The following is a 144,179-nucleotide window of genomic DNA, read 5'->3' on the forward strand; positions in this document are numbered from 1 at the left end:
TAACAGGCCCACTATTGCACCTATTCCTGCACCAAGAGACATTGAAAATAGTGACTCATGCCTTTGTCAACTCTCCGTTGGATTGTTGTCCTTCGTTCTATGTGGGACTGCCCTTGGCATAGTGTAGCTGCTTGCTTGCTGATTGGTGCTAGCCAGTTCAGCAACATACCTATTGTATGAGCTACACCGGTTGTCACTAGGGTTTCCTGACTGAATTCAAGATGCTGGTTGTCACCTAAAAACACTAAATGGCTTGGGCTCTTGTTATTTTTTAGATTGTTTTTCCCAAATAAAATCTGCCTGGAACAGCTTGTATCTATGTCAGCCCCACTAGATACAGACCAGGAAATCAGCTCCATAGGAAAGCTAATACTATTTTTATCCAGAATGGCTATAATAAAATCTTGCAAGTGTCATCATGCTGTACCTCCTCATTCTTAAACTGTAGTGAATGTGGAAGGTGTTTGAGTTGCTTCCAAATGTTACCAGGAAGCCTTTTTTGCTTAGGCAATAGAGACTATATATCTCCATCAAAGTCATCTTTCTTACTCTCTACAGCACGGGTGTCAAACTCGCCATGTCACGTGACATGTTGCGTGTATCACAACTTTTTTTGCATTGCTTGACCTGGGGTGTGTGCAGCCTCCATATAATGCAACTGTGCTGCGGGCCGGCAATTTGACACCTCTGCTCTACAGGCTAGCCACTACCCTTTTATCTTTTAGGAAGTAGTCACAACTATGTCTTCCCCAAGGCATTTGGGGTATGTAAGAATTTAATGGAAGGCAGCAACAGACTTTGAAAAGTTTAATATTTTATAACTTTATGGATGTAATAAGTAAATATAAGCACTGCAATCCTGTACACATTTTCCTGGGAGTAATACTAAATTCAATGCAAAATCCTATTAATGATTACCTTTGGATTACCCCTTATGGCTTGTAAATATAAGTATCTTGTGTGTTTCTTTTAAATTGTGTGTTATTTTAAATTAACTCCCATCAATGGACAACATTTTGAACTTAGGAAATCAGTTGTAAAGGGGAGTTTTTCTTTGTATTAGGACTGTATTTTTTACTTCCACATTCTTGCTTTGCAAAGATTTTGCCAAGACAAGCATAAATGTATTTTATGGGAAATGCTGTTTGAATGCCTTCCTTGTTCCCAAGATTACAGTGCCTTGTATATAAACTAGTACCTCAAGCCAAGGAGACTCCCACACAATTGCTTCACAAGCTGTAATTCTGTAATCGTATATGCAGGAATCACTCTTGCTACATGTGTGCAAAACTGTATAGTGTGCCTCAGGGCAAAATTAAGCCAGAAACAACTGCCATGCATTTTTACAAAATTACTTGCCTAGACTTTCTTTTTCTATACACACACACACACACACACACACATACATATACATACATACACACATATACATATATAAACACACACATATACATATACATACACATACATACATATATACACATACATACATATATATATATATATATATATATATATATATATATATATATATATATATATTGCATATAGTATGTTATATTCTTAAATAAATGAACCAAGTTACATTTTCTTAAAAAGGCTCCTTTAATAAATTAGGGGTCTGTGAACCACAACTATCCAATTTAAACTCAGTTATTGTTCAATTCATTGACAGCATTATATGAAGATTCCTGGTGACACAAGATTCCAACCATGATTTTCTAAGCCAATGAAACAGAGAACCTGTGCTGAGTGGTGTTCAGCAAAACTACCTCAACTCAACATGTTTTCTAAAGATAAAGCAGTAAACTAGTGAGCTGGCAATTTACAGTACCTGAAAGGATGGAATTTGGGTGAGGTCGATCCTGCTGTCAAAATTCAACATATTGGAGCAAAGTATGAGACCATTTGTGCTTGATGTGGCTTTTTTTTTACTTTTCCACTGCCCTAAAGGACTTAATTTGCCTTGAGATTCTCTCTCTCTCTCTCTCTCTCTACACACACACACACACACACACACACACACACACACACACACACACACACAAAGAGGGGTTGGAACATATATTAAAAAACGTCAATACCCTCCCTCAAGAGTGGTTACTGCATATATGATTACAGAGTTATAGCTTCCCAGAATGAGAATGTCCTTGACTTGTATTACTACTTTATATACCAAGCACTGCAATCTTAAGAACTAAAAAGACATTCAAACATACCACAGCATATCTCACAACATATATTTGGGCATGTGCTGACAAAATCTTCGAAAAGAAATAATAGGGGGGTGAAAAATAAAAATAAATATTCAGCCATACTGCCCTAGTTCCTGATATTCACCCTTCTGTCACAAAATCCATGACTAACTCTAAGCTATTCCCTATCAACCTGCTTAATACACATTATGGTGAAGAGTAGATACATAGTTGAGCATGTATTTTTTTCTTGGTTTATTTCTATCACAAAACCCTGTGAAATATAATTGCATATGAGTGCAAGAAAATCTTCATTAACCAATTCATATTACCTTCAAGCTGTGGCCTTTCCCTGCTTACATGGCAAGTTTATGGGGTGAAAGAAATGAACTGCTTGCTGTAAAGGAAGGAACATAGATACTATATAATAAGGATGAAAATCTATCTTCAAATGCAATTATTTTAGAGATACAATTTTAGTAACTTGCTTTATTTGTTAGTACTCAAGAGTCTAAAGTATAACAAAATGATACATAATCAGATGTTTTTTTCTAAATAACTTATTTCTAGCATAAATATAATGCTGAATCTACGTTCAATAAGGTAGCCTAAACACCACCTGGTACCTTCAGGGTGCATTGGGACTATACCTTTCATAATCCAACAACCACACTCAGAAAGATGACAAAAGTTACATAACCATTCGACCAAAAAAATATTGATTCTGTGGGAGAAACTAGGAATTATTCCAGTTTCAGTCCAGTTCATAGAATGGAAAGAATAACTGTGCAGCTAAGTTGTAAGCATCCTATCCGTGTGTATATTGGGAATAATTTCTAATTTTGCCACTAAATGTATAAGCATAAAAGCAAAATTATGTTAAAAAGTAAACAAATGTGAGTTTTGGGGAGATGAAAGACTCTTTCTCCAACAACTGATTCAATGAAGAAAAAAATTGGAGAAAACAAATTACTTAAAAAGGGAAGAAAAATCACAAGTGATCTGGTGTAAACATAGCTAAATTACTTTAAAAAGTGACATCATCTTTAAAGTAAAACAAGGGCAAATAATCAAGCATGAGTAGCAATTGTAGCACAATCAAATCAGGTTCATGGTATTAAATATATTGCATTTTTAAAACAGAAGTAACATTAAGAAGTTGTATTGTTATTTCTGCAGCCAATACAAGCATCTCCTGGGAGAAAGAGCTCCTCCATGTGCTTTGTGGAAAAATTACAAGAACACATGTTCCATTAATTTGGCATCCTCTGTATCATCTGCTGGAATTTCAAACACTCCTTCCAGGCTAGCAAGGACAGAGATGATAAGTTTGTATAAATTTTCTTTTTTGACACTGAGGCATGTTTCAGCTATCTCCTTCCATCCTTCTACATTGCAGGTATCTTTTACAATCATTTGCTCCAATGTATCTACAAATATATTTCAGAAAGAAAATAGATAAAGACTATTTTATTGCTTTTTGTCTCTGAATCACTAACTGTTAAAAATGCATACAATTTTGGTATGATTCTAAAGTACAGGAAGCATTCAGCAGTTGTCACTGTCAAGAATATGTTTAAAGTAGATACAATTTAATTTGAAAGGGAACTCGGTCCAACTTTGGAAGTCTGATTGAAGCATGAGAAAAATGTAATTCTTTCCACTCTCCATTTTCTAATTAAAATCTCTCCCCTACCTTTTATCTAGTCAGATAATTGCAAGCAAATGTAGAGGTCATATGGCACAGTCTTAAAGGGCAGGGGGAAAAGAGCTACCTTGACAACAGTCAGATAAGACTATGGTTTTGTTTGAATTGCAGGATTTATCTTTTTTGTAAAGCCCCCCTCCCCATGTCAATGCTGTAACATTGGATGTTCCTGCTCTGACAACTGTTGGAAATTGCAGCCATTTTTACTTTGCTTTTAACATGCTTTTTCTTCTGTTTAGAAATGAGATGTTTTACAATCATTAAATGCTTCATTGAATGCTTAAGCTCAGCTAGCCATAATCATAATGCAGCTCAGTGGGAAACCCAAGGACACAAACTGATAACGTTTTGGCGGGCTGAGGAGCTGGGAAGAGAGCCTGCACTCTGGGCTAATTGGAGAATGTGATTTATGACTGTTTTGTGGGGTGGGACTTGCATTCTGTTACTTTGTAGCTGGGGGAAGGGAATCTAGTTTTGGGTTCAATTATGTAGTGCCGATACTTTATTTCCTATATAAAATGTTATTTGAGGAAGAATTCTTGAAGTTCTTTTGATGGGTTTCATCTGTTGGAACCATGACAAGGGGACTGAGTCCAGGCCAACAAAATATTGAGAATATTGAGAAAACATCTCAGACAAGCCCCTTCCTAGTTCAGACAAAGATAAAGGGAAGGACAGGGGAGCACATTCAGACTTGCAAGATTCTATAACTATACCTGTTACAATAAAAGTAGTTTCTTAGGCTGGTCTTCTTTCTAGGGTTGCCACATTCCCACTGGAAAAGGTCAAGCTGTACTCACCCTTGCCCTTTTTGGTAATATCCTCCAACAAGTGTATGCCATGTATTTGATGTTCTGTTCCAATGAGAGAAAGGATGGTTTCCCCAAGGGACATGATTGGTTGTTTCCCATTCCATTCTTGAGTAAGGCAACGGATGAAATCTATACGAGGACAGTGCTTCAGTAGAAAGACATAATCCTCTGAAATCAAACAGCACAGGCGTTAGAAAGCCTGACAAGAAAAAAAAATACCCAGATATATTTATATTTGCAGCTCGAAAAGCTGTCATTTTTATTTTCCAGCATAAAATGAGCAGAAGTGTACACCTTTGAAAACTCAATACTGTATGGAATTATTGCATCTTTATGTACATAACCTCAGAGCTCTTTTTCATTTACCGTATATACTTGAGTATAAGCCGAATTTTTCAGCCCACTTTTTGGGCTGAAAAATTCCACTTCGGCTTATACTCCAGTCAACAAAAAAACTTACCGAGGACTTGTGCGCGGCCGAGGCTTTGGTGCTTCCGGGATCGCGCGCACCTCTCCCAAGCCACCGCCGTCCGAGACCTGCAGGTCTCCGTTCCTCCGCGCCCTGCCTGCCTGCTTCTTTCAGCTCTCTGCCCATCAGCTGTCCATAGGGATGCTGCAAAGCTCTCCTTCTCTAGGCCTTGGACTCCCTCCTGGCTGAAGAGTAGATGAACCAAGCCAGCAAGGAGACAAAATGTTTCTGCAGCTGTTTTTCCTCTGAAGGTTTTTTTTGTTTTTTTTTTTTAAAGTAATCTCCGAAGGTTATGCCAGAAAATGGAGGACGCTGGGTCTTTGCAAGCTTTAGCTGTCCGCCTGGCTGCCTGAAGGCCGCCCTTTTCAGGCAGTCTGACAGACAGCTAAAACTTGCAAAGACCCAGCGTCCTCCATTTTCTGGCACAACTTTTAGGGATTTATTATTATTATTCCTACTACTACTATTACTACTACTACTACTTCAGGAGTAAAAAGTTGCAGAAAAAAATTCTCTCCTTACTAGCTTAGTTCCTCTACTCTTCCATCTGGAGCCAAGGTAAGATTTTAAAAAGGGATATTGGTTGGAAGGCAGAGGGAGAGTTTAGTTTTAGCATCTAAAAAAAGGGGGGGGGGAAATCAGCGAGTACATCCCAACCAGCTTTTTATGTTTTTGTTATTGAAGAAATATGGGGGAGGGGGAGGGGTTCTGGGGTGGGTTGGGGAGGGGATAATATTGTAACTTCAATAAAAATTTTCAATAAAAAAAAAGAAATATGGCTTTCTGGGGGAAGGTGGGGAGGGCGTTAAGGAAGGAAAGGGTTTTTGGAAGCTCGTCCTGAAGCTGCCTTTTGTGCAAGGGGCCTTTTCTCAAAGCCTAGAGAGGCAGCTTTGTTGCCTCCCCGTAGACAGCTGATGGGCGAACACCAAAAGCTCCAAAAGGCTAGGGAACTAGTCCCAGAACACCTTGGTAGGAGGAAGGGCAGAGGCAGAATTGGGAAAGAGGTAAGACAGGGTTTTCCTTCCCAGATGTTTCTCTTTGGCAAGACAGCCAGCTGTGCTGAAGCCCAGTATCTGGGGGTGGGGGAGACCTGAGGCAGGCGGGCTGGTGCTTGCATTAGGCCTCCCAGGATCCCAGAGGCTTGCAGAGCGCGGATCCAGCCTCCGAGGCATGCAGAACGGCGGATCGGCTTATACTCGAGTCAACAACTTTTCCCAGTTTTTGGGGGTGAAATTGGGGGTCTCGGCTTATACTCGAGTCGGCTTATACTCAAGTATATACGGTAATCCTTACTTTAAATGATTAACAAAAGAACAATGAAATAAACAGCATTTTCTACCTCTCAACTGGGCTTCTGTGATACGTATTTGCAGTGCTTTTTTTTGTAAAAGAAAAAGGTGCTGGAACTCACACATGTCATACAACCCGCCTTGCCTATCCTACAAGGTTCCATCCAAAAAAGGTGCCGGAACTCCGTTCTGAGCATTCTATGAGAAAAAAAGCCCTGCGTATTTGTATGTGAACAATATCAAACTGGAAGGCATGATTAAATGATAAATGTCCCACTACTTTTTGTTCTATACCACATGGATGTAAAAACAGGTAGAACTTTGATAGTTCTGGTTGGTGTTGACCATGACACAGGCATCCCTGATCCCAAGATTCATTTGGGAATGACCGAGAAATACAGTGCTTTGTTCAGCACACAACGTCTTGATTGAATTAGCTAATTCCTGGAGGACAGGTTCATTAACAATATCAGCCATGACAAGATGGATCTGCAATAAAATGTTTCATTCTTCAAAAACGAATTCTGGTGAAATACACTGAGGACAGTCTTTTTATCATTTTAGGGAAGACTGGCAATGTTATAAGTATGCTAAAATTTGCTGTTGAGGAAATGGTCATATATTAAAAACTATAGTAGTCACTTCATACCTGCTCAACTTATTCAATGTTCAGTGGATTCTTTGAGGGGAAAACAAATCTCAACTGAATGGGACCAAATATGTGCATGGTGGAAGAGTGGGGGGAGAAACCAGAGAAAGAAAGATCAAATCAGCAGAGAAAACAATTCCCCATAGTATCCCTATAAGAAAGGCAATTGGGCAACACTTCAAAATACTGCATAATCCATGAGTATGCAGCATATGTAGCCTCCCCTATGTTTCCCAATGCACATACACATGCACAGATACATATGCGTCACAGGGTGAGAACAGAAACATAGACATACTCACATACAGAGGCAAAACATTTGGATCAAATTAGATTTATTCATTCCCTCCTTTTCTCACACACACATACTACAAGCAAACTCATAAATACATCGTGATAGTACTGAGAGCCACTTAATCTTACCTTGGAGGTCATTTAGTCCAACTCCCTGCTCAGGCAGGAAACCCTATACCATTTCAGACAAATGGCTGTCCAGTCTCTTCTTAAAAACTTCCAGTGTTGAAGCATTCACAGCTTCTGGAGGCAGGTTGTTCCACTGGTTAATTGTTCTAACTGTCAGGAAGTTTCTCCTTAGTTCTAGGTTGCTTCTCTCCTTGACTAGTTTCCATCCGTTGCTTCTTGTCCTGCCTTCAGGCACTTTGGGGAATAGCTTGACTCCCTCTTCTTTGTGGCAGCCCCTGAGATATTGGAACACTGCTATCACGTCACCCCCAGTCCTTCTCTTTATTAAACTAGACATACCCAATTCCAGCAGCCGTTCCTTATATGTTTTAGCCTCCAGCCGCCTTTGTTGCTCTTCTCTGTACTCTTCTCTGTACTCTTTCCAGAGTCTCAACATCTTTTTTACATCGTGGTGACCAAAACTGGATGCAGTACTGTATTCCAAATGTGGCCTTACCAAGGCATTGTAAAGTGGTATTAATACTTCACGTGATCTTGATTCTATCCCTCTGTTAATGCAGCTTAGCACTGTGTTGGCTTTTTTGGCAGCTGCAGCACATTGCTGGCTCGTATTTAAGTGATTGTCCACTAGGATTCTGAGATCCCTCTCACAGTTACTACTATTGAGCAAGGTACCCCCTATACTATACCTGTGCATTTGGTTTTTCTTGCCTAAATGTAGAACCTTACTTTTTTCACCATTGAATTTCATTTTGTTAGATAGCACCCAGTGTTCAAGTCTGTCCAGATCCTCCTGTATCTTAAGCCTATCTTCTGGAGTGTTGGCTATTCCTGCCAGCTTGGTGTCGTCTGCAAATTTGATGAGTTCCCATCTATCCCCTCGTCCAAATCGTTGATGAAGATGTTGAAGAGCACTGGGCCCAGAACAGAGCCCTGGGGCACTCCACACTTCCCTCCATGCAGGCGCAGTTCCATTGAGGACGACACGCTGAGTACGGCCGGTCAGCCAGCTACGAATCCATCTGGTGGTGATGCTGTCTAACCCACATTTTTCTATCTTATCAAGTAGTAGTTTGTGATCTACTTTATCAAATGCCTTACTGAAGTCCAAGTAAATTATGTCCACAGCATTCCTCTGATCCACTATTTTTTTCACTTGTTCAAAGAATGCAATAAGATTTGTCTGGCATGATCTGTTGAACATCTTGAACATCATTCTAACACTATCAAATATAATTTAAAATAAATACAACATAGCTCTGAAATTTACCTGTGGAAAAAAGTTGGAAATGATGTAGATAATCCATGGCTCCATAAATCTGGCCCTGTCTGCACAAGCACAGAACAGCTTTTTTGTGTGCCCCACACTCACTGTATGCAATTTGAGCCAAAGCTAGACACTGGGACATGTTGTGCTTATCCACATCTGCATACTTAAAGATTGCATCACCAGCAGCCTCAGAGAATTCCAATCTGGGAGAAACAAAGCAAACAAAACATCATTAGGTAATTTACAGATTCTGGGCATTGTAAAGAAAAGTGGAATAATGATGATGAGAACAAAACCTTATTCTTTTAGTAGAATAACATAAAATTAAAGAGTTATGATAAATAAGAGAAAAAGATACAGGGAAAAGAAAACAAGCATATTTGAAGAATTTACTACACAATATTGTCCTCATACATTTCTCCTTTTGGAAAATAGGGTATACTTTAGCAAAGCCCAGGTTTTTACGGCTTAAAAGTTTCTCCTTCTCTAAAGACCTTCTCTTACTCCATATAAATTGAGTAAGATCTGAATATGCATCAGAAAATATCCATCAGGACTAGAAATGAGAGAAGTGGCATGCTTTATATCTGTCCCTAATTTAATAAACCTCATTGGAGTGCACTTATAGGCTTGTTAGTTGTCGCAGAGGAAATCATGAGCCCCAACACATTTGCCTGAAAGGTGATACATCTTTCCCAGTCAGCTGGTGATTTTTTGCCTCTTTAAACAGACCCTGTATTCCCTGTGCTTTTCAGGGATTTCAACTGCATCTGGAATTTGCAGACTGAGCTACAGGTTGGATATCTCCATAACCTGGCCTGGAAGAGGAGCTCACCCCATTTTTCAGAGCCCACAGTCCCCAACAACAATCCCAAAGCCAAAGGCAACTAGGATATAGGGATGAAAGACAGCCCATGAATGATAGGGTGATCTGACTGATTTCTCTTTGGTGCTCACTGCCATCTTTGTTATTGCCCTTGTTTCCATAAACCATTGCTGCTTCTACCAGAAATGGAAAAAACTTGGCTACTCTGCCATGTTCACCAAGGTGTCACAGCTGCATGTGGAATTGTAGGTATCTTTTAAAGACCTCTTTCATGCACTCTTTTCAATACCATGGTCCTTTTATTCCTAGAGCTTCACAAGACCTTGCTGAGAAATCTGGTTCATCCTTTGTGTACTGCATGTTGAGCTATTTGTGCATTTCCATTGTGTAAACCTTGGAATATCCAAGGATAGAATAGTCTCCTTGCGTCCAGAAACTTCTGGAAATGGAATATGTTGAAGTTCCACTTCAGATGCTATTTTAAAAATGGAAGATGAGCTGTAAACAATAAACCTCATTCTCTTATTAAAGTGGATGCTTTCCCCTATAAGCCTTTCTGAAAGTAACTGTCACTTGCCCCAATGAAATTTGCATATAACAGATGTTCTATTCTTGCTGTTTTCTCCTAACTATAAATATCCTGCTCTCCTTCTGAAAGACTCCTTATTCCACCCTGCCTTCAACTCACATGAATTGAGTTTGATGGAGAAGGGCTAATTCAGTTTGAAAAATGATGCCTGTTTTCCTTTAAGAATTGTCTAGAATGCACCACAAATAATTGATTTAGCAGAAATAATAGTATTCTTCAGCACCTGCCATACTGGAAATATGCCAGTTTATAAGTGAATATTCTGACAGCCAATGTCCAAGATTACTGAACATTTGTCATACTTATCTGGACTTCCCACAAAATGACCTATGAATTTCTTGTACATAATGTGTGTCTTCTGCTAATGAGCCAGAACTCTGAATGACCACTTACTTGTGCAAAGTGACCCAATGCATCACCAAGTCCAACCGTTTCTCAGATAAGGCACATTTGATGGCTTCAGTTGTCAAATTTGCAGGAAGATGCTTCTTAACAGCAATGGTTGTAGTTATGAGTGCCTCAAAATACAAAAGCAGAGGGAGGATCTTCCCTTTAACATGACCAACAGCTGAAGGGAAAAAGCAATATTTAAAAAAAAACATTTGCTTGCTGCAGTTTGTCTTCTACACCATCAATTTTATTCAAGCTCAGACCTATCAAAAGAGGATTTGAACTCAGAATGCTATAAATTAAGAAAATGAGCATATATTTTTTATTTTACATAATTTGAAAAGTTTTATAAAGAATTATCATATGTATGGAATGATAAAAAGTACGTTTTGGCTATCAATTGCAATTAATTCACATTCAGTATGGCAGTAATCACATTAGTAGGAACTAATTAAATATAAAACTCTGGTTCCTTTAAATCACAAAGGCAGAGAATTCTACAAAAATATTAATATTTTTGACTATGGTTTACTAATATTCAGACTATATACAAAAGGGGAAGATTGCATCTGAGGCTCCATACCCCTGAATTTCTCCATGGTTTCTTCATTGCGTAGGATTCCTCTAGGACAGTTTGCTGCATATGTTGCTGCAGCCTCATACTGACCACGGGAAAACAGTTCATTGAACCTAGCACAGTTCAAAGAACATAACGTTACAAGTGATAAGACATGGATGTAAAAACCTTTATTATTGGCAAAACACTAACTAAGTAAGCTACAGAGGAAAGACAATCTAAATGAAGTTAAAGTACTCCTGCCCTTGTGCCAAAGTACTCTTGCCCTTGTGCCAAAAAATTGGGACGTGAAAGGAATTAAAAATACATGTTGCAATGTTCCCCATTGCAACAGATAAACAAACCATCATTCAGGTTTCATTACTTTTTCAAGTTCTTTTTTTCCAGAATAAATTCTTGTCCAAACTAAGCTTATCATCTTGATCTCTATTTGCCTAAGTAAGTTTTCACTAGTGACATAAATCCTTGGTTTTGTCCTCTACTAATGTCTTATAAGTCCAACTATAAATAGAAGATCTTTAGGGTAGCAGCATATATCTTCATGTTGTTCTAGCTGGTAGTGTACAAATATCTAACTGCTATATTTGTTTCCCAAATAATTTTTCTTCATTATTAAGCAGGAAAAGTAGCAGCAGTTGTATTTTGCATTGGCCCAATAAAGGAGCACGGTTTGATGCTACTTAGCCCTCTCTGCTGCAGGGCTCATAAAAAGTCTATGTCTCTGTTTTAACTTCCTGTTAGTCACTATATTGCTATATTGCACTGTGCTTTTTTAGAGTGCACCCCATGTGCTAAGAGATAGGGAATGTGAAAATATTAGGACTAAGGGTGCTTAAAAATGATTTGAAGAAATGCTTCACACTTCTTTACATTAAAATAGACTGCCTTTTTCAGACCTCTGTACGAGTCTTACAAAAATGTGGCTGCTGTAAGAATGACTAATGAAGCAATTTTTTTTAAAGTAGCTACTGTTTTTATGCTTGTACAGTTATTTTAGTGAAGGACCAAGAAGTGTTGCATTTGCACAAAGCAGTTTTCACATCATTTTATGTACAAACAGTTGGTATTCTTGGTGTACTAAGCAATTTCATTTGTCTGAATGAAGAGACAAGATGAGAAGACTCCCTTACTATCTTACCGTTCAATATATTCAATCAGATCTTCTGCCTCTTTACTTTTAGAAGGATCACGTTCAAATACACTTGAGATACTAGAAGCAATTGAACCTGAAAAGTCAGATCCATCCACAGGAAGTTAATATTTTACACATTTAGAAAGCAAACAATACATTTTAACCAAATCAAGGGACACATCTGCAGTAAAAACACACTTTCTTTCATTACTTCAAACTGTGGCCTACACTTCAAAGGCTTTGCTGCAGCCTCTGGAGCTGTCCTTACTTACCCTGCGGTTAAATCAAAGGTAAGGAAGAAACAGGATACAGATACCTCAGCTTATGATCATAATCGAGCCCAACCATTGTGGTTGTAAGTCATGACAGTCATTAAGTGGCTCAGTTACACGACCAACTTGATTGTACAATCTTTACTATGGCCATCATTATGCAAATGCCATGGTTGTTAAGAAAAAGCAATGGTTCTCTGTGGGTCCATTTTTGCCAAAAACCAGAACTAATTGCCAGGTTTTGGCAAAAGCATTGTGAAATGCAATCATTTGACTGCAGGACAATGCAAATGACCATACAGTCCAGCTGCCGAATGTCCAAAGTGTGGCCACGTGACCACATGGGGGGGGGATGATCGTTGGAACTTTGAGTCTAGTTTGTAAGTAACAAGTAGGTATATCCATCAGAAACTCAAATGGTTGCTAAGTGACTGGCCGTAAATTGAGGACCATCTATAACAGGGGTCGGCAACCTTAAAAAGGAAAAGAGCCACTGGGAACCGGTTCCATCACACACACCAAAAAGTGGGAGCCACGTGTGTGCGTCCATGCACGCGCATGCGCAAAACGTTTGGAGAGGTGCACGCGCACCTCTGCTCGTTCGGAGAGGTGCGCGCGCACCTCTCGGAACGGGCAGCGGCGCCGCTTGTTGGGAAAGCTGCCGCAGCCTGTTTGCAGAGCTGCCGCCTTCGGCAGCCTGCAAACGTGCCGCGGCAGCTTTCCCAAAGAGCGGCGCTGCTGCCCGTTTGCGCGGAGGTGCGCGTGCACCTCTCCAAAGGTTTGGAGAGGTGCGCGCGCACCTCCGCTCGTTCGGAGAGGTGCGCGCGCACCTCTCGGAACGGGCAGTGGCGCCCCTTGTTGGGAAAGCTGCCGTGGCCCGTTTGTAGGCTGCCGCCTTCCTCTGAAGGCGGCAGCTGTGCAAACGGGCCGTGGCAGCTTTCCCAACGAGCGGCGCCACTGCCTGTTCGGGTGGAGGTGCGCGCGCACCTCTCCAAAGGTTTGGAGAGGTGCGCGTGCACCTCCGCCCATTCGGAGAGGTGCGCGTGCACCACTGCCCGTTCGAAGAGGTGCGCGCGCACCGGGCGGCTTTTCCAGTCAGACCAGTTTGATGCACCTTGGAATTTAAACTTGCTATACTGCAGTTCTATTATTATTTCTTTTGCCTTGCAGCTCCAGCCTAGGAGCGTTAAGCAGGGCTCAAGTCACTACTGCGAAACATTGTGCATTCAAATTTCTTTTTGCTGACAAAGAGTTAAATGGGAGACTAGGATAGCTATTTCGAGCTTCTTTGCTCTCATCAGCTAGCCTAGGCAGTTCAAAAACCCAAGGTGCATCAAACTGGTCTGACCGGAAAAAACTGACACATATATCCCCTCGGTCTGGATGAGCCTTGTTCTGGATGAGCCAGTGGCCTAGAGGTTAATACAACTGCCTAGTATGCAGACTGCCTAGGTTTGAATCCCACAAAGGGTATGGCTAGCTAGCTAGCTGATGAGAGCAAAGAAGCTCGAAATAGCTATCCTAGTCTCCCATTTAACTCTTTGTCAGCAAAAAGAAATTTGAATACACACACACACACACACACACACACACACACACACACACAAATTGTGAAACATAAAATCAGAAAATGTAGACACATCATAAAATGTAGACAATGAATGGTATAATAACCAGCCACCTTCATTTCAAAAAACTAGGGCTGACATGATAGCAGTGTTCCAATATCTCAGGAGTTGCCACAAAGAAGAGGGAGTCAAGCTATTCTCCAAAGCACCTGAAAGCAGGACAAGAAGCAATAGATGGAAACTAACCAAAGAGAGAAGCAACCTAGAACTAAGGAGAAATTTCCTGACGGTTAGAACAATTAATCAGTGGAACAACTTGCCTCCAGAGGTTGTGAATGCTCTAACCCTGGAAGTTTAAAAGAAGAGATTGAACAACCATGTCTGAAATGGTATAGGGTTTCCTGCCTGAGCAGGGGGTTGGACTAGAAGACCTCCAAGGTCTGTTCTGTTCTCTTCTATTCCAATTCCAATTCCAATTCCTATTTCATTCTTTAATCTTCACCCATTCTGCAAATTAAATAGGCAAGAACCAATCTAAGTCGAGAGCATTCCATACATAGGACTGGAGAAGCCCCAGAAAAAGGCCTGCATCTATTCTCACTTCCCTTTGACTTCTTGAAGAGAGGGAATCAGAAGCAAATCTTCTTAGAATGCACAGGGTGAGCAGTTTCTACTTGGGAAGACAGTTGCAGGATTTCAATTTTCCATGGCTGATTAAATACATCTCTGCAGACAAGCCGAGATGATGGCCACTGTGTAAAAACAAAAGACCGGTGAGTACACCAGTCCTTCAAGTTTTTCTGGACAAGGAGAGATTGCCTACGCATGCTCTGGATGACAGCCCCTTACAAGGAAACCATAAAACAGTTGAGTGCCAGGAGTCAAGGAAGAAGACATCTTTATTTTCAGGGGGGGTAAGGCCTTTCATATAGACATAAAGGCAATAGAAATAATGTTATAATCATTTTGCAAATTTTCAAATTAAGTACTTTATGAATATTAGAGATCTTCAAAATGACAAGCTTAATTTGTGAGTCTTTGAATTAAATAAATAAATAAATAAATTAAAAGTTTTAAAAATTTAAAATAATACACAATTTCCAAAAAGCAGGAAAAAAGGAATTTTGATTTAAGAAAATTTTAAACAGATTTGAAGATCAGAGAGACGTGTGATAGTGGGTTTTTTTTTTAATGTAACCACTGAAAACCAAATTATAATTAAATAATACAGTAATGGGAAATGAATGAAATGGAACTAAATCCATATTAACAATCGAGGTTTGATGAAAGTTGCAAGTGGACACTAGAGGGAACCAAAGGACCAGACGGAAAGGAGTTAAAATGGCTAAGCCAGCTATAATTTTTCCTACAGTTTTTTTAAAAAATATGGCCTGAAATATCTTAGAAAGGACACAGATTTTAATGGATAAAAGATGCAAGAAAAAAATAAAAAGCCTTGACCTGACTTACACCTTATAGTTTGAAAACATAGAAGACAACAAAATTGAGATTACTAAAATGGGAGTACAAAAGATAAATTAAGAAAAGAATCTGGATATGGAACAGCTACAACAAAATAAATTCTTTAAAAATATGCTTCTTTATGGGAAGAAAAGGATTTGGATCTGAAGAAGCTTCGACAAGAAATCCTGGATGATGCCTTTTTATGTGATTTACAAAGTAGGCTGGTGAAAACTTTCAAGATTTCTTTTAAATACTATGGTAAAGGTAAAGGTTCACCCGCACATGCGTGCTAGTCGTTTCCGACTCTAGGGGCCAGTGCTCATCTCCATTTCAAAGCCGAAGAGCCAGCGCTTGTCCGAGGACGTCTCCGTGGTCACGTGGCCGGCATGACTAGACACCAAAGGCGCACGGAACGCTGTTACCTTCCCACCGTAGTGGTCCCTATTTTTCTACTTAGGGAACACCTGCTGCCGGCATCAACTTCCCTCTGCCCTGTGCGTTCCCACAGAGAGGGCCTCCTCAGGGTGCCACCGGTCAGAGAATGTCGATTGGTGGCCCCCAGGGGGAGATCCTTCTCTGTGGGCGCCCCGGAGCTATGGAATCAGCTACCGGTTGAGCTCCGGACGGCGCCCGATCTTCGCTCCTTTCGCCGCGAGCTAAAAACATACTTTTTTGAACAAGCTGGCCTGGCCTGATGGGGGACTGGGGGGGTCGTTATTGTTATTTAATTGGGGTTTTAAGATGTATTTTTAGCATATGGGCATGTATTTAATTATTTTTTAACTTTTGTAAACTTGTATTTTTATTCTTGCCCTGTTCACCGCCCTGAGTCCTTCGGGAGAAGGGCGGTATAGAAATATTATTAAATTAAATTAAATTAAATTAAATTAAATTACTTGCATTTTTACGTGCTTTCGAACTGCTAGGTTGGCAGAAGCTGGGACGAGTAACAGGCGCTCACTCTAAAGAGTGATAAAATATCAAATCTTGCAACACCACAGGAAATATTTAAAGGTCAGATTGCACAGAGCAAAAGAAAAGAAAAAAAACAATTTAAAATTGGACTATTTAACAAGGGAAAAACTATTTCATATTTCTAGTAACAGCTAATGGCTTTTTTGCCTAACCTAGATTGAAAAGATGATTTCTGGACTGCATATAGATAAAAGTTAGGCTATGAGAAGAGGTGTTTTTTTTTAATTTGTAATTCTAAAAGATAGTGAAAAGTTAGTTCAGGTTGGAAGCAACTTCTTTCTTATTACCTTTGTTGTCTTTTTTCCTTCTACTTTTTTTTCTTTTTTCTGCACTTTTATTTTTCTTTTAATTTAATTTGTATTAATTGTTACTATGTTTATTAACATTTTAATAAAATTATATTTTTTTAAAAAAAAGAAAAGACAGTCCCACAGGTAACAAGGACATGTGCCATAAATGGTTTTATAGGTTGCAATCAGCACACTACAAAATGCATCCACAAACTTATTGGTAACCAGTGCAGTCCCGACAATAGAGGTATAGATCAGAAAGCCCAATAAAGAACGGTAAAGACAATTTAAACCCTATTTCTGCAAATAAATGGCACAGAGGTTTTTTCCAGCATAATAGAGACACAACTGAGTTTTTAGCACACCACCAGAAATATGTTTCTTTCTGATTTATTGTAAAAAGCTGAAGTCTGATGTGTTTTTACCTTTTGTAAGTTTCTCATTTTCTATCATCTGATATATGAGCTGCTGCAGTGTGTCAATATTCTTGTCTGTAGTCTCCCAGATAGCGATCACACTTGCAAACAGATTTAGCCGATAAAAACTATAAAAATCAGAATATTGGTTGAAATGTGATGTATCAGTATCATCTGTTGATTGAATTCTCCAGGGTTGTCCTTATCACATTATTTTATTCTCTTGTATATAAAAACAGAGGACAAGTTTCCTGAGAAAAAGAATTTCCCTAATGTCTAAATTTGTCAAGTGGCATGCAATATACACATACATAACTAGACTGCAATTATGACTGGAAATTGTATTAACTGAATTGAAGCATTTCCTATAGTTGCAAATCTCCATGCAGAGGTTTTATATGCATATTATGAAAAAGTCCCTTCCTAGTCTGTATTTATTTATATCTGATTAAGTTGGTTCATTCTCAAACTTAACTTTAGTTTGGGCGCACTATGCCTTCACGCTTACTTAAAGAAGAACAATAGTAGAAAAAAATATACCCCATTTTCTGTTTGCAAACATCGAAAAAATGTCAAACGTGAAAAACAAAATACTAGACTAAAATGGACCTTCGCCTGATTCAGCAGGCGTTTCTGACATTTTAGTACAACATACATTCAGGATACAATACATGAATAAGCTCTTACACTACACATACTAATTAAATTTATTTTTTAATTATCACAATTATTAATATTACACCATATACTTTGTCTATTAATCAAGTACGAGTTATTCTGACTGACAGTGGCTTTCTCAGATTTCATGTGGGGGTATTTCGTACTGTAATGTGGGTTGCCAATAAACTTCAACTGATTGTTTCATAATAATTTATTACTGTAAATTATACCATTTAATATGTTAGGAATTCCAGGAACTGAGCTTTATATATGCAAAATATTTATTTATTTTTGCCATCCATCTCACAATGGTCATTGTGGCATTGGATGGCATACAAGTCCTGGCACCATGGAAAAAATAATAACCCCATTTTAGAGAAATACATAGAGAAATACAGCAATAGCAGCAGAGCTCACCTAACATCCTGACCCAAATGCCTGGAGTTAATATGTCTTCTATGCATTGATTTCCCTCATTAAACCTGTTAATGGCTGCTATGTTCCAGTTGAGGGTTGTTTTTTGTTGGTGCTAATCTAACCACAGATGCTGAGATAGAACATACAATTTTAGAAATTACAATTCTACAATCTATTCTAAGTCACTGTTCTAATCTGATTACAATAAAGCGGACAAAGTTATTACAGCTATGCCCACTATTCAAAAATGAAGAAAAGAGAAAATACTCCAAATAAGTAAGAGCATATTGTAAAAGGAACTTTTATACCAAAACTTCAGGTTTTCATTCTTTTTTTCAGCCATATTTCGCTTTTGAATAGCAAAATTCATGTCTTCTTCAATATGGACTGTGTTTTCTATGGGAATGTATTTTGTCAACATGTCCTCTTTCAACTCTTTCAACCTTTTTTGTAGATGAACTAAGTGGCTAGAAAGGACATCTATATCAAGTGAGTCTTTCACGTTAAGCCCTGTTGAAAAAAAGGAGGAAAGTTTCTATCAGTGATCATATTGCCAGTCTATAAATTCAAACTGTACAAATTCTGTAATACCAAAAAAGCATTCTGTTATTATAAACCAAACTTCTAAGTCAACAGAGAGATCTGTTTTTTTGGAATGAATAACTAAAAAAACCCCACCATTTACAAGTGGAATGCATACTTTATATGGCAGACTCAATTCTACTCCTTCATACATTGCATGTAATAATTAATTTCAATTTCATCCTGAGTAATCATCCATTAAAAAAAAATAGAAAGGGCACCATCCAATTGTCCATTTCCGTTTGCTCCTCAATCTTGCCTCAGCTAAGTTTTAGAATGTAATAGAGAACATATAATTATTCAAAACAATCTTAGATATTAACATTGCAGTATCAGAAGGTTGACAGTTTGGCGGGTCAAATCCCGAGTGCCACGTAACAGAGTGAGCGCCTGTTACTCGTCCCAGCTTCTGCCAACCTAGCAGTTCGAAAGCACGTAAAAAATGCAAGTAGAAAAATAGGGACCACTACGGTGGGAAGGTAACAGCGTTCCGTGCACCTTTGGTGTCTAGTCATGCCGGTCACATGACCACGGAGACATCCTCGGACAAGCGCTGGCTCTTCAGCTTTGAAACGGAGATGAGCACCAGCCCCTAGAGTCGGAAAACAACTAGCACGCATGTGCAGGGGAACCTTTACCTTTATAATACAGAAGCTGGTTCATGTTCCTAGTGTGAGGGGAAAAATGATATTTTTAATTACAAACAACTGCATCTTACCTGGAATTTTTTTAGCAGGATTAACTTTCTTGACTGGGGTTGAATCTTCTTTTGCTAAGAGAGTTAACCTTAAACTTTTTAGTTTCTGTATTAAGCTCTCAGTTCTTGCAGAATTCTTCTCAATTCTTTTCACTCTAAAAACAAAAGCAATTCAAATAATACATTACATCTGTTTCATCTCCTGTAGACAATTGCATATAACTTCAATAACTGAAGACTTTTAAATGCCTTTGAGATTTTAGATATTTGAATTTTAAGTATTTCCTTTAAAAATTATGCTATTAATGGAAGTTACCTAGCTTTGTGTAACTTCACTGGGAATTTGGGGGCAAAGTAAATGAATGAAGACGGTGGGGATATAGGCTGATAGGGTAAAACCTTCAATTAAAAGAAAGAAAAGCTTGTTCATCGTTCATAATTCCCCAGCTAGCACAGTCAATGGGAATGATTACTACAGGTAATCCTCAATTTACAACCACAATTGAGCCCAAAATGTCTGTTGCTAAGTGTAACATTTGTTAAGTAAATCTGGCCCCATTTTATAACCTTTCTTGCCACAGTTGTTGTGAATCACTGCAATTCTAAAATTAGCAGCACAGCTGTTAAGTAAATCTGGCTTCTCCATTGACTTTGCTTATCAGAAAGTCACAAAAGGTAATCACATGACCCGGTACACTGCAACAGTCATAAATATGAGTCAGTTGCCAAGTGCTTGAATTTTGGTCCCATGTCCATGGGGATGTTACAATGGTCATAAGTGTGAAAAATAGTCATAACTCACTTTTTCATTGCTGTTGTAACTATGAATGGTCACTAAGTTTTTAGAGTAAAATAGAACTACAGTATTTACTTCATTTGTACTAAGCATTATTTTGATAAGTCATATTCCAGTGAACATAAAAATAATATAAAACATTGCCTTTATTCTTGGTCAACAAAATAATCTAACTGTAGTTTAAAATAAGTAATGAATAAGCAAACACAAAATTTAAAGAAAATGTACTATATGCTTGGTTGAAAAAATAACTGACAGAGACAAATATTATTAACAGAGCATTTATAAGGATCCTCTTTTTCTTCCACTTCATTCTATAGTATTGCCTACTACAATCCAGTTGCTAATTCCAAAACATCTGGTAGAACCAAGTTTGGGAAACACACCATAACCGTTTCCTTCTACACTTTTCTTTCCGAACAGATCTCTGTTCTCTAGTGGTATGCAGTTTGTAACCTTCTGGAAGAGTTTGTTCATATGGGACTTGGCCTATAGTGTCCCACAGAGTTCCATCTTTTCTCTTATGAATGTTCGTCACCTACATGAGATTAATGGGAAAGAATTCAAAATGCTAAAGTGGGTATCATCACTATACTGATGACACCCAGCTTTATGTATTGCGAATATCCCTTGATTTCTTCACTAATTCTCTCAAATTTTCTTCAATAAACTATGAAATCAATTATGATTTTTAATATATATTAATTGCTTTACCATGTATACATATGAACAGGCTGCTTAAACAAACCAGTTTTTTTCCTAGGCAGATATTAATCATTTTCATTCATTCTTTGGTCTTTAAACAGCCCGCTTTTTTGTACTCTTTTATCCACCTATCTAAATAACAGAACATTGTTTTCTCTGGTTTGCAATCTTTTCTTGTTCTGTTGAAAGTTGTAATTTGCTTGAAGCTCTTCCTCATAGAATAAAATCTTCTTCTCTGAAAAGTCTATTGAATCTTTTTTCTAAAAGAATTCTCAATCTTGTTAGTACCCATGAAGAAAAAGTCCCAAACATGTTCTCTTGAGTGTTGCAAATTTGCTTGAAACTCGTTTCAGTTGCACTGAGCATTCAAACCATCTTCATAATTTAAATTGGTGTCAGGTTAGTCTTCTAAAGTTGCAATTAAGTCTTTTGCATTGTCAGATATTTGTAAAATTGCCTCAGTGGTTTATAATTTTCTACATAATTGCATCTCTTGCTCTTTTTATATATCATCTATACCTTTAGAACCTAATCAGTCTATAAAATGAATAATTTTCTATAGAGAAAAACCTCCCTAAAATATGGTCAAATTTGGCCATCTTCTTGGCTTCTTGTAGTGGTCAAAGGACATTTATTCATTGATTGCCAATCAGAATTCATAAAAATCAGGGAATTTCAGCCACCCACAACAAAGCAATCCAAGGCTACGGGTTATTTAAAAATAATAAAATAAAACAACACCTTTCTATGCTTATGTTTTTCCATCAGAATTAAAAAGAAAAGACACTCCAGCTTCCTTATGTTAGCTTGCCTCCAGCAACCCTCTTCTAACAATAAATAAGTCTCAAAAATGCTGCAGAGCAAAAATGGGTAACAGGGTGTGACTGAAGAGAGCCTCTTGTAGCTAATACAAATAATAATTTCATAAATTGGTTAAGAAATGAAAGGGATGACTTATTGACCGTTTGAAATATAAATTGCAAAATGGCTGCTTTTCCAATAATGAAGTGATTACAGTCCCACCCATCCCCCAGCTGAAGGGTTCACCAGCTGCTCCAAAGCACAGCTCCTGAAGCTTCTTGCAGAGCGCTGCTTTATGGAGGGTCTTGTGGGGTGATTCTAGGACTTTTCCCCTCTATATGTTGTCATATAAACAAAAGGAATGCCTGTTCCTTCTGTTAGTAACTTGAAAAAACAGCAATCCAGAGAGAGAAGCCTTTCTGGGCATGTCAACTGATTTGCAACCTTTCAGAGTGTTGCAGGTTTTTTCCCCAAAACAACCTCTGATTCTTCCATTATCACCATTCAATGGAGTATAACATTTAACTATACCCAACCAACGGTGCCATGGAATTATTCTGCATTTTGTGGTACACTAATATGCTGCAGATATGTCCTTTTCATGTCAAATTTGCTAGCTATCACTATCTGGTAGCATGCAAACTCCAATGTAATTCTATTTGGTTATCTGTAGTAATGTCAGACATTATGAGCATATCTGACATATAAAAATAGCATTTCTTGCTTATTTGCCTTTGTTTTCCTAAACCTAACTTACGTTAGATATAATATTCATTCTGTAAGCATCCACAAAGATGCAAATATGTTTTTTAAAATAAAAAACCCCACACAATATTAGCAATTTCAAATCAGATCATGTCACTATACGAGAGATTAGTTCAAAATTGTGCCTTGAATACCCCACACCTGCAAAAAAGCAAAAGAGATTCTTACTTTTCTTCCAGCTGGGTTATTCTTTTCTTATAATACATTAAAGTTGAAGATTCACATGCCAACATTTTTAATTTTCCATGAAGATAAAAGGCATCATGCTGGCCCTTCTTTATTGCTTCTATAAAAGCATCATATTCTTGCTTGATTGTGGTCAGAATGCTTTTGTATGCATTAACATGCTCAATTATCTGTTTTAATAATACAGAAAATGATTACATATCATCACTGTTTAATAGTGATACAATAAATAAATAATGATACAATAAAAGGAACTGACCTTACTGCAGGTTAAAAGAAAGGGTCTTTCTGAATCAAAACAAAAGAAAATTTTAACACACCATCCCATTCCCCATCATTGGTAAGTAGTTGCTTCTGGAAAGTCCATTAGCAGGAAATTAATGCAATTATTGTTTCCTCTTATTCCTCAACAACTGTCTACATGCTTCTAAACCCAAAATTTCAAAAAAAATTCATAATAAAGTTATATTAGCACTTTCCCTCATCAGACAAAACATCTTAAAACTCATAGAAGAGGATGGAACAACCAGAGTGTCAAGAGCAAATCAGCACTTCCAGAAGGCAGGGCAAGATTTGTTTTAAGTGAGAGATTGAAGAAAGAGGAGAGTGTGTCACAGCCTACATTTCTTTTTTATCTTTATGAGGGATGCCACACTTTTCTAGGCAGCTCCTCAAAGTGAGTGGATCTAAATAGCAAATACAACAAGAATGCAGCCTTGTATATGTTTGAGCTACACCACAGAATCCAGCAGAACCTGTAGATCAGGGGTCTCCAACCTCTGGTATGTGGACTGGCACCGGTCCCCGGCATGCCAGAAACTGGGCCACGCAAACAAGCGAAGCCCCATCCACAGGATGCAGACAGCACACGAAACCACGCCCTGTATGATCTATGGGAAAACCTCTCTCCATGGAACTGGTCCCTGGTGCCCAAAAGTTTGGGGGCCACCACTCTAGATAATTTACACATTCAGAAAAATAGTACCAGATTAATTGAGACCTAATATGACTAAATGTGAAATAATTTAATTCTGATTGCTTTTTCAACCATTTTTAGTTTATGGCCTTTTTTAACAGCTTAGGGGAAACAAATCTATAATCCCTCTTCTTCTCATGCATTAGTGGAAAAACAAAACCTTTAAAATGGCCAGTTTGCCAAATGCCTCTTTCATATGCATATTTATCAAACCAAGATATTAGGCTATGTAGAACAGCCAGCAAATCCAAATGCCTTGCTTGAGGGCTTGTTTCTCAAAGTAACATATTGTGGTCCAGTACCTATGGTACACCTGGTGGTCTCTAAGGCTATCTGCCATATTTAGAGCAAGGATTGCTCAGAGTGAGATAGGAAGATCAAGAAAGCTGTAGGATGTGTACGCAAATTCATGTGTTGGGAAGAAAATTCTGTAACCTCTCACCTCAAATTGGTCATCTTAAATCGACAATATTATTAAATTATTATTACTATTAAACAATGTTTACTTATATTTATATAGCGGACCATCTTACAAAATGTGACTCTAGGTGGTATAGAATAAAAAACAACAACAACATAAACAATATTAAGAACATTCTACAATTTAAAAACATCACTTAGCTTTAATATTAACAGACTAGCAGAGGATTCAATGTTATAGGAAATGAAGTTGCCTCACTAGTTCATGCTACATATTATTGTGCACTGATTTCAGCATAAGTCAGACAATATATACTGCTCAAAAAAATAAAGGGAACACTTAAACAACACAATGTACTGTATTTAATAGTAGGATGTCTTATTTTCTGTTCCCTTTATTTTTTTGAGCAGTATATATACCAAAGCCATAAAAATCACACTCACTGATCATGAAAATTAGAATATCTTTAGAAGTGTTTAGTTACCATTTCAAATACATTTCTGTATATTATGTAATAATCCTCTGCTGGTCCTTGCTCAGTACACCCCACGTTTTCAATCTCTGAAATGATATAACTCTGAATGCTTTCCAGAAATTCCTTCTCAGTCTCTGGGATGATGGGAGGAAGCACTGAGTGTTTACTTGCTCCGACACTAGCTGATTTCATGGTGCAGAAGATACCTAATTCATGGTGCAGAAGATACCTAATTTCCGTTGCAAACAGCAACTAATGTGTCAGTCCTTTACTTTGATCAGAAGGCATGCTTCAGTCAAACCTAAAAATAATGCCACATCAATAAAAGAAATGAATATTTCATCTAACACATCAACTTTAAGAATGCTTTCTACATGGCTTATTCCCAGGTAAACAAAGGACCACAAACTAAATCTAACTGCAGTGACCCTAGTGTTATATTACATTCAATATGGAGGAAGAAGTTATGTGTAATAGCAAGGTTTTCCACACCTTAAGTACGTATTGTTGAATTCAATGATAATAAATTATCAGATAAGTGTGGATTGCTGAATAAGAAACTGAACCATAATTTAGGAACAAAATATTTCCAAATCTGAATCCAACAAAGCTGAAAAGGACTTTAAACATTTTTAGTATATTAAACATACTGAAATACTGAGACTGTCATCACCATCAAATATGTTTTCTGAGAGATATAATCATTTTCAGATAAATATCTGTCATCTGTAATACAGAATAGGAATATCCTATGCCATAAAATTAATCATTTCAGATTCTATTCTGCAGATGTAATAATTACAATTTTACAAAGTTATTACAATAAGATGTAATAACTTTGAAGGAATGTTAGAGCATAGAATTGCATGTGTCCAGTGATGGTTCCTTATTGTAAGATTTTATTACGATTATAATGGTAATACTATGAAAAGCCAGTTGTTCACTGGAAGGCCATTCCAGAAGAAAGGCTCTGTCACTGAAAAGCAGGGCTGTCACATCTCACTCCCACTTACCTCCCTAAAAGGTGGAACTAGTATCAGCTCCTTAGATTGGCAGGGCCAATTCCAATGGCACAATATAATCTTACACACAACTAGGCAATAAGCTATATATGGCTTTATAGATTAGCACTAGCATTTTAATTTCCACTCAGAAGTCTATTGGCAACAAGTATATAGTAGTGTATTATATAATCAGTAAGAACATGGGGTGCTGCACTCTGAACCAAATGTGGCTTCTGAGAGACCTTCAAAGACAGATCCAAATACTTTAAATTGCAGTAGTCACCACAGACAGGAAAAATCACAACTGCCATACCAGACAAAGCTGGGCAATGGCCCACCGAGCTATGGCTTCCTCCTGCAGACTTGCTCCATTAGGTATAATACCCAATATCAAGAAACACAGCTGGAGCAGACCAAGAGTTCTAATGGGCAAACAGTAACTCCATCTTGCTAGGTAGGGTTCAATTTAATTCTATTTTCCACCATCCAGATCCTCACAATCTCCTGGCACTGAGACAGGATTTCAGCACCATCACCATTCTACCCTGTAAGAGCAATGTAAAGCTGGGTATGATCAGCATATTGATGATCCTAAATTCCAGACTGCTGGATGGTCGTTTCCAGTAGCTTCATAAAAATGTTAAAAGGAGATTGGGATGGTGGGAGAGGATCAATCCCTGTGGAACCTCACAAAGGAGTAACCACTGAGCCAATTATCTCCTCCTCCCCCACTAACTGGAACTACCTACAGAAGAAAAAGTAGAATCACTACAACACAGTGCCCCCTGTCTCCCAGACATGGACTGGGGTTGGACTGGGCAGAAAGGAAAGGGGAAAGACTCAAAGGTGATTACCAGTCAACTAGGGGCTATTGTGGTGGAAGACAGTGGCCCTTTCAACTTAGCCATGGTGTGCAAGATAATCAAAAGGGCAAAGATGGGGGTGGGGGGAAGGAGAGAGGCAGGTGAGGGGTATTGGAGGCAGTTCACACAGAGTAGGATAAGCGTGAGTTCTCACTAATGACTGTGTAGTCCTTGTCTAATGACAGCAACTGGAACTATTGCTAAGCAGCACAGTCATGTGATGTTTTATGTAACAATCACTTCAATTCCAGTTCCAACTACGGTGGTAACCCGAAGACAACAGTAATAAAGAGAGACTGCTAAGGGAGCTGGGTTCATCTGGGAGGTTGCCAACAGTAGATCAGACATTCAAAAGATTCACTCGCTAGATTTATTGGGAAATTCCCGAAGTACTCATTGAAAATCCTTTGGAAAGACTGAGGTTCCTACTGTGGATGTTCAAATATGTCTTACCTAATGGAGATCCTGTATGGCAGTCAGTTGCATCTGGATTGCATCTTTGATCATGCAAAAGATTGACAATAATACACTATACATCCAGGTCGCACAGGAACTGTTCTGGGCCCGAGATTATCTGAATGAAGCCGATGGTTGCCATGGAGACCCTGAATTCTGGGGTTTGACTCTAATTGGTACACAACATGTGAGGCTGAAGTCCTCCAACACCAAAAGGCAAGAGGATCTTTATCACCAGCCCAATAACCAGGACAAGAAGCCAAGGGAGCATTTCTGCTAGGAGGCAAGTAGCCAGATTAATAACAGGACCTCCAGCCTCAACTTAAAACATTCCCACTGCACCACAGCAACAGACCAATGCCACTCCCTCAAGATTAATATAGGAGGTAATGTAGGTCCCCAGCTCCCTCAAGGTTAATGTAAGATGTAATGTAGGTCCTCAGCTGGGCAGATTTTGGATAATAGCATCATGACTTTTGTCTAGCACTCATGACTGGATACAATCTCATTTCAGAGAGACTTGGCATTTACCAGTAGCACGCTAAGATCACATAAGCAAACAGGCACACAATCATCGCCAAATATCTTAAGTCTTTGGACTGGCATTGTATTGATGGGAGAACAGACAGTATGACATAAGTTTAAACAAGTCGAACAATTTTCTTCTTTAAAAACTGAATTATAACAATGGATATAAATAGTATTTTGATATGTGGAAAAGTGAAAGTTTCATTTACACTATATTATTAGTATATTATTGGTAATTTTTGTTATTAGTCAAAAGTATTTGAGGTTTTAAAAAATTATATTGTTTTCTTTAATATGTTTTACTCTTACTAACAGCCACTCTTTTTCTCGCTCACACGAGAGGCCGTTAAGAAAGCGGCCTATTCGTTTCTCTCTCGAGGCTGCCAAGGAAGACCCACCTCTTTCATCCAACTAACTCTCCTAGAAGCCAGCTGATGGTAACAACAAGGCGGAATTGTTAATCAGGAAGGGAGGGAAAACTAGCGGCCTTCGGGGGACTGATGGGAAGTGTAGTTTTCCTCCACACTTCTTTTTTTTTCCTCATCCGGTCTACTTAACAGTCGGCTTAGAATTCTGACGATTCTTCCGCCACTTATCGACCGTAGACTTTCTCCAATAGGAGGCTCCGTTTAACCAAAACTACTATTCCCATCATGCTTTTCAATAATTTCGAAAGGAAACGAGCGCTGGATATTGTAGTCCTACGGTGGCTACGCGTGGCCCCTGCTGCCTCGTTTCAAGGCTGGGAAACCCCGTGCTCAGCCGAGCAGGCTCTCTTTCTGGCGTCGGCCATTCTGAGAGCGGGTGGTGGGTGAGCGCTTGGCCTACTTCGAATGTCTTTTTTTTTTCCTTAGGGTTGGCATTAAGCGAAGCCTTGATTTTTCGCTGTTTATTCCCCTCTAGGTAGAACCATCACTAGGCGCTCTACCGCCGCCATGCAGATCTTCGTGAAGACCCTAACGGGGAAAACCATTACCCTCGAGGTGAGGAAGGCAGGAGATGTGATGGGTTTCGGCCAGGGTGGTTAGTCTGCGGATCTCCAACCGGTGCTCTTTTCTAACCAGTTCCCCTTCCCCTTTCTACCTTGTTGTTGCTGTCTTTTGGAGTGGCGATGGGTGTTTTGTCGTGGGATCGTTAGATTGAGGGAAAATGGTGCCTCTGCAGAATAGAAGGCTCTTCCTCGTGGTCGTTGAAACGAGGAAATGAGCGGAGAGAGTTGGTATTTTTGTCAATTGAATAATGCCGTAGAGAATCAAATAGGAAGACTGTATTTTTTTGCAGAGGCTTAAAGGATTGAGACAAAGATGGCATTGGTTGGAAAACTGAAGGTCTGTACAGGAAATCCAGAAGATGGGAGAGTTTAGAGCAGGGGTCTTCAAACTTGGCCCTTTTATGACTTGTGGACTTCAACTCCCAGAATTCCTCAGCCAGCTTTGCTGGCTGAGGAATTCTGGGAGTTGAAGTCCACAAGTCATAAAAGGGCCAAGTTTGAAGACCCCTGGTTTAGAGTGTTCACATTTCTGCTCCGTTTTTTCATACACAAAAGTCCCGAAATAGTTGCAGATTTGATTTAGTGCTGTTTTCTAGTGTGTAGGGTAAAGCGAAGCAGAAAAAGAAGTTACAGCAAAGGCCTCTTAGCATGTAGCCAACCCCCAGGAAGACATAAGGGCAAACGGGTTTCTTTTGTGTGATGCAAATTAATTTAATCAAATGAATCTTTGCTCCTTGTGTAATGCTAGAAAAAGCTTTTTGTCTGGAGAGTAAAAATACTGAAATAACTAAAGCTTTGAAATGGGATAAATTGCTAGAGTGGAATATTTGATTTGTGTCATGTTCTCAACCCTTACTTTTACACCCAATATCCTGTGCTACCCTTATGACTCACTTATAGGATTTATTTTATGCTATTCCTATTTTATGTACTTAATGATATTGATACTGAATCTGAGCCACCCTGAGGGAAACTTTCTTTTGAAGGGCAGCACATAGTATTTTAAATTACAAAATAAATATTATGAATATACTATTTCTGTAATATTTCCCTGTTTGTTTTATTGCTTTTGCATTTCCTCAACTTTTGTGCATTTGATATGTAATGAATCATGTTAAAGCTTTGTTTGTCATTTTGGTAAAAAAAATATCTTAATTCCAAATATAGGGATACAATTAGGGCTTAAACTGAATTTTAGACAGGATAATGCTTGGTAGAATTGAAGTTATCATGCCAAGGGCAACAGGTACTAGAAGAAGTGCTTTTAAGATGAAACAGTAAAGCATTGTATAATCTAATAGACCTGTTTAAAGCCAGAATTAAGAAATCAGCAATAGCTGTAAATATTAAAAAAGCAAAAAGCTAAAATTCTGTAGAATTCAAACAAACATCTGCAACACAACACCCCACCAAAAACAATTAAGAATTGTTGATAAGAAAGACAAAAAAGTCCAGACATTGGACAGTGCCAATACCTGGAGTAGAAGAGAAGGAACTAGAGAAAATCACAAATGCAAACACCTGCAAATGGAAGTTGAACAATTGTGATGAAAGCAACTATAGTACCTATAGTAATAGGCATCTTGAGTGCAATTTCAAAACATGGAATATCATGTGAACGTGAGCATTGACAAAATCACTATTAGTCAATTGCAAAAGGCATTTTTACTTGGAATAGTAAAATAAGGTAGTTTTTAACACCATAAAACATCTGACTGTCCCAGATCATTGTGAAGGAATTAATAGGCAAAACTGCCAAATCCAAACTTCTGGCTGACAGTGCAACCAACTATAATATGTGTAATATGTATCTATAGCTAGTTTGAATCTATAAGTCTTAAGTGCGGTTTAAATTTTTACAACAGGTTGAACCATCTGATACTATAGAAAATGTCAAAGCCAAGATCCAGGATAAAGAAGGTGGGTGTGCTATCATTTATTTGTTTATGAGATTTGGGAACGGCTTGGGTCCTAAATGAATCTGGGAAGCTTGCCTCAAAAGGAGAAAACAACAAATGGAAACATAACTAAAACTGTTACGTTTGTAAAATTACAATGCATAACTTCTAAATTGTTATTTTATGATAATCATTAGGCGTGTGCATGAAATGGAAAAATGTTGTATTTTGAACCCAGAACCAATACATTCCCAAAGTTTTGCTTAGTTGTTTCAGGCTAGCCATAATTCAGTAGAAACAACCTAAAATATTTTGGTTGTCTTTTTATACTTTTATCTAGATAAAAGCCTTACCCTATAGATAAGCTGGGCAAGGCTGATGCAAACTGTTCTCTTTCCTCAGGGGCTGTCAGTATGGCATCTCGCTGGATTACCTGCCTACCAGTTTTCCCTCCTTTCTCAGCCATCACTGCCAGTTTAAATTGGCATATCAAGCCTGCCCATCTGTTTCCTGATTTTTCCAGCACTTTCCTTTCCCTCCTTCCCTTAGCCCAGGGGTCGGCAACCTAAAAAAGGAAAAGAGCCACCTGGAACCGGTTCCATCACAAATTAAAAAAACTGGGAGCCGCGTGCGTGTGTCCATGCACGCGCATGCACAAAAAACGTTTTGCGCATGCGCAAAACGGTTTTTTGCGCGGACGCACGCGGTTGCCATTTTTTTTAAAAAAGTGAGATGGAACCGGTTCCCGGTTGCCCGACGGCAACGGCCCGTCTGCAAAGCTGCCGCTTTCGGCAGCTTTGCAGACGGGCCGCGGCAGCTTCCTCAAAGAGCGACGCCGCGGACCATTCGCGCGGAGGTACGCGCCCACCTCTCCAAAGGTTTGGGGAGCTGCGCGCGCACCTCTCCAAACGGGCGGTGCCACTCTCCATTTGGAGAGGTGCGCGCGCACCACTGCCCGTTCGAAGAGGTGCACGCGCACCGGGCGGCTGGGAGCCGCAGGTTGCCGACCCATGCCTTAGCCACTGCTCTTGTCCCACTGATGTTTCTCTCCAGCACCTTTCCTTCTTTCCCTTGTAAACACCCCATATACATGAAAAGCATATTATTGAGCAACTCTTAACAGCCTTCCAGCCACCATAGACTCAGCTTTCATCATCCACTAGTCAGATGGCCAATTTAGTGATTTCACACATGTAAGAGTTTTAGTCTGGGGAACACTAGTCAAGGTAATTATGGAAGGCAATCCCATTACTTCAGATTTGACAGTAATTATTTTTTTCATTTGAAAAAAAATGAAGCGTAACAGTTCAGTCATATTGTGACTATAAATGAATTAAATATGGATTAGGTAATTATTACAATAGGAGATATGGCTGGAGGGCTGCTTTTGTTCAGATTTTAGCCTACAAATCCAGCCATCACTGGTTGAATGGTATTATTCTTCCAGATGTATGTCACATTTAGTCTGGAGTGCTCCTTTGTGTTGAAAGTGTGGAGGATTTTTACATGTATAAAACAGAAAACTGCTTTTTCTTCAGTGTGAATGTTGTGCATGCAGTAATCTTCAACATCATGGTTTTAAACTAGCATATGATAGTACAGTGCTGGATATATCACCTTTTAATATTTTTCAGTTGCTAAATATTTTAAATCTACTTTTGCTAAAAATATATACGTATTTTTTCTTTATTTAAAAATAAAGTAACTCATAAAAAGGGATTATCAGCAAACAGCAGTAATACATAAAATTAACATTTGTTATTTAATCAGCATATTCAATAGACCTGTGAAATTTATTCATAAAATGCTTATGAAGATGTTGCAAGTTGTAAAAGTATTTTTGTTCTGTATATTATTTAATATATTCTATTCTTACTTTTTCCTAATGTATTATTTTATCACATTAGTGGGGTTGGGAAATCATTTACAATATAAAGCTGATGTCAATCTGGCTGCTACTGCCAGGACAATGTGTATTTTGATACATTTCTTAAACCAGACTTGGAAAATATTGAAAATATAATTTTATTTCTTTTACAAATGGTTTAGTATGACTTGTTAAATTTTTCACTCCTTATTCTTAAAGAATTGTATTTTAAGAATTAAATGTTTCCTTTGTCCACAGACTTAATAATTTGGAAAATATGATTCTGTAAATTAATTTTAATTTGACACCCCTCTAAATCAGGGGTGTCAAATTGGCAGCCTGCAGGCTGGATGCGTTATGTGCAGGCCACGTCCACCCCAGCTCTGCAAAGGCAAAAAAATCACAATACATCACGATATATCACACAACGCAATTGAGTTTGACACCTGTGCTCTGAATAGTTCTAAATTCTGTTCAGTCTTTTGCTAATTCTAACTCTAGCAAATTATTTAGAATGGCTCATTAGAAGAAAACATACTGCAGACATGTCAAACTCGCAACGTCACATGACGTCGCGCAACATATCAGTTTTGCCATTGCCGGCAGTGGGGTGGGCGCGGCTTCCAGATGACACGTCTGGCCCATGGGCCCGCAGTTTTACACCCCTGATATACTGTATGTAGTTCAGGGTTGAATTGGGGAGTCCTTCGTGCTCTGACCTTGGCTGTTTGCCTGCAGACATTTCATTGCCCAACTAGGTAGCATCATCAGTGCTAGTAAATGCAGTGTTAGCTCCCTGTTTAGATATAGTAGCTTACCCTGCCAGTGTTGAGGTGTGGTTTTCTCCTTGGTGGTTAGATTAGGTTAAATTAGATTACTTATGCCGCCTTTATTTACTTTATAGGTAACTCAAGATGGTGAACATACACACAACCCTGTGAGATCCTTGATTAGGATATTTTTCTGCTTGATTTTTGCCTGGTGTTAATCCCTGCTTATCTGGGAACAAACTCCACACTCACTAGCACTAATGATGTTACCTAGTTCGGTTATGAAATGTTTCCAAGCAAACAACCAAGCTTAGAGAACATTAAGTATTCCGTAAAAGCCCGTTTAATACGTTTGTATATTTCAAATTTAAAAGGTCAATTAAGATGACCAAAAGCTTTATAGTTATTGAGAAGTTTCTTAAGAGATATTGTATATATTTGTTGTGCTATTTTATAACCTGATAGGATTTGAAACTTATCTGCCCTTCACAAAGCAGAACTGATTAGGGTTAACAAACAATGAAATAAATGAATTTAAAAAAAACTTTACTTTTTTCTCACCAGGGATTCCTCCTGACCAACAGCGTTTAATTTTTGCTGGCAAACAATTGGAGGATGGACGTACTCTGTCTGATTACAACATCCAAAAGGTATTTTAATATTTGAAAAGGTATTTAAATGTTTGAAACCTTTTATAATATGCAAGAGACCAATGCCAGACATCACCTTCCATCTTCTTCCAGTATCTGGCAATATATTCTGTGTGAGTAGGTCCTGGTTCTGTTAGCACAATTTGCTCTAGTTCATTTGCCATACTACCGGTATGTCCATAAGTTGTAAGTTTGTCTTATTTTAGCAAATAGGTTATTTTTGCAGGAATGAGTTTTGAAAGGCATAATGATGTATTATGATTACTGTTTTTTCTGCAGTATCTGTGATAGGTAGGCAATGGTTTCTGGTTTTAACAATTTATGTGCTACCACTTCATTTTCAAGTTATAACAAACACAGCAAATTTTCTGCATAACAATCTGTCCCTATGATCCTTCAGGTCTTCCATGGTGCACCAATCACTACTGTTAATTTAAGTCCATCCACTTTGCTGCTATTCGTCCTCTTTTACCTCTTTCCAGCATTAGAGCCTTTTCTAGGGTTGAGTTTTCACATAATGTGTCCGAAGTTTTAGCAGTGGAAGACAAAATTAAATCTTCATATATTATCTATGATTTTTCTTCAATTATTAAATTATATCTCTGTGTGTGATTCATAATGCAGTAGGCAAAGGCCAGATTTTGCATTTGGTTCAGTTATATACTTTGAATTTTAATAAAAAAAACAAGATTTCATAAGTTCCAAATTTGCCTATTTTACTGGCATTAGCATTTAATTAGGTACTGGTTATGTTGTGCTGAGTATTTATATGCTATTTTTTTCTTTAAGGAAGGTTAAGATGAACATATTCTCAGAATAGCTACATAATGAGGTTGGGTTGAATGACTTGACCAAGCTTCATGACTGCATAGAAAACTGTTTCCTGATTTCCTTGTCTAATTCTGTGCTTATTGCTGCGTCACAGAAATGTTCCAATCTGGATGTTATTTTTTATCCTTAAAAATCTTGTCTTTAAAAAAACCCCAAACTCAGGAATCGACCCTTCATCTTGTGCTGAGACTTCGTGGTGGGGCAAAGAAAAGAAAGAAGAAGTCTTACACCACTCCTAAGAAGAATAAACATAAGAGAAAGAAGGTGAAACTCGCTGTCCTTAAATACTACAAGGTAAAATCAACTTCCACTATTGCGACCTGAATTCAGGGGAAAGAGCTGATAGTAACAAGCTGCAGATTCTCAGAAAACATTAGATTTGTTTAGCCTGCCTTTTAAAATAAAACTCAAGATGATATATAATACAATAGTTTTAAATAGATGTATATGTATATATGTATACATAAGCTTAAATATATATTTATACATTTTAGAGTCAGCTTCATATACTAGTTACCAGGCTAGAAACCAGAAGACCATGAGTTCTAATCCCACTTTAGATATGTAATGTATATTGTGTGTGCATTTACTGTCAAACTCACTACCAATTCATACCAATATGAATAATATGATTTAGTATAAATTATTGCTGATGGTTTATTTTGCTAGAAAACCAGTTTCTTCCAGTGACAAATGCAACCTGTTTTGTGTATGCAGAACTAGAACTCTTGGAAGCTACTATCAAATTATTAATAAATAGTACTAGTTAAAATCTTTAAATTATGCTTTTTTATACTATTAATAATTTATCCCACAACTTTGTTCTAAAAGTCTAGATTTACAGCAATATAAAATGCAAAAAATAAAACAATATATTTTCTGTTTGCTGTCTTCCTAGCTTGAGAGCTATATAAGTGAAACTTTTGTCAATAAAGGCCAAAATCAATCATTTGGCAGTTCCTATGCCAGGTACATAGCCAGAGATACAGGCCCAAAATGCTAGTCCTTTCAACTGTGCTTGATAGCCAATGCTGGTATGCACATGCATAATCTTGTATTTTATACCGGTTAGCGGCCTGCTGAATTTTGCAGTTTCCATATACTGTTAAGGGTAGTTGCATATGCAGAATATTGCATTAGTTTAGACATACAGCTTGGGAAAGATTACTGCATTTATTGAGATTTCCAAAAAATCTAGTTTCTACTTTTACTCTCATCTTAATCAAGAATGGGTAGCTCTATTCAAGCCTTCCTTCCTTCCTTCCTTCCTTCCTTCCTTCCTTCCTTCCTTCCTTCCTTCCTTCCTATCTTACAGAGTCCTGAATCTTATCTAAATGCAGTTGCTCAAAACCTTTCATGTTCTAATTATTACAACTTTATAGATAAGCCTGTTTTTAAAGTAAATGCTACATTATTTACTGAGGATTGCTTCTTATAGGTGGATGAGAATGGCAAGATCAGCCGCTTACGTCGCGAATGTCCATCTGAAGAATGTGGGGCCGGAGTGTTTATGGCTAGCCACTTTGATAGACATTATTGTGGCAAGTGCTGTTTGACATACTGCTTCAATAAACCAGAAGACAAGTGAATATGTCTATTGTAATAAAAAACCTTTAAACATTACTGTGTCTTATTTCTCATAATTGCAAAAATGTATAAAGCAGGGACTTCTAAATATTTTTAAAGGGTGTCTGTGTTTGTGTTGTAGGAATATGTGCTCATAGTGGGGAGGATATTATGGAAATTCTTTATTTTGGATAAAGTTGTCTGCTAGCTGTAGCTCAGGCAAAGCCATTTTAAAATTATAGAACTAGAACAGCTTTTTCAAAAGCTGATGGTTTTTAATGCTACTTTTGTTTTGTCCTTTTTAGTGTTTTGTTGTCTGCTTTGGTGGTAGTTTTAGTTTCTTTTGCAGAAGTTGTGTCAACAAGATTGCTGTCCTTTTACCTACTATCATAAATTGCTTATCTTCTATACTACACATTAGGAAAAAGCGGGGTGGTTTCTTGCATTTATTAGCATACGTTTATACTATCATGGCTGCAAAATTGTATTCCAGAAATATTGAATTACTGTTTGTTTATAGTGTTACTGTATTGTGATTAGTAGTTTTCTCTTATTCATTCCCATGCAATGTTTTTGTAAAAAAAATTACAATTACCTAAAAATTACCTACAACTCTCATTTTAATATAAAGCTGAGCTGCAAAAGCAATTTGCACTCAAAGATAGATAACTACATTGAAATTATAGTGTGAGGAATGACAGCCACCCTCATGTTTCAAACACGTTCAAAAATGGTTTGGGTGTAGTAGGTTCCATAATTTAAACGTACAAAGGTGCTTAATTCAATAGCTATTGGTTTGAGTACCATAGAAAATGCAGAATTTTGATAGCAAAACACCTCATCTAAACTTTTTAATAATTGCTGAAAAACAACTTCATTAACAAATGTGTTGGTTTTCCTGGTAGTGAACATTTAGGTTTTAAAATGTTATTTCATAACACATAAATATACATCTCCTGAAATGGCAGACTTTTCCATTTTCTGTAGCCAATTTTACATTAGAAATAGTAGAAGTCTAGAACATGTTCCTGTTAATTGTACAATGCACAATACTATCCAGAAAATTCTATAGTCTGATACGGAATGAAGGTTCAAGTTTTCTTGCCTTTTATATTTTAGTCAGCTTGATTTAAAATCCTGGGTCCCAAGAAATTGTCTGCTTAACTTCCTTTGTGCTGAAGCAAACAATTTCATCTCCAACTTCAAATTTCAGATTATTATTCAAACTAAGTCCACAATCCATGCCAGTCTTTGCAATTGCGATATCTTCCTTATGATGCTTCAGAGACGATAAGCATCCTAAATAAAACAAATGAGTAAAATTTCAGTACAAGTAATAGTGCATAATTCATTAGAAATGTCAGTAAATTGGGAGTTGATTATGCCGTAAGGGTGGCTTTTTATACCTAGAATTCATACAGAATGGCTTTAATTTATACTTTGTCTATGAAGTAAATGAAATGTAGCAAAAATACTAATCAGAACTAAAGGTAAAGGTTCCCCCGCACATGCGTGTTAGTCGTTTCCGACTCTAGGGGCCGGTGCTCATCTCCGTTTCAAAGCCGAAGAGCCAGCGTTTGTCCGAGGACGACACACATTTCAACAAAGCAGAATCTGAGTAACAAACATAGCTACCTAGTTAGATATGCACTTTACCCACCTGTCCAAATACATTCTCCATTGCGAATTAATTTAAAGTTCATTTTTTTGTTTAATTGTCCTTTCTGCACTCTACAGCCAGCCACTGGAACTTTATGTTTTCCTACATCAATCTCAAAGGTTGCTAAAACAGCAGCTTCTCCTGAAATAAAGGAAACATGAAAATCATAATGGTTAAAATGTAGACTTTAAAACCAGCTTAAACCAACAAATCACTTAGCCTCTTGTGCTAAAATCTTCCATTATCCCAATTTTGTACTTTTAGTTATATCGCATAGCAAAATTTTCACTGGTTTACACAATTTGGTCTTTTAAGAGAAAACTAGAATTTTTTAAAAGTCTGGGAACGCAGTTATCTGCTGTTAGATTTGCACTATTGAATGCAGCTTGATTTTTATTTTCTCCACAATAGGTCTAGAACAATTGAGTTTTTAAAAAACATCTGCAACATTCTGTGCTTTATTTCCTTTAGTGCAGTAATCAAAAATAACCTTACATTATTTCTTTCATAAATATTTGTATCCTAGCAGTATTCAACCTGTAATAACTGTCCTGATCCTAGAAGGCAGCCTTACCTAAGTTTGGATTCTACAAGCAGACGACAAAACTGAAGGCTACCAGCACAGCAAAGTTTATGAAGCCCAGATTTCTGCCCCCTCCCAATTATCAACTAGATAACTTCCAGAAGCTCACTTCTGTAATATCTGAAGTACCTAGTACATGTTCCTCTTCACCAAGGGGCAAAGTGTTGCTGAGCTCTTCCTGTAAATCCTCCACAAGCCGATAGATGATATTGTGTATTTTCACCTTTACTTTCTTTTTAGCAGCCATCTGCTGAATAGATTTATGTGCCTTTACATTGAACCCATAGATGATACCTGTCAAATTAATAACAACAAATATAAAGTACTGTTGCTTCTCTTTTATTAAGTTCAGAATGTACCAAGTACCCAAGACAAGGGTGCAACAAAGGTTTTTACCTCCCCAAGCTAAACTTTGAAATCCAGGCAAATTCACTTATGCCTGGTTTGTATATTCTTTCAAACTATTTTTAAGAGTGGGAAATACGCTTTGGTTGCTGAAAGATTTACGGACATGTTTGGGTTCTGGGATTTTACCAAGCACTGTATCCTGAGACTTGGTTCAGACATGGTGTATTGTAACACCAATATGCTTAACTATTTTGTTGAAAAAGGAAGAATTTGCAGGATTAATACGATTCATTCACCCTAGTAAGCCTCAAAGCAGCAAAATTTGAACTTCAGCAGAAAGCCTGTACATCCCGACTGAAAAAACTGGATTTATACACTCCCAATTTCTTGGCAGCCAAGAAAATAATGGATATTGTCACAAATTAATCAGGGCTCATGGATAAAGTAAATTTTGGAAAGTTCAACATCCCAAAGTTTCAAACAGGTCTTACTTATAACTGACTAGTTTATTTCAAACAGTTATTTTCTGATTAATATGTGTAGTTGTTAGCTGCAAAGTCGTGTCCGACCCATCGCGACCCCTAGGCCTTCCTGTCCTCTACCATCTTCTGGAGTCCATTTAAGTTCACGCCTACTGCTTCAGTGACTCCATCCAGCCACCTCATTCTCTGTCGTAGCCTTCTTCTATTGCCCTCAACCTTTCCCAGCATTAGGCTCTTCTCCAGTGAGTCCTTCCTTCTCATTAGGTGGCCAAAATATTTGAGTTTTAGCTTCAGGATCTGGCCTTCTAAAGAGCAGTCAGGGTTGATATCCTCTAGGACTGACCGGTTTGATCACCTTGCAGTCCAAGGGACTCGCAGGAGTCTTCTCCAGCACCATAGTTCAAAGATTAATATGTAACCAGCCAGATTTCATGGAAATGAACTAAAACTGCAATTTTTCTGGCTTTTTAGACAATTATGGAAGTACATAAATTCATCATCCATGCTGAAGTTGAAACTGGTTTTAGAAAAGGTCAAGGAATATAATCCTTATTGCTAATGACCACTGGCTAAAAAGTAGTTGCTTCCTTGACTCAGAAGGGTCTGATTGCATTTATTACGTCAAAGTGTGAGATGTGCATAGGAAAACAGGATCCCAGAATATCTCATTGTTCTCATGCAATACCTACACACAGTAAAGGTCAGGAAGCCAGAGTATAGACAGAATTTAGCAAAACAGGCAAAGGAGTGAGACATATATTCTCCCTTTATTCAACCTAAAGATGGAATACGTATGCAAGTAATCCTTGAGTTGCAAATGTAATAGAGCCTGCCAATTACATTTGTAACCTGAGGATTCGTTAATTGGATCACGTTAAATGAATGTAATCCCTCCCTGCTTTACCCAATGCATTTGCTAATCGAATACACAGGTCGTTAAGTGCAAATGAGGTATCTCGGGGTGGGGAAGACCATGGGGGACCCAGTGCTTCCAACCACCCAAGGCCTCCCCTGACCCATTAAGATATCTCATGCTCCCCCGCCACCGCCATACTGCCCCACTGGGTCACTTACCTTTTCAATATCTCAATGATCAAATGAGCTGTCTCCTCTCCAGGCTCTCTGCTGTTTCTTTGCCAGCTCCCAGTGGTCCAAAAGCTGAGCTGTGAGAACAGGCAGGGCGGGAGGAGCCTGCCCTGCTCAACTTGGCTGACTCACCGAGGCTGCCTGTGGAGGACACCTGATCTGCTTTTGGACTGCTGGGAAGCCTCAGTTGAAGGAGTGCAAGACTGCACCACAAAATACTTCACGCCAAAAGCTTTTGAAAAGGGAAGGCTTAGGGGGAGCGATCTCTTGCTGCTTGAAGCCTTTGGGGTACGGTCTCACACTCCTTCAGACTCACTGAGGCTGCCCAGTGCTCCAAAAGTGGATCAGGTGTCTGGCGCAGGCAACCTCGGTGAGTTAACCAAGCTGAGCAGGGTGTGCTTGTCCAGCTCTGCTTCTGTTCTCACCACTCTCCTTTTGGAGCGCCGGGAGCAGGCAAAGAAACCGCGCTGCCATACAAACCCCACAGCAAAGAGGCTGGAGAGGAGACAGCTCTCTTGAGGAGAGAGAAGTGGTAAGCCTGATCTGGAAGTCTGGATCTTTAAAAGGTAAGTGAGCGAGTGATCAGCAATGGGGTGGGGAGAAGCCGGTGGGCTAGCATACCAGGGTCAGTGCCTGTTAGGTCCCTGAGGGTGGTGGTAGATGAGAATAGGCAGGAGGAATGTTGCAGTGTCTCTGCAGTCGGTCATAAGGGTGATCAACTGCTGTGCTGCTGCAACATTCATAACTTTGGGACTGTCGCAAGTACTTTGGGGGGGGAAGGTGTCATAACTTTGAACCATTGCTAAATGAACTGTCGTAACTTGAGGACTACCTGTACTGAGACTGGGGAAGCTGGATTGGAAGAGTTTAGTTTAAAAATAGAGGAATAAATAAAATCATGTCTGCTATGCTGTTAACACTAGTCTGATAATTGAAAATTCAAAGCATTGGAAACTCTAGTAATTACAAGCAGTACATTAATAAATGGGACTAAGATTAAATATAAAGCCAAACTAATGACAGCAGTTATAGCAAGCGGCTATAACTGACAATGAACTTATTGAAATGGTGGACAGATTTTGCCTTTTATGATCAAAGACCACAATTAAGAAATATGCTTCGGTTAGCACTTTGTACTATAGCCATGAACGCCTTAGAAAAAATATTCAGATACTGGAATATTACAAAAATTAGAATAATGTAAGCTGTGGTATTCCTTGTGGCACTGAAAACTGAACTTTGAAGAAGCAAGACAAGAGTACTGATATTTTTAAACTTTGGTGTTGGAGAAGGCTTCTGAAAATACTATGGATGGCCAAGAAAAAGAACAAGTAGATATAAAACAACCCACAGTTCTTGCTTGAGGCACAAATAATTAGGTTCAATTTATCATACTTTGGACATGTTATGCAAGATGTAACCCTTTGAAAAAGTATAGAAGGTTGGGATAGGTGGACAGAAAGCGAGGAAGCAGACTGACGAAGTAAATTGCCTTAATTAGAGAAGTGCTATACACACTATTGGAAGACGTGAAAGAACAGGTTAGGAACAATATTCCTGCAGAAAATCTATGTGGTCACTAAGAGCCACCACTGATTTGATGGCACCTAATCAATCTATCAATCAATCTACACTGTCTATTTGTTTCTTTAGGTACATTTCTTTGTTAAACTGTGCCATAATGTTAAGTGTGATGGATTATATATTCTTTCCAGCTTACTTTCATAGTCCTTATAGTTAGACATTTTGCTTTATTTGTACAATGAATTTACAAATTATGAAGTTGCAAAAAATACACAAAACTGAGGAAAGCCTATTTCAAAAGTGATATTAAACAAATTTTTCTACCATCATAGACATAGGTAAAGGTAAAGGTTCCCCCGCACATGCGTGCTAGTCGTTTCCGACTCTAGGGGCCGGTGCTCATCTCCATTTCAAAGCCAAAGAGCCAGCGCTTATCCGAGGACGTCTCCGTGGTCATGTGGCCGGCATGACTAGACGCCAAAGGCACATGGAACGCTATTACCTTCCCACCATAGTGGTCCCTATTTTTCTACTTGCATTTTTACGTGCTTTCAAACTGCTAGGTTGGCAGAAGCTGGAACAAGTAACAGGCGCTCGCTCTGTTAGGCGGCACTCGGGATTCGACCCGCCAAACTGCCGACCTTCTGATCGACAGGCTCAGTGTCCTAACCCACTGAGCCACCGCGTCCCTATCATAGACATATGCAGACATAAATTATATACGAACACTGGTAATATATGAATAGCTTATCCTACACTCAGAAATTCATATGGAGCATTGATTCAGTTTCCTGAAAAGGAGCCTTGTATACCACCCTATAAGTAACATCAGATGTGTACATAACTGCAATCAAGCTGACACCAAATTTTAAGGGGTGAAGTGCGCATAAAAACTGCAAGCCACTCTGGATTTATCACTGGTTACCTAATTTACTTAATTAAACTAAAGAGCAAACCATTAGTTCTAATTATTCCAACAAATAAATTGATAACCTCAGATCACAACTCCTTACCTTGAAATGATTCTGCTAGTTTTATATCATTTTCACTAATATCCCCAATCCCACAATGAATCACATCTAATATACATTCTTCATCAGCATCATAGGTTTGCAGAATATTTAAAATGGTTTCTACAGAGCCATCAACATCACCTTGGTGAAACAAGAAACCTAGTTAATTTCAGTGGAAAGAAGAAAAATCATACTCAAGCAAGTCACATAACATAGGAAATTTATACTATTATATTGGGAAAGTGTGTTTATAAATTCAGTGTGGTGGGATTCAGCAACAAAGGCATTTAATTCTGATCCAATTATAGAAATATTTCCCAGGAGCTGCTTTTAATGTTGTGTTAAATTTGTGATTGAAAGTCCATAGTCTAGAATCCTTCAGTGGGCCTAGATGGATGCTGGGGTTTACGTTTAAAAACTCAAACAAGAGTGCAGAGCTGAGCACAAAGATAAGCAATAGAAAAATGATTATACCTTTGATAATGAGAGGCAACATGTTTTTGTCACTCTGAATATCTTTTTCAGATTGCCTAGTCCTGGACTCCTTTTGGCTCTTCTTTACTAAATATACTCTCTCTCTCCAGCTCAAGTTCATGAGACCCTCTCGCTTCTTCCTGTAGTCTTCGTTATAAGCCTTTTGCTTCTCTTCTATAATTTCTTGATCTTTCTTTATTTTTTCCTGCTTTTTCACATAGATTCGCCATTCAACAACTTCACGTGCCCTTTGCTTGGCAGAACAAAATTAATAAACCAGTCAATTTACCAACATAACATGCCCTCTATCATTGCTGTTGCATAGTGTGCTCATGGCTCCCAGCCCTGAGCGCTCTCAGGGTTGCCAGGGCCATCACATTCCTTCCAATGTATATCCCGCATCATGTGATTGCTTACTCTTTTGTAATTCCTTCCTCTACAATCTCTCTGCTCTAAAAGGGGGGAGCAAAAATCAAGTGAAGCACAGGACAACCCATACTGACTATAATGGTGATCACATGACCGAGTGATGCTTCAAAAGTCACAGAAGTAGGCATTGGTCATAAAGTTTCTTTTTCAGCACTGTGGTAACTTCAAACAGTTACTGAACAAAGCAGTAAGTAAGCAAGGTCTACCTGTACTCCAAAGTATCAAATTGTCATAAAAGTGTAAAAGTACATTTTAATTTTCTACCATTTGAATAACTTCCAAATATGCCTGACCATCTTCGGCACTGGGAAAATGACTTTTGTATAATTCAATATTGTATATAGAATTTATTTTTATTTATTTATTTATTTTAATTCCATTTATATCCCGCCCTTCTCCGAAGACTCAGGGCGGCTTACAAGCTTAGCAGTTTAGAATTTAGAATTTATATATTATAATTTATGCATATAAATTTCTATATTGTAATTTATGCATCTTTTTCCATAGAGTCATGTTATTAGGTTATCTCCCCAAACATTTTAAATACATCCCTAGATTATCCCCAAGTTAGTTGACTCTCTTTTAATTTGAAAAAAAATCCACTTTATTTATTTATCAAATTTATATTACCACCTATCTCATTGAAAGTGACTGAGCGGCGTACTATACAACAATGAAAAAACACCATATTGGTACCTTTATTGTTACTCAACAAACTGATCATTTCCAACAACAACAACATTAAAATGTCATTTTCCCCTAGTAGGGATTTTTTTATCCAAACCAAGACATAACTACTGGTGAATAATCAGAAATTAAAACTGAACCAATCGTATATTTCTCAACTAAAATGAATCAACAGAGGTATTAAAATATTGGCCCAGTTTTGAGCAAGTGCCACCTGGAATAGATAAAAGACTTTCCTACTTGAATTAAACTATTTCCATATGTTGAAAAAACATGTTCCTTAGCATTTTATTTCTGCAGAAATTTTTCTAGTGCATCTTGGATGAAACTTTGGATAAACACTGAATAAAGACAATTTTTAGGAACATTACATTTGAATACTAAAACAAGAAATGTATTTACCTCAGATTCAACTTCAAGGATTTCTTCCCCTGCTGCTGGGGCCTCCTTCCACCCTACGATCTCTGTGGGTACACCAGGGGAAGCATTTTCCATGGTTTTGCCATTTTCATCAAACATCAGTCGCACTTTGGCCCAGGTTTCTCCAGCAACCAAAATGCAACCCTTTCTCAGATTGCCTCTTTGGATAATGGCAGTAGTTACTGGACTGAGGTCAGATGGAAGGCAAATAAAAAGAAAAATGGCATTTGATTTGATATTCACAATTAATAGTATGTTTTAATGTGTAAGCTTCTTTATAGAGCTTTATACTATAATACATCTGTATATTTTTTTCAGTTTAAAATCTACTTTGACACATAATACAGGTCAGAATAATATATTTGGGTTTTTTTTACCCAAATTATCTTTAGAAACAATTTGCCAATAAGTTTACATGGAGTTAAGGATTAGGCCAAGGTTCTTAGGCAAATGCATTTCATTGATTCTCTTTGATTCTCTTATTCCACCCTGAATCCTACAAGCACTTGGGACTTGGGGGATTCTTTTTCAAAATGGCTGCCAGAGAAAAGCTTCTTCTCCATAAAATGGCCGCTTAGGGTGATGGTAGGATTTTGGAATCACCAAATTTTTTTACAAGTAAATTTGTGAAAAATGCTTTTTGTTATCTTTTCTAGCCCCACCCACTCACCTTATTTTTAGCTTATCTTTTTTTTTTTGGGGGGGGGAGTGGGGAGAGAAGAGGTTGATACTTTTCCAAAGTGTTGGGCTGCAATTATTTTATGAATGCCTAGGGAGCCCAAGTAGGGCTTAAAGACCTTGGCAATTAATATGATGTTGAATTCTGATGCTTTGCTTTGCTGCAGGCTGTCTTTCCATTCACTGTTTTCATTAATGTGTCTCCCTACCCTTAATCCAGGTGTAGCAAGAAGCCCAGTGTTTGCTATAGATGGAATCTATGGGAATTGATCGCAATAGCTTTTCAATAAGGCAAATTTCACACTAACACATTATTGGAATGCTGTGGGAATGTTAAATCCAAGGAAACAGATTTTCTAGAAGAAATCTCTTCTATGTAAAATTACATGCTTTAAATCAAAAAAGTTTAATCTTATTTACAAAAGGACTGTTTTTAAATTTAATTTATTATGCATTGTTATTTAATTGCACTACTGGAAATTTTAGAGCAACTCCCAGCCAGCAATGAAATGGAATGAAAGATGCACGCTCACCCTTTTCCTTTATCTGTGCGAGACTCTATTATAATACCTTCCACGAGGCCTGTGCTATCTGCCTTCAGTTCCATTACCTCAGCAAGAGCTACAATTGCCTCTTTTAAGTTCATCAGGTTATGGCTCTAGGTCAGAAAAGTCAAAAGTAATTCAGAAAAGGTAGGATTTGTTAGTCATTGTAAGTAAGTCAATATGCATGGAAGATTTACTGAAGATCCATTAACTTAAAATCTAGGATATACTGGTGGCTGAGTATACCCTCTTTTATCACATCTTTCAAGATCAATACCTAAGAATAAATAGCAGAATAAAGAATCTTTTCCTCTTTAGGAAGTTTTCCTGTTCAATTCTGAGAAAGGACTGCTTTTCTGCCCTGGAGTAAAGGTTCAGATGAAGGTTTTTCTCTCATAAAAACTCTGCCCAATGTTGTGTCATGTGACCGTGAAAAATCAAAATTTTACTGCAAATAAATAACGTGATACAGATTTAGCTTAGGGATGGCAATGAAACTGTTTTGCATTACCTTTAATGCAGAGATAGGAACAGCCTGAACATTTCCTCCATAGTCTTCACAAACAATATTATGAGCCAGCAGTTGTTTCTTTACTTTTTCAGGATCAGCTTCAGCTTTGTCACACTTATTGATGGCAACGATGATTGGAACTGAGAGAGAAAAAAGGAGGAGGGACAAGTTTTAGATACATACGTAATTTGTTCCAGAAGAATAGCAAATCATCAAATAGTAAGATATTCAGTAACAGTAATATGTCAACAGTAGTATTTATCTCCTCCCTCTACTCCCCAAAGAAGAACAAAATCCATGAATACCGTTGGCATTTTTAGCATGTTGAATGGATTCCATAGTTTGCTCCATCACACCATCATCGGCAGCTATCACCAGTACAACAATATCAGTGATATGTGTACCTCTTGCCCTCATGGCTGAAAAGGCAGCATGGCCAGGAGTATCCAAGAATGTTACCTTCTCCCCAGAAGGCAACTGCACTGCAAAAACAAATGGAAACATATACAGTATCTTCTGTATTTAATGCTTCTCACATCATTTTCACAGAACACACTGAACAGCTGCTTCCATGAGATTTGTAATAATTCCTCATACAACTCTAAACAGAGAAATTGCTTAAAATTGACAGTCACTTTTCTCTAGTTCACGTTCAGCTGTTAAATCTTTCGGCAAAACAATGCTTTACTTGGGGCTTTACTCCTGATACTTGAAGTTTATCTTCATTTCTCTGTTATATGCTAACTTTTGCCAAAGTGGCATCCTCCAGTTATGTTGGACTACAACAATAAGCAAGGTTGAAAATGATAGTTGTCCAATGCACCTCTCTAAGTCCTAAGTCCAAAACAGGACTTAGAGAGGCTCCTGCTCTATAATCTATAATTGGCTCAGCAATGAAATTAATTAGGATCTGTTTTTGACATCAGAAAATAGACAAGATAACATGTATTTAGTTGCTGTTGAGACCAGACTGAGAAACTTCATATGACTTAGCTAAGACTTGAAACTTGAGTTCTTGAAGCAACTTTACTCCAAGGTAAAGAGAGATGACTTTTGTCAGATTTCACACCTAGGATTGGCAGCAAACCTCCATGTAGTTAAGCCTGAATTTAGCTCTAAGCTGAAGCTGGCAAAAGGTACCCAGGCATGACAGCTGAATTAGACTGTACTACACACAGGAATAGAAACTGAAACTTCCTACACAGCAGCTGATTGCACGACAAAGAATTCAGGGTCTTTATATATGATCCAGCTTTTAAACTGTCTTGCCTTTCTGAATTAACAGATATTTATTTCACAGGTAGTACTGGTGGCCGTGGGAGGTCATTGAGATACATTAAAATAATGGCTTTTCTTGCCTGGCAAATTCTAGTTTTACCTCACTAATCTCATAGCACTTTAATTTTTGTTTTCTCTTGAGAAGTATTACATGCTACTTTCCCTACTTCCAGCTGTATTTTGCTCACTTTCAGGTACATTATCTTCTTACAGTCTTATTTGCTATGAATTTATGTGGTAGCCTTCAGCAAGAAGCTACACTGTCATAATAACAATAGCACTTATACCGCTTCACAGTGCTTTACAGCCTTCTCTAAGCGGTTTACAGAGTTAGCATATTGCCCCCAACAATCTGAATCCTCATTTTACCGACCTCGGAAGCATACTGCATTATAACCACTGCGCCACCACGGCTCTTACCTTTTGTTATCAAAATTGTATTATCATTATATGGTAATACAATTTTGATGTAATAATGACTACTGCAGATGAAAAATTGACATTATTATAAAGTACGATCCAGATGTACTGATTTAAAATATATAATTATTTTTAGATTCACAAGATAAAATCAATGCAGCAGTAATGTTTATCTGCTTGACATGATCAATGATAAATAATGGGAGATGAAGTCCCCCATCATTTAGAAAATAACAGAATTTCTACCCCTCATCTAAAACCAAGTAAGAATAATAAAATAAATCATACCAAGAAAGGCACCAATATGCTGTGTTATACTTCCTGCTTCCATTGCTGCCACATTAGTATTTCGCAGGCTATCAAGTAATGTAGTTTTTCCATGATCAACATGGCCCAATATAGTAATAACTGGAGGCCTGGGGGTTAATAAAGCTGGATTTTGAAGAGGCCTGCAACCAATAGTAACACATTAAATTTTAAATGAAATAAGCCCTTTTTTGTTTTGTACTCTACGTTTAACAAAGCTCTTAAAATTCCCAATTTCAACTTTTTGTAACAACCAACAGTTTGGAACTAGAGTGTACTTAAGATGTAGTCTTTCTACATAAGACGGAAACATGTTGGGTTTTTTTGAAAATTTTTATCGGTTTTCTAAAGTTACAATTACATATTTGAAAAGCAACGTGGCGACTGGATTACAATAATTCAACTACATACAAATATCATGAGTACAAATCTCAAACTAATACAGTAAATATTGCCTCTCTTTTCCCCTTAATATGTACTGTCTCTTGACACAATTTTTATTCTAACAATCAAATAAAAGCAACTTTCTTAAATTTATCAATAGTTTTTAAATTTATATGTATCTTAATTGTTTTAACACTCAATCTTTTAGACCAGGGTGTCAAACTGCTGGCCCGTGGGCCGGACACATCGCGAGGAAACCACGCCCACCCCATTGCCGGCAATGGAAAAAAAAGCTCCGATAGGTTGCGTGACGTCACAAGTTTGACATGTCTGTTTTAGACAATCAATAACCTAGTGACTTTTTCCCAATTTTAATTTTCCATTATATTTAAAGTTAACATTTAATATTTATCATATCCAAATTTTAAATGACCCCCAATTCCCTTTATCACAATTCCTCATAAAATCTGGTGTTCAGGGTACACATCTATTTAACTTTTCACCATCTACATCAACAAATTAATAATATAATATTCTTATTTTCTAATAATTCCAAATATCTTAAATTTAATAACCAAAATTTATTTTTTCCCAACATTTAATACTTCCTCTCTCTTCCTCTTTGTATCTACTATCTCGTGTTTAAGCTAATAATTTTTATTCTTACCGCTACATATATTTGTTGCATTCATCTATAATCTTTACACACACACACACAGACATATCTTAATCACCTTTACATGACCCTTATAAGTGAATCAGTATTCAAATTTGACTATTAATATTTATACTTCTAAGTTTTAAATGAGGATTTTCTTTCTCTCAATTCATAACAATATCTTATCTTCAAAGTATAGATCTTATCTATTTAAGTATATTCTACTTTAATTCTCATAGATAGGACGAAACCCCATTCTTCTTCAGTCTTATTCTAGCTTTCGTTCTTTGCCAAATCGCCTTCCATATCCGTGCTTTTGAATTGTCAAATAAATCTCCTTGTATTGTTATATTTATTATTTCACATTGAAAAAACCATCCAGTCACCATTTTTTTTGAGGGAACTAGCAGATCTAACAGGTCGTCTCTTTATTTTTCCATCTCGACGTAGTTGTCCTGAACTGTTTATCTTCTCTTCCAGCTGTTCTTCTTCTTGATCCTCGGGTTCCTTTTGATTTATATATAAAGTCTTTTCCTTATTCCATATTGTCAGTTTCTTTTCTGGATTTTCCATTATCTGTGTTTGTTGAGCAGTTAAATCTTTTGTCATGATATTTAATTGTTCCACTTTTTCTATTGTATTCTGTATAGGTGATTCTTTGGTTGTAGTTAGAGTTTGCAAGTCTGGGCTGCCTTCTTGTTTTTTTTCTATAGCCTCTTATTTCATCACCAGCTGTAAAGAGGGTTTGAAGAATTGCTTTCAACATAAAAAGAATTTGTTCCTAGTCCTCATCCATAGAAAAAGTCTGTTCCTGATCTTCTTCCATGATAATGTGTTAAGCTATAAGCTTTACAATCAGGAAATTCAAAAAGAAATGTCCCCCCCACTGCGTAAGGCGCACAGCTGAGCTTCTCCCAGCTGTTTCAAGGTTACATGTGTCTTATCTCTTTTCTGGGCTCAGCCAAGTCTCTTTTAAACAATAACAAATTGAAGTATCAAGTTTAGTCACAAGATGTTGCTCCTGCCAATTAAAGATTTCCTTTGAATCTCAAAGTTATTTTAATCTTTTTAGTTTTGCTTCTATTTTATAAGGGAAAAACCAGGTCTTCAGTAAAAATAAAAAGTAGAGAGTAAAAAATAAAGAATCTTTTAGTCCACAAATTTTAGGAAATAAAATTCCGATTGGGATCCAGTTAACTTTTTCAACGTTTTAAACTCCCCTGGGTAGTCAGTCGCCGCTGTTTCTGGAGGGAGGGCTAAACTCTCCCTTCCCTCTCCACAGGGGGAAAGTACTTTAGCAGCTTATGCAGGTACAAAAAATAATTAGGATTTAAGAGAGGTAAATCTATTGTTAGCATATGGATGTTTATGATTGTTTTCTGTTTTTATACCTGGTACTTAGCTCTGGGAAGTCGGGGGGGGGGGGAGAGGGCGGAGGGGTAGGGAGGGATAGGTAGGGGAGGGGGAGGGGGGATTGTTAAAGAGAAAATGTATTTTAAAACTTTTCAATAAAAAAAAGAGAGGTAAATCTCACCCAGTCTCTTCCGCGCTGCTTTAAAATTGCCTGGTGGTAAGTGTGACTTCGGCTGTCTGCAGTCTAGTGACGAGCCATATTTCTATGGCCTGTCTTTCGTCTGCCAGTTTGGAGAGTTTCGCTGGCAATCCAGCGAGGGTCCCTCCTTGCTGGTCGCCCCTACAGGGTGACTTTAGACCCTTTTCAGGGTCCCCCAGTGATGCGAAACTGGACGAGGAAGACGGAGCTCATCTTCCAAGTGTCCATGGCGGCTGCGTCGGCAAACCGGAAGTCAAGAAGGAAACATGTTTTTCATAGCTAAATTATAAATAGGGAACCTGTGAAGGTTTGGCGTCCTAACCTTTCAGTGAACAATATGTCGTATTGCCAACAAGGAAAACTGAAAATTTTGGGTATTTTGGGAGTGTTTGAAAAGGGTACTTTAATGGATAACCTCTGGATAAATTTTGGGAAGCAAACTCTCACCCCCAACTACACTATCCATGAAAAATGGTCAGAGAATGCTGCCTTTTTGTCACCAGAGGTCTGAGCTGCACCTTCAGGATACTGAGAAACCCTCATGAGGTTGCAATTTATTAATATAAAACTGTTAACTGTGTTGTAATGAGTTCTATTTAAACTCAGGAATAGAATTTAGAAGTTGTACACGAGAAAATTAAACCATTGAACCATAACTCTCTGCAGTGTCACCACTGGAAGTGGTTCTCCAGGAATTCTGGGAAATCTGTGACATAAAAGACCTTTTGCAAGGAAAGGTGTTTTACCACTTCTCCAATAAGCAACTTGTTTTGTTGCTGACAGCAAGTTATAGTAGTTTCTACAGGATCATCAGTTCTTAACACCTAAATAAATTAGCATGTTTTATAAAATCATCAGTTCAAACTTCGTAAAAATAAACTGATTTTCTTTCATAGTTCATCTTCTTTCAGCATTTATCAGGAGGTAGGGGAACAGTGCCACTTTGGTCTAGGAGTTAAAGTATCAAACTAGAAACTGGGAGACTCAATTCTAGTCCCTCTTTAGGTGTGAAAACCAGCAAGATGATTTTACGCCAGTTACTCTCTCTTAGCTCAACACACCTCACAGGGTTGTTTTTGTGCAGAAAATAGGAGGAGGAAGGTGTGATGGATATGTCTGCCATCTTGAGTTATTTGTAAAAATAATAAGGTGGGATATAAATAAATTGATTCATACATACATACTATCCTCTCTATATCTGCTTTAAAGATTACTGTAAAATATATTAAGTGATATATATATATTTTATATAATATATCAGGGGTGTCAAACTCAATTTCATTGAGGGCCGCATCAGCATTGCAGTTGCCCTCAAGGGCCCGGGTGGGTGTGGCCTACTGGGTGGGCGTGACTAGAGTGCGTATGGCCTACTGGGTGGGCATGGCCAGCTCTACATCGTTCGCATCAAGGGTGCCTATGGGGGCCTGGGCAGGAGTGGGACAGATCTGAGGGTCTCTGGCAGAAGGAGGGTCTCTGGGCCAGGGCCAAGGCAGTGGGGGCCGTTCCCTCACTGTTTGCAGGATGGCTTCGCGGGCCACATGAAACCACTTCGTGGGCCGGATCCGGCCCCCGGGCCTTGTGTTTGACATGTCTGTAATATATTATGTAAAATACTGAAAAGGTTATATGAATTCTTTTATTTCATATCAACACAAAGGGAAAAAACAGTCCAACCTACCAAAAACAGTGCCATAAAAAACAGAATAGAAACGCAAGTTAAGATAGGCAAGAAAATGGTAAGTGAGCACCTGTCCAGCCTAGACGAGTTCAAATCACCAGGACCAGATGGATTACACCCCAAGGTTCTCAAGGAATTGGCAGATGTGATCTCAGAACCACTGAACTATATTTTTCAAAGATCCTGGAGCACTGGGGAACTACCAGAGGACTGGAAGAGAGCTGATGTAGTTCCCATCTTCAAAAAAGGGAAAAAAATAGATCCAGGAAACTACAGACCTATCAGCCTGACCTCAATACCTGGGAAGATTCTGGAAAAGATAATCAAACAACAAATCAGCGAACACCTTGATGCGAACAAAGTTATCACTAAAAGTCAACATGGGTTTGTCAAAAACAGATCATGCCAGACAAATCTTATTGCATTCTTTGACCAAGTGACAAAACTAGTGGACCAGAGGAATGCTGTAGATATAATTTACTTGGACTTCAGTAAGGCATTTGATAAAGTAGATCACAACCTACTACTTGATAAGATAGAAAAATGTGGGTTAGATAGCATCACCACCAGATTGATTCGTAGCTGGCTGACCGGCCGTACTCAGCATGTGATCCTCAATGGAACTGCATCTACATGGAAGGAAGTGTGTAGTGGGGTGCCCCAGGGCTCTGTTCTGGGCCCAGTGCTCTTCAACATCTTCATCAATGATTTGGATGAGGGGATAGATGGGCAACTCATCAAATTTGCAGATGACACCAAGCTGGCAGGAATAGCCAATACTCCAGAAGATAGGCTTAAGATACAGGAGGATCTGGACAGACTCGAACACTGGGCACTATCTAACAAAATGAAATTCAATGGTGAAAAAAGTAAGGTTCTACATTTAGGCTGGAAAAATCAAATGCACAGGTATAGTATAGGTGGTACCTTGCTCGATAGTAGTAACTGTGAGAGAGATCTCGGAGTCCTAGTGGACAATCACTTAAATATGAGCCAGCAGTGTGCTGCAGCTGCCAAAAAAGCCAACACAGTGCTAGGCTGCATTAACAGAGGGATAGAATCAAGATCACGTGAGGTACTAATACCACTTTACAATGCCTTGGTAAGGCCACACCTGGAATACTGCATCCAGTTTTGGTCACCACGATGTAAAAAAGATGTCGAGATTCTAGAAAGAGTACAGAGAAGAGCAACAAAGATGATTGGGGGACTGGAGGCTCAAACATATAGGGAACGGTTGCTGGAATTGGGTATGTGTATTTTAATGAAGAGAAGGGTGAGGGGTGACATGATAGCAGTGTTCCAATATCTCAGGGGCCGCCACAAAGAAGAGGGAGTTAAGCTATTCTCCAAAGCACCTGAAAGCAGGACAAGAAGCAACGGATGGAAACTAGTCAAGGAGAGAAGCAACCTAGAACTAAGGAGAAACTTCCTGACAGTTAGAACAACTAACCAGTGGAACAACCTGCCTCCAGAAGTGGTGAATGCTCCAACACTGGAGGTTTTTAAGAAGAGACTGGACAGCCATTTGTCTGAAATGGTATACGGTTTCCTGCCTTAGCAGGGGGTTGGACTAGATGACCTCCAAGGTCCCTTCCAACTACTACTACTTCTTCTTCTTCTTCTTCTTCTTCTTCTTATTATTATTATTATTATTATTATTATTATTATTATTATTATTATTATTATTATTATTATTATTATTTTTATCATGCAATAAAATGTTTAATATTAGTTGAAGTCAGAAAAATTCTTGTGGGCTACTATTTTCTATTCATATGAACTGAAGATGTCATTGAAGTACTTTGGGTTCCTATTTTCCTTCTCTCTAAACAGAAATAGCTTCATTTTGCATACAAATAGAAAGGCAGAAAAAGTGCATGCAAAATACAGGGACAATTAGTTTGTTATAACTGCTTGGGAAAATGTTTGGCAAAATACGACTGAAATATGTAAAAGGTGATATGAACAATATTCAGATGTTATGCAATTTATGTGTACATTTATGATTTTTGGCAGGCCACTAAAAATATATGAGTGAGAAAATATGTTTAGGCACATTTGTTTATTTAGAGAAACATTCTGACAAAGTAAATCAGCTTTACGCAAATATGAGATGGAAGTTTGGTTACCAAATAAAGTAAGAACAATATATAAAGGAGTAACACATTTGAAAATAAATGGAATACTTAAAAAATTCAACATTGAGCAAAATGTGTGATGTCCTATGGTAATTTCATGTGTTTATGGATAAATATATATGGAATGGCTGTGCTGATATTAAATATGTGTTCAGATATTAGACAGATGGTATAAATATGGATGAAGGGACGCGGTGGCTCAGTGGGTTAGGACACTGAGCTTGTCGATCAGAAGGTCGGCAATTTGGCGGGTTGAATCCCGAGTGCCACGTAGCAGAGTGAGCGCCTGTTACTCGTCCCAGCTTCTGCCAACCTAGCAGTTCGAAAGCACGTAAAAATGCAAGTAGAAAAATAGGGACCACTCCGGTGGGAAGGTAACAGCGTTCCGTGCACCTTTGGTGTCCAGTCATGCTGGCCACATGACCATGGAGATGTCCTCGGACAAGCGCTAGCTCTTCGGCTTTGAAACAGAGTTGAGCACTGGCCCCTAGAGTCGGAAACGACTAGCACGCATGTGCGGGGGAACCTTTACCTTTACCTTGCTATAAATATGGATCTGTAACATGAATGCATCAAAAACCTAGTTAACAAGGAAAACTGAGTGAACAATGCAAGTTATATGTAAATGGCAAAAAGGAGGAATAAGTAGATGCATTTATCTAGTTTGATACGGAAGATGGGGATATGGATAGAGAAATTTTAAGATAGCAGAAAGGTAGTAGTATTATGGTCTGAGGGGAAAGAATGCTTCCTAAAGAAGTTTAAATGGCTTCATATAAGTGTGTTTGCTTTGCTGTTATATAGAAACAAGAATTAGGTATGTTGGAGATATATAAAAAGTTAAATGCAGTGGGAATGGAGTAAAAAAATGGATATGGAATTGAAGTGGATTGAATACAAAAGTGAGTGATCAATGTAAAAGAAATACATTGGGGGTGAAATTGCAAAACAAACAAATGAAATAGGAATGGATGGGATGAGGTGATGGAGTTGATGACATAGCTAAAAGGATGCAAGTCTCATGCAAGATAATTAAATACTGAATATACTTTCACAGTGAACATGAGTAGTATAACTCAAATAAATATGCATTAGAAATATTATTTGTTACTAATTAAATGTTCCCATCAATACTTTCATGATTTACTTTTATTTGAAAATTAAAATTGTGGCTTTCAGAGAAACAGTACCCTGCGCATACTTCCTAGTGATAGGCTATGTGGAATAGAATGCTGCCTGTGCTGGACCAGTATATATTCAGCTGGTCCATTATTATAGCTAACTTAGGAATTAAGAACTGTGTTAAGAGTATTTAGCATTTACAGGGTTAATACTGTATTCTTAGCAAATTATATGAAAGAACATGTAGTATTTGCAGGGTAAATGCTGTTTCCTTAAGAGATGGCTTCTGGGAAATGTAGTTTAGTTGTTAGTAAGTCCTATAGCTTGTCTAGCCAGTGGGAGGAGCTTCAAAGTTTATTGCAAACATCCTGGTTACGTGCCAGGTTGTAAAAGCCTTTGTCTAATTAAGCATCATGCACGCATCAATTAGCAGCTGTAACTACGCATAGCTGAGATGGGGAATTACCCCTTTTTACCTACGAAAATGGACAGATATGATTATGACCAGACGAATCTACTGTAAATTAAGTCTCTGCTTAGAGTTCCTGGACAATAAATATTTAAAACCATTTTGTTGAGTTATACTGTCTGGAATCTGGAGCTACAAAGCATTTTAGTTCTTGGGGGCAGAAAACTGTCTTTAAAGGGTTTAATTGCATTACAGATCATAGCTTGCACAGGAGTATGTCTAAATAAAACTGGACTTCGGTTTAGGCATTGATTGATGGCAACAAAACTCAGTCTTCATGGTCCCATCATTTTCTGCACTTGACATACAGTGGGTCACATATATTATACACGTTATGCTTAAACCCAGTAATAAAAAAATCACTTAAGCACAGGTGTTACCTTCTAACCACATCTTTATTTTCTTTTTCTTTTTCTTTTTTCAGTTCAGCCCATTTGTACTGCATGCCAGATTTTTTAATGATGTCTTTGATCCAGTTTACTTCCAAGACTGAATCTGGTTCTAGTGAATCTAAATCTACGTCTGTGTTCAGCAGAGTTTCATACACATGATCTGAGTATAAAAACATAACATTCATTGAGGAATGATCCAACCAAGAAAGAGGTCTATGATATAGCAGCACTAATTGGAAAAAAATGTTTGTCATGCAATTTCCAGTGTCTAACCAGGATGTGCGGTCCTCAAATACTTTGATCCTTTGTCAGATTTCAATGCTGTTATCATTATCATTATATATTTAAAATTTATGCAATGAAAAAAGACTAAAGGGAGTCAATTGAAGAACTAGAATAAATTATATACAAAATTCTGTGCATGAGCACAGTCTCAGATAGTGTACTAGGCCAGATCCATTTCTCAGGCAATAGTCATTTCATTTCATTTTCATTTCATTTATTGGATTTATATACCGCCCCTCTCCGAAGGGACTCGGGGTGGTGTACAGGGCAATTAAAACACTATAAATAACACATAAGGTATAAAAATTAAAACAGAATTAAATCAAAGCCCTAAACAATACACAGTTTAAAATTAAAAATTTTTAAAATTAAAACCCCAATCCCTCAGTCCAGGCCGGCAAGTTCAAATAGCCAGGTCTTCAGGTTGTGGCGAAACGAGTGAAGGTCGGGAGCCATCCGGAGCTCAACCGGAAGCTGATTCCAGAGGGCAGGCGCGCCCACAGAGAATGCTCTCCCCCTGGGGGCCGCCAGTCGACATTCCCTGACCGACGGCACCCTGAGGAGGCCCTCTCTGTGGGAACGCACAGGACAATGGGAGGTTAACGCCGGCAAAAGGTGCTCCCGTAAATAACCCGGACCCAGCACCTTGAATCTCACCCGGAAGACAACTGGAAGCCAATGCAGCTCACGGAGCAGAGGTGTTACATGGGAGTATCGGGAGACCCCCATCACAACTTGCGCCGCCGCATTCTGCACCAGCTGGAGCCTCCGAGTGGTACCCAAGGGCAGCCTCATGTAGAGAGCGTTGCAGTAGTCTATCCGAGAGGTCACGAGCGCATGAGTGACTGTGCGCAGGGCATCCCGGTCCAAATAGGGCCGCAACTGGCGCACCAGGCGAACCTGGGCAAAAGCCCCCCTGGTCACAGCTCCTATATGATCTTCAAAATTGAGCTTTGAATCAAGGAGGACGCCCAAGTTGCGAGCCCTATCTACGGGGGGTAACACCTCACCCCCTATAGATAAAGATGGAATAGAATGGACAACCCGAGATGCCGGTACGCACAGCCACTCGGTCTTGTTGGGATTTAGACGAAGCCTGTTCCTCCCCATCCAGACCCTCACTGCCTCCAGGCAACGGGACATCACGGAGAGGGCATCACTGAGTTGATCTGGGGTGGAAATAAAAAGCTGGGTATCATCAGCATACTGATGATACCCCACCCCAAAACCACGAATGATCTCACCCAACGGCTTCATATAGATGTTGAACAGGAGAGGCGAGAGGACTGACCTCTGAGGGACTCCGCAAACGAGAGGCCTCGAGGCCGACCTCTGCCCTCCCGTCAACACCAACTGCGAATGACCCAGAAGGTAGGAGAACCACTGTAAGACAGTGCCACCCACTCCCAACCCCCTGAGGCGCCGCAGTAAGATACCATGGTCGATGGTATCAAAAGCCGCTGAGAGGTCTAATAGGACTAGAACAGAGGAGCAACCCCTGTCCCGAGCCCGCCAGAGATCATTCACCAGTGTGACCAATGCCGTCTCCGTGCTGTACCCAGGCCTAAAGCCTGATTGGTAGGGGTCCAGATAATCCGCTTCCTCCAGGAACAGAGGAAGCTGATGAGCCACCACACTCTCAACAACCTTCGCTAAAAAGCGAAGGTTGGAGACCGGACGGTAGTTATTCAAAATGGCCGGGTCCAGAGTAGGCTTCTTGAGGAGGGGCCTCACCACCGCCTCCTTCAAGGCGGCGGGGAAGCTACCCCCTCTCAAAGAAGCAGTTATTACTGCCTGGAGCCAGGTTCGTGTCCCCTCCCGAGCCGCATAAACCAGCCAGGAGGGGCACGGGTCCAGTAAACAAGTGGTGGAACTCAGCTTCCCTATGATCCTGTCCACTTCTTCTGGAGTCACAGGATCGAATTCTTCCCAAGTAATATTCCCAAGACCGCTCAATTCCCCATCATCAAACTCTGCCCAGTCAGAGTCCAAGCTGGCCCGAATTTGAGCGATTTTATCCGCCAGATATTGGCTAAATTCCTCGGCACGACCCTGCAGGGGCTCCTCCCTCACCTCCTGATTGAGGAGGGAGCGAGTCACCCCAAACAGGGCGGCCGGGCAATTATCTGCGGACGCGATGAGGGCAGCGAAATAGTTAGACTTCGCTGCCTCCATCGCTGCGATAAGACCTCGTGAAGGTTCTTAGTTGCAATCGATCAGACTCAGACCGGCTGGACCTCCAACAGCTCTCTAGGCTCCGGCTCCGACGCTTCATCTCCCGGAGCACCATGGAGAACCATGGTGCCCGCCGGGATCTGCGCCGGTACACAAAAATCAGACACTACGATCTGGACGAAGGAAGAAATCAGAGATTTTTCTAAAATTGTGGACTGCCAGTGTTCTATGGTCTTTTTGTGTAGTATATGTCCCTGCCTTTTAAACTGTATGTGAAGGATTCAAAAATGAAGTTGCAACACAAGGATATCAATCAGTTGAAAAGAAGATCAGGATTGTTCCTTTTGTAATTTCCATGCATTGTTTGAAGGAACCGGCTCACCTATATCCTTATTCATAACTTTTGCAAGTTCCTCCACAGTCATTTGGCGCCTTATCTCAATCTCTTGTTTCTTTGCTTTCATCTGTACAGGTTTCAGTTTCACTTTGCCCAATTTCTCTCTCTATAACAGACATTAAGAACAATATATTTAGTCACTGGGTTAACTCATTTTCTGAGTTTCCACAATACACTTAGCCTTAAACAAAAGGGCTGGATTCTCATGAATCTCACGATCTTCACAAATCTGGATTCTTATCAATTTTCTGGCCCCTGAAATTCACTCTAAATATGACTACAAAAAATGGCATAATTTCCTGTCATTCTGGTGTATGGAACAAATGAAATTCATAATGTTAAGTTCTAAATAGGCATATAAAAGCATTTAAAGTTTAAAAATAAACAAGAAAATCCCCTACTCCTGAGGGAAAAGCTCTGTAAGCATATTTGGTGTGCTTTGTCAACTACATTTCAACATTTTGTCTCCCCTAAATACTAAGGTTGCTTGTCTTGGTTTGTGACAATGAAGCTGTGCTAATTCTTCTTTTTCTCCAATTGTTAATTTATTAGCAAAGCTGACTGAAGCTTGGAAAAATGATTCCCGATTAAAACGTCTAGGGAAGCCCACATATTCTCCCAGTTGACACATACAGTAATATGCAAAGATCTCCCCACAATCACATTCACTGAATAGAACACAAATGTTTGAAAAGGGCGCAGCATCAAGTGAACTCAGAATTCTTCCTCTTCATTACAATTCAAAACATTTATAAAAAGTAAATAATGGAATCAATTGGTTGTTCCACACTGATGCATTTTGGACAGGTTGCTCTTCTTTTTCAAGGCCAACTGGGCAAAAAGCATGCATGCAATTGTTTGGAAAGTTTACAATATTTATATTTACCTCTACTGCCTGCATCCCTCTATAAACAACATTGTCTTTTATTTCTTAGCTAGCGGCACACAAAAATCCTTCAGGGCAAGAATAAAGTAACTATTAATTACCTCCTTGGTGGTGAAAAGCCTGAATTGTGAGGTGGTATCTGGATGCCAGAGCAGCGGGTGCAGCTGAATGGGGCACATGGGGTAGGCAGAGGACAGGACAGACTTCCACTGTTTTCGGTAAGCTAGGGAATGCAGCTGCCTGCAAGCACTATATAAATGGGCCAGATTCTCTAGTGGTGGCATCCAGTTCATGTTTCTCTCTATAACCAAGAAAAAAATAGAGCTTGAATGAAACATCTTTCACGTGGACAGTCTAAAAAAGAGGCACCCCTGAAGCAAAGGAGGATGGAGCTGCTGTAACTTCCTTCCCCAATGATTTGGAAGAGAGAATGATGGTATTACCCTATAAAACTTTTTATGTTAAGCCAGTATTCAAAAATACAGACGCCATAACCAATTTTGTTCATGCTAATCATAAAATTAAGACTACCAGTAGCTGATAGCAAAGTATTCATATCTGTATCCTGTTGCTGCCATTTTGTGGCAATCAGAATTTTTGCAGCCTCTATCTAGTGTGGGTCTAAATAAAATAGTAAACGGTCAGATCTGGAATCCAGCACTTTAACAAAGAAGGGATATGCCTATTAACTGCTGTGGTTCGTAAAACGCATCCCCTAAAAAGATGCCACCCAGGAGCATCAGCTTAGGAGAGCTGGCCCCTTATGCCAAAATTACTAGTATTTTTTTCTCTTTTGGAAAAAAGAGGAACAAAGCTAACCTTCTGCAGAAGGGAAGCAAGCAATATTAGAGAAAGAGAGGAAGCGCAGGCGCAGCTCTGAAAGAAGCCACTCTTCATATATCCAGAGGCTGAAAGAACAGACTAGAAGCATTTGAAATGTGGATTTACAGGCGGCTGTTACGTATAAACTGGGTTGGCAAGATCAGACATGAGGAGGTGATAAGCCGCCTGGGAAAGCCAAGGGAAATCATCAAAAGAATTAAAAAACTAAAGTTAGAATATTTCAGACATGTGAAACACCCAGAAAAATACGGCATACTCCATTTAATCCTCTAGGGAAAGATTGAAGGCAAACGAGGTCCAGGCAGAAGAAGAAGATCATGGCTTCAAAATCTAAGGGACTGGTTTGGACAAAACTCAGCAGCACTTTTCTGTGCAGCTGTTGATAAAAATAGGATCACCAACATGATCGCCAACGTCCGATAACGGATACGGCAGGAGGAAGAAGAGGAGGAGGAGGAGGAGGAGGAGGAGGAGGAGGAGGAGGAGGAGGAGGAGGAGGAGGAGAAGGAGGAACAGACAACGCCGGGCCTTTACTGTGGTCTTTTTTTTTTTCAAACATCTCACCTATTACCTTCTTCTTCTCTAAGCGTTTTACTACCGGGCAGCTGGAAGATGGCGCACGCCCGTCAACTAGCCATTCCTCTGCTTCCAGCCATGTGACGCGCCTCCCCCTTCCAACAAGGTTCACAAGCATAGTGCTAATATCCACTACTGACTTTTATCGTCCCGCTATTCTTCCGTGACCTCCTTGGCTACCTGCTTTTCTGGAAGAATCTGTTCAGCAAGAATAAAAAATGTAGAAGCAGTGCGAAAAAGGGGAGATGAAGGAAACAAAAAATACCAAACCTGCCCAGCCCAGGCAATTGAGCATGCAGAGTTTTCACACACGCTCAGTATTAATTTCCAAAGCCACAAGGTCAGGTCAGGTAAAGGTAAAAACTGGCACGCCATTCACGTAATTTAAAGTGACCTTTTTGCAAATGAAAAACTCTTCATAAGATTGCCTGAAGAAACTTCTGAATGTAGGCTTAAGTGGGATAGTGAAAAAGCCCATTTGTTTCGAGGCTGATTCCCGATGACAACATGTACATTTAGGGACCTGTGAGTTCTTCAGTTTAAAGCAACTTCATTATTTCTTTACCCAGCAAATTAATATTACTGTGTTTACATATTTACAGACTAGTATTTCTTGCACAATATTAGAGTGGGTGAGTTTGCTGTTTGGAGGGCGAAGAGTTGCATCTTTTAAAGTCATAAATTGCATTCACTGATGTCTTTTATATATAGTTTTATTTGAAATTTGGCCTAACAAGGCACTTATTATTTTTAGAACTTAGACTGTTAGACTGATCTGCCACAAGGAGAAACGACTTAAAACATTTGCCAAAAATCGTATATTTGCTTGGATATTATAAAGTATTGGTTCCAGTGCTGGAAAAGGACTGGGGACAGTCAAGTCCTCCTTTTGACACAGTGGACCAGTGTGTACAGTCCATAATCACACCCTTAAGTGAATTGATGGGGAATAACACACATGATGATAATAATAGGGGTATCCTGGGGTCTTCTCATGGCAGCACTGAAGTCTGTTTGTTATCCAGTGCGAGAGTTGGCAGGAAAGTATAGTGACACAAAGAAGTGTTGATTGCATTTCCAAACTCTATTCTGCCTTGCCAAGGAAGCAGAATAGGGCTCTGTCTGCATAAGGCATGGGGGGAGGGGGGGCAGAATGAGGTGAAGATTATCATTCATTCCAGCATCTGATAGAAGTTCTAGTTGACAGAAGGTCAGTTACCTGACCCATGAGATTCAGGGTAAGAGAGCGGGTACCAAAAGAGCTATACTCTGCCACGTTTGAACCCTCGTTCTCTTGCCATTGATGAGAGATGAAGCAGGGTGGGGAGAAGAAAGGGAAGTGGTTGTCTGCTGATATATACCTTTTGCTCATCTAACTTCTCCTGCCACTGAAGAGAAATAGGACAGAGAAGAGACCTTCTTCTCCATTCTCTTTTGAACCCCATTATCTTGCGATGAAGCAGTAGTCAGATTAGCAGCAGGGGAATGTTTATCAAAATAGGAAATAAAGCAGGGGGGGAGGCACTTGAATGAAATGGAGCATCCAGGTAAAGGGCCTGAATGGTTGTTTGGATGAAACACAGAATGCATACACTTGAAGCTGATACATTTTTTATAGATCCAGCTTATATAAGTTTAAGTGTGGAAAATCTGGATATTACTTGCCATCAAAAAGAGACAAGCGTATGCTTGTCACCATTTCTTTATTTAAATCTATCCAATGTTTGATTAGAAACAGTTCCAACTGAGATAAGTGGGACTTTTTCCCCTCTAAATTGTTGATGCAATTGTGTGTATTTATTCAAAATGATTTTTCACTGTAATACAAAGTTAAATATTCCCATCCTATTTATATCTAAACAGAGATAACCCCCAGTTTAGTCAATGAGATATGCTTCCAATAAATAAGGAAATATTTCAGATCTGTTTGCTTTACTATTATATGGATTATTATTTTGGTAATTGGGCAATGTTAGCAAATTTCAGTCATAATGAAATTTATGAATAGATGACAATGTCCATAAAATGTAGCATTTGAAACTGACTCAAATCTGCAGTGGAGCGAATGGGAATAAAAGACCTGCAATGATAGTGAAAGTATTAGCTGAAAAAAAGAGTATTTGAGAAAAAAAATCTAATGGTATGAAATGTCTGATACCATAAGATTATTTCTGAAGATACAGCACAGAATTCAATTTACTTCATTTTTTAAAAAATACAGTATCTAGGGTCATCACTCACAAGAGATTATAGGACATTATGTATAAAATTGTAAAAACAAATGCAATGCATCACAGTAAAATGTTTGGCTCTAAGACCTGCCAATATAAAAGTACAGATAGTCCTTGACTTATGACCACAATTGAGCCCAAAAGTTTTGTTGCTAAGTGAGACATTTGTAAGGTTTTGCCCCATTTTATGACCTTTCTTGCCACAGTTGTTAAGTGAATCACTACAGCTGTTAAGTTAATAGAACAGTTCTTAAGTGAATCTGCTTACCCATTAACTTTGCTTGTCAGAAGGTCACAAAAGGGAATCACATGATTCCGGGACACTGCAACCATCATAAATATGACTCAGTTGCCAAGTGTCTGAATTTTGATCATGCAACTATAGGGATGCTGCAACAGCTGTGTGAAAACCAATCATAAGTCACTTTTTTCAGTGTCATTGTAACTTTAAAGGTCACTAAATGAACTGTTATAAGTCGAGGATTACCTGCATAAGATAGTATTAATCCTATGACAGTATGTGTACGGCCCACTGAATGACAAAAGTAGCCAAAGTAGTGGGTGTTTCACTTACTATAAGTTTAAAATAATTAAAATAAATTATTGATTTAATAAATACACTATAAAGAAGCTGTTATCATTATCCAGTTCAAATGCAGTTCATTTTATAACCCATATAGTCAGTGCCAAATAAGGGTGAATGCACAATTAAGGCAATTCAGCTTAATATCTATGTTTCTTCAAAATGAATGCTAATTTATTATGTTTACCATTAAATGTCCAAGATTAGAACATTTTGTTGCTCTTAAACTGTTTCTGCTGCACACACACACAAAATAACAGCATTCTAAGAGGGTCTAAAAAGATAGTTTTCTTATGCAAATTCCATTTAAAGAATGGTAGCTGTATAAAATCATGAATTCATTATACCAATACTTACACAAATGAACCTATTGTGTTTTATAATGGCAAACAAAATAAAAATCAAGCATTGAAACATATCCATTTAAGACTAAAATGCAATCCCATGTTTATTCAGAAATGAATCTCACTGGATTCTGTGAGCTTCCTAATAAAAACATCTTGTATTTGAGCTTCAGAATTTTTTTGGATGATTGAAATCACTTCTTTATTTAGTTTTTTGGCTGGTATATAATAAAAGTAATTCAGACCACAACCCTATTTATACTTGTCTAGAAGGAAGTCTCATTGAACCCACTGGAAATTATTCACAATATAAGAAATAAATATATATTAAAGTGTTGCTCCTGATTTATAATATTAATAAACAATGCTGTCAAACTTGATGGTGATTAACTTTCCACAATTTGTTATTTTTAAAAAGACACTCTACTCATTTCTGCACATAGTTTCCAAGTATACTTTCAAACGGTAATTCAATCTACTAAAATAGAATAATTGATTTTTAAAGTATATCATAATTAAAAATCTGGAATTGTGCTACTTTGGCAACTGAATAATGAAAAAAGGCTTACCTCCTAATAATACATACCTGGAAAGTATTAAAATCAATGTAGTTTAGAGTAGATAGTCCTAAGATTGCATCATAAATATTTATATCTGAAGCCTGAATGCAAGACAGATGCAGTTTTAAATATTATTCAGATGTATACTTATACTGAAATATTGTAGTACAAAGAAGCAGCAAAGGAAATTCCAAATGACATGTGGAGTTTGAGTAATTTATTCTGTTTTAAAATGAAACTACCCATTTAGAATAAGTTTTTATTATAAAATAAAACAGTTTTATTTTCACATTTTTAATGTGTGGTAGACCATATGCATAAAATCAGAAATTAAACTGATTGTCTGTGTTTTGACAACTCACTTGGTTAAAAATGTAATTATCAAAAGGGTGGTCTGGTATGTACCATTGGGATGGTACATACGGTACCTATTCAGGTAATAATTAAAGTTAATTGAAAAAGTCATTTTGAAAGGAGAGATGTGGCACTCAGTACTGTCTTCCTTACATGTTGGAGTACAGTTCTCATCAAGCCAAGCAAAGATTACCAATGGTATTTTACTTTGAAGAAACAAAGAATAGGAGGCATCAGTTGAATAAAAATTCCCTTGCAAATCATTGACTGAATTGATATACAACTCTGAATAAGGACACTCAAAGTTATAATACTTATGGGGATACGTTTGCTAACTTAAGGGCCCCAAAACTGAAGCTTTTTTTAAAACATTGACACAAAAGTTACTTGTGAGTCAGAAATGAAGAATCTGATTATACCATTATTTTTTATTTTATTTTTTTATTTTAATCCCATTTATATCCCGCCCTTCTCCGAAGACTCAGGGCGGCTTACAATTTAAGCACAAACCAATGTGCTTAGCAATAGCCATTCTATGTATATGCCTGCTTATTAGGGCTTTGCCCCCCCCCCAAGCGGCATTACTACAAATGTGTTAAATAAACTTCATAGTGAAGCATTACTGAAAACATTTTACTTTGGCTACTTAGTTGCTATTTTTACATTAAGTGAAACACCGGTATTTCATTTTATTACTGGATATATAATATTTTTTGAAATATATATTTAGGAAGGTACTGGGTAATGTCTGCAGTGCCTAAAATGTTGCAGAGGCAGAAAAGTATTTGGAGTGCTCTATGTCAGAGGTCCCCAATCTTTTGGGTACCAGGGACCAGTTCTGTGGAGAAAGGTTTTTCCACCGACTAGAGAATGTGTGATTTTGTGTGCTGCCTGCATCCCATGGATGGGGCTTTGCTTGTTTGTGCAGACCGGTTGCCGGCATGCTGCGGGCCGGTACCGATCCACAGACCAGGGGTTGGGGACCCCTGCTCTATGTGGTCTGCAAGCAGCTTGAGAGGCCCACTCTAAACCAGACTGTCATGGGCTAGCTTGGGCATAAGCATTGTTCAGTACTCATGGTTAAAACCAGCTATAGCTTTTAATGCAGCATGTGAACACCATATTTTAAATCAGCATTCCCCAATCAGTTCACCTTGAAAGGTGTTAAAAGAAATCTATTCCTTTAAAGACCAGATGAGTAATTATATGGTCAGAACTCTGAAATGCCATGCCAGCGTGAACAAAGGTAGGGTTATCTGGGAAATCATAAAAATTGGAAACTAACAGATGACAAGGACACTAATCAGGGAAGGCCAATTTATTTATTGGACAGCTAAAGAACAAGATAAAACTATCCCAGTGTTTCAATCCCTGCATGCTTCCAGGGAGCCTGCGGAATTCCAGTAAAGTCATTGGGGATTTATTGTTGAATAAATACCATTGCTGCCCACAATACAAACCTATTCCCAGAATACAGATGTTCACACTCCAATCCGGGTCAAATTGCTAGTAACGTCATAGAAACAATTCACATACTGATCTTGGCAAAAGATGGAATACCTGTTTCCAGCATGTTTTTCTACTACTGTGTCTAATTTATATCCCTGGAATCTCCTAGTAGCAGCTTTCCATGGGCTCCGCTTTTTAAAAACAGGCAAGATTGGCTAAGCAGGCAAAACGGGCAGAGCTGTAAAAGCGGAATCAAGTCTTGACGTGCCTTCCGCTTCCTGTTTTTCTGTCGCTGGTGGCCGCGCTAGGAAAAGAAGGAAGCCGCCATTGGTCGAGAAAGGCGTCCCCGCCTCCTGCTCAGTCTTACCGAAAGGCTTGCGCCAAGCACGGTGGAGAGTGGCTGCAATGGCCGAGCCGCTGCCGTCACTACCGCCGCCTCCAGTGAGGGGGCTTCGAGAAGCGCTGGAGGCTCATCTGCAGGGCCTGGGCATCCAAGCACTCATTGCGGAACATCCGGCAGTGAGTGAAGCCGCGAAATGAAGCGTTCTGGGGAGCGGGGGCCGGCAACGGCCAATAAGTAAACGGTTGAGGGTGGGACTCTAGGAACTACATTTCCCAACATGCCATGCGCCGTTCTGACGGTTTTAGCGCCGAATCTAACCAGGGATGCAATGTGAAATGGAGACGAGGGAAGACACGGGAGGCTTCAAAAAGGAGACCGTGAACAAACTGCTCCAGCTCCACTTCAAAGATGACAATAGAGAAGCCGGTGTGCGGGGAAAGGCAGCTGCGTCTGGGACGTGGCTGATCAATCCTTTTCGATCACTTCCTTTTTCCAAAAATGGAGATTAATTTACTATCGAGTCGATGAACGTGAAGCAAGTCCGCCTGAGTTAATGGAACTTACTTCTCTTGAAATAAATAATAAAAGTGGCAAGCTTGTTAGTTGTATCTGCTCACCACTAGGCAGAGAGCTATCTGCTAGATGGCAGCGAAGTGATAACAGAAAACATTCGGGGTTTAAAGCCCAGGAATAGAAGACCTGCATAACATGTTAACATGCTGCCATATCTGTGTCACTGATCATGTTGTCCTAGAGCAGGGGTAGGCAACCTCGGCTCTTTTATGACTCATGGACTTCAACTCCCAGAATTCCTGAGTCAGCTATGCTGACTCAGGGATTCTGGGAGTTGAAGTCCATGAGTCATAAAAGAGCCGAGGTTGCCTGCCCCTGTCCTAGAGCAACCTCACTGAGGGATTTGAGCCATGTCAGCTGATTGTCCAAATAAGTCAAATATATTCTTGCCTGATGTTTTTCAGTATAAATATTTGTTAATGTTATAATGATTAAAACAATAAATGGGCTAATTTTAAAGTGCTAAGAAAAATATTATTTTGGATATGTTCAGAGGCTTCCTAATTTCCTTTGGCTGCATTCCATCTATGTAATGTTAAACTGTGAAAGCTGTGGGATATTAACCTGAGCAGGTGAAAGGATTTAAACTTTTTTAAAAAAAACGAAACAATTTAGGTCTTGTAAGCCAATCTGATTATCCTGTTGGAAAGGTTCATTGGTTTGCTGCCAAATTTCAGCAACATAATTTTTGGGACTGAAAAGATGGGTTCAAGAATATATTTGCTTATTTTGGATTACATGATTAGAATTTATGTGGATATCTCAGGTAGTACCAAATTGAAATGTGCAAGATTCTTGTTCATTTCACTGGCCTGAAACTGCTGCAAAGTGCAGTTTAAATGCAGTTTTAAAAACCTGTAGCGGCTATATTGAAAGAAGAGCCACACTTTTTCAATTCTCTCTTCTAGGTATTCACAGTTGAAGAAATGATGCCTTATGTACAACATTTAAATGGAGCTCACAGCAAAAACCTTTTCCTTAAAGATAAGAGGAAAAAAGGCTTTTGGCTGGTGACAGTTCTGCACGATCGACAAATCAATTTAAATGATTTGGCTAAGAAACTGGGTGTTGGAAGTGGGAACCTGCGCTTTGCTGATGAAGCAACCATGTTGGAGAAGCTGAAAGTTGGCCAAGGATGTGCAACCCCCTTAGCTCTTTTCTGTGATCAGGGAAATGTGAACTTTGTTTTGGATGCTGGGTTTCTGGAAGGAGGTCATGAGAGGCTTTATTTTCATCCAATGACCAATGCAGCAACTATGGGCCTGCACCCAGACGACTTCCTAAAATTTCTGAAGTCCACAGGACATGAACCAATAATTGTGCATTTTGATGAAAGCCACAAATAGCTTGGATTCCAGAAGATGGTAAAGGACAGGAAGGCCTGGAGGAACGTCCATGGGGTTGCGATGGGTCGGACATGACTTTGCAACTAACAACACCACCACAAATAGCTGTAACCCAATAGAGTAACTGGGCTGGAACTTGGAACTTCTTTAACACGCATAATGAAATCCTGCATTCGGAAAGGTTTCTAGGGTAGAAGTCATTGGAAAATCATGGGAGTAAATCTCTACTCTTTTTAGTACATTTAGTGCTGATATTTATGACTCATTCATTCATTCATGATTTATAAAATTAGTAAAATGCGCTGTTAGTGCACTATGCTGCATTTTTGACTTGTTTCCTTTTAAATTTTTTAAAATTTAAATTTTAGTTTTTATGTATTTTATTTTATTGTGTGCCATTCAGAATCATTATGTGTCATAGCTATACAAATACAATAAACTTAACCCAGCCCTCTTTCCCAAGAGAAAAGTGACCCCAGCTCTGATCATGTGCAGTGTTGCTCCACCTACTTTGTGTCATCACTCATTGTGGCTCTAATCCCTCCAAAAGTATCAAGGGTGGTCCTTAAAGGTACCAAAATGTACCAAAAGTTAGGTCTTTTTCCAATATAAAGTCTAGGAAAACTCAATAAAGTGCAAAGTATGCAAGGTGACTGTTCTTCTGAAGGGCCAAACAAGGTTATTTCAAAAATAAGAGAAAGTTGACAGTTATTTTGTTTCAAATTTTAATAACATAAGTAGTGTACAATGGCAAACATTACAAAACTCCTTAATAGGTATAAGAAAAGGAAGTTACAACTTTAAATAACAGTTTCGGTATAACAGTGTTTAGTTTGTGTCACAGCGACATGCTGTTTTTCCTTTTAAGGCAGTTCCATTCTGAACAATGTTTGAATTATACACAATACAATAGTTTACAGAGAACTTATATTGGCCCCATGTTGGAGCTGTGCCATCTCTCAAAATACAAGAATTTTAAGAAATAATGCATTCTGGAAAGAACGTAGCTTTAGCAATCAGCAGCAATGGAGTGGGAATATTTTCATTGTATTACAGCAAATTTGCAAATTTTATTTTGTAGCTGCTGAATACTGTTGTGTATAGAAAAAGCCCTTGCATTTAGTCCTAAAGGTGATGGATTTTAAAGTGACACATAAATTGACACTGTTACAGAGTTATGTTTTTAAAAAATATTTTTATGAACTATATTAATGAAAATTGGGACAAAGAACTATGGTATACATTTTAATTTCTTTAGATTAAAAATTTGTGAAATCTAGAGAGATAAGGACAGCCAGTTATATTCAAATGTACTCTGGAAAGAAAGGCTATAAACAAACAAGGCTTTGGTTTTCCTGAAGAATACCTGTATCAAAGTTCATTTCTCTTAAGTTACCAGCAGAAAATCATCTGTCTTTTCACAAAATACATTTTTTAAAGAGAACTATGGAGACAACTTACACATAGTTTACAAATCTCAAACTCCCTGTCCAGAACTATCAGTGTTAGGCTTCATTAAAACAAGATGATAGTTTGTTTTAGCTGTGAATCATGCCTAAATATACATATATAACTTTGTAATACTAAACCAAATCTACTGCCAAAATTGGATCATTAAAAAAGGCATAATCTATTATTAATTTTTCCTAGGCAAGCCTCACATGAATAATATTATGCTCTTGGTCATCTTCATTATACCAGAAGCGTCACTTGTACTACTTAAAACTCTATGTAGAAAAAATTTGTACCTAAATCCAAGTACAAAGCTGTATGAATCACATACAAAACTGAAAAATCAAGAAAAATAGGTACAATCAGAAATAAGTGCTTGAAAAGCAGGTGATTGTTTCCCAAAACTGCAAACATTTTGAAGGTAATGCATACAAAACAGTAGTTTATTTGATAAATATTCAGATGTACAAGATTAGAACCACAAATTTGCCCAATGTTGAGTTTTCACATTCCCATATTTCCATATCTGTAAGTAACAATAGTTGTCACCTAAGATGGAATAGCACAACTGAAGCACACCTTCATTAGTGTGTTTTTTATAAAGAGGCTTGAATTTAAATCTTTTCAGTGACACATAGCTTTTTATTCATCCAACCTAGATTTAACCTGATTTAGTACAACTGCTTTGGTATTTTCATGGAACTAGTTTTGAAAATTGTCAAATGCTTATTAGATACATCGCTTCCACTAAATTTTTGATTGTTAATTTAATTTTAGCTTTAATATGAATTTCTTTTGTATTTTTTTAAAAAAATGTTAGCTGTCTTAACTTTTTTGAGCAGGCTGAGTATAAATCAAATATGTAATAAACAGTAATAATGACAGTCAATTTGAGGATCTCTGGATAGACGTTTCATCAATAAGTAAAAATGAAAGTATCTCTCATTGCTATGCACAGTGTAAAACAGCCACTGCAAATAATCATGTGATTTGGCTCTTGGTCATCTCAATCTATCCACATTAATGTAATGTCATTCTTACCTAAATATACAATGCTATCTGGGAAGCATAAACTAAGATTTATTTATTCAAATTACTTTTTTCCAATAGGCTGAAATTATATGAATTGTATGAAAGATTTCCTGCCCTATATTTTCATTTTCATATTTCATTTTCTGAGAAATGAAGGTGGTCACAAGTTCATTCTACTCTGGCTACTATGTTCATCCTTCTACAATTATTTTATTAATTTTCAGATTGTTCAGTATACCCAATACTTTATACTTGTAAGATCAATTTCAGTGATTCTATTTTTTCTCATTAAAGATCTTATATAGAGATATTTATATATATTTTTCTCTCCATACAATCATACTGGATTCACATTTAACACTAAAACAAGAAAACTTGTGTACTTATAGATATTATCTGACTTGGATGATAAGATGCTGCCTTAGGGTACAGTTGGTTGTGAAATTTTCATATATCTAAGGTACGTTTTTTCCCCCCACATTAAAATCGGGGACAGCCTATCATACACCATAAATTTTATGGTTGCAATTGTGCAACATACTAACCCATTTTATTGAATTACTCCAGTTGTTCAGGTATGCAGTGTAATGCACTATCAATGCACTTATACCCTACTGCTGGATGTGTACAAGACAGAATCTATATCATTGTGGGTTGTGTGAACCCAATCTTTTATTTTTTTTCTGTTAAATCCTAATTAGAAATTGATTATGGCTTAATTTGTTACATTGATCAGGAATAAATCTACCCAGGCAAGGCTGTTTCAAGAGTATACATTGTATTGCTCCCAAACCAGGATGTCTACTTCTGCTTAGCTAATCCCTATGGCTCTGTAAGTTGCTTTTCATTTGGCACAGAAAAGGGCAGAATTTATTTTTATCTAATAGAAATAACATTGATTGTCAGCAAAATCCTGGTGAATATAATTTATCAATTTTTTAAAAAATATACAATGAGTAGGCAATGGATCTGATTCAACCAAGATATTGCAACTCTACTTGTGACTAATTTGGCTGAGATACAAATAATGAGATTAAAGATACACATATATTAAGATTAAATAAATCATTTAAGGTTAAATATGATACATATGGAAATATTAATAATTTAGTGGTTTGTAAGAAAATAAACTTTGAAAATTTAATAGAAACCAGAAACCCTTGTACCTCTGCAAAGATTAACCAAATCTAATTTCCTGTATTGTTCGCATATAAATATTAAAGTATCAACTATTTTAATCACTCTTAATGCATAAGAAACAAAAATGATAGTCATTAAAACAGCTTGAAAAATGTTTATGATGGATTTTCCCTATAAACATTTTCTAAGCCATTATTTATCTCAAAATATCAAATTAAAAATATACATTAAATATGTAAAATGAGACAATTTATTTTGGTTGGTTCCTGTTGAAAACAAAATCAATTTCATCCAACAAAACTTCAGAAATAGTTTTTAGCATCTTTTTGTCCCCTCAAAATGAGTATATTTTTGTGACACAAACTATATGGAAAAGATTAATTAATCTGAGGGTATATTAAATATTCAATTATGTTTTGAGGTACCTATTCTTCTTGCCATATACATCAAAATAATCAGCAGTTTTGTTTGTCATGCACACCAATAAGACTGAAGTGACAAGATGCTTGTGGAGGTATTTTTCCTACCTGTATTTACAACAATTTCCACAATCTACAACAGTCTTTATTTCAGATTTACAGAACTAAATGCTAGCAGAGCGGAAGTAGTAAGCAACTGGTGACCATGTTTATAAAGGAACTGGAACATAGAAAATTTTATTCCTGAAGTAGTTCTTGAGACTGCACAAACCTGGGTCCTTGGAGGGATGAAAATTCTCTTTTGGAGCATAACAGTGCAATGTGCAATATAGTCTGTCTTTTTAAAAAAATCATCAGCAGCTGCTGGTACAATTCCTTGATTCAAGGAAAGAAGATGTGCATTTCTTGACTGCTCTATTCATGAAGGACTGCAAAATTTTTGATTTTTTTTAAAAAAAAACATGACTCCTATAGCCAGCCGGAGACCTTGTTACTTCAGAAATAAAAGGCTTCATACTGATACTGAAGGACACTTTTCTCTCTGTGTTCAATTTAAAAGCAGAAAGAGAAGAGAAAATGAAAGGAAAGCTTAGCTATAGAAGATATGTAAAAAAATGCTACTAAAAGAACTAGCAAGATGCAACAGTAGCAGTTTAAGCAGCAACAAGAAGGAAAAGGAAAAATAACCTTTATATAAAAATATTATATGGCATCTTCTGGTGGTAAGAAAGTAAAATATTGTATTGGGTTACAGAAACTGAATCATGTTGAATCTGACTATATAGGATTGCAACCTATACCGTTTGATTTTCTTTGCCTATACATGCATCATATGCAGAGCTGCACATGCTGCAGTTCTGTCTAAAAATGCAATAACTGGCAATACTAGAAGTTTCTACTTCCTGGAATAGCAGAAACATACTGAGAATGTGTTTTTGGGGGAACCATAATAAGGAATGTCCTGAATATTCCTAACTTCTACCAGATAGTACGAACAGAATTATGCAAAAATAAAAAATAAAAACCTAAAACAGCAGGCACTTCAAGTAAGAGGCAATCTGCTTACAAAATACCAACTATAGAATTCTGCTGTTCTTGGTGCAGAATCTGAGTTACCCTGCTCATAAGTTGCTATCTCATTGAAATGTAATGGTACCAAAGTATTTAGACAAAATGCAGCAGCATCACTCAGAATAGCTGAACATAATAATAATAAGCATGAGCCCTGTTCCCAAAAGACTGTATCAATGCATTACAGAAAACAACAATAAATCAATATTCAGATAATGATCTGGTACTATATAATAATGGAATTTTGGAGAAACATTTTACTTTTTAAAAGGAAAAAGAAGATAAACTTAAGAGTGAATATTCCTTTCTGGGCAGGTAAAATTAAATGTGCCATTCATTCTCATTTGGCTTGGGCAGTAGCCAAGATAGCGAGTCACTTAATCTAAGCACTGCTGGCAAATGTTAATGCAGTGTGCATGTGATCTTATTTATTAATATTAATTTCTTCCCCTTCTCTGTAAATGAAAATGATCTCATTTACACATTGGGCAAAAAACTCACCACTTGGCCCACATCTCATGTTGTAGGGGCAATTGAATTAGGAGCTTTCTTGCTCCCTACAACTGCTTTTTGAATGTCTGTTTTCTGGTTTTGCTTCCACATCTGCAGAAGAAAAGCATTTCGTGTTACTTGCATAGCAGTTAAAATAAAATGTTCTCACATTGCAATAACATTGGCAAGTTTCATTTGTACAATGTTTACAAAAAATTAAGGAGAGAAGTAAAACAAGAGGAAAATAACACAGTTGATATATTTACAGATTTATTCCGTTAATACTTTTTCTTGCAATTAGAATCGAGAATTTATCACTTGGAAAAGAACAGTTCTAAATATAATTCTTCAGTGAAATAACAAGAACATTTATGGAATTATGCCCATCAGCAAAAATATGAATAGGATTTATTCATTTTATTGAGTTTTAAAGCTGAAAATCATCTTTGCATGCAGTGATAATGGAACATGCAAAAACTCAGTTATCTGAAATTCTTTACTTAGAAAAGCAACATTGAAATCAAATATTGCACTGTAAGTAAGACAATTATCCTCCTTTCTCAGCAAATCAACCAATTTAGTAGCTTCTTTTCAAAGCAACAAGTGGATGCTTTTAGTATAAGCTCCAATTTGTATTAAGGCAAATGAAGTCTGTGGCTAAAGTTATTTGGCGTTTTTCCCCACTCAAACGGAGACTAGTCCTAGGCTATTTACATCATCTCTGAAGAACTTTATTTTTGCTAACTATTGTCTATCTCTGGATCTTCCTTAGACCAAATCCTAGATCATCCTCCCATTCTAGACCTTTACAACTGTTACAAGCATGAAGAATAAAGCTTCAGTTTCATTTGTCTTTGATTAACAATAGATGAAAATCAAGCTACAAATCCCAGTAAAGAAAATGTTGAAGTAAAAGAGCATCTCCTATTTCCAGAACAATTAACCAGTGAGATGACTTGCCTCTGGAAGTTTTCAAGAAGAGACTGAACAACCATTTATCTGAAATGGTATGGGGTTTCCTGCTTGAGCAGGGGGCTGGACTAGAAGATCTCCAAGGTCCCTTCCAGCTCTGTTCTATTTATATATTCAATAAGAAAATTATTTTCTTAGTGACTGATGAGAAAGGGAACAATCAAAAAGATGGGGGGTTAATTTAATATTTTGTGTATGTGTGCCTCATTCTGCTCATTTGTCCTTTATTTTTTTCTCTCTTCCCCAATCTTGTCTGTAGGCAGATTATAAGCAGGGATGGTCTTAATGATCCTAAAGACCCAACTCTGAATAAAATTATACCATGTAAGAGAGCCAGTTTGGACTAGTGGTTAAGGCAACAGGGTAGAAAGCAGGAGAACATGAGCTATGCTGACTCGGGAATTCTGGGAGTTGAAGTCCACGAGTCATAAAAGAGCCGAGGTTGCCTACCCCTGCTCTAGGTCATAGAAAGTTTTTTCCTTGTTAGTAGGAGAGGAATAAGTCTTTGATTCTATTCCCCAAGAACAATTCTGGAGGAAATTAGCCACTACAATGATAAATTGTTGTCCTCTTAGACTTAGACTAATAATGGTTTTATACCAAGGCATAATGTTTACTCAAGCAAAGGATAATATCCTTGGTGATTTAATTGAACCTATTAGCAAAGGTATACAACAAGGTGATAACTTAATCTCACTGTTATTCAGCTTTTGCATTAACCATATTGTTGAGATGTATAAGCCTCCCTCTCTTACTGCTCCATCTCTAGTTTACTTTATCTGATTATGCAGCAATACTGTCTGTAATCCAAGTAGGCCTTAAGATGCCTTAAAGCTGTGCCATGTTACTGCTTTAGAGAACACCCTGCTATGAATTATTCCAGAACAAAAGTACTGTTATGTTCTAGGTAATGCTTTAAGGCTCAATTAGATGGACAATAGCAAACTTGTCAAGCAAGTAAAATATCTAGATCTCTATTTGTATTCTTTGATCTGCTGGTTTACTCAAACAAGAAAGCTTCAAATAAAAGCCCCCAAATCATCCTTTGCAACTACTAAATTTGCCAGTCAATTGGTGATAATTACATCCCATAAGCCATTAAATTATTTAAAGCCAAAGTTCTGGGTTTAGTGCTATACGGTAGTCAGTTGTGTATTTATAAGAACTCTCCTAGTTTAGAAGCACTCTATTGGATTTTTTTTGAAAATCTTACCAGTACCTTATTTACCTTCCAATGTCTTAACACAACTAGAAATAGGCTACATTTTCTTTGAGAACTGATTAAGATTTCATTCTGGCTGAAGCAAGTCTACTGAGAAGTTTCTTAGTTCATCTCACCTTGCTGAATAAATTGTCTTCCAGCCCAAGAAGACAAATTAATGATGATTTTCCATATTGTGGCCTTACATTGTCAGCATTATCTGCTTTGAAACTTGGTAAAACCCTGGTTGAAGCATTTGGGATTTACATATCCACAATGTTAGAGCCAAAGTCTCCCATCTCTTTTGTAGTATTACCACTCCTACCTGGTCTATCCCTAGATATTCCTATAACATCTTATACTCACGACATAAAAGATTATTTGCTTTGGCTTGAACTAGGGCAGGGCTGTTCAACCAGTGGTACGGGTACCACCTGTGGTACATTGGCACCTGGCATGCGACCATCCTAGAAAAGTGGTAGCGGGGGAGGGGAATGAACTGAACCGGTGGTAGCACCGCACAAGCCTGAGCAAGAGATGGCTGGAGCTGCAGGGCTGTCAGGGCTCAGCAGAAGCGCCAGGATCAGCACTTCTTCAGGGCTGTCAGGGCTCAGTGGAAGTGCCGATCAGCTGGAATGTTGCAGCATCTCCAGGGTCTTGTGATTTACATTCAGATGCTTGGCAACTGATTCATATTTATGACGGTCACAGTGTCCCGGGGTCATGTGAAGTGACCAAAACCCGCTGCAACCACCCAGCAGATGGGGGGGGAAATAAAAACCAAACACCCCCCCCCCCACCCCTGCTGCCAATCCTCAACAGAAATGCTCACAACAATGAAAACCTCGGACAGGAGGAAGAGCGCCGCCGGGCAGGCAGTGCTCGGCTGTAGCTTGGGGGGCACTTTTTTCAGTGCCATTGTAACTTCGAACAGTCACTAAGCAAACTGTTGTAAGTTGAGGACTACTTGTACTTCCATCACTTTTTTCCTTTTTTTTGTGGGGGGGGTCATCAATTTTTTGACACCTGGCTAGGTGACTGTTGATACTCGGATGTTGCCATATCCTAAAAGTGGTACAATGGGTGAAAAGGTTGAAAAGCCCTGAACTAGGGCACTAACTGTAAGGGCAACAAGTAAATAAGCTTCCAATATGAAGGCCAAACTTACTTTTGTTCAGACTAGGAGATAGAATTTAATCTGTATGTGCTATTAAAATGTTCAATGTATACCAATGGTGATCACGTTTAATACATCCAATTATAAGGGGTCCTTGATGTGCTCTACACTTGGTTTTTTGCATACATTTCATTACCCAAACTAGGTAACAACATCAGTACTAGTCATCAGTATTTATTTATTTATTTTATTTTAATTCCATTTATATCCCGCCCTTCTCCGAAGACTCAGTAAAAAATGAAATGTCTTCAAGAAAACAATGAAGCTGAGAAAGCATCAAGGATCTTTTATTTCAACCCCGAGCTACAAATATTCTCCTTTATTGGTACTTCCTATAACTGTAATTGCCATTATGACCAGGAGACTGTTATGTTCTCTTGCGTGATTGTTTTTCAGAAACCTCTAAGAAAGTTGCACAATGTTTATCAATAGCTACAGCTATTTACAGCTATTTATATTTATTCAATTTATACAGCTGCCCATCTCACTTTTATGTGACTCTGGATCACAGGTGTCAAACCTGATTGTGTCACGTGATGTATCGTGACATATCACAATGTTTTTTGCCTTTGCAGAGCTAGGATGTATGTGACGCATCCAGCCTGTGCGCCACCAGTTTGACACCCCTGCTGTGTGTGGATGGTTCCTCCCTCATGCTACTAATTGTTAGCTGCTAATTGCTTTAAGATGTTCTCGCAATTTTCTTTTTATAGTTATTGCACTGTATTGTACACTGGTTTTTAATGTGTTTGATCTTGGATTGTAATTGTTTTTACTTGACTGACAGGTCTAATTGTTTATTCTCTGCCCATAGAAGAGAAAGCGGTTAGAAAGTAAGTAACTGTGATACATCCTGTAGAGTTTGGTTTAATTAAGATATTGGATTAAAAATCAGTAAATGAGAATTTTAGTCCAACCTTAGGCATAAAGCCAGCTGGGTGACTATGGGCCAGTTACATTTTCCCAGCTTTAGGAAAAGGTAGTGGCAAGCTACTTAAAAAACAACACCATCTCCAACCCATTGCAGCGAAAAATGCAGGGACTAGTCCAGTCACCAGGAATCAAGATTCTTTCAAAGGCACACACTCATACAAAACAGCCTACCTTGGAGGAAGACTGGGACACATTCATCGATGTCTGCTGTCTCATCGATCCCATATACCATTTGTCACCCTGCCCTCTGCCCCACCAACCCCAGTGAACACTGGTTAAGTTAAAAATAGATTCCTACCTTGCTACAATTTAGACGGAGATTTAAACTTATTTTCTCAGGCTTTTAAACATGTTAATGTTTCTATGTGTTACATCTTTTAATGTTATTTTTAGTACATCTTTGTAAGCTTCCCCAACTCATGAAATGAGTACTTATGTGTAAGTGCTGAAATAAATAAATAACAATATGGATCTGCTGAAAACTAATCACACATTCTTGTTTCAAGTGCGAGTTGTTGCAGCACAGTCATTTTTGCATTGCAACTAGCTAGCTATTTTTCCCCCTTTGTATCTAACCATGAAATGAACTTGCCTGGCAACCTTTTTTTCTGCCATATACTCATGATATTTTGTTTTTATCTATCTATCTATCTATCTATCTATCTATCTATCTATCTATCTATCTATCTATCTATCTATCTATCTATCTATCTATCTATCTATCCATCCATCCATCCATCCATCCATCCATCCAATTTATATAGCTGCCCATCTCAACAAATGACTGTGTGGAGAACAGTTAAAATAAAATATAAACATTAACGTGAGAAAAGTTAAAACACATAGCAGCTGAACAACATAAACCTAAATCACTAGCAATAACCAAGTAACGGATCCCTGCACATCTTTGGGGTCCCAAGTCCAGGCAAAGAACCAGGATGTCAGGGCCTTATGAAAGGCAGAGCCATGTTTTATAAGCAGGGCACTACCACAGAAAAGGCATGTCTAGTAAGCCCTACCAGCTGACATTCTTTGGCTGATGGGGCCTGATCAGTCAGGTAAAAACAGCAGGGGAGATGGTCCCTCAAGTAATCCTGTCCTTTAAAGGTGACAACCAGCACCCTGAATTGTATCTGGAAGCACACTGGCAATCAATGCAACTCATGGAGTAGCTTTGTTACAAGCGTCAAATAACTGATATAATTTACTACCCATACTTCTGCATTCTGCACCAGTTGAAGTTTTTTGAATGCTCTTCAAGGGCATCCCTATAATCAGTGCATTATAGCAGGCAAGAGGTCACAAGGGCATAATGACAAGTAAGCACCCTTGGTCCAGGAATGGATGCAGCTAGCACACAACTTCCTATAACAGAGGAAGAAGAAGAACCAGCACAACACTGCCACCCACATCCAACTCCCAGAACTGGTTCAGAAATATACCGTGATCAAAAGCTGCTGAGAAGTCTAGATGAGCAACAATGGATGCACTATCCTCATTCCACTCTTGCCAGATTTCATCCAAGAATTGACTAACGCTGTTTCCAGCCCTTTTTTTCTTTTTATGACTCTTTAATACCTTTATTCAGGGTGAAGTCAGGGCAACTGAATGGGCCTGAGAATTTACTGGCCGGATGCCCTTCCTGACACCTATGCAGAGTTCGTAGCAGATATTTTCTCTTTGTACCCTAATAAAGAAACATCTCTGGTGACTAGGATTGAACTCTTAACCTTCTAAGTGGGAGGTGAGTGTTTTCATCTCTAGGCCACTGTGACACTCCCACTGTTTCTATCCCATGCCCCACATTAAATTCAAATTAATCTTAGGCCAAGGTCTTGATAATCTGTTTCATCCAGAGCCAATGAAACTGCACTTCAAAAAGGGAAGGCTGAAAATCAGATGAAAACTGTCCAGACTAGTTGGGTTAAGCAATGGCCCCTTAAGAGCTCATGGATCTCCTCTCCCTCAAGAAATAAATAACCGCCACCAGAACCCAATCACACATCCCCTCCTGGACAGCCTTGACCAGCCAGAAGAACATGGATCTAATACAGAGTTGGCTGAAGTAACAGCTACAAGAACCCCACCCACTTCCCCAGGCTCAACAGATAACCATTCAAGACCTAGCCTCCATTGCCAACTTCAATACAAAGTCCACCATAAACAGAATCTAAGCAACTTTATCTGTCAGATTCCTAGCATATTCTTCACAGCAACCCTTTTAAGTAGAATTACTCCTTCCAAGGAGAGTTTGGGTTACCCAAAATAGGACCACCAGACAGCTCTGCAGATGCAATAAGGGAAGAAAAATACATTTTGCCACCCTTTCTACCACAAGGTAGGCTCTAAGAGAAATGAGATTTGCTCCTTGTTGTCTTCCACTGGTGCCTGAGGCATCTCTTTAGCTCAGGGGCCCCTAACCCATGGGCTGCAACTCACAGAAATGGCTGACCAGTGCGCGCACACGTAGATGTGCATTCCTCACTTGCACTAGCACCCGCAGCCTGTTTGTGCACGAATGGGGGCCCTAGCGCGGGGCAGGTGTCCGTGGTCCATTTGCGCATGCGTGAACAGGCTGCTAACCAGGGTGGGTTGTGTGGCCCATTTGCGCATGCGCGAACGGGGCTGCTAGCCACTGCAGGGGGTGTGTGGCTGTTCGTGCATGTGCACGGTGCAGCACATGCCGCATGCGTGAACGGGGCCACTAGTGCTGTGCCAGCGTGTGTGATTCTGTGTGTGTGCACATGCACCAATTTTGAAGCTGCTCTCCTTCCCTCTGGTCCGCAAGCCCGGAAAGGTTGGAGACCTCTGCTTTATCTGCTTAATCTCTCAGCAATTCCACACCCAAAATCCAGCTGGGCACATCTCAGAAAGGAGACACCCCCCCCAAGCCAGGTCTCAGTAATACATGGTAGGTTGGCGCTCTCAACCACAATCTATAACCCCAAGAGTGGCTTGCCACTATCTCCCATCTCGCCCCACAAGTCACTATTAAGCTATAGCCCATCCTCATCCTTCCAGAGGTTTCATGTTGCTTTCATCTCCTTCCCAATATCTGTGGCAGCTTAAAGTCATTTTTAGTCATTCCAGTACTAAATAGTACCTGCCTTTTTAAGCAAGTAATAACACTGACTTCCATTCCAGGGCCACTCCACTTTGGATAGTAGAGAAGTCTTGTTCTTTCGAACCAAAGTTTTCCCCTTTACCTACTAGGTAAAGGCTGCCATATCAGGATCAGTCTGAAAAGGAGCTTGACCCATGATGGTGAAAAGGGGAATTGTGCAATGAAGCTGGATACAGACAACTGTCTCCCTGCTTGTTTTACAGCACAGCTTTGTCTGCTCCTATCAATTGTTGTTTGGGGTATTTTTGAACATGGGTGGTTTTCTTCAGGAATAGTACTAAACCTGTGTCAAAAGGAGCCTATCACCTGATAACAATTGTCAGTGCCTCCTTTTGAATGTGCTTTCACAAAAACCCATTAACAAACGAGCACTTTAGCAGTTCCATCCCCAAACTACATTAAGGAAAATAATTGCTGGTTCACACTGGCTGGTGATATTTGTTGAAAGAGGTAGGAAAATAATGTAAAATGTCATTGACAAGATACAAGTTTCTAGATTTGTATTATGTTATAAACAGCAGTCAACAGTACAAGTTGTGATTTTCATTCAATTCTAGATTCTAAAAGTGGAATCTAGCTTTACTAGATGTCCATGGCCCCACACAGGCTAGAGCAATGTATATGCAACTTTGGTTCTCAAAAGATACACAAAAAATTTACAACCTTCTAAAATAAGACAACAGAGAGCTAGTTTATTATAGAGGTTAAGGTATCAGTCTAGAAACGGACAGACTGTGATTTCTGACTTAGAAAAAGCCAGCTGGGTAATTTTGGAACTGTCAATCTTTCTTAGCCCTAGGAAAAAGGCAACAGCAAACCACTTCTAAAAATCCTTGCCAAGAAAACTGCAGGGATTAATCCAGGCAATCACCAGGAATCAATACTGACTTGAAGGGGCCAAAAGGAAAATAGAAGAAATGTGAGCCAATTATAATGACAGGTGCAAAACAGGTAAGCTGTACAATTAAGCTTGTGCAGAAATGTTTACATTCTTTAATCTTATAGGTTTCAAGTAATTCTGCAAGACTTTTAAAAGGCTGTGTTTCTTAAATAGCATAACAACACAGGCTATCTTACACTAAAGCAAGACTATTAGGCTATTCACCTCATATATGTTAGTTCATATTTCTAAATAGAAACTTTACAGTATCTTAGACAAGATTTTTTCCCAGACATACTCAGAAGACAATAGTAGCCATACACACAAATTTCCTGAAATCCTTAGTTTATACCATATTAAAATATTTAAAACTTATTGGATGTAGCTTGAAATACAATATAGGATTTATTTGTACAATGAAAAACGAACAAAGAATTTGAGCATAACTAAAATAATCTGCTGAGGCCAATTTAAAACGTTTTGATAACACTTTCTAATTAGCTATTGTATTTAATAAGAAAAAAGATACTGCTGTTTCATTTTATTTTTTATTTTAACAGTGTCAAAATTAATGCTGCTATATCATAAAAATTCTGACATAGGCCCACAAACAACACAACACAGAAGTACACAAGTGCTTCAAGCATGGAATGGGAAAGAACAGAAAAAACAAATGAAGCAGGTTTGTCCTTCCAGTGCAACTTATATATCGTTAAACAGAACCAGAGCTACCATTTAGGCTTTATGCCATATATTTTATATTTAGAGTACACACTGAGTACAAAAATGATGGTTACACTAAATTATTCTGACTATGACATTTCTTTAGGATATATTATAAATTAAAAGCTACAATGCAGACCTCCTTCCACGTTTTTTACTAGCCTGAGTGGGAAAGAACAGGAAGGGCTCAATTCATGTCAGGTGACATGACTGTAATACAACATGACACACACTTAATTTGGGAAAAAGAATCCAAACAAATATTTTGTGGGATTTATTTCTGGATGTGCACACATACAACTGATTTGTAAACTATAAAGTGATAAAACAAATTCTGGACAAACAATTTTACTTATTTTAAACCAATCAAAATTTAACGTAGCTGGATTGGGCCTAAAATCTAATCCACATAAAACTGCAGCATCTGAATAGAAGAGAAACTGCCCCAAAATTAGTAATTGCTGTAAACTGTTGTAATTACTATACTGTATCTTTAAAAATGCTGTTTCTGGCATGGTGCCATGCAACCGGCTAGCATGCATCCAGTAATGTCGATAACGTATTTTTTAACAAATAGAAGATAAAAAAATCAGTTAGCTTGCATTAAGATTTTGATGAGGCATGCAGCAATCACACATTGCAGTTAATACTTCATGCAAACTTTAGCATGGCTTTAACATTATATTCCTTCATATGCTAAGAATTCACATGCTAAGAAACAAAAGGTGAGAAAAAAAATCTTAGTTTTTTCTATCTAATTAATAAGACAGGCTCTACGTTTCAAGCCCGTTCACACTTTATCAGGGAAGTTACTTAACTGTATAGCTTATCATACACAACCATATTCATACCAAATAGTTTGGGTATCTTCCTCAGCTAGTAATGGGGATTCACTATCATTGGGGTCTGAATGCAGAGGGATTTTAAGTTTATTGCTATTCTGTGTGATATCTACCTTTTTATTTTCAGATTTCTGATTTTCAAAAGGTTGTTTGTGATCTTTCTGTGGCAATTTCACCAATGAATGAAATGATTTAGCTGTTTTGGTTATGGATGTTTGAGGTAATCCACTAACATCACAGACTAATTCAGTATTAAGCGTCAGAAATGGCATGGAAAAATGGCCTGAAGATGATATATCCACTTTATCATTATTTACATTACTAAGAGAAAATGTTTTAGTAATAAATTTGGTCTTTGTTCTGGAATTGCTAAGCCTTTCAGGTATATTCAAATTATCAGGTATAGTAATATTAGCTAAGTCATTTTCAGAAAAAGTAACTGCATTATGAGGAGCATAATAAAAAACAGAAGATTGTTGTTGAGGATTGTACTCACTCGAAGATGATATAATACTTTGTTCAGCTGTAGCTGGAGTAGGATCAACAAATATTGGCTGCCTAGTGTCCTTAGATAAAAAATCATGGATACTGGTCCTCCGAGTAGTTCCTTCTGCTGTTGAAATCACACTGCTTGCACGAGGTAAAGTAGCATAGGGATTGCAGTCTTTGGATTGTCGCTGTGACTGGACATTTTCTTTAACAGATCTGATCTTTCCTTTAGTGCCTGCAGTATATGTCTCTAAAACGTTCCAATCTTTAGAATCTTCTGTTCTGTTTAAATTGAGCCTTGCAAGAGGCTCTTGCTTACCTAACTTTCCATCACATAATTCTGTTGTATTTCTTACACTCTGCGATCTGACAATACCACTACTGCCTGATGTCTGTTTGCTTAGTTTTTCTCTTCCTGTTAATTCAGCATTTTCTGAAAAAAATTTCATTACTTCATCCAAAAGATTATCTTTGCTTGAAGACTTCAGCTGCAAAAATTGATAGAAAGAGAATGAATACAAAAAACACATAGAGTTTTCTCATCAAATTTATACTGATCCACAGACTGAACCTGCCTACCTAGCCCCTATTTCTCTCCTTTTGGAGACTGCATTTCACCTAACAACACATTGCTTAGGTCCCAATAGCTACCTGTACCTGCAAACTTAATTCCAGAAGAACTGTGGCCTATTATGAAAAATGTTTTCTCTGATGCTGAATTATAAAGTATTGTTGCTTGTAAATGAGCTGAGAAAATTACTGAACTTTTATTTTAAGAAACCTGAAAAACATAGCATAAAACATTAATTCTAAATTGCCAATTTATTTACTCTCCAAAATGAAAATATCACAATTTACAGATATACACTAACAGCTGCAGGAACAAATTTGGGATAACAATGAAAAAAAGAATCCTAGCAAATTCTGTCAAACTGGGAGATAAAATTGGGAGAATATGTAGCAATGGCAAAAATAACATTATATATTCATAATAGACGTCTAACCAAATTTAAGCAATTGAAAAATACACTTTTTATGGTACTTTTTTGCAGGATCAAACCACAAGCTTTAAAATAAAGAATTGATTATCTATTTAATTATAGCAGCCAAAATAATAATTGTTCAACACTGGTAAATTTTAGAGAATATAAAACTGAGTTGTGGATAAGTAAAGTCTCTTCAATTGCCATATTGGGGGGGGGGGGGAACCACCGATAAAGTAATGAAATTTCAGAAGCAGGAATCACAATTTTATCAAACTTGGTTGGATATTATGATTTACCTTAATAACAATAGATTATAATCTGGTGTATTACTTATACAGTATATGATAAATGTTCACATGTATAGTACTTGATTTTTTTTTTATTTACATACTAATATATTTTTTGTATTTTCTCTATTTTTTAAAATATATCTTGGAATTACATTAAGGCAGCTAACTCATATTGTAAAAGGAAAAATAAGCAAGAGACTACTTTTCCTTAATAAAGAGAGAGAGAAAATGAACTAATGAATAATACTGTAGGGTTGGAAAACACTAAACTGGTGCTGAATCATTGAGTAAAAAGCTATGGAGGATTGGTGTGTGGATGAAAGATATCCCTTGAAGGGGCATTAAGCTACTTTAAGAATATATGTCAGCTGATCATATTTGATGAGGTTGATGCCATAAGGTTCAAAGAAACTGAACACTAGTGAGAAGTTATAGAAAAAAATGAAAACTAGAGAGAAGCTACAGAAATTATAGTAACTGGGAAATTTCCCAAAAGTAATGGGTTATCCCGAAAAGGACCAGTTTCAATCTCATAATTTTGTAATGGAAATGGTTGGAGGGTGCTAATCTGGCCCGTCTCCTTGAGCAGCAAAGTAGCTTGGAGAATAAGATTCCAGAGAAGATCTATCAAAGAATATTTGTCTCCAGAGCTGAGTCCTGAACGAATCCGAAAGAGGTTGGATGGAGAAAGGAAAAGTTGCTGAAAAAGAGGCGAAAGGATTTTCAGACAAGTTGTAGGACCTGGGAGGAGTTTTGGAGGAAGTTTAAAGACTTATGGTAGCTTCTATTTTAACAAATCATTTCTAAAAGCAGAATGAGATTCAATGAATGATTATGGCAAACCTATTTTATTTAGGCTATAATGTAACAAAGTTGCTGAAAACATTATTTAGGGCTTGAGAATAACCATTCTGTTGTAAAAAACCTAAGATTAACTTTGTGTAGGCTTATTCAAGTCTACCATGCATAATGGCATTATCTTCTTTTTATAGATATGACCATTAATAGAACGTACTTTTTTAAACTAAGCATTTCAGCTATTACTTTCCTACTTGGTTATCTTCTTCAATTTTTTAATAAATACAGAATGCTGGTTCTGAGATTTAAAATTAGTTGTTTTTCTTTACCTGGATTTCAAATCAATTGTCATGATCTACTTGAACTCATATTATGTTTACTCAGGCTTATATTATGTCTCTTAAAATTAAGTAATTTTTAACATACCTCAGCTGAAGTAACTTTATTACTTTCTTCCAGAAATTGCTGCAGAGTAACCATTTCACTTCCAGGGGATTCAGTTTTAATTCTCCGTATTCCTTGTTTATCTATTTTTTCTGACATTGTGTGATGAAGTAGGAGACTAGATTTAGTGTGACTTTTCAAATACTGTATGGGACTGCTGCTATTACTGGACCATGCTTCATGCTCATGAAGTAGGCTAAATTCTCCACTACTGTGGCTCTGAGGTCTGCTTTGGTTGTTACTTGCACCTGCTTTAGAATAAACAGCATTGATATTTTTCTTAGGTAAAATAAATTACAAACGTTTTAACAAGTACATTTGGAATGAAATACAATATATTGCTAGATGTTTTTAAAGCACTGAAATATCAACTACTGTACAGTAACCTGCTTAAACATCTATTAAAAATTTGTATAATAAAATGTATTTCCTTAATTTTTCCCTTTACGGCTCTTCATTATGACATCTAATGTTCATTTAAAAAGTTTTGACTTCAACTTTCTTTTAAAACATCAGTTTCCTATTTTCTATACATACATATACATTCCCACCACACATCCAACATACAAACCTTTTCAGTAACCCAGATAATAGAATCATAGTGATCTGCTATCTTTTATAATATATTATAAAAGTAATGAAATTGAAACATGAAAATAATATTTTCAAGTTAATAAAGATTTTGCTGAAAAGATTTATTTAAAAACACACTGCTCTCTATTTAAAGTCTCAATTCCTGTGGATATAATTTGAAGAAGAGACATCAATTTCTCATTTTGGCATTTCTTCAGTCCAAAGCAGTTACCTGGAAACTATTTTTTTGCAATATTTTGAATAAGAATTTAAAAAACTTCTAAGCAGTATATACTTTTAGAATACAAGCAATGTATACGTAACTGACATAGTATTTCTGGAGGGAATAATTTATATTGGAAAAAACACAAATGCTCAAAAAGATACAAAATCCAGTAAAATTAATGAATTCATTGAGGCAGTGATAGGTGGTTGTGCATGATCTGCTTTAAACACAGATATTTTTTACAACAAAACAACAAGCTAAGTAGCCAGCCTAGTGTGCTTCTGGAGCTTAGGATAGGAGACTTTTCTTTCCTTTGTCTTTTTGTTACCTTTATTTGTATAGATCTCACTCTTGATATATCTAAGCATTCTTCATACTCTCCTTTAATTTTTTTTCTCCTTATGAGAAATTTTTTTCTTCTCTGTCCACTTATATCTGCATTTTTTCTTTACTCCTATCAGTTCTCATTTCTTCCTTTTTTTCTTTCTCATGTTATGTATCTTATTTGCATAAATTCCACTATAGAAATATCTAAATATTTTTATACTCTCCTTTTCTGAACCCAAAGATACTTTTCCAAAAGGCAACTGGGCTTTCTTGGTTTTTCCCTTGAAAACATTTCGTTTCTCATCCAAGAAGCTTCTTCAGTTCTGACAATCAGAACTGAAAAAGCTTCTTGGATGAGAAGTGAAACATTTCCAAAGGAAAAAAAAACCAAGAAAATTCAGTTGCCTTTTGGAATAGCACCTTTGGGACAACCATGATCTGGATGATTGAGAATCTCCATAGACAGTTTAATGAAGTTTAGTTTAGTTTAATGAAGGGAAGGACTAGGGGTGACATGATAGCAGTGTTCTAATATCTCAGGGGTTACCACAAAGAAGAGGGAGTCAAGCTATTCTCCAAAGCACCTGAAAGCAGGACAAGAAGCAACAGATGGAAACTAGTCAAGGAGAGAAGCAACCTAGAACTAAGGAGAAATTTCCTGACAGCTAGAACAATTAATCAACGGAACAACCTGCCTCCAGAGGTGGTGAATGCTTCAACACTGGAAGTTTTTAAGAAGAGACTGGACAGCCATTTGTCTGAAATGGTATAGGGTTTCCTTCCTGAGCAGGGGGTTTGACTAGATGACCTCCAAGGTCCCTTCCAACTTTATTATTATTTATATATATTTATACATTCCTTTTCTGAACCTTTATTCTCCTAATGAGATCTTTCCTTTCCTTCTCAGTCATCTCTATCCACTTAAGTCTCTATTTTCCTTTGCTTCATTCCTATGAATTCTTTTCTTTGTTTGCCCACTATTAATAGCAATACACCTAGATGTTCAATATTTTAGCACTATTATTATTAATTATACTATATTGCTAATGATAATTGGGACATCAAATGCCATCAGTGTACCTGTAATTTTTGGACTACACATTTTATTTTCTACCCGTGATATATAGTGGGGGTGTATGTTTGTCAGAGTATCTGAAAAAATTTCCCACTTAGTGACATGTTCAGTATATTATGATGTACTTGAATTCTACTTATATGAAGGGGAGTAGAGCAGTGAATAGAAACTATAGAAATGCAAGTATCTATTATATTTGTGTAGCATACACTCTCAGCAAAGTCATCTATTTTAAAGCTTTATTGTAAAAATAGCAAAATGGTTAAAATTATCACAGTAAAAATTCCCTCATGCTATGAATATCACCCATTCTTCTTTGTAATATAAAGAATGAAGCACAGTTCATTTTGTCTAGAAGCATACCTTTGACATCATGCAGTGATGCATTATTATTGCTATTACTAGTTGATGTTCTGCCACTATCAAGGCTGGCTGGTCTGGAAGCTAAATGAAAAAGAATCAACACATAGCATAAAGCAGGGCTTTTCAACCTTTTCACCCATTCTACCACTTTTAGGATATGGCAACATCCGAGTACCACTAGTCATCTAGCAAGGTGTCAAAAACTTTATGACCAAAAAACAAAACAAAAAGGAAAACAGTGATGAAGTACAGGTAGTCCTCGACTTACAACAGTGCCCCACAAGCCACAGCCAAGCAAGACACCTGTCTGCCCACCCAGCAGCGCTCTTCCTCCTGTCCAAGGTTTTCATTGTTGTGAGCATTTCTGTTGAGGATTGGCAGCGGGGGTGGAGTGGGGGGTGTTTGGTTTTTATTCCCCCCCCCCCCGGTCTGCTGGGTGGTTGCAGCAGGTTTTGGTCACTTCGCATGACCCTGGGACACTGTGACCATCATAAATATGAATCAGTTGCCAAACATCTGAATGTAAATCACAAGACCCTGGAGATGCTGCAACATTCCAGCTGATCGGCGCTTCTTCTGGGCTCAGAAGCGCCAGGATCAGCGCCGAGCTCCAGCTGGAGACTGGCACTGATCCTGGCACTTCCACTGAGCCCTGACAGCCCTGCAGCTCCAGCCGTCTCTTGCTCAGGCTTGTGCGGTGTTGCCACCGGTTCAGCTCATTCCCCTCCCCCGCTACCACTTTTATAGGATGGTCGCGTACCACTGGTTGAAAAGCCCTGGCATAAAGCACCTATCAAATCAGATTATAGAAATGAATGAATAATCTCACAAATAATTTGGACCTATCACTAAAGGGCTATGTAAATAAGAACCAGTAGTCTGAATTACATTCAAGAATACTCATTTGGACTCCTCCATCCCCCGATACCAAGACATACCTTCAACAGAATCTCTTCAAGGGCCTAGGGTTTTTAATTTAATTTAATTTTATTGAATTTATATACCGCCCTTTCCCGAAGGACTCAGGGCAGTTTACAGGGTATAATTTTAAAACATTAATACAAAAATTAAGACCGATTTTAAAAAGATTAAACTAAATCCCTGCAACATGTAAAACCCCAGTTAAAACCCCAATTAAAAACTCAGCCTGAGCCGGAAAGCTCAAAGAGCCAGGTCTTCAGGTCTCGGCAGAATGATCGAAGGTCGGGGGCAGTCCTAAGCTCCGCAGGCAGCTGGTTCCAGAGGGCAGGCGCCCCCACAGAGAAGGCCCTCCCCCTGGGTGTCATCCGCCGGCATTCTTTGACCGGCGGCACCCTGAGAAGACCCTCCCTGTGGGAGCGCACAGGACGAAGGGAGCTTGATGCCGGCAGCAGGTGTTCCCTCAAATATCCTGGACCCAAGCCATATAGGGCTTTATAGGTCATCACCAGCACCTTGAATCTCACCCGGAGGGCAACTGGAAGCCAATGCAGCTCGCGGAGCAGAGGTGTTACATGGGAGTAACGGGAAACTCCAATCACAACTCGCGCGGCTGCATTTTGCATTTTGAGATATATAATTGATTATCACCAACATATTGACAATATCTAATCCTATGGCAATAGATGACCTCACCTAGTGGTCTCACATAGAAGTTAAACAGCAGTGGGGAGAGAAATGTTGGAGTTGTATAGACAAGACATGAGAATGCATAATTAACAATCCAGAGGACCAAATGCCTATGGAATACCGGGCAAAAGCTGATCTATTGAGAGAAGAAGACTAGAGAGAGGAGAAGTCTTCTCTTTTCTGCTTTATATGAAGGGCCCATTAAGAGCGACTGGGGCCAGGGAAAGAAGGAGCTAGAAAGCATCTATGTGGAATCCACAATGGGCCATGATATGATAAAAAAAGAGAACTGCAAGAGAGATTTCTGCATTTACCCAGAAGAGAGTTCCCACAGAGGCCATTAGGGGTCAAGAGAGGACAGAAATCATTGGGTGCAAAATAAACAAAACTTCTTTTACAGAAGATGATTCTGGGAGACACAAACCAATGTTAGCACTGTGAGAAAGTATTGTTAATTTCAACACTGAAGTAATCACTTTAGCATTCACAATAATCGTTAAGAAGTTTGTATAGGAGGTTGCACTTCAGGAATTCGTATAAAAAAGCAAAGTTCGTTTGTCAAAAATATAAGCATTTATATCCACTGTCTGGGAATACAACACCATCTTGCATAATAGTCTCCCTGCAAAGGCCTGCCCCATTTTTATCAAATTGGTGGCAGATATATGTTGGTATTAAAATCTCTGGAATTGCACAAACACTGAAAAAGTGCACTAATTTATCATTTAATGTAGAAATAGGAAACAGTGAGGGAACAGCCCCCTCTGCCTTGGCCCTGGCCCAGAGACCCTCCTTCTGCCAGAGACCCTCAGATCTGTCCCACCCAGTAGGCCACGCCCACCCTGGCCATACCCACCCGGCCCCGAGGGCAACTGCAATGCTGATGCGGCCCTCAATGAAATTGAGTTTGACACCCCTGATTTAAATCAATTTTGAATGATCAATTAAATTTTATTTAGCTGTAGCTTCTATTTCAGCACTCTCTGATTATATTTGATAAAGATAATAAATTAATATATGTGAACATATGTTAAGAAACAGATTGTCTAACTGACTTTCAACACTGAACTCTGACATCTAGAACTGAAGGAGAACTGAAGAAATGAACCTTGCACTCAACTGTTTGTTTTACTTAAACAACTGCATTAGGGAAATGGGGAAGGAATTTTATTACATTAAATGAAAAAAAAAGATAAGATGAGTTGATGAGATGAGATGCAAAGTTGAAAGAAGAGAGAAAAATAGTCAAAAACTGCCAAATGTTCACTTGCAAAACTGTTTTTAGTTAAACTTTATCAATGTTCCCATAATGAGAACTCATTTAAAGTATAAATCTTACCTTGAATTCTTGAACCTGTACTAGAATCGTCACTAATTCCTTGTGGACTGACATCTTCAAAAGATGTTGCATCTAGGTGGAAAACAAACATCAAAACCTTAATATTAGTTTATCATTTAGAAAATGCTATGAAATAGTTTTTGCTCCAATAAATTCATGTTCTCACAAATAGTCAGTCAGAAATATAGACCTTTTCCCCACTACGTAAATCTGTATTATAAATATTTGCTGAAAAGTCATGAAATATTAAGCATGAATAGATTTCAATACCACTAGTGTTGCTAACACAGCCATACCACACTGAAAAGATTCTACCTATACCTTTATTATTAAGCAACTGCTTGGATCTCAAGCCTGCAGCAGAGTTGACAGTTGCAAAGTTGATGGATGTAGTAGAGAAGGCCATAGATCCCAATTCTTTTCTCCTTTTACCCGTGGATATATCATCAGGACCTTCCAGATGCTCAGAACTACCTATCCATTGTCCTCCTGCTAAGACCATGGACTGCATCAGGTCATTCATTGCTGGGATGCAAATGAAAGCAAATGAATCAGCATGATTCAATGATTTTTCTGCATTGTAAAATGCTTCACATTTATCTCTAATCATCACACTGAAAGCTACATTCCATGTTCCTATATGTTACAACATGCATTTGACTGAATGAATGAAAAATGTTAAAAAGCAAGGCTTTCTTGTAGAGATGACTGTAAATGTTTTTAACTGCCATGCTTGTGCTGAAATGCTACATAAATATATATTAGAAGCTCTGATGTTTGTAATGGTAAATGGAATGAACAGGGTAAGAGGAGCACAAGTGCTTATATAAAGTCAGTGCTGGCAATGATAAGGGGCCCTTTATTGTGCAGGCTTCTACAGGGATAGATAATTGTGCATAACACTAGAGATAAGGTTCTAAATTAAATGTGCTCTGTAACAGTTATCTACATATTACATCCTTAACTTAAAAGTAAAATAATACACTGGCAAAAACTTGCCTCCCCATTCCCCATTTTCAGAAACTAGTAAAATATAAGCAGGCTACTAATTATGTTTGGACAGGTTTTACTTTTAAAAAAGAAAGAAAATAGTAACTGTCTTTATAAGACTTATAACTAAATTTAAAAATGACATTCACTTTGCAGATGTGTGCCTGGTACCTAGTTATTCATATGCATTTATGCACATATGCTCAAATGTATATAGGTGTTCCTCGTTTAACAATCACTTATTCAAAGACTTTCCAAGTTACAATTGTGCTGAATAAATGGTACTTATGACCGGTCCTCAAAGTTCCAGTCATCACACTACCCTGCAATTGCATGATCTGGGCATCTGGCAACTGTGGTCATGTGATCATCATTTGCTATCCCTGCCAGCTTCCAACAAGTAAAGTTAATGGGGAAGCTGGCAGGAGGTTGCAAGTGGCCAGCATGTGACATTGCGCTTAACCTGGACACTGGACTTGCTTAACAAAGGTAACTAGAACTGGAGGAACTGAATCACTAAGTGGCATGTTTGTGTAACATTGTGTTTTATGACCACATTACTTAATGATGGAAATTCCAGTCCCAATTATCATAGCTACCTGAGGATTACCTGTAACCTCCATAATTTGAGCATATAAAAGTATCTTCATTTTGTGTTATTTATAGAGCCCAATAGTTATGTATATTCAGTGTCAGTGTTTAGAAACATTGCTTCAGCTCCTTGTATACAGCAGGACTTGCACTCTGCAGAATAGGAAAAAGTAGTGCAGTCCAGGGAAGGGTTAGGAAAGTTAGTAACAGATGCCAGTGTAGCCATTTAAAAAGAAGCTGAACTTTTTCATAAAGTCTTACACATGGAGCGACGGTAGAAGGCCTTCATTTTGTCTTTTTCCTTCGGTCTGTTCCTCAAAAAGGGCAGTCTTTTCAGTGCAACCACTTTTATGTCATAGCATAAGGAAAAACAGAAACGGTAAATCAAAGAAAAAGGGGAGAAGAACAGATGGAAGTTAAATGCTGAAACTAAGGACAGAAATGAATGTTTGAGTTTCCACTAGGTGCAATTTACTAACAGCTATTACTTTCATGTTGCTGAAGGACAATGAAATTATGAAACCTCCATAGTGAAGCTTCTAAAACATCCAGAAACCCTGGAAATCCTATGGGAGGAACAAAAAGAATTTCCACTGTTCAGGATTAATAAATGTCTCAAAAACCAATCTAACAAAACCCAAACCAAGCACTGACTTTGAGACAGAAAGTAAGTTAGAAAGCACCAAGTAAGTTTTTGGAGATTGAAAAATGTCTTTAAAATGCTAATTTGGTTTATTAAAGATCACTGAGCTTTGTCCTTACTTGCTGCCAAATTGTGGCTGTAGTTTTTTTTTTAAATTATTTGTTCGTTTGAGCCTGTTTTATTTCACTAAACTGTTGTGTATATCAGTTGCAAGGTTCACTTTTTTAATATAATGCCAAGATTCACACATTGCACTAAGCCATAATCTTCTCTGTTTTTGCCTTAATTAATGCATGGAGCAGGGTCAGAGAATAAATATATTTTGTTCTTGGACAATAAACCATTTGAAACTATTTGCTGTTGGCTTACTGATTGGGTTCATACATTATGTTAACTGTAACATGATTTTATTATAACTTAGTGTGATATATGAATCAAGCTATTGTAGTTTATTTACTTATTATTTATCTGTTTGCTTATTAATTATTAAATAAATATGCTGCTGATTCCCAGTGATTCTGGGTGACTCACAAGTAAAAAAAAACATATGTGTATTAGCTTAATGTGGTTTCTTCCATAAATCATGGTTTACAAAGTTTAACATAGCATGTTGTATAAACTCAACAACTGCATCCGATAATAATAAACAAACGTGAATATATACCATATAGTTTCCTCTCTTAGTCCCAATTTCCTTTGTGTCCTATCAAGCATCCATTCCACATGGACATAAGACAAGGACCAATAAAAATAGGAGGGGGGGAAAATTCAGGAATTGGTCAAATAAGAGCCAAGATATCTATGTTCATCTGCAAAGCAGACTTTAATATATGTAACTTTTTGTATTAGTCACAGTTAAAACAAGCCATGGCTAAGCATGACCAACCATATCTAATTAAGAAAGGAAGTGCAAAAAAAATGTAAACAATCCAACAGTATGTCATCTTAAATAATAACTCTTGGGTATTGGGACAGGCGATGGTATCATTCAGAAAACTGATACCATAACAAAAGAAAAAAGAAAAATATGACATTGAAGTGATGTTAAAATCAAGCAGGGAGTACATACAAAAATAATTTTAAATTCAGTGTTACAAAAGGATTGTATTGCAGTCCAAACACAAAGCATATATGTACATTATTAATCTCAGAAAAATAATGAGAAAAATCAAAATGATGTTCAATAACATTAACTTCCAAGAAGTTATATATACCACAATCTTAGAAAATTTAATCTTTACTTATGACCTATCTATTTTCATATGCACTGCATTTTTCACTGAGTAAAGAGTAGAAAAATTCCCAGAAGTACAAATCTTTCCCATCTACCGATTCCAACTTTGCCGCTCTCATCTAAGTGAAACCAGGACTGAGTACTTCCAGTTATTATCTCAATCAATAACTCCATCCTAACGCTTCAATTCTGGATATATATTTCTAGGAGTACACATGAAAAAAATATATTTATGTCAGTCTCTGTCAATGATTTAGCCAATTTGGTGAAGAAAGTGGTGTTGCTGTACTTTGAACTCTTTATTATTTTGATCCTTTTTCAGTCTGGATTTATATTGGATTTGACAAGCAGACCATCTTGTTTAATCTGGTGAATTCAGAAATAGATAGGGAAGAGCTACTTTGTTGATAGTTCTAAATCTGTTGTCAGCTTTCGATAGCATTAAGTAAATATTTGAAGGAGAGCTGAAATTGGACATACAATTTAGTGGTGGTTCCTTCCTGTTTTTCCAGATGCTATCAGAAAGTGATACTAAGATTTTGCTTGACCTTTTTGGAATTATCTTTTATGGTACCACAAAGTTCTATCTTCTCCCTATCATAGTTAATATGAAGCACTGAGAAGAAACATGTATAGTTTGGAGCTAGATCTCATAAATGTGCAGATAACACACAGCCAACTTGTTTGGATTTCAAGTTTGGACTGCAGTTCTCCAAGGTGTAAGAAACAGAATGGGAGAAAACAGTGGGATTCAGTACAGACAAGATGGAATTTGTATTGATTCTAAGAACTGGAAATCACAAGTCAGCTGCTATACAGCAGTAAAAACTGATAATCTGTAATGGTGAAGCTGACAAAGAGCCTATCTCATCCATTCTACACATTATATCAATGAAGGAGAGGTAAAAAGTGAAAAAAAAATCACTCAAATCTATATTATAGATATATTGTACTTCATAGACTGTACATTCAGTCAAGCAGTACATAAAAATGTAGGTCAGAATGTAACTGTAAATCACAAGCTATCTATTATAAGCTTCAGTTTCGCTGAGAGGCACAGAGTGAACAGAAGCTTCAGTGCTTGTTATCTGAAACACGTAAATGATACCAAATTGTCATTAATATAAAACTACAAAAAGAACATTTTCTGTTCATTTTAAAACAAAACATTATTTAAAATGTTTGTGTAAAAATATAAAAATTAAAAGGTAGGCACTACATTTACAACTTTTGCCAATAGGTAAAAAATTTAAGCTATTGTCTTATGAAATATATATTGTATTTTTCTTAATTTATGAATGAAAAACTGCTTTTCTTAATTAAATAACAAACAAATATTAAGAATTCAGAATTCTAACAATGGATATACATTGTTTTGATATAGTTCAAATAGCTTGAGAACAGAATTCTGAACAGTGAGCACAAAATTCTAACGCTCATAGACTGGGTTGTGAAAATAAACAATAAGCATTCTGCAATTTTATAGATCCCACTAAGTTTACTATTTAAGGTCTGAACATTGCTAAGTCTGAATTTCCATACTTTGGGGTTTGTGTGCTAAACAGATCCTATTTGCTACTAATACAACCTAAGATCAATCAAAATTGGCCAGTGTTGCTACTGAACATATTGTTGTTTTGATGGCAGAGCACTATTAAAATATACAAGCAAAATGAATATTAATATGCCAATTGCTTGTTTCCCTAAGTTTACATAATAAGCACGGATGATGGCTATTCTTAAATTGAAGGCTAGAATGGTGTTGTGCTTAACATATTGGACTAGAAATCAGGAGAGTCAAGTTGTAGTCCACCCATAGCCTGGAAATTTTTGGACCAGTTGCTCTTTGTCAGTCCAACTACCTCACAGGGTGGTTGTATGGAAAAGCAAGAGATGGAACCGTTATGTACATTGCCATGAGCTCCTGAATGAAAGGTGGCATATATGTGTAATAGGTATATAAATACATTCCTCATCAATATGCAGCTGAGCTTTACATATATGTGAACCAATACACCATCTCTTCCATGCAATGTTGGAGGCAGGGTTGCACTTTATTAACTTCATCAGATGGCAGGTTGGTAATGGACATGCAGACAAATCGGATCAACTCTATAACTATATAAAAGATGTTCATAAGGAAGCATTTTACAGGAAAATTTCATGATAAAAATGTGAGTGAATGAGAAAAATAAGAATTCGGATAAAGGAGGTACAAATTTCACCAGCCAATTCTAACCCATTTGTTAATTTTGTTTTCAATAGTGAAGCCCTGAAAGACATTTAGGAGTATACTCTGCTGTAGAGGTTGCTTCTCCACTATCAACCACATAATAAGTACTGTATTAGAATACTTTAAATGTAGTTTCCTCTCCCCAATAGATTTTGAACTGGAAACATTACAGCAGATACTACTCCCTATTTAAATTTAAAAAATTACTCACTGCTGCTTTTTTTAGTCCCCACTGTCTGGCCATCTTCAAGTGAATTTGAGCCCACAGAGGAACTATCTTGACTATCTTGATGTGGCAGCTGAAGAAAACCTTCACTAGATTCTGAGCGGGTTGGTGTTAGAGTCAGAGATTTGAGGCGTTCTCGGTTGACATCTTTCTTTGATTTTATCAATTTCCTCATTTTCAGAGTAATCCAGTTGCCTCTCCTTTTGAAAAACAAAATGAAAAAGAATGTGAAAGGTTTATACAATATAAAGAGAAACCAGTCAACTGAAACTGAAATGCTATTCATCTGATGAAATGCTGAAGATGGGACATGAGCATTCAGCAACAGCTCTTAAGTAGTGTACTATTGTTTTGGAAAGCCAATTAGCTCTGACTGACCTATTTAACGATATGTATGTTCCTGAGCAGTAACTTGCTTTTTTTTTTTTAAGTTGGCAAGGAATTTAAGCCAAATGATGTTTCCAAATTGAGAAGAATTCTAACATTGACAATATTAACTCCTTCCAACAACTATTCTTGAAGAAAAAATTCAAAATATTCCACTTGAAGGAAGACTTTTGCCTTCATGGCGAGGGAACTACAGAAGCATTAAACCATGTTTGTTATATTGCCTTTATTCCAAAGGTTACTGTTACAGGTAATAACTCCCCATATGAATACTTTTAACCATATGAATGTTGTCCAATTAATGTGATTTTATTTCTGATTCTGAATGAGGCATTTTATAATTTTACATTGTACTTGACATTCATTGTACTTTAACCACATCAGTTTTATAACACTTTATTTTTATTACGATTTTTAATTTGCTGTCTCAGTTTGTGATTTTCGGTTCTGAATGGATAAATAACCAAAATAAATTTATTGACTGACTGATGAAAAAGAATGCTAAATTTAGAATTTGTTAACATTCAAAAATAAAATTGCTTTTCTCTGGTCATGTGACTACAAACAATTCCCAACAGAAAGAAAACAACGTCCTTTAACTTAGCGGTCACATTACCTTCTAGGGGGAGATGGTTCATAGAATTTATACTGATCCATAATCTTTTCTTCTAATTTTTCTTTTTGTCTTCTCAATTCATTCAACTTGTCACTATAAAAAATACATTTTAGAAGGACATATTTCTACAAAATTGCTTTTCCTTTTAATTTTATATCTAAATATTTTAATACCTTTTCATTACAGGTCTCACTTTATAAATATTTTGATTTAAGAAGACACCTTCGACTACAATTCCCTTTTGCACAAAAACTGCAGTCATGGATGATAGATGCTAATAATGAATGGGGTTGGCATGAAAATTCTCTCTAATTCATAAGTATTTTATGAAGTATTTTATGCAGTTACTGGAGTATAGTAGTCATTAAGTAGTCACAGCAAGACTCAGATTACATTTTAATGGTAAATGCAAACATTATTTAAACCATATTGCTTTAAAACAGTCATTTTATATCATTTACATCTTTACTTAAATAAATTGAAAAGATGTATTTTAAAGAATCTTATCATTCCTTATTAATAAAAAACATCAGGGGTAAAAACTGATTGCTTATAACTTGTAATTTAGAAATCTGTCAATTTCTTTAATTGCTTACACAGAATCTCAGTAAGATTCATTCAAATTAATTCAACACTGAATATGCTTTCATAATGAACATGAGTGACTAAAATCTGATAAGGTGTTAAACATTTTTCTTAAGGTGTTAAAACATTTTTCATCCGTTCTTAAGAAAATGTCCCAATAACATTTTCATGATTTATATTTGACAATTCAATGGCAGCTATGATTTTGTAGCTGTTTTTCCTGAACTGATACCCACATATATTGTCTTTGCTCAACATGGAAGAGATCTTTGCTTTCCATATTCTGTTCCAAAAGTGTTCTGTTTTGTAGCATTAAAGTCTGTATTTGGTCCAGTAGATGTCTGTTTTCTTCTTCTAAGTTCCCTTTTAGTTGGCTAAGCAACTGTAAAAATGTCCAGACATAACATTTAGTGCAAATAGTGAGCCAATTTTATTTATACAGTGCAATTAACTAAGATAACTAATTAATAACACAAGCTTGCCCTAGAAAATACATTATTTTTAGTTGCTTTTCTTTTAACCAAAAACACTCTACTGGTTCTCTTTAAGTTTTATTATATTTTTGGCTATCAGTAAATATATCTAGTATTATAGCTAATGGGAATGGTATATGACAAATTTCCTTTTGGGAATATTTCAGGGCATTTGTCAGATTTTTGCCTCTCTTTTACACACAACTTAAAACAATGATTATTCAACATGAAGGTTTCTTATTTTTAGGGATAACAGAAGAATCCAACAATGCTAACACATTCTTTTGTCCTAGAAAGAATAGATTGTAAACTGAGTAAACTGAGAACTCAGTTCTGCATTTACATTTAGTTTCATTCATATAGTGATCAACTATCTCTATAGTGATCAATTATCAACTATTGTGAAGTAGTAATACCACTTTATAATGCCTTGGTAAGGCCACACCTGGAATACTGCATCCAGTTTTGGTCACCACGATGTAAGAAAGATGTTGAGACTCTAGAAAGAGTACAGAGAAGAGCAACAAAGATGATTAGGAGACTGGAGGCTAAAACATATAGGGAATGGTTGCTGGAATTGGGCATGTCTAGTTTAACGAAGAGAAGGACGAGAGGGGACATGATAGCAGTGTTCCAATATCTCAGGGGCTGCCACGAAGAAGAGGGAGTCAAGCTATTCTCCAAAGCACCTGAAGGCAGGACAAGAAGCAACGGATGGAAACTAGTCAAGGAGAGAAGCAACCTAGAACTAAGGAGAAATTTCCTCACAGTTAGAACAATTAACCAGTGGAACAACCTGCCTCTAGAAGCTGTGAATAGTCCAACACTGGAAGTTTTTAAGAAGAGACTGGACAGCCATTTGTCTGAAATGGTATAGGGTTTCCTGCCTGAGCAGGGGGTTGGTCCCTTCCAACTTACTTACTTACTTACTTAATTTATTTATTTATTATCACCATCATCATCATCATGTCATTATTATATAACAGAGATCTGTTTAATAAAGGAGCAAGGAAAACTGGGAATGTGGGAAAAGAGCATAAATAATGAAATAAAGGTCTATGAGTAATCTCTGGGTCACACCAGAAATCATGGAAATATCACTGTTGTTTCTAAACTTAAGACCTGGCATCCTCTTGCATACCAGTTGTTATAACTAACTAGTCTACATGATCTGGAATGGATGACCTTAAGAGAACGGAATAAAGTGTAATTCTTTCTGTTTACAGTTTCTTGTACAAAACCAAAGGTGGGGGGCAATGCCAGACTGCCCTGCTGCAAAAGAGTGGGGTGGGGAGAGAGTCAGGCGAGACGGCAGCTGTGTGTTCGGAGCAGGGGAGCCCGGGGAAGGCGCAGCAGATGGAAAAAGGGCCGGACGGCCCTGCTGCAAAAGAGTGGGGTGGGAAGACAGTCGGGCGAGACGGCAGCTGTGTGTTTGGAGGAGGGGAGCCCGAGGAAGGCGCAGCAGACGGCAAAAGGGCCGGATGGCCCTGCTGCAAAAGAGTGGGGTGGGGAGGGAGATGGGCGAGACGGCAGCGGTGTGTTCGGAGGAGGGCAGCCCGAGGAAGGCGCAGCAGATGAAAAAAGGGCCGGACGGCCCTGCTGCAAAAGAGTGGGGTGGGAAGAGTTGGGCGAGATGGCAGCGGTGTGTTTGGAGGAGGGGAGCCCGAGGAAGGCGCAGCAGACGGCAAAGTATTTAAAAACATCAATACAATACAAGAGTTAAAAACAGTTAAAATAATTAAATTTGATCCCTGAGGGGAAAAAAAAACTCTCAGCCTGGGCCGGAAAGCTCAAAGAGCCAGGTCTTCAGGTCCCGGCGGAATGACCGAAGGTTGGGGGCAGTCCTAAGCTCCACGGGCAGCTGGTTCCAAAGGGCAGGCGCACCCACTGAGAAGGCCCTCCCCCTGGGTGTTATCCGCCGGCAGTCTTTTACAGGCGGCACCCTGAGAAGGCCCTCCAAGTGGGAGCGCACAGGACGAAGGGAACTTGATGTCGGCAGTAGGTGTTCCCTCAAATATCCCGGACCCAAGCCATTTAGGGCTTTATAGGTCATCACCAGCACCTTGAATCTCACCCGGAGGGCAACCGGAAGCCAATGTAGCTCGTGGAGTAGAGGTGTTACATGGGAGTATCGGGAAACCCCCATCACAACTCGCGCAGCAGCATTCTGCACCAGCTGAAGCCTCTGAGTGGTCCTCGAGGGCAGCCCCATATAGAGAGCATTGCAGTAGTAATAATGGCACCATGAGATAAATTCTGTGACTGGAAGTCTCTTTTACAAATAAGTCCTATCTTTGATGCTGGGCTTTGGCGGGGTGAGTGGGCAAGTTTTGCTATTTCATACTAGACAGACCACCATCACATTCTGTTCTAACTTGTTCCCAAACCTTCAGAGCAGAGACCAGATAAAACATTAAAAAACATCCATCAAAAATATTCTTCTACCAATAGAATCAAAGATAAAATCACCCCCTAATGAAGTTCCAAACTATTCCCAGTAATGTCTTCTTGAAACCCCAGGATAGAATAAATTGAAGGCCAAGGAATTTAGAGACCATATTTAAAAATATGTTAAATTATGAAATTTGTATTTCTAATTTACTTATAAATGCATATAAATATACCATATATTTAATTACACTGTAATAAAGCATTGTAAGGATAGTATAAACTGATTACCTCGCATTGATTATTTAATTTTGTGTGAGTAATGTCCAGTTGTTGATATTGTTCTTTAAGTTTAGAAAATTCAGCCTCTAGTCTTGTTTGCTCTAGTTTAGAACTGTTTAATAAAGTTTTTAAATTCTTGTGATCAACCTGAAGAACTTCATTCTCTTTCAAAAGTTGTATGTATGTATGATTTAATCTGTAATTAATAATGATAAAAAATGAAACAACAATATTACCATAAAATTTGCTTTCACAAAGTGTCTGTAAAGATTGGTGTTTATATATCTTAAGTTTATTATTTTTATACATACAAGTACAAGTACACCTAATATTATTTCCTCCGATTTTCCCTATAAAAACAACCCTATGAGGTATCAATGAAGGAGAATATTAGGGTTGAAATGAGAGATCCTTGGTGCTCTCTGATGATGTTACCTAGTTAGGGTAATGAAACATCTGAAAGAAAACAAGCAAGTTCAGAGAGCACCATGGATCCCTGTGAGGTATGCATGTAGTATTTTTCTTATAACAAAAACAAAGCCTGATTACCAATGCTACAACCTTTTTTGTATAGTATTTTCCTCATATCTAAGATGAATTTCTATGAATATATTAGAGATGGATTGCAACGTTCTTAAAATAGCTCAGGTTTTAACAATGCTTTTGCACTGTGATAAGTAAAATCCAATACCGCACAAATAGAAATGTCCTGTTTTTTCTCCTTTCCCATTCCCCTTTATTCCTCAAAATCTCTTCCACTGATTTTAAAAATCAGAACAGATTTTGATATATAGACTTGATTTCAAGGAAAGGGAAGATTATCTTTCTACTGGTTTTGCCAATGGAAGAAATTACATCAACTGAAAGACTTTACTGTATTTCAATTATGATCATAGTCAAATTTCAGTCTCTATAATACAATATATAGAATGATGCGCCTCCATTCCCCAGTAATGTACTTGCATTTCAGGCACCTTGCAAATGGCTCACCTTTATAACTGCTTGCAATACCCTATGGTCATGTGACTGTGATTTGCAACTTTTTTTTACTGATTTCTGGCATTTTTTGCCAGTTTCTGACAAGAAACATTCATTCATAATGGGCTTGCACTTATGACTGCAGCATTCAATTAAGAACCACAGAGATTGCCCTAACAATCGCCACAGAAAAGGTTGTAAAATAAGGCCAATCTCAGCTTATGATTGTAATAACTTACAACTGAAAATCTGGTCCCAATTGCAGATATAACCAAAGGACTACTTGTAATTCATTAGTATTGTTTCTCACCTATCATTTTCTTCACAAAGCTTTTTGTATTCCACTGCTACCATTTCATGTTTCTTGTTTTGCTGAAGCATTTTCTCTTGCTCCACTTTGAGGCCTTTTTCCAATTCCTCTAGTTGTACTTTTTGCTGAAGTAATTCACTGTATCTGTCAAGTGAATATAAAATTATAAGAAAAATTCTCAAATATAAATTGTAAAAATAATTAAGAAAGTATATTTTGCTTTTTTATTAAACTGTTTTATTTCCTAAATCAATGTAAACCATTCTATGGCTTTCCTAATTTAGCTAGATTTAGCACAATGTAATTACCTGTCTTCTAAATCCTTATATTCTACCTCAAGATTCTTATGTACAGATTTAAGGTTTCCATGTTTAGAAATGAGAGACTCATATTCAGCTGCTTGCCGCTCATGAAGTTGTTCCAATTTTTCATGATCTTTGATTAGAGAATCATAAAATGACTTCAGGTCTTCCCGTTCCTTTATTATGGATTCATTTTCATTTTCTAAGGTTGATTGTTGAATCAAGAGCTGTGCATTCTGGTTCATAAGTGATGTGCTTTGGGAATTAATTGTTGAATTCTCCACCTACAATGAAAAAAATAGTAATTAGCCAATGTATAACGGACTCCTTTTAATGTATAAAGAAATGTTTTTCGTTGCCATCTTCTTTCAGCTACAGGTAGCCCTTGACTTACAACAGTTCATTTAATGACCGTTCAGTTACAACAGCACTGAAAAAAGTGACTTATGACCATTTCTCACAGTTAAAACCTTTGTAGTATTCTCCTAAATCATGTGATCAAAATTCAGATGCTTGGCAACTGATTCATACTTATGACCATTGCTGTGTCCCAAGATCATGTGGTCACCTTTTGCAAGCTTTTGACAAGTAAAGTCAATGGGGAAGCCAGATTCACTTCACAAGTTACTAACTTATCAACTGCAGTGATTCACTTAACAACTGTGGCAAAAAAGGTTGTAAAATGGGGTAAAACTCATTTAATAAATGTCTCACTTAACAACAGAAATTTTGGGCTCAATTTTGGTCTTAAGTTGAGAACTACCTGTATTTTGGTCTACAAATCTTGCCAGACCCAGTTAGCATGGATCCAAATTTGAGAAAACTGAATTTAGCCAACAGAACAATTTTGCACCTAGCTTGCATTACAGAAATGATTTAAAAAGGGGAAGGGAAGCAGTCAACAAATATAGCAGACATCTGATCAGCTGGACTCCTCCATTCTTAATCCTACAAGCTTATTTCCCCCAATTGCCCTGTTGGAAGAATTCTTAAAGGCAGAAGGAGGACTGCAGAAGAAGACTATTTGCAGGACTTCTGGGTTCTACATTCCACGGTCCACAGAGCCATTCTAACCAAATGTTCCTCTTGTAGGAAGATCTTTGGAAAGGAAGGCAGGAAAAACTCATTGAAAAAGTCTGCTTAACTGGACTTAAACCATCATGTAAATGTAGCAGCCTCTCTACTGTTCTCAAGTAGACACAAAAAAGTTACATAAGTAGATGTCCCGCAGAAAATTAGGAAGTTATGGGAAAAAGGTATCTAACAGCTCCTGGAATCTTACAGCCCAGATAAATTCCCTATCAAACCATTACAAGACTGGTGACATACAAGGTCTGAAAACAGTACGATCATATGATATTCTGTGGAATGGAAGTATAAAGTCAGATTTCAAAGAGCAGAGGCACTCTGTGGTCCAGCAGGATCATTAGTAACAAGAGACAATTGCACTGGCATTACTTGGAAGTTACAGAAAAAACATACAATAAAATGTCTTATGTTCACATATCACACTAATGACATCACTTGCATTGTGTGGTTAAAAACAAGGTTCTCACTATTAAGTGTGCAAGTAGTCTTTGCTTAATAGCCCTAACTGGGACTGCAACTCTCCCAAAAAAGCAAAATAATTGCTAAGTGGAAAATCAAATGATTAGGACTATGTTTTCAGCTGGAAAAAGACAAAACTAGTTACACCTAATTTTTGTTTGTCTCCTAAACACTTCCCCATGCTTTGGAATGCTGTAGTGCTTATTTATTGCCTTGTATTTATTGAAGCAATGGGATGGCACTGCAGCATGGATTTAGTAGCTATAGGCATGTCCCTCCTGCAGACCAGAAAGATTGGAGATATTTCAAGAGAATACTGTAATCCATTTGCATAGTGTGCCGGCAGCTCCCAGCCCCAGGTTGTTGATGTGATTGCATTGCTTTCAAAGCAAATATGAGGGCAATTCAGAAATAAACTGTATTTGGTTAGCAATGACAGACTCACAGATATAGAACTTTTATTATACGTATTAGAAAACATTACATTACTTTTTAACATAATTGCCATTGAAATTGAGGCTCTTGTCATAACGTTATAAGGTTTGAAATTCCTTAATAGTAGTCGCTTGGTGCCAAATCTGGTCTATGGGGGTGTGTGATTAAAAACATCCCAATGGAATTGCTTCAAAAGTTCTTGGGTGCATCTACTCGTGTGCGGGCGAGCATTATCGTGAACCAACACCACACCGGAAGCCAGCATGCCCTGACGCTTGTTATGGATGGCTTGTCTGAGTTTTCATGTTTCACAGTAGACGTCTGAATTGATGGTCGAACCATGCTCCATGAGCTTCACTAGCAGTACTCCTTTGGCATCTTCACATTTGGCGGGATTTTCTATGGACCACTTCCGGTGTGGTGTTGGTTTATGATAATGCTCGCCCACACACTGCTAGACGCACCCAAGAACTTTTGAAGCAGTTATGTTGGGCTATTTTTGATCACTCCCCCCTCATAGCCCAGATTTGGCGTCAAGCAACTACTACCAAGGATTTTCAAACCTTATAAGGTTATGACAAGTGCCTCAATTTGAATGGCGATTATGTCAAAAAATAATGTAATGTTGTAGATTTCTAATGTGCATAATAAAAGTTCTGTATCTGTGAGTGTCTGTCATTGATAACCAAATGGAGGTTTATTTCTGAATTGCCCTCATAGCTTACTTGCAGTTTCTTTCTCTCAAATCAATATGTTCTGAAAGGGGGGGGGAAAAAGAAGAAAACACAAGTCAGACTTCCGATTTTGCACCCATAGCACATGGCCGCACGAGAGCGGACCTCCGCTCTCCACGGCTAGTGTCAAAGAGGTGACCATGAAGGAGGGGCGCCCCGTTGATCATGAAGCGACGGCGGTCACTTTTATTAATATAAGTAAAATATAAACTGATTTAAAAGGATATTACAACTATACAGTAAGATAGATAAAAAGTACCGTATATACTTGAGTATAAGCCGAATTTTTCAGCCCACTTTTTGGGCTGAAAAATCCACTTCGGCTTATACTCCAGTGAACAAAAAAAAAAAAAAGAACTTCCACCCCCCCGTTTGGAGAGCTGCTGCTTTCATCAAACATGGACGAAGGCAGCAGCTCTCCAAACGGGCGGCGGCGGTTTGGAGAGCTGCGCGCACAGCTCCGCCGCCACCTCTGCAAGCCTCCGCTGAGAGAATGTGGCGGTGGAAGCTTGCCACCCATTTTCTCGGCGAAGACTTCTTTCGGCTTATACTCAAGTATATACGGTATAGTATTTTTATAATGCATGACATAAAATATAGGGAAAATTTGGACAGTTAAATGATTAACATGAAGAAATTATGACTGATAAGAGTTAGATTGAATATAAGGGAAATTAAGTGTAAACAAAAATTACGAAAATAGGATGCATGCTGAACTAATGAAATGATGGTTATAAGAATATAAGGTGGGGAAAAAGTCATACATAGAGATTATTACCATTTGTATAAATATAAAAAATGTCTATATCTAATCATTTATATATTGAAAATATTAAGAATTATATTTTGGTTAAGGTTGAAGAATATAAATGGGAGAAGGGAAGATCAAAGAAATATATCATTAATTAATATACTAATTATGGAATTATCAAACTTAATCATTATTGTTAATTATTATTGTCCTTTTTTCTTGTTAAAATATAAACCAAGACAACACGCTGTACACCAGGCTATCTATATATCTATATATATCTATATATCTATAACTATATCTATATCTATATCTGTATCTATCTATTTATCTATATGAAACCACAGGTCAGCACAGGATAATGCGTACTGAGTTTAATAGTGATCACATGACTGAGGTCATAAACAGGTTGTAAAGTTTTTTTCCAGCACCAATGTAACTTTGGTCACTGAACAAATGGTCAGTAAGCAAGGACTACCTATAAGTTATGAATGTGGAGAAAATATTTATATATGAAAACAGAACCTGAAGTTTTGCATTTTGAGTTTGCAGGGTTGTATTTTGCTCCTGTAAGGAAACAGTCTGTCTTTGAAGTGCTACAATCTGAGCTTGCAAATTATTATTCTGAGTCTCAAGTTGCTTTAGTTGAGTTTTCAGGGCTTGCTTCTCTGCCTGCAGAGTTGCATTCTTTAGAAATAACAAAAAATACATATTAAATGCATGTACCTCTTCAGTACAACAACAAAATCACAATTTTTAAAATTCTGTATCCAACATTAAAAAATGTCCAAACTTTCAAAAGCAGTAAGTTAAGATCACAAATTATAACCATAACTTAAAAACAGATAATATTTAAGTTAAAATCCCACATTTCAAGCTGAAACTGTAGAGACATATTTAAACAACACTATATCAGAGATCCCCAACATTTTGGGCACCAGGGACTGGTTACATGGAGAGAGGTTTTTCTGCGGACCGGAGTGGATGTGGTTTTGTGTGCTGTCTGCATCCTATGGATGGGGCTTTGCTTGTTTGTGCAGACCGGTTGCTGGCATGCTGCGGCCTGGTACCGGTCCACGGACTGGGGGTTGGGGACCCCTGCAATATATGACTGAGGGACAGTGATTAGGGAATCAGGTCAGAAATGGGGAAATCATGAGTTCTAGTCCCACCTTAGGCACAAAGCCAGTTGAGTGACCTTGAGCTATCATTTTCTCTCAACGCAGGAAGGAGGGAGTGGAAAACCATTTCTGAAAACTTTTGCCAGAAAACTGCAGGGACTTGTCTGGGCACTCTCTGAAAATGAGACACAACTGAATGGATGGGAACTAATCAAGGAGAGAACCAACCTAGAACTAAGGAGAAATTTCCTGATAGTTAGAATAATTAATCAGTGGAATGACTTGCCTCCAGAAATTGTGAGTGCCCCAACACTGGAGGTTTTTAAGAGACTGAACAACTATTTGTCTGAAATGGTATATAGTTTCGTGCTTGGGCAGAGGATTGGGCTAGAAGACTTCCATGGTGTCTTCCAACTCTGTTTTTCTGTTATTCTAGAAAAAAAAAAGAGTGCAGAAATGTTGTCAAGGCTGGAACTGCGACCAGCGTGTTACAGTCTTGGCAACAGTTCTGCAGTCTTTTTTTCTGGCCAGCAGAGCTTCTCTGGATAAGAACAAGCTGAAGAGATAATATGCTCCATAAGAGTGCTTCTCACTCATGAGTAAAGAGTAGGAGATGATGAAAGGAACATCAGGCTTGCAACCTCAGTGGAGCCTTTAATTGGCACTGGGTCTAACCAAATACCACTTTCTAAAGCACTTTGGACTACAATTATTTAAAGGCTATAAATGATCTTTGAAACATTTTTATGGGACCATGTGGTAAACATTCCTATGGCAAGTGGTGTGACTAACAGGGAAAAAAAAGGAACAAGAATTTAAAAATTAATTTGCAGCATAAAGCAAAATTAACAGTTGGGATTAAAAAATGTTTTTAAATGGACAAAGGGAACAGAAATGTTTTGGTGGACTTTGTTTATACAGTATTAAGTTCCTTTGAATTAACTAAATACTACATATGTCGCGCCCCGCAGGCCCGACATTCAGCAGGGGGGGCGCGACCGGTTGAAGCACCGCGCCCACGGGCCTTCCTCGCGGCGGGGAACTCAGGCCCCACCCATCTCGCCGCAGACGTACCTTCCTCGCGGCGGACGCCACCCACACTCTCCCAGCTGGCAAAGAAGCGCCTGCCAAGGCATCCCGAGGCCTCCCGGTCAGCTGGGGAGCGCGTGCATTCATGGAATAGCTCTGCCGGGCCCCGCCCAGTGCCAGCGTGCTCCGTGGCCTCCTCGTCAAGGGACGGGCCTGTCCAAGCTGCACTTCCAAAACCGAGGCCGGAGCTGGTGCTGGCGAGAGACCACAGCACCGGCAGGACTGCTATGGGGCAGTTGCTGGCTCCCATCTCCCGGAGCTCATGGCGAGGGACTGAACCCACTGTACCAGACTGCGTGGGTGGGGACTTGGCGGTGCCAGGGACTGTGGGGGGTGGAGGGGTGTCTGGGGCCCAGGGTCGGGTGGGGACCGTCCTTGGGTGGGGAATGGTTGTGGTGGATGGAGGTGGTGGGGCGCGGGGTTGCAGTTTTAGGGCCGGGTGGGTACATACCTGGCAGGAGGAGAGCACCGGGTGTCAGGGCGAGGGGCAAAGGACATTGACGAGGGAGGGCGGGGTGTAAATAGGGGAGGGGCGGATGTTGGCGTGTTTGGGTGGAGCATGGGCGTATGCCTCAGGCAGCTATTTAGCAGCGTTGGTTGCAGGTAGCAGCCAACGCTGACTTCGTTTTTCCTTTGGACTGCTGTTTGCTTTACAATAAACTTTTCCTGTGGACTCAGCACTCGTTCCGGCTGTGTTATTTCCTGCTCTTCTGGACGAGGCTGAGAACATACTTCCATGGGGAAGTGTTTTGTTTGGATTCTCCAATGAAAATGATCGATAGACTCTAAAAGAGTCATTGGAAACCCAAGGACAAAAAAGGGTCATGTGAAGGGGCATAGACTGCAGAATTCTGAAGAAGAAAAATTATCCTTTTTTGTATTTTTTTCATTTTGAAGTATAAACTATGATAAAGATGGCTACCTCTAGAAAAATAGTAGATAAAGAAGGGAAGGACAAAATTGTTGATTGACCAATCTGCTGAGATAGCTGAGAATTTACAAACAATGTTTGAGAAATGGGAAAGATTGTCACAGCTTCAACAGCAGCTGTAACACAGAGGAAAGACTGAATTTGGAAGAAAAAAATTCAGAGGAATACATACTGCTTATACAGTAGTCAAGAGGAAAGGGAAGGAACAGGAAGGAACCATGCTTGAGGCATGCACAAAAAAGGCCTGTGTCTAACTAAAAACAAATTAAACAAAGCCCACACAGCTCTAAAAGATTCTAACATGTTGTCTGTACAAACATATCACCTGTGTAAGATCCACAAAAACCATACAATATTTAACAGTTTCTAGTAAAACAAATGAAATACTTACATTTCTTTCAACTTCAATTAATCTGTCTTTAACCTTCAAAAGTTCTCTAGTAGTTTCCTGATTCTCTCTTTCCCATTTAGTGACAGGCTGACTTTCTTCATCAAGTTTTGAAGAATAACTCTGTACCATTTTCTCCTCCTCTTGTCTTTGCTTGAGGGCTTCATAATTCTTTTTCACCTAAAGATAAATTAGTTCAAATTTTAATATATAAATTATTTATTACATTTCTACTCTATTTTCCCTCAAAAAATATATACATTTTAACTTCATAAAAACCAGTTGGAGATTAGGTTGTAAGTCAGGGTAAACTGATTGAATGGAGACCTCAACCTAGGTCTCCCCAGTTCTAGTCAAATAATCTGATCATTATTAAGGATCATTATTTCTATAACAACCTCTTTTGCTATGAACTGCAAAAATAAACAGGATAAAAATGCAAATAACAACCTGAACTCAAGATCTGTCACGTTATTATAGAAATGTGGAGAATTAAGATTGAACACTTCTTGTCATTACTGTTGTCACAAATACCGCATGCAAATATTTAGTATTTGTTTAGCCCATATCAAGATTTTTTTTCCTAATGAATGCATTGTTAATTATTCCATTATTTCATTTATGATTCATCAAGGATCATACAGACCAATACATGTTCAGACTACATGCTATACCATTTGGAGTGCACCTTACTGAACAGAGATAGAATTCAGTTTCCAAGCACTCAAAAGAATTCTAAATCTAAACATTCTTATGACTCAATAACTTTTAAACTATATTTTAAATGATCTTTGTTTTGTATAAAATTCAAGAGTCAATATTAATAAAAATAGAAATAGTATGATGCAAAAATTAATACTACCCATCATTTTTAGAGTAATTGGGAGCCAGCCAGCCAGAATAAATCAAATAGGGTGAAACACTTGCAAGAGAGGCAGAAAGAGTATAGTGAAAAGAATTCTGGTGAGCTAACAGCTATTCCCCCACTTTCCTATTTTGGAAAAAAGAAACAGTTTAACAGTGGAAAAGTACAAGTTGTGGAAAACTATACTTTAACAATGCTTTTGCTTTCAAATTAGCTGTGCTTGTAAACAGTAAACATTTTTAACTTACAGATTTGCAGTTTAATAAATGTAAACTTTTTATGAACTTAAAAATAAGTTGCAGTTACTACATCACAAGAGAGATGGGAACATGTTTTAACTTACTATCTTAAGCTCTTGGCGCAGCTGTCGGTTTAGATTAGTCGATTCTTCTAATCGCGCTTCCAAAGCAGCAATTTTTTCTTCTTTTATTTCAAGTGATTTCTTCAGTGTGGACTCCAGCCTTGACTCCAAAAGTTTGTACTTACTGTTTAATGAAATAATTTTAATGAAGTTGTCATTATCAGTAATTCACTTTACATAAATCATAACCTTAATGAATTTGAAAGTGCTAAACTGTCAGTTTTGGAATATTTATATGAGGAAAAAAAACACTGCTCCCAGATGTCAAGAGTTCAAAGCGTGACCTGAATCTATTAGGGCCAAGAATTTTTTACTCATAATCCCAGTGTTACAGAAATATAAATACCTATTTTCATATTTCAATATTTCTTCCACAGTGGCTCTGTTTTTAATCTGTTCTGGTTTTAATATTGTTGGCCTTTTTTGTATTATGTTTTGTATTACAGTTTGATTAATGTATTTTGTTTTGTTTTAAAGGCAACAATTGTTTCATGATATCAAACATTTTTTTTGTTTGATTTTGATTTGATTGTTATATCTCGGTCCCCTGCCGACGTCATCAGAATGAAAGCCTGTGGCTGGCAGGTTTGCTTATATAGCTAGCTGTAATATAGCTAGCTGTTTCAATAATCTGCTCATAGAGCGCATAACCGGTCTACCTGCCTCTCGTTTTCCCCCAGTCGGTCGTATTGGTCCTAATTGCATCGCATCTGCCTGTGTATGTTTGAATCCTGGCGCGAGGGGCGGGTATTTACATACATACATACATACATACACACACACACACACACACACACACACACACACACACACACACAGAGCAGAAATAAAAATGGATACATTGTAAAAAATGCAATGATGCCAGAAATGTGTTATCTACCATAAAACTATTTAAATGTTAATAAACTGTTTTCTAGTATGGTCTGCGGCCTGGTACCGGGCCACAGGAATAGCTGCCAAGGCCTCACTTGTGGTAGTGCTGCCGCACGGGTGCTACTAGCCCCATTTGTGCGTGTGTGGAGTGCTAGCAGTGCCACCAGCATCACAAGGGCACCATTGGTCTGTTTGCGGATGCGCCAGGGTGCCAATGGCCTGTTTGTGCATGTGTGCGGGTGCTAGCGGCCCATTTGCGCATGCATGCATTAGCACCTCCACCATGCGTGGGCTCTGTGTGCACATTTCCGTGCTCCTCCCTTTTCTTTCAGGCTGCCAAGCCGGCCTAAATAATACACTGTAATTATACATCTAAATTTTCATATTACCATGAATCCTACTTAACCTAACAATATAAAACATGCAGTTTTAGATAAATTTCCTCACTCCACTTTACTCCTCTTCTGATCCAATCACTTCTCGCTGATCTAATTCTACACTTTTAAGAACTATTGATGGAACAAATAACAGAAGATGTATTTTAAAATAGAAAAAAAACAGTTATTTTCCTTGAGGCTGCAGATTGAAAACTTGTTGCAAGATATAAAATAATAAAACTGATTAACTTAAGAGATAAAATATACTAAATCTCCCATGATCATTATCTTAATCACTGCTAATAATAGACTGAAGTACCAACTATTATTCTCAATTGACATAAGAACTAGTCAGAAGCTGAAATTCTGCCTTTCTTAACAAACTTTTCTCCATTTCCATAGGCTATACCATCAAGTAAAGAATATACCTCACAAACGTTTGCATACTACTGGTATTACATTTGAAGATATAGCAAGCTAAGAATAATCAAAATAATTTCAGACAAAATGGGTTGTGTTTTTTTGTCTGAAAGATATTATCTGAAAAGAATTTTATTACTAGACTCCAGAATCTAATTTCTAAAACCAAATTTTAAAAAATGTGATACATTTTCTGTTACCCTTTCTGCTACACCATAGAGCAACTATTTATTAAGTGCAGCATTACTTATAATAAAAATCTGACAAGATGACTGAAGGAAGTGCCTATTTTCTCAGAAGGTTTTTATGAGCAATAGACCTTTAAAAGAACAAGGTAGAAATATTTTTAGAATAAAATAGAATAAAAGAATTGGAACGGACCTTGGAGGTCTTCTAGTCCAACCCAGTTTAGGCAGGAAATCCTATACTATTTCAGACAAATGATTGTCCAATCTCTTAAAAACTTCTAGTGTTGGAGCATTCACAACTTCTGGAGCCACTGATTAAATGTTCTGTCAGAAAATTTCTCTTTAGTTCTAGGTTGCTTCTCTCCTTGATTATTTTCTATCCATTGCTTCTTGTCCTGCCCTCAGGTGCTTTGGAGAATAGCTTGACTCCCTCTTCTTTGTGGCAACCCCTGAGATATTAGAACACTGCTATCATGTCAACCTTAGTCCTTCTTTTCATTAAACTAGACATACCCAATTCCAGCAACTGTTCTTTATATGTTTTAGCCTCCATGGTCTGATCTTTTTGCACTTCTCTGTACTCTTTCTAGATCTCAACCAGTGGTGGGATTCAGCCACTTTGCACCGGTTCAGTAGAACCAGTAGCTAATTTTTTGTTGACTTCGGTGAACTGGCTGAAGCCCTAGTCCTTTTTCACAAAGCCCAGTATGGAATGCCAGAGGTGTGTGGACGCCACTTCCGGAAGTCCGTTCTGAGCCAGGGAGACCTCCCAGGCCCAGAACAGTCCACTGGAAGTCTGTGGATGCCACTTCCAAAAGTCTGTTCTGAGCTGGGGAGGCCTCCCAGGTCCAGAATGGCCCATTGGATGTTTGTGGACACCACTTCTGGAAGTCTGTTCTGAGCCAGGGAGGCTTCCCAGGCCAAGAATGGACTTCTGGAAGCAGTGTCCACGCAGATAACTGGTTGTTCAGGTATTGAATCCCACTACTGGTCTTCACATCTTTTTTACATCATGGTGACCAAAGCTGGATACAATATGTGGCCTTACCAAGGCTTATTAATATTATGGAGTTTCCCCCCATCTAATCCAAAGAAGCCTTTACATACTCATACCTGTCATCAGTACTCTGCTCATCATGCAAAAGACGTTCCTTGTTTAAACCTATCTTTTCAAGTTCATGTGTAAGCTTTTCCAACTCATTATTCATCTGCTGTGTCTTCAGTTTTTCATTCACCAAATCCTTAAAACAAAGCAATTTGTTACAAGATATAACAAAGGAGACACACATTTTCAGAAATTCCTAGAAAGGTTCCTGTCAACTCATGCTTGTGTCAAACAGTACAAAATCGGTCAAATTTGTTTAATATAAACAAAATAAGATACAGAAAAAGATAACTGTCATCTTCAACTCTCTCTTTACTATTACAATACTGCATTAAAATCTAGAAGATCAGCAGTTGAGAACAAAGTAAAATGTATATGATTTATATATCCAATAATGTCTTTGCTTTAGTGAAAAACTTTTTTTACTTCTGTAAGTTATCATTCTTGATATTTTGTAAATCCTCCTTAAAACCAATGTTTTTATATATTCTTTGTTCTACCTATGCTAGTTTCTCAAACTTCTGGTTCTGGATCTATAAGTTTCAGGAAAATTACACACGATCAAACAACTATGTGGATAGGACTGATAAAATTCTCTACTTTCTGCTATGACAAAGTTACCATTAGACACAAATGGCAGCCATTTAACCAAATTTTAAAAATCCAAAAAAGTAGAAGAAATAATCTAAAGCAGAATGTCAAACTCTCAACATCACATGATGTCGCGCAACGTATCGGGACGGTTTTGCCATTGCCGGCAATGGGATGGGTGCGGTTTCCGGATGACACGTCCGGCCCACTGGCCGGCAGCTTGACACCCCTGATCTAGAGAATGTCCTAAAACAATTAGGAATTTACAAAGATTACTTCAATAGTAGCTCTTTTCAATGAAATTGCTATACTTTGTTCACAGTATCTAGGCTATACCTCTGCTAAAGAGTTTTCTAGTTTTCCCTGTTCTGTATTCCTATATGTTCCTTTAAAACAGGCATGTCAAACTGCTGGCCCGCAGGCTGGATGCGTCATGCCAAAACCGCACCACCAATGGGGGAAAAAATCACAATATGTCATGCGACATCGCAAGTTTGACATCCCTGCTTTAAAATAAAAACCTGCTTCATGTTTTCAAAATGATCCAAACTTTTTCATACAGAGAGAATGTCAATTGAAATCAGCCTATGTTAGATATAACTAACCTAAAAAATAACATTTCAAATAGAGTCAAGGATATTACTGTACTATTCTGTTCACTTTGGAAGGATAGTTACTGAAGCTGAAGCCTAAATATTTTGGCCATCTAATGAGAAGCAAGGACTTGTTGGAAAAGATCCTGATGTTGAGAAAGATTAGGCAAAAGGAGAAGGGGATGGATGATTAGATAGTAATTGAAGCAATAAACATGAATTTGGGCAAATGTCAGGAGACAATGGGGAGTGGGACTGGCATGTTATGGTCCATAGGGTTGTGAAGAGTCTGGTGTGATTTAGCAACTGAACAACTACTACAAAAATCCTGTTCACTATGGACAAACAAATCAGCAGTAAGGTTTACAAATACCACTGTGTTTTTAATTCAATATGTTCTTCTTTAAAAAAACTAACTCCATTATTTCTTTTTATTAAGAACAGCAGGATGATGTTTGATTGATTGGTCTTACAATTAAGTAGCTTCTGTGCAATGTCAATCAGAATATATTACAGTATAATTTTCACTGTTTCTACTGTTGTTTTATAGCAAAATAGCTATGACCAGGATAAAACAGTGATGTAAAGTTGTACATCCTCTTTGTTGATTAACTAAATGCACAATGTTAGCAGGAAAAAAACTGAAAAAGGAAAGTGGAAGCTATTACTTAATTTTGAAGGGGGATAATTTATATGTCACAAAAGAGCCCTGGAGAAGGCGATTGCTGTATGACAGAAATATAGTTAAATGTCAATTAATTGCATTAAAAAAACATCCTTTCAAGAAATGTCCAATAGCAGTTCAGCAGCTATGGTGTGGAAAAACCAAAGTACAAGTACTCACTGAACTGACACATCTAACTATATTTATATATTATATGGAAGCCCATAAAATAGTACAAACTTAGTGTCTTAAAACATCTAAACAATATTTCTGAATCTGAGTTTATAAAGAGGTTTTAACAGTACGTCTAAATAAATTAAAATACAAATAATTTTTGATCAGTAAATTACTGTTGAAATAACATTGATATATAACTAGTACATTACAGCTATGTTCCTCTTTATAATGAGAGCATATCATGCAATAGCGGACATTACCTCACGTAATGTGACAAGTGTTTTTTTGTCAATGGTAGCTCTTTTTACAAGCTCTTTATTTTCCTTTTCCACTTCTTTTAGACGAATAGATGCTTCTTTACATAAACCAATTTCTTTAAAGAGTGACTTGTTCTCTTTTTCCAGGTGACCTATTTTCACATTATTTTCTTCTAGTGTGTTATCCATAACATCTGCTTGTTGCCTGAGCCTTTTATTCTCTTTCTCTAGCTGTTTCTTATCTTTTTCCAGCTGGGTTGTCTCTTGCTCCAAAAGTTTATTCTCTTTTTCTAATTTTTCTAAACGTTTACTGGAGATTTTGAGTTCCTCAAGATTTTTTTGCAGGGTTTGATTTTCTGACTCCAGTTCTTGTAATTCACTTTCTAGATGTTGAATTTTTTTGTTGTTGTTTTCTAGGGTTTTCTGCAACCTTTGGTTTTCTGTATCCAAGCCTTGATAACTCACTTCTAAACGTTCTGTCTTTTTAAAGGACGTTTTCATAAGCTCCAGGCTCTTCTGTAGCTGGCCTTTCTCACTTTCCAGTTCTTTATTTTCTAGTTCTAACTGAGCCATCTTGATATTGGTACTCTTCAAAGATTCAACAGTTCTTCTGAGTTCTAGGTTTTCTTCATCAAGTTGTGCGTTCTCTTTCTCTAAGGACTCTAACTGAAAGCTGAGATTTTTCAGATTATCTAAAGCCTTTTTCAGCTTTCTGTTTTCAACATCTAGACTGGAATTCTCTTGTTCTAAAGAATCGATTTTTTCACATGTAATTTTTAAATTAGTAATCCTTTTCTGTAATAGTTCATTTTCTTTTTCAAGATGATGAACTTCTTTCTCCAACTCATCCATTCTTTCTCCCCTTTCTTTATAATGTTCCAACTCTTTTTTAATTTGCTTCTTTTCAAATTCTATTTTACTCAATTTGCTGCTTGTCTCCTTGATAGACTCATGGAGAATTTTATTTTCCTTCTCAATATCTTTTACTCTTGCTTCAGCACTGATTTGTGAACGCTGTCGAAGTGAAGTGACAGTTTGATTCAAGTGTTCAATTTCCTGTTCCAGGATTTTAATCTAATTCATTGAAATGAAAAATGCAAGTTTAAATCAGGTATGGGTATTTTGTAGTTAGATAATATAAATGGCTTCTAAGAGTTAAGTTTTAAAAGAATGCATTTTACAGTCTAAATTATAAATTAAGTTTTGACCTGCAGTGAGGCAGTTAACATTATTTTATCACCCTATACGTACTTCAATCCAAACATCTCATATTCAAATTAGTAGAGGGCAGGCATTTTGAGAAGCTAGTAGAGTTCTTCCTTAAGCACTGTATCAATTTAATCAATAGGAAGGTTTCTCTTTGATAAAGAATGGGTGTCAGAGAGCTAAAAGCCTGGAAGAAGGACTTTTTTGGTCAAAGATTATAAGAGTTTGGCTTACTCTTTAACTCTTTATACTTTAGCAAAAGAAAAAAGAAAAGAAAATGTGGACAAAGACATTAGGCAAATAGAGCTAATTATATTATCAACTCAAATCATTTCTTGAGTTAGTCAAGAAAAAAGACTTGAACTATTCTGTCACACACTCTAGGGATAATGAGCAAATTTTCTGGACAAATTGCCTCCCACTTGAATCATTTGTTTCTTCAAAGAATATACATGTATTCTAGTTAATCAGATGTGAAAGGGAAGGGCTGCTTGCTCACTGAAAGGCTAATCATTAATGCATATGGTTTCTGCTTCCTGCCTTCTTGTATATTGTGTGGAAAAAGCTAGTTCTCAGAAAATTGACAATTTGAGATTTAAACACAAATACATATAAATAATAAAAAGAATTTAAAACTTCATATAAAAACCACAGTAGGAAAACTAGATCAACATTAACTTATTTTATATAATATTCTAAAACATGAGTAATATTGCTGATAGAAATATTTTCATTCCAACAGAATATTTTTTCTGAAGTACAAAGACCAGTGAAATATCTGCTGATTTCTTGAAACTATAATAGCATACAAGATTCCAGTGCCACAGATAGTGGTATCTACAATCCAAAACTCTCTCAAATTATTTTAAAGATTTAATTTAATCTCAAGAAAGAATTCCAATCATTCATGACATTTCAGAATGAGTTTGGAAGATTTTGCTATATTGTGAGGTTTAAGATACAATATTTGTTTTTGTTCTTAAATTCTGAAAATATAAAATATTGTTGATTGCTGATATTATACAGAAAAGAAGTTGTACAAAATCATTCTATTCTTATGGCAGTTTCGGTTAGATTAAGAACATTTTATCAAAACACCAGAGAATATTATTATTGTTTAAATTATTATTTAAACATAGAAATCTCAATAAAACAAATATCTGTGTATATTACCTGTCTCTCTGAATTTTCTCTCAAAGTTTCAATCGTTTTTTCAAGCTGTGCTTTCTCTTTCATGAGATCTTTGCAAAGATTCTGACTACTCTGATGACTCTGTTTCTCTTCAGTAAATTCGTTCCTAAGTCCTTCAAGCTGTAGGGAAATTCACCAAATTTAAATTTTGATTTAATAAAATTCAGGTTTATATGCTTTTTGAAGAAACAGATTAAATAATATTTTCCTATATCAAAAGTCTATCAGGAATGAAATTTTAATAAAAGAAAAATTGCATTTAAGATGTTATGCCATTAGGAAAGGTTCCTAAACGAGTCTTTCAACAGAAACTGCCAAATGTTTCAATATACAATACCTTAGAAAATGTAAAAACATAAAAAGTTGCTTTACATAAAATATTTTGTATTTTTATTATCATGTTAAAATTTTATATGGGAAGAAACAAAACATGCTCATATTTATGTTTTTCTGCTTAAAAATTATACTTCTTTCCATGGGATATCTAAAACATTAGATTAAAAAGAGAACTTTAAAGAGAGAGATTAGGATAACAGGTCCAGGGGTAAGATGCCCATGAGGATTAAAAATTAACTGGGGCTCTATTTATCCATATCTCAATTTTAATTTCTCTCTCATTCACCTCGCGGCCTTCTTTGTATTCAGTCCTTATAATCCTCTATCACAACAAATATTCACCGATTTTGTTGCTTACCTTCACTTTGCTAACATTCATTCACCTTTCCACCCTATGTGTTCTCTTCCATCTCTTCTCTATTTTCTCTCCAAAATTATATAGTAACGGAAAGTCCTAATGAATTCTATATTAAAATCCCCCCAAATGAATATTATTCCACTAGCACAGCCAATAAAATTGATAGGAGTATTATTATATACAAGGGGATAAACAGAAATGGACAGATGCAATTACGTTTACGGTAGCAGCACTGTTCTTTTGATATATTGACAAAAGCTAAATTTATAGAATATCATTAGTATATAACATCTTTCTAACAGAATCATAAAATAACTGATACCTTTTTATTTAGCCTTTGATTTTCTCTTTCCATTTTCATTAGTTTTGAGTTATTGCCTTCTACGGAACCCATTGCATTTTGTAATTCTTCTACTGTTTTTAATAAAGTTTGGTTTTCCATTTCTAGTTTTAATAATCTACTTGATGTCAGTTCATTAACTTCATGACCAAGCGACTTCTGTGGCACTGTTGAGTTAAAATGGAAGGTAAAAAGGATATCTAAACCATTACTTATATATAATTAGAAAAGGTCAGCGTAGTATAAAGCAAGCGTCTCCAACCTGTGGTCTGCGGCCCACTACCGGGCCACGGCCTCCTGGCCATGGAACAGGCTGGCCAGTGTACGCACGTGTGCGTGTGCACTTACCCCCCACTCGCAGCGGTGCTGGTACGCAAACGGGGCACCACGTGGTGAAAGCAGGGCAGTGCTAGCGCCCATGTGGCAAAAATCGGGTGGTGCTAGCAAGTGTCATGCAGGTGCTAGCACTGCCCCATTTGTGTTGCACATGCTCGCGGCCCTGTTTGTTTGTGTGTCCTCGCGTGCAAAATGCTTCCCCCTCCCTTTCCCTCCAGTCTGCAGAGAAATAGCTTCAGCTATTGTTTCCTTTTTTCAAAAAGAATATCAATACCAAGCTTAAATTAATTTTTGAACTTTTTGGATAAGGCACTACTTCTACTTAATCAACCCTGCATAAATTATTTTCAAAAATAACTTTATAACCTAAACAAGATCAATAATGTATAATTAGAGGCTTCATTTAATTTGCTGTGAGATTGGCAGCATCCACTTTCTTGAGTAAATTCCACATTTGAAAAAATCTTTAGAGGCATTTATTCAAGATGAGGAGATATAAAAATTGAAAATAAAAAATAAAATAAAATAAATTAAATTAAAAATGCTAATAACAAGCAAAACTAGCAAGCAGCAAGTATTCCTCTGAATGAACCAATCTGGATGTTACTATTTTCAAATAGCTATGTATTTGGGTCCCCTCAAAGAAAATTGAGAAATATTTGAACCAGTCTTTAAAGAATCTGAATGTTACTTATTTACTATCTGTACAACAAATATGTATAACTTTGTCTACCTTCAGAAATTTCTGATGATCTGTTTATCTGTTCAAGTTCCCAGCCCAAATGTAGCGATTCATCCATACTTTGCTTCTGAGCCATTTCTAGTGACATATTTTCCTCCATAAGTTCCTCAATTTTCTTCCGATCCATATCACGTTCCTTAAACAGTTTCATATAAACGTTCTTTAAAATCTTCTCTTCAAAGGCAACCACATATATTTCAGTAACCAAATTTTAGCCTAATGCTACTGTTTGAAATAAACTATCAGCAGCACAAAACCATCATAATTAAATCTAATGCAAACATACAATGCTTATAAAATATAAGGAATTATGACATTACAAAAATGTCATAAATATTTTAAAACTAAAGATTACAAAACTATTTAAATGGTTTTGAATATTTAGTATTTATAAAATGTTACATAATTCAATTAAAAAGGGCATTGAATTTCCAATTTAATAGAGATGGAAAAAATCATAATCCAAAGTTCATGTCAGCTTTAGCCACTTATAATATACGGGTAGTCCTCAACTCACAACATTCCTTTAGGGACAGTTCAAAGTTACAATGACACACAAAAAGTTAACTTTTGACTGTTTTTCACACTTATGACCGTTGCAGCATCCCTGTGGTCACTTGATCAAAATTCAGATGCTTGGCACAAATGGCAATATATTTATGATGGCTGCAATATACCAGAATCATGTGATCAACCTTTGCAACCTTTTGACAAGCAAAGTTAATGGGGAATCCAGATTTGCTTAACAACCATGTTGCTATCTTAACAATTGCAGTGTTTCACTTAACAACAATTGCAAGAAAGGTTGTAAAGGGGGCAAAATTCACAACTGTCTTGCTTAGCCACAGAAATTTTGGACTCAACTGTGGTTGTAAGACGAGAACTACCTGCACAACAGTAAAAAGGCAGTTTTTAAACTTTCTATTTGCTATTTGAAAAGAAAAATTATTTTGAAAGAAGCCATAAAAATTTTCAACATCAATTCTTCTTTCAGTCTTCAAGTCATTAAATGCCATTTTATTTATTTCTTTTCTGCAGGCAGTCCTCAGGTTCTGAGAGCAATTGGACCAAACGTCCATCACTGAGTGATACAGTAATAAAGTGTGACATCACATGACTACATCACTTAGCAACTGCAATCCAATAGTCCCAATTGCCATTGTAGCCCCAGGACTGTGTAGCATAAGTTCTTCAGCTGGAAGAGGCGAGAGTCCCAAGTAATCAGGCCAGCAGATAAGAGCTGCAATTGAGAATATGGCAGTGCAGTGCAGTGGGCATATTTTGGAAGCTGCAATGGCACTGAACAAGAGGGACCTATGACAAATCCTTATAGTTGTGGGTGTTGCAGCATTCCTGCAGTCATGTGATTGCCATTCAGGTGGTTGGCAACTGGGTCACAATTACAACATCACAGAATACTGCAATCATGTGGTCACACTTTGCAACCTTCACTGCTGGCTTCCAACAAGCTAAGTCAATGGGGAAGCCAGCAGGAAGTTACAAATGGTGATCAGAGGACCACGGAACACTGCAACCGCATAAGATTTGTCTAACAATAACAATTCAAACTATGGAAATTGCTGTCATAAGTTGATGCAGGCACTGATGGCATGCCTTATGACTCCATTGCTTAGCGATGGAGTTCCCAGTCCCAGTTACCATTGACAACTGAGGACTACCTGTAATTTTCTTCTAAAAAGTGATTTTCCATATCTCATCCTGTATGCTCACCATCTCCATATCGTGGAGTTTAGCTTTTAATTGCAAATTCTCCTTTTCCAATTCATGCAATTTATCAGAACGGGCTCGGGTTCCCTCTAACTGATCTTCCAACATTGTCTTTGTTTCCAGTAATACTTGATTATCTTCTTTTAGCTCCTACAGTAATCAGTGAGAAATATGAAACTGACAATCAAATAAGAAACAAAGTAGTAAGTAAAAAAAGTTAAAATGGCACACACCAAACAAAATGTAAACACACTTGTTATATTTTACATTAAATTAATGTAACTAATCAACTATGTAATTATCTTTGTTGCTCTTCTCTGCACTCATTCTAGAGTCTCAACATCTTTTTTACATCGTGGCGACCATAACTGGATGCAGTATTCCAAGTGCGGTTTTACCAAGGAATTATAAAATGGTATCTCGACTCTATCCCTCTGTTAATGCAGCCTAAAACTGTGTTGGCTTTTTTTACAGATGCAGCCACACTGCTGGCTCATACTCCAAGGTCCCTCTCACAATTACTACTATTGAGCCAGGTACCACCTATACTATACCTGTGCATTTGGTTTTTCTTGCCTAAATGTAGAACCTTCCTTTTTTTCACCACTGAATTTCATTTTGTTAGATAACACCCAATGTTCAAGTCTGTCAAGATTCTTATGTATCTTAAGCCAATCTTCTGGAGTGTTGGCTATTCCTGCCAGGCTGGTATCATCTGCAAATCCCCATCTATCCCCTCATCCAAATCATTGATGAAGATGTTGAAGAGTAGTGGGCCTAAAGCAGAACCTTGGGGTACCCCACTGCATATTTCCCTCTATGTAGCAGCAGTTCCATTGAGGACTAATACTAATAGGAGAATGCAAATATTTTTAGACCTGTAACATAAAACAAGATCAGCACAAACATAGAATTCTAATCAAATAATAACCTGGTTCATGTAAATATAATCAGTAAAAAATGAACATACATTTAACAAAAATGTAATTTATAATCACCTCTATTCTAGCCTTGTAGAATTCAATATCATGTAGCCTTTCTTTATATCGGCTGAGTTCACTTTCAAGCTTGTCAACCCGGATTGCCTTCTCTCTGAGAGCATCAAGTTCATCCCGATACACTCTGGCAGATCGGGCATCCGAAAGTAAACTCATATTCTAGCAAATAAGTCAAAAATATTTTGGTGTTTATGAAAATAGTGATTTTTCAGAAGGCAAGAATAATATTATCTATTAGCATGAAATCACAAACATTAGTGTGCATGGAAAAGGGGAAAACAGTAAGCAAATTAACATTAGCATTTATTCAGAATACAAAATCAATACAGTAAGTAGCACAATATATAAGTGGATTCCTATAAGAATTTTCTTACTAACAACATCATTGCATACAAGTTTGTAACTATCTTTTCTTCAAGATCATTAATATTGATATGCTGAGCATTGATTTTATTCATAAAGAATAATTTTTATAAAACACTGTAACTAGCAACCCTATTTCCCACAGACTAAGGAAGATGGGTAGTTCTTAAATATGGCAAATAAATAAATGAAAATTCATACTTATGATGAAAAAAGACCAGTAGCTATTGAATCTAAACTTATATAATGTTGAAAATTATGTTTTCCTTAATGTATTATTCATTTAGCAATATTACCTGCTTCTTGAATTGTGCAGTTCAAATATCTAATGAGTTAGAATGTTTTCTTTTAGAGCCCAAATACATTATATTAGTTCTGATAATGAGGAAAAATAACACAGGAAATGATCTGCTTGTAGAGAAAAAAAATGTATATAAAATAATGTCAGGTCACTCTTTTCTGAAATTTTTCCAAAGGTATAAATAAAAGTTGATGGAAGCTGCATTCAACACATGCCTCATTTCCTAAATGAAAACTGATTTGCCAAGTTTTAAAAACAGTATACGAAAGATTTCTAAAAAAAACCCCCAAAAACCAGAAAACAACAAATGCACTGGTCAATTCCAGTAATGTTATGATTTTAAGTTTAAGATCCTATGGCCATTATTTAGTTGAAATCTTTTTAATTAAGACCCATTGTTTGAAACATGTATCAATAGAACACAAGCAACTACACTTTACTCCAACAAAACAGTCTCTAACCCATGATCTTGTATTCACAAACCTCTTGTTGAAGTCGCTTTAATTCAGTTTCATTGTGTTCAAGTTCTTGCTTACAATCCAGCAACTGTTCAGTCTTTTCCTCACTAAAAAAAAAACACAGAAATGTTTTATTTACAAATATAAAAAAGCATGATTTTACATTCCAGTTAATAATTGAACAAAGGAAATTTCACCAGTAATTCATAAGTTCATTAAAATGGTAAAAATAAAGCAGTGGTCAAGAATGGACTGAAATATTGCTAAATTCCTTCCCTCTAGTGGCTTTTGCTCCCTGATTTCCTCCTGTTACATCAAAGTACTTCAGATCTGAAAAATAGCTTAAGAGGAAATACATAAGACAAAGAAAGCGTATCAACTTCTCCAAATCTCTGTTCCTGATTATTTTTTTCTCCCAAAGCTGCTTTTTAAATGTTTTTACTTATTTATTTTAAATAATAGTGAAACGTATGTACTAGCTCATTAACAGTAGTTGAATCCTCAATTAATACCACAGGTTGAGAAGATTTACATACATTATCCACATACTTCAGTATTCACTAACAATAGCTCTTCAGTCTATCCTTCCTGCAGATGTACAGCTCAAAAGGATCAATTTTCTTCCTTAGAAAGACCAGTTACAGAGAACTTTATTATAGATCCTGGCTTTAATTAATCTGAGGAATACAGAAGCATTTATTTTTGAGTCCTTCAAAAGCAATATTTTCTCCATATTAAGACATTCTCCTTCCCCTTCCAGTTATACAGTAATAGTTAATATTAGCTTACAAATCTGGCAATTTAGTATTATTATTTATTTATTTATTTATTTTATTGTATTTATATACCGCCCTTTCCCAAAGGACTCAGGGCGGTTTACAGGGTGATTAAAAACAAAAAATACAAAAGTTTAAAACAATTAAAAAAATTATATCAATCCCTGAACAAATAAAAACCCCAATTAAAATTAAAATTAAGATTCTCAGCCTGGGCCAGAGAGCTCGAAGAGCCAGGTCTTCAGGTCCCGGCGGAATGAACGGAGGTCGGGGGCAGTCCTGAGCTCCACTGGCAGCTGGTTCCAGAGGGCAGGCGCACCCACTGAGAAGGTCCTCCCCCTGGGTGTTATCCGCCGGCAATCTTTTACCGGCGGCACCCTGAGAAGACCCTCCCTGTGGGAGCGCACTGGACGAAGGGAGCTCGATGCCAGCAGCAGGTGTTCCCTCAGATATCCCGGACCCTCGCCATTCAGGGCTTTATAGGTCATCACCAGCACCTTGAATCTCACCCGGAGGGCAACCGGAAGCCAATGCAGCTCGCGGAGTAGACGTGTTACATGGGAGTATCGGGAAACCCCCATCACAACTCGCGCGGCCAAATTCTGCACCAGCTGAAGCCTCCGAGTGGTCCTCAAGGGCAGCCCCATGTAGAGAGCGTTGCAGTAGTCTAAACAGGAGGTCACGAGCGCATGAGTGACTGTGCGTAGGGCATCTCGGTCCAGGTAGGGTCGCAACTGGCGCACCAGGCGAACCTGGGCAAAAGCCCCCCTGGTCACGGCTCCTATATGATCTTCAAAGTTGAGCCGGGAGTCAAGGAGGACGCCCAAGTTGTGAACCCTATCAACGGGGGTAACACCTCACCCCCCATCGTTAAAGGTGAAATAGTCTGGTTAACCCAAGATGCCGATATGCACAGCCACTCAGTCTTGGCAGGATTGAGACGAAGCCTGTTTCTCCCCATCCAGACCTGGACCGCCTCCAGGCAACGGGACATCACAGCAAGGGCATCGCTGGGTTGGTTTGGGGTGGAAAGAAAAAGTTGGGTATCATCAGCGTACTGATGATACCCCACCCCAAAACTACGAATGATCTCACCCAGCGGCTTCATATAGATGTTGAACAGGAGGGAAGAGAGAACCGACCCCTGAGGAACTCCACAAACAAGAGGCCTCGGGGTAGATCTCTGCCCTCCCGTCAACACCGACTGCGAACGGCCCAGGAGATAGGAGGAGAACCACCGTAAAACGGTGCCTCCCACTTCCAACCCCCTGAGACGCTGCAGTAGGATACCATGGTCAATGGTATCAAAAGCCGCTGACAGATCTAATAGGACCAGGACAGAGGAACAACCCCTGTCCCAAGCCCACCAGAGATCATTCACCAGCGCGACCAATGACGTCTCCGTGCTGTATCCGGGCCTGAAACCCGATTGTTACGGGTCCAGATAATCAGTTTCCTCCAGGAACAGAGGAAGCTGATGCGCCACCACACTCTCAACAACCTTCTCCAAAAAGCGAAGGTTGGAGACTGGACGATAGTTATTTAAAACAGCCGGGTCTAGGGCAGGCTTTTTGAGGAGGGGTCTCACCACCGCCTCCTTCAAGGCGGCAGGGAAGACACCCTCCTTCAAAGAAGCAGTTATTACTGCCTGGAACCAGCCTCGTGTCTCCTCCCAGGCCGCATAAACCAGCCAGGAGCGGCACGGATCCAACAAACAGGTGGCGGTGCTCAACCTCCCCATGATCCTGTCCACATCATCAGGGGAAACATGATTGAACTCAGTCCAGATAACATGCTCAAGACCGTCCGATTCCTCCACGTCAGACTCTGCCCAGTCAGAGTCCAGACCGGCCCGGATCTGAGCAATTTTGTCCGCCAGATGATGACTAAACTCCTCGGCTCGTCCCTGTAAGGGATCCTCCCTCACCTCCTGGTTATTGTTGGATCCAGATTCACATTCTCCTGTGTTTAATAAAAATTAATTAAATATTCAACAAGGAGTGTGCAAAATAAATGTGGGGATGGACTGCTCTGGAGAACTTTGGGACAGTTCATTTCCCTTTAGACTATTCTGAACTTCCTCCTCTTCTATGCTATTCTGGGATTTGGCAGTTTCCAGAAAAGCAAGACTTCTGACCTGGCAGTAGTTTGATAATGGACTTTTGCATATTCCTAATTCTACAATTCAATACCAGAAAGCTCACATATTCTAATCTAAAATGATTATAGCATGCAAGATTTAAAATAATATATCTATAGTTTATAATAACTATAGTTATTATAAGCGGGTGATTCCAAGGGGGAGGCATTCTCTGTGGGCGTGCCTGCCCTATGGAATGAACTGCCGGTGGAACTTCGGACTGCCCCGGACCTTCGCTCGTTTCGCCGGGACCTGAAAACTTGTTTATTTGATCTTTCTGGCCTGGACTGAGGGGGTTTTAATTTAATTTTAAATTTTAAATTTTAATTTGTTTTAATTGTGGGCTAGTCTTAATTTAATTCTATTTTAATTGTATTTATTTGTATTGTTTTAATTCGCCCTGTAAACCGCCCTGAGTCCTTCAGGAATAGGGCGGTATATAAAATCAATCAATCAATCAAATAAATAAATAAATAAATAATTATAAAACTAATAAAATTGTGAAAGAAATGAAACATACAAAGTTTGTGCAAACTCCTTGGTCCTTTCATTTAATGCTCAAAAGAAATTTGAGAAAGAGTAATTGAAAACAGTTGTGGAGAGTTCAGAAAGCCCCTTTGTACTTTGTTATGATGAGGAAAGAGAAGCTGAAATAGAACTGGCCGTCATTGAAAAAGAGATCACATGGGCACTCCAGTTGCGGACACCATCCCTGCGGAATTACTGAGACCTGTAGCATTCACAATCATTTAGAGACCTGTGCTGGAAATTTTGGGAAATCATCACATGGCCACAGGATTGGAAACCCTCACTGTTTATTCTACTGCCGAAAAAGAATTACTCTAAAGATAGCTCCAATTATCACATAATTGTTCTCATTTCTCACATCAGCAAGATTCTGCTTAAAACAGAACATCTAATATGAACCATCAAAGGGAATTACCAGATTTCCAAGCTGGCTTCCAAAAGGGTCATGACACCTGCAATCATATAGCAAATCAATGCTGGATCATAGAAAAATCTCATGAACATCAAAAGATCATTTACATCAACTACAAGAAAGCCTGGTCATGAGAAGCCATGTAAAGCCCTACAAGACTTGGGGGTATCAGCACATCTGGTCAAGTTGGTGCACTCACTGTACACAAATTAAGAAGCCACTGTGTGAACACCATATGGAAACACCGAATGGTTTAAGATAGAGAAAGTGGTGTGTCTCTCCCCTTTCTTATTCAACCTGTATGCCAAAATGATCATGGGGAAGCTAGATCTTGAAGAATCAAAACTCAGGATAAAAATTGTGGAAGAAACATCAACAATGTTCAATATGCTTGTGATACAACTCTCCCCTCAGAAACCAAAGAAGGCCTAGCGCATCTGATCAAGAAAATCCAAGAAGAAAGTGAGAATTTTGGTCTCTTTCTGAACATCAAGACCAAGCTCATGACCACAGCAAGGAATGGAAACATAAAAATAGAAACTGACAGTGAAAAGATAGAATGCATGGGAAAAAAATCACTTTCTTAGGATTGCAGATCGCTCAAAGCAGTGAATGCAACCCAGAAATAAAACGTCTGATTGCACTGGGTCACATAGCAATGATAAATGTAGTTGAATAAGGAAAAGCAAAGGATACCAGCAACCAAATGTAGGTTTAATCCGTTCTGTTGTGTTCCCTGTATGGTTGTGAAAGTTGGACCTTAAAAAAGCAAGACAGGAAGAAAATTGACGTATTTGAGCTGTACTGCTGGTGAAGGATCCTGTTCTGTTCTAGCCTACGACCGGTCCTGTTTGTGTGACAGGGACAACCCCTTTTTCCTTTTGACAAATTAATAGGCTGGAAAAAACCCAACCCAAATTTATTTACAGTTCCAAAATGATAAAGTCTTTCAAACAAAAAAGCAGCAGAATATTTTCTTCAATAAATGATTCAAAACATCAAACAAGTCAACAAACAAGAGTCAAACAGATTAGCAAGAACAGACCAGGATTCTCTTTGAATGTCTACGAACGGTTGCCTTCAGCAACCAGCATCACCCACACCTTCCCCTTTTATTATCTGTCCCAAGGCATGGCTTCTCAATGCCTTCTCCTCCTTTCACTGAGTTGCCTCATTGATTTTCTCTGCTCTACTCTGCTGAATTGCCTTCTGCTTCTAGTGTAACTGAACAGATTCAGCTGTGACTCCTTTGAGTCCGACACCTCCTCCTCTCACAGCTGAGCCTCATGAGGAACACAACTGGAGGGGCCAGGCTGAGTCCTGCAGTGCATCAGAGCCTCCCCCCGACACCGAAGGCTCTCCAAACCCCTCCTCCTCCTCAGATTCCGCAGACCCAGCTGCTGGGAGCACACGCTGACACTGAATCACAACAGGTCATTCCTGTGTATACTTTGTTGACTAACAAATAAGTACTGAAATGCATAACACCAAACATGTCACTGTAAGACAAAATCGCAAAACTGTGTCTCTCTTAACATCTATGAAGAGATGTCTTTGGTATCTCTTACTTTGGCCATGTCATATGGAGGAATTCACTAAAGAAAGCAAATATGTTGGAAGAATTAGCGGTAAGAGAAAACCACATAACAGGTTAGCTAGACACCATCAAACCTGACACCAGTCAGATCATAGAAAAACTCTAAGAAGTAGTGCAAGATCAGAAGATTTGGAGAGACCTGGCCCAGAGATATCACCAAGATTCAGACATAACTGAATGAATAATATCATCATCACTTTTTGTTCTCACAGATTTCTGTGTATAGCTTATCATGGGGAAGACAAACATTATTCAAATACTTTTAAAGTAATTTGACATTAAAGTGGCCAAATGAAATCCAAAATCAAGCCAATTAACTTCCACTTATGAATCTCTCATTTCTTCCCCATACATAAGACTAAGGTAGGTTGGTAGGCGGCTGGAAAGACAGAGGAAATCTATTTTTATTTCCTGTGAGAGTTCAATCTGTCAGCAAGGAGATTAAATAGGGATACATTTTAATATTTATTGAATAGTACCTAAATACAATAGATAAATGTATAATATGACTGGAATATATTGGGAAACATTTCTTTCATATGAACCAAGACATCTGATTATTATTAAACATCTTATTTAAATTGAAAATTATAGAAATGTTCAGTCAAAAATGTTTGTTTCATTTTCAAATTAGAAAAATATATGTTCCAAATATAAAAATATTCAACTATATTATATGTATACATTTATTGCACAGCATGTATTTTATACATAATATCAAAGCTGGAGTTAATGAACTTTTCAATGTAGGGCCTGTTTTAAATAATGACAGTTCTTATGTCAAACCACAGCTTCTCATAAATATCTACTCAACCACCATGCTTTGTATCCAATTTAAGAACATTGTTATTTAAAGTGTACAGAACTAATGGGAATTACTTTAGCATACCAGCACATTAGATGGTACTGACAATCATTAAAAGATATTAGCGTTTTATAGAAAAAAAGTGTTATTTGTAAATAAGTAAAACATATTGGTAAAATGTAAAAATATTCGGAGAAATATATACACTTCCAATGATTCAGTTCAGTGTAATGGGATTGTTTTTAATTATACATTCTACACCAATGTTCAATTAGGCTATTACATGTCAATCAAATTAATAACAGCAATTTGCATTAACTTCCTTAGTGCAGCTGTTTATAGAATATCTTGGCTAGGCTCATTTCAACATACACCCAATATCTGAGTCATCAAAAATGGTATCTCTTTTTTGTATTTTTGTGCTCAACATGACTAATTTTTAAAAACTTTGGTTCTGCTCAAATAAAAAGTAATTAAATAGACATAATAATATACTTTGCCCCTTTTAGATGATCCAGTTAAAACTCTCTTGTAATAGTCTATTGGTCTTTGTCTGTATGCTGTGTAGGGGGGTAAGGGATGGAGGGTCTGGTTCTATATATAAATGTTCCCATATCATGCTCCTCTCTCTCTCAGAACAATATTTGAAGCCCAGCCTACCATTCTGCAGTTCAGTACAATTCTAATAATAAAACTTGTCAAATGTCCAAAGTGAAATAATAAAATGTACCTAAGGAAGAGCTTTGCGATTTCAAGGGACCTAGAAATTTTTTTTTAGCATCAAATTTTGACAGGGAATTAGATGGAAAAACCTTATTACCATAAATTACTATGTCATTCTGTGTTCAGAACAAATATAGAAAATTTGACCTTAGTATTGGAGGACAAGCATATATTAAAGACTCTTCACCCCTGCTGTATTATTCATGCAGCAAGCACCATAATGGCTTAATTAGCCATAAACTTTTCAGCATTTATCTAATGCTTAAAGCATTTCACATGCACAATTGAAGCCAAGGATTAGAAACAGGCCCTTCAGGCAGAGAACAGGTGGCAATTTTATTGCTAGACTGAATTTAACAATGATTCTGAAACTTGTATGTTAAACTCCAATTTCACATCACTGTGTAGACACTTCAATATACATTCCATTATCAAATCAAAGTTAGGACACAGATTTGATCATCATGAAACTTATAGTCATGGATTATATTTAAAAAGTTATTGTACAAACAAGTATTTCTTGAATTGCAGAAACTTCAGGAATTTTACTTATATGAACATTAGCAGCATTTATAATCACTGAGTAACCTTAGACATTGGTACAAAGGCACACTCTCCCACTGTTAATGGCAAACATGTCTGTGGCACATGGAACTCATAGGGAAAAAAAGTCAGAAGTTACATAATTGTAGCACAACTGTGGCTCAACTCAAGTTAACATTGATAAAATAAATACCTTCCTATCAAGTTATATACGATATATCTATTTTTTCCCCAAATTATTTTTTAAAAACTACTGTGCTGTGATAGTATACCAATATATTGTTACATGTATACAAAGCCATTGAGTGGCGCAGTGGCCTAGAGGTGAAGAAGCTCGCCTCCCATTCGGCAGGGTGAGAGTTCAATTCTAGGCAGCGACAAATGTTTCTCTAGAGAAAATATCTGCTTGAAAACTCTGCATAACATCAGTAAATGCTTAGCTTCATTCACTTGTCCCAATTCCACCCTGATAAAAGGTATTACAGGATTGTAAAAAGAAAAGAAAAAATCTATACAGAGCCAGGCAGAAGACTGAGTAGATATCCCCAACAGGGGCTGCAACATCTTCCGTTAGCTGGCATGCATTTGTAAATAATTCCATTGGCAAAACACAGTACTATTTTAACAACATTTGATATTGAAGAGTAATCACCTCTTGTAGTTTAGCTTTCTGAAATATTCTAAATATTCTAAATCTGAGCTTTCTGATGAGAACCTACATAGTTTTTTGCCTACACCCACACCAGGAGTACCACCTAAGAAGCAGACAAACAGAAAGTACTGAAAGTGTATAGTTGTATAGATGTTCAATTATAGGTAGAAGAAGAACAGGTAAATTATAGATATTTTTACTTTACATTTATAATACAAATGCTCTTAAAATGTTCCCTCAAATTTACTTCTAAACTATTTTAATCTTTTGAGATTAAATGCATGCTTATACAGTAATCCATAAGAAATCCAAAATCTCTAAAAGGCAGTGTGCACATATGTATTTTACAACAAACATACACATACTTGGGTGGTAGGCCTCTTGTTGCTTATAGGCATTTGCTTAATCTAAAACAGTTACTAACTAGCAAAGGAGCCCACACAAAGTGCATTAATTCAATTGCGTGTTCTAGTTTTTTAACCATTTATGTACAATTTACAATTGTCCGTTTCATTTTCCATATCAAATCTGACCAGGTGTTCAATATACTAATTTTCAAGTCAACATTCCAAACTGCGCTATACATTTACTGTTCACTACAAATCATCTGGAATCTCAGCAAACAGCACAGCATCAATTGCATATAAAAGTACACACATATTCATATTCCCAGCCAACACACCTCTAATATAGGCATATCAAAAAAGACATCACACATCCTTGTCATTTTATTAGATGACACAGACCACAGACAAACAATTTTATTCCTTTTGTGGGAATTTTTATTTTAGAAAAAGGGATTTATTTTACTAATGTTGTTATGGCTTTTTCTATTTATCATTAGAGCTAGGTTCTATATCTATTTCCATTATTTTATTTCTTATTCCTACATTTATACCTTATTTCTTACATAGTTGCTCTCTTAATCCCAGCCATAAATTTTTGTAGCCGATATTTCTGTCCTTATTACCTCTTATTAGCTATATTTTATATTCTTTATTTGCAAGTTATCTCGATAAAGAATAATGTATCTTCTACTTGTTTAGCACAGAAGACATGTTAAAAAAATGACAGAACTATTTCATAAGCAAACAATATACATATTTTAACATTTCTCCAGTGACATCTTCAATACTCATAGCCTTACTATTTTTTAACATTCTCACAGTAATAAATGCTTTTCCTTTTCTTGGACTCTAATATTTGTATCAACTGTTTAATTTCACTCCTTAACACGATAGTATTTTTTCCATACAAACATTAAAATAATCCTTCTGGCATTATCTTCTTTCAGCCTCATTCGATATCATTTCATCACTTTTATTCTTAATTTTATTCAATCCACAGAATACTTAAATTTTAAGTCTTTTTAAACATGTTCAGCTAACGTGCTTCCAATTAAAACTGGCAGGTATGTTGATAAATTATACATGAGTGAGATTATGAACAAATTGTTTACAATTTAAGATGTCTTCAGTTTGGTAACATTTAATAATAACCCCGTTTTTTAAAAAAAAGTTTAAGGCAATGAATGTACTCCTGTCAACTATAGTTTTATAGATAGCCCACAACTTATGTTCATCATTAACAACTGTTCAAAGCTATGACAGGCTCAAAAAAGTTACTTATTACATCACCACAGTCAGGTGATTTCACCTTGGGCACTTGGAAACCAACTGGTTGCAATGACCTATGCGGTGAATTACATTTTGCACCTTTTTTGCCATTTTCCAACAAAAAACACCCACTGGATGAACTGAATTTTGATTTACAACCACAGACCATTGTAAAAGCAGTGGTAAAATCAAGCTGGAATTATGACTGCAATGATCTATTCTAGGCTCAATTTTTTTTTTAATCCCATTTATATCCCGCCCTTCTCCGAAGACTCAGGGCGGCTTACAATTTAAAGCACAAATCAATGTGCTTAGCTTAGCAATAGCCTTCATTCTATGTATATGCCTGCTTATTAGGGCTTTCGGGGGGCCCCAAGCGGCATTATTACAAAGTCAGCTTATTGCCCCCAACAATCTGAGTCCTCATTTTACCTACCTCGGAAGGATGGAAGGCTGAGTCAACCTTGAGCCTGGTGGGATGCGAACCTGCACTAATTGCAGGCAGCTGGTGTTACTTAAGGAGGCATTAGCCCACTGCTCCACCAAGGCTCTATTGTGGTTATAAATAGAGGACTACCTGTAACCACTTCCTAATAACTTAAATCTTATTTCAGACTAAATTTTATATCATAACTATTACAAGAGTAGAAGGTGTAAAAAGCCAAGCATACTAATTCTGTTTCTAAAGGAAATTTTTCATCTGCTGCAGCTTGATGGTTTTGTTAAGATCTTAGAAATATTTAGCTATTACAAGATAAGGGTAGTGTAAAACTCTAATAGTAAATTAATAAATGATTCCTGCCAATCCAAGCTGGAGAAAACCTACTTGCTAGGTCCAAGGAACAAATGCTTTCTTGCAGGAAGGCAACTGCCCTTGGAGAATCCTGGTATTTACCAATTCTTATAATTATTCTTTATTATGTACTTACAGCTCTTGTCTAAGCCTTCTAATCTTTGCTTTGGCATCTGCTAATTCCACTGATAAATGTTGTCTACTTTCAATGCATTTCATTCCTGGAGATCCACAAGGTGATTGTGCTGCTGATGCATGAGGTAGAAAATGAAGAGAGTCTCGTTCTTCAGAAAGCTCTATGATAGTCTATGATATAAAAAATATTTTTCATATAAGTATATGAAAGTAGAACCATTCAGATTTTGCAAATTGTTACTTAGCTATTTTACTTCTTCATTTCATTGCTAATCAACAAAATCCTAAATAATAAAATTAAAAAATGCTGTTAATACCTCAGAATGTTCATCTCGCTCATCTATAAGTCGTTTTAAATGCAATGCCATGTTTTTTAGGAGAGGTTCAATATAATCTTGTGTTAGAGCACTGTCATCCATCCACTGGAGATCGAACACATTTTCCTGATTATGGGTTACCTACAAGGAATAAATAACAATGATGTAAACCTACTGTATTTAAATAATTAAGATTGCTAAATTTGTACTGATTAAGTGTAACTAAATGTGAAAAAAATGGAGTTCAAGCTTATTTTAATGAACAAATTATTTACATTTTAATCTATTTTTAGAAATATTCCATCTTTTGGACCATCAATAACCTTACAAATTTTCCCGGCTTCAATTTTGCATAAATATTTAAATTAAACAATTAATATTTATCATTTCCAAATTTTTGAATGACCCCAATTCCCCTTGTCACAATTCCCCCCAACACCTAGTGTTCCAGATATATGATCTATCTCACTTCCATATACAGTTTTTTTAATATGTAATCTGTGATTTCCATAAATCAACTGATCTCCAAATCAACAGAAGAATCCCACAAAAATATCAGTAAACAATCAGATCCAGGAGATGGATTTTTCTAATAATGCACCAGGATATGAGGCAAGAGCTCCAGAAGAAGGCTATAACTATACTTTATTGAGATAGGCCAAAGTAACAGAATCTTGCAAGTCTGCCTATAATTTCCCCTCTGTTCCATTTATACCTGTGAAAGTCAGAGGCAAGCCAGTTCGATCTCTTTCTAAAACTTTTCCAAGTCCCTGAGCTTAATGCAGATTTCTACAGTTTCTACATTCCTAAAACTTTTCAGTGGTTTCTCCATGGCGTCATATCCTTGGCTCCTTGCATAAGCTCATAAATCCTATGAGAAAAAATGTCTGATCTTTTATATTTCATAAGAAAGTGCCTATTTTTTTAAATACAATAAACATTCTGCAGAATAAATTATTATCAAGACATTTGACTGCCTTTAAAATATTTTTTAATAAATTGGGACTTTGTAATAATAAACAAGATATTACCTCTTGTATGTGGGCGGCAACAGCTGCTCTTACATCAAAATCTAAACTCTGTATTCTTTCAATGAATTCTTCTTTCTTCTGGCACTAAATATAAATTTTAATTAGTATTTACTCTATAGTAGCTAAACAAAATAAAATAAAACCACATCCTTCAGCTTTTTCTTACCAATGTAGTAAACCTGAAATACCTCATAAAAGTACATACGCAGGAAGATTTGTGATTTATCCCTGATCATACAATGTACTTTTTCAACTCCTTTTAAGTCTGGCATTCAGTTAACAATATAGTGTGTTCCCTTAAAGCAGGGATGTCCAACCCATGATCCCACAAGATAATAAAAAATAAAGAAAGCTTATTATTTATTTACATCAACTATATATTTTATATGCAGCTCAAAGCAATTCCTCTTCAGTGTGGCCCAAACAATCCAAAAGTTTGGACAACCAAGCCTTAATATAAGAACAACTAAAAATGCTTCCAACTATTGCCTTCCTACTCTCAATAAGCACCAGTCATCATGGTTATCTGCTAGATTAAAACAGTGATCAATAAATAATAAATAATCCTAGCAGAAAAAAATTGTTAGCGATGTTTAATTATATATAAGACTAGGAAGATAACATTATAAATGCCACTTATATTATAAGTAGTTCAAAAAATTAGTAGACCTTACCTGAACAGCACAGCCAAGCAGAAGTAGGAGTAGTTTTTTTACTTCTTCAGTGCCTTGTTCTGAAAATATTTTTGAAATATTTTAAAACAATATATTGGTTTACATTTTCAGTAATATTGAACAATTCTGTTTACCTTTCCGTTACTATATGTTTTGGGGTAAGCACTGGTGAACAACACAGAGCTGTTTTCTCAGAGCTATATAACTAAGGGCTATATATAGCTTTTAACTATATAATTCTTTATTTAGTCTTAAGAAATTTCTTTAACTCTATATCCATAGTCAATGAGCAGAATACAGATACTCCTCAACTTACAATCACAACAGAGCCCAAATTTCTGTTGCTAAGCAAGACAGTTGTTAAGTGAATTTTAACCCATTTTATGACCACAGTTAAGTGAATCACTGCAGTTGTTAAGTTAATAACATAGTTGTTAAGTGAATCTGGCTTCCCCATTGACATTACTTGTCAAAAGGTCACAAAAGGTGATCACATGATTTGGGATACTGCAACTGTCATAAATATGAGTCAGTTGCCAAGCCTCTGAATTTAGATCATATGACCATGGGGATACTGCAATGGTCGTAAATATGAAAAACAGTTATAAGTTAATAACATAGTTATTAATAACACAGTTAATAACAGTTATAAGTTACTCTTTTCAGTGCCGTTGTAACTTCAAACAGTTTGGACAACCAGGCCTTAATATAAATGAACTGTTATAAATTGAGGACTATATATAAATAAATATTCCAGTTTTCTAGATTTACTATACTATATTAATTTACTACTTATAGTAAATAATCAAAGTATTATTTCTAGAGTTGTGCATACTATTTTGTAATCCATGAATAGTTAATTCTTATCCAAATTCAGTTCCACATTAAATACAAGAGAAATGTTTTGTGAGGGACTTTTTTGGGGAACCTTTTTCACCCAGCCTCGTTGAGAGCAAAAGCACTGACTGATGGATTAATTTCGCCCCACGTGGGGTGGAGTCTCTCTGCTAAGCAGCGCTTTTCCTCTCAAGGAGGTTATTGGTGTAAAAGTTCCTCCAAAAATTGAAGCAGAATTTCTTGCTTGGATTTCATGATGGCCCTTTTTCAGCCAGTTCCCAGGAACCAGAAGAAAGTCTTTTCAGCAGGAGTTAGCAGCTTGTGACATTCCCTGCCAGCTTCTCCATTCTAGGGAAGCCATCAGGGAAGAGTGCACATGGCAATCACATGATTGCAAGACACTTAGCAACCTGTCTTAAGGGTGAACAGGTTGCCATGTACCTAGATCACAATCCCTTGACCATAGGAGCACTGCAACAGGCCTAAGTTTGGGTATGGGTGGTAAATCCTTTTGTTCAGCACCATCATGCCTTTGAATAGTTGCTGAACAAATGGTCATTAAGCGCAGACTACCGATACAAATATATAATGCACGTAAAGTCACGTAAACATTTGACAGTATTATACAATATTATTAATAAATATGAGTGATTGCCAGATTCAGGCCAGGCACAGAAATAAATCTTGATTATGTATTAATTCCATATTCAGAAACCTGCTTACATCATAAGATCAGATATAACATTCCAAATTTATTACAAACAATAATAAACCACAGCTTCTCCAAAGCACAGCAATAGAACCCTATATATAGGTATATGCTACAGGATTTATATTCAAAGCTTTTCCAGTTTTTCTGAATCAAAGCACAGTTGGCTACTATTTTAAAGGTGATAAAAACCAAAAAAGATCTATTTACATAATATTCCTCCCTAACCTGAGAATATTATTTATTTCCTTGCCAACTTCAACAAATAACATTTATTACAGTATGCCTATTTTAAACCAGATACAGTGCTTACCAGAAAAGGGATTTTTTCCAATTATTAAAACATTTGGCAATGGCATCATGATCAATTGCTGCAATGTGTCCTGTGGAAGCAAATTTAATTTTTGTAACTTTTACAGCTTTTATAAAACTTATATAGAGGCTGAATTTTCTGTAGGTTTCTGGCAACATCTGACCTTAACTGGCTATATTAAAATAAACAGTAAAATATCCCTTATTTATAAGTGTAACTTGTATGAACTCCAAGAAACCATAAGTTTACTTCATGTATTTAAATGTATTAATATTAGAGGTTTCACTTTTTGTAAAAGATGAAATGCCTAGATTATTTTGCTTATCCATTTCTTTCCTACAGAATTTCTCAAAATATTTTTCTTATAAATTGATATTCTTTTATTTATTGCTTGTTTTGGACACTTTTATGATCATATTATTGTTTATGCTTCATAGAAAATTAATGTTAAACAAGAAAATCTAGAAAACGTATTAAGGAATGTTAAGGAAAGTTAATGTTAGGAAACATACATATGCAAAACAACCTATGTCAGAAGTTTAAATGAGCAATATTAGAAAAAAGTTCCTCTTTAAAGATGTTAAGAAATATTTTCTTTGATTTGTACAGAGCAATTATACTGAGAACAAGGTGAAAACAATTTGTAATTGTCATTTTTTCTACCACTAGACATACTTTTTTATTAACAGGTACTCGTGTATTAATATTTTAGCTTATTTCAAACAGATTGATATTAAATAATTCTTTGAGAAAATGATAAATACCCAGATTCCCATACCTAATTATATATATATATATATATATATATATATATATATATATATATATATATATATATATATATATATATATATATATATATATATATATATATATATATATATATATATATATATATATATATATATATATATATATATATATATATATATATATATATATAACTAATTAAACTTATTATGTATATTAGGAACACTGGCTGTCCACAATAACTAAGAACAAGGCATTTTATCAATTTCATTTTCCTAACAAAGAGAACTACATGTTATATATTTAAACCATTTTACCATGATTGTAAAATAATTTCCTACATTGACTTAAATCTATTAGAATGTAAAAACCTGTGAAGCTGATATGCAAAGATAATGTTGTACTAAGATATTCAGGACTGAAACTGAATAAAAGTGGATTGCAATTTAGATAGAAGCATTTCTGAGAACTGCCAAATCTCCTTTAAAAAGGCAACAATCTATTCTGCAAATTCTTTCCTGAAGGTTGCCCTAATAAATTATACCACTGCTAGACACTAATAGTTCTGATCAGAAAAAAAAATAGTTTAGAGACTACCTAATTCTTTAAAGTTGGCCTGCATTCTCTCAACATCTGGGTAACTATGATAAAAATAGTCATGAATATACAAATCTATGAGACAAGAATATGGGTAGTTCTCAATTTATGACCAGTCACTTAGTTACCATTCAAAGTTCTGATGGACCCCTCAAACAGCTACTTGCAACCTGATTTTGAAATTCCAA

General features: G+C 37.4%; 5 protein-coding genes across 8 annotated transcripts in view; 2 read left to right on the forward strand and 3 right to left on the reverse strand.

Annotated features, from left to right (window-relative positions):
* Positions 1-2,510: 2,510 nt before the first annotated feature.
* CLHC1 (clathrin heavy chain linker domain containing 1) lies at positions 2,511-28,165 on the reverse strand. The gene is made up of 12 exons (XM_081334340.1): positions 28,045-28,165; positions 24,805-25,096; positions 22,906-23,093; positions 19,692-19,825; positions 18,700-18,901; positions 17,324-17,442; positions 12,336-12,423; positions 11,204-11,310; positions 10,624-10,798; positions 8,816-9,018; positions 4,704-4,883; positions 2,511-3,625 (listed from the first exon to the last, which is right to left on the reverse strand). The coding sequence occupies exons 2-12, from the start codon at positions 24,985-24,987 to the stop codon at positions 3,429-3,431; spliced, it is 1,776 nt and encodes a 591-aa protein (XP_081190466.1). The 5' UTR covers positions 24,988-25,096; positions 28,045-28,165; the 3' UTR covers positions 2,511-3,428.
* Positions 28,166-28,373: 208 nt separating this feature from the next.
* Positions 28,374-36,276, forward strand: RPS27A (ribosomal protein S27a). The gene is made up of 6 exons (XM_081316229.1): positions 28,374-28,457; positions 28,550-28,629; positions 30,503-30,557; positions 33,737-33,822; positions 34,816-34,947; positions 36,092-36,276. The coding sequence occupies exons 2-6, from the start codon at positions 28,582-28,584 to the stop codon at positions 36,239-36,241; spliced, it is 471 nt and encodes a 156-aa protein (XP_081172355.1). The 5' UTR covers positions 28,374-28,457; positions 28,550-28,581; the 3' UTR covers positions 36,242-36,276.
* Positions 36,277-37,055: 779 nt separating this feature from the next.
* Positions 37,056-68,067, reverse strand: MTIF2 (mitochondrial translational initiation factor 2). 4 transcript variants are annotated; one of them, XM_081316185.1, is made up of 15 exons: positions 67,854-68,067; positions 65,966-66,040; positions 60,904-61,103; positions 59,902-60,022; positions 57,048-57,219; positions 48,646-48,806; positions 46,965-47,141; positions 46,660-46,799; positions 46,137-46,261; positions 44,908-45,112; positions 43,390-43,642; positions 42,916-43,056; positions 38,592-38,756; positions 37,880-38,020; positions 37,056-37,518 (listed from the first exon to the last, which is right to left on the reverse strand). In XM_081316185.1, exons 3-15 carry the CDS (start codon positions 61,093-61,095, stop codon positions 37,349-37,351), a joined length of 2,163 nt encoding a protein of 720 aa, XP_081172311.1. In that variant the 5' UTR covers positions 61,096-61,103; positions 65,966-66,040; positions 67,854-68,067; the 3' UTR covers positions 37,056-37,348. The 4 variants fall into 4 exon arrangements, with proteins under 4 accessions (XP_081172311.1, XP_081172312.1, XP_081172313.1 ...); XM_081316186.1 differs by having other exon boundaries at positions 65,949-66,040; XM_081316187.1 differs by lacking the exon at positions 60,904-61,103.
* On the forward strand, positions 68,063-70,371 carry LOC308661300 (prolyl-tRNA synthetase associated domain-containing protein 1-like). Its single transcript, XM_081316217.1, has 2 exons — positions 68,063-68,261; positions 69,567-70,371. The coding sequence occupies exons 1-2, from the start codon at positions 68,148-68,150 to the stop codon at positions 70,002-70,004; spliced, it is 552 nt and encodes a 183-aa protein (XP_081172343.1). The 5' UTR covers positions 68,063-68,147; the 3' UTR covers positions 70,005-70,371.
* Positions 70,372-84,455: 14,084 nt separating this feature from the next.
* Positions 84,456-144,179, reverse strand: part of CCDC88A (coiled-coil domain containing 88A) — an 80,804-nt gene continuing 21,080 nt past the window's right edge. Inside the window, exons 4-31 of the mRNA XM_081316173.1 lie at positions 142,645-142,714; positions 140,786-140,844; positions 140,112-140,195; positions 139,081-139,221; positions 138,765-138,934; positions 128,069-128,150; positions 126,922-127,080; positions 125,927-126,073; positions 124,187-124,331; positions 123,100-123,284; positions 122,066-122,203; positions 119,690-120,760; positions 117,413-117,540; positions 114,424-114,565; positions 113,219-113,395; positions 110,212-110,373; positions 106,225-106,502; positions 105,917-106,060; positions 104,638-104,824; positions 101,722-101,867; positions 100,901-100,993; positions 99,883-100,097; positions 95,823-95,906; positions 94,302-94,505; positions 93,981-94,052; positions 91,034-91,114; positions 88,452-88,720; positions 84,456-86,439 (exon numbers count right to left, since the gene is read on the reverse strand). Coding sequence (XP_081172299.1) covers positions 85,450-86,439; positions 88,452-88,720; positions 91,034-91,114; positions 93,981-94,052; positions 94,302-94,505; positions 95,823-95,906; positions 99,883-100,097; positions 100,901-100,993; positions 101,722-101,867; positions 104,638-104,824; positions 105,917-106,060; positions 106,225-106,502; positions 110,212-110,373; positions 113,219-113,395; positions 114,424-114,565; positions 117,413-117,540; positions 119,690-120,760; positions 122,066-122,203; positions 123,100-123,284; positions 124,187-124,331; positions 125,927-126,073; positions 126,922-127,080; positions 128,069-128,150; positions 138,765-138,934; positions 139,081-139,221; positions 140,112-140,195; positions 140,786-140,844; positions 142,645-142,714 — 5,823 coding nt within the window. The 3' untranslated portion in view covers positions 84,456-85,449. The remainder of the gene's footprint in view (positions 86,440-88,451; positions 88,721-91,033; positions 91,115-93,980; positions 94,053-94,301; positions 94,506-95,822; positions 95,907-99,882; positions 100,098-100,900; positions 100,994-101,721; positions 101,868-104,637; positions 104,825-105,916; positions 106,061-106,224; positions 106,503-110,211; positions 110,374-113,218; positions 113,396-114,423; positions 114,566-117,412; positions 117,541-119,689; positions 120,761-122,065; positions 122,204-123,099; positions 123,285-124,186; positions 124,332-125,926; positions 126,074-126,921; positions 127,081-128,068; positions 128,151-138,764; positions 138,935-139,080; positions 139,222-140,111; positions 140,196-140,785; positions 140,845-142,644; positions 142,715-144,179) is intronic.

This window comes from Vipera berus (genome assembly GCF_964194415.1).
Source record: "Vipera berus genome assembly, chromosome: 1".
Taxonomy (NCBI): domain Eukaryota; kingdom Metazoa; phylum Chordata; class Lepidosauria; order Squamata; family Viperidae; genus Vipera; species Vipera berus.

Coding starts and splice junctions, on each gene's coding strand:
- RPS27A (XM_081316229.1), top strand. CDS start 28,582: ATGCAGATCTTCGTGAAGACCCTAACGGGGAAAACCATTACCCTCGAG. Junction 28,630..30,502: donor GGAAAACCATTACCCTCGAG/GTGAGGAAGGCA, acceptor TTTTTACAACAG/GTTGAACCATCTGATACTAT. Junction 34,948..36,091: donor CTGTCCTTAAATACTACAAG/GTAAAATCAACT, acceptor TGCTTCTTATAG/GTGGATGAGAATGGCAAGAT.
- CLHC1 (XM_081334340.1), bottom strand. CDS start 24,987: ATGAAATCAGCTAGTGTCGGAGCAAGTAAACACTCAGTGCTTCCTCCC. Junction 10,799..11,203: donor AACCATGGAGAAATTCAGGG/GTATGGAGCCTC, acceptor TTTTCCCTTCAG/CTGTTGGTCATGTTAAAGGG. Junction 9,019..10,623: donor CATTGGGTCACTTTGCACAA/GTAAGTGGTCAT, acceptor TGTTTCTCCCAG/ATTGGAATTCTCTGAGGCTG.
- MTIF2 (XM_081316184.1), bottom strand. CDS start 61,140: ATGTTTCATTCAAGCTCTATTTTTTTCTTGGTTATAGAGAGAAACATG. Junction 48,807..57,047: donor AATAAAGATGTGGTTAGAAG/GTAACACCTGTG, acceptor TATTGGTTGCAG/GCCTCTTCAAAATCCAGCTT. Junction 43,057..43,389: donor GTTGCCTCTCATTATCAAAG/GTATAATCATTT, acceptor TGTTTCACCAAG/GTGATGTTGATGGCTCTGTA.
- LOC308661300 (XM_081316217.1), top strand. CDS start 68,148: ATGGCCGAGCCGCTGCCGTCACTACCGCCGCCTCCAGTGAGGGGGCTT. Junction 68,262..69,566: donor TCATTGCGGAACATCCGGCA/GTGAGTGAAGCC, acceptor TCTCTCTTCTAG/GTATTCACAGTTGAAGAAAT.